General features: G+C 49.4%; 3 protein-coding genes across 24 annotated transcripts; 1 reads left to right on the top strand and 2 right to left on the bottom strand.

Moving 5' to 3' along the window:
- Positions 1-39392: 39392 nt before the first annotated feature.
- Positions 39393-51068, bottom strand: LOC117883577. Its single transcript, XM_034782987.1, has 2 exons — positions 50943-51068; positions 39393-40853 (listed from the first exon to the last, which is right to left on the bottom strand). Exons 1-2 carry the CDS (start codon positions 50975-50977, stop codon positions 39476-39478), a joined length of 1413 nt encoding a protein of 470 aa, XP_034638878.1. The 5' UTR covers positions 50978-51068; the 3' UTR covers positions 39393-39475.
- On the top strand, positions 50925-80394 carry ANTKMT (adenine nucleotide translocase lysine methyltransferase). Of its 9 annotated transcripts, none has more exons than XM_034782993.1 (6): positions 50925-51018; positions 51316-51479; positions 52787-52891; positions 54161-54301; positions 55446-55496; positions 80104-80394. In XM_034782993.1, the coding sequence occupies exons 2-6, from the start codon at positions 51318-51320 to the stop codon at positions 80167-80169; spliced, it is 525 nt and encodes a 174-aa protein (XP_034638884.1). In that variant the 5' UTR covers positions 50925-51018; positions 51316-51317; the 3' UTR covers positions 80170-80394. The 9 variants fall into 9 exon arrangements, with proteins under 9 accessions (XP_034638884.1, XP_034638879.1, XP_034638880.1 ...); XM_034782988.1 differs by lacking the exon at positions 80104-80394 and adding an exon at positions 57614-58594 and having other exon boundaries at positions 50926-51018; XM_034782989.1 differs by lacking the exon at positions 80104-80394 and adding an exon at positions 57614-58594 and having other exon boundaries at positions 50929-51004.
- On the bottom strand, positions 51856-139333 carry CCDC78 (coiled-coil domain containing 78). 14 transcript variants are annotated; one of them, XR_004647324.1, is made up of 21 exons: positions 139273-139333; positions 135974-136354; positions 105439-105582; positions 104820-104963; positions 101892-102066; positions 100237-100374; positions 99837-99968; positions 98004-98090; positions 97497-97676; positions 93909-94082; positions 93762-93812; positions 92556-92644; positions 91697-91775; positions 90676-90801; positions 89214-89425; positions 81498-81672; positions 80542-80585; positions 69903-69969; positions 61123-61223; positions 60071-60410; positions 51923-52018 (listed from the first exon to the last, which is right to left on the bottom strand). XR_004647324.1 is itself a non-coding variant. In XM_034782975.1 (20 exons), the coding sequence occupies exons 5-20, from the start codon at positions 102009-102011 to the stop codon at positions 51871-51873; spliced, it is 1923 nt and encodes a 640-aa protein (XP_034638866.1). In that variant the 5' UTR covers positions 102012-102066; positions 104820-104963; positions 105439-105582; positions 135974-136354; positions 139273-139333; the 3' UTR covers positions 51856-51870. The 14 variants fall into 14 exon arrangements, 10 of the variants coding, with proteins under 10 accessions (XP_034638866.1, XP_034638869.1, XP_034638870.1 ...); XR_004647323.1 differs by lacking the exon at positions 51923-52018 and adding an exon at positions 57144-57306; XR_004647325.1 differs by lacking the exon at positions 51923-52018 and adding an exon at positions 59287-59304.
- Between the last annotated feature and the right edge of the window lie 3170 nt (positions 139334-142503).

The raw sequence follows: 142503 nt of genomic DNA, 5'->3' as shown, positions 1-142503 counted from the left end.
CTGTGCCGCCTTGGCACAGAATGTCAACACACCTATTTAAAGAGAAAAAAAGCACATTGAAAAAATACAGGCCAGTTAATATTTCCTCAGCAGGACGAAAAACACCACTGCAAGCTCTTGGAAAGAAAAAGAAATAAGAGAAACAACAACAGAGTGGAGAACGGGCTACTTTTGTATAAACAAGATAAGAAAAGGGGGCTTTCTGAACCGGGTGACAAGCCCCGTTCAGATCAATCTACACAGGCTTGCTAGCAGTCTTCAAGTTTGGCATGGGAGAGAGGAGCAGTGTTTGAAAACCACTTTCAACTATAGCTTTGTTTCCTAGTACAGCCTATAGCTGTGGCATAGGTCTCAAAGCCAAACTCCATCAAAGTTTGGGGTTTTCTGATGGTTCTGGCCCATCGCCACTCCAGTCTCACAAGCCTGGCAGACTTTGCTATTTAAACTAAAATATCTTTCAGTAAGGACTTGTCTAGTAAGCAGGATTCTGTGCCCAAAAGCTGATGACCCTTTATAATTTCTGGGTACACTGGGCATCTTCATTCAGCCCCGGGCTCTACCACCTTGCTCTGCCAAACAGACCCTAGCCCTGGTCTAGAGTAACCACCCTCTCCTTGGGTGAGAGGAGACTTTCACCTCCAAACTCATTCAATTGCATCAAACAACTACATATAAACTTAAGGCCAACTTGGAACCTAACCAAACTTTGAAACCTAAGTAAGATAACAGCCTTCCATGCAGCCAATGGAAACGACTTTCTCTTTGCATTCACATTTGGACTAGGCAACCAGACCCTGACAAAGGAATCCATCTTCTCACATCAGGCCTCCCATTGTTCTCTTACAAGAACCAGGATTCCAGGAAGACAAGCAGCAAGGTAAACAGACACAGAATCAAATCTCATGATATATACATGCCCATGGAGGAGTCCAGGCACTAGAAGGTCACCTCCAACCTTCCCTATTTAAATACCTTTAAAACAACTGAGTCAGGATCCAGGAGGAGCCAGAATGGTTCCAAGAGAAACCAGAGTATCATGCTGAGAGGTCTCCACCTATCAGGTTCTCTGTGGGCAGCCTGAGAGTTTGTTCAAGTGTCTAGAAACTTTTAGTTCCTGATTAACTTTTCTTTCTTTTTTTAAGCACATTGGTAACCATAGCAACAATTGTTGGCAAAAGTGAAAATGCATTTCTGTCCTTTATTAGGAGCCATTCCCTTCAATTACCTCACTCTGCTCACCCATCCCTTCAGCCCAAGGAATTGAAGTCTGTCTTTTACAATAGACCCAGAATTGTGTCAGGGACCTAAAACTCAGGAGGCTCTGTATGCTCTCATACACACGGCCCCTCCGCCCACCCTGCCCAGCTGGAATTAAACCACAGCCTACTTACTGACTCTAAGGAGAGAGTGTTCCTCTAGCTGTTAGAGACTGAGACTGGAAGTCAGGAATGCTGGGTGTCATTTTCCAGCTAAACCACAGCCGATCTGCATGACTTTGGGCAAATCACAATTGTGCCTCAGTTTCCTCTCTTGTAAAATGGGGTGATATCTCCCTACCACATGAGTGGAGAGGGTGATAGTGAGATTTAGCTAATAATTATAAAATGCCTTCAAGAACATCAGATGAATGGTGTAGTGAAGTGCAAAGTATTATTGTATTTTTAAGGTGATGTGCTAACCTGCTGGATATTCCACTGGGATCTTGAGCATAGTGAAGTCTATACACCATCCCTTAGGAAGGGGAAAGCAATCAAACTACAGTGGCTTGAGCACAGTACAAATGATATAACATTACCGAGAGCCAGTCTGGTCTGGTAGCTAGGGCACTAGGCTAGAATTCAGAAGACCTGCCTTCTATTCCCAGCTCTGCTACTGGCAAGTCACTTCTCCCACTCTGGTTCCTGTCCCATCCTTTGTCTACTGAAGTTTTCTGAGGCATGGACTACCTCTCACTATGTGTATGTACAGTACAGCACTTAACACCTGATCTCAGCTGGAGCCTCTAGGTGCTAATGTAATGTAATAACATCACTCCTGCTATTACCAGCATGTCTTAGCAGAGAACAGCTTGACTGTGTCCCAGGATCTGTGGTGCAGGGGCCTGTGCTTGTGGAGCAGGAGGGTGGGAGCTCTAAAAAGATAGTTACCTTTTCCATAACTGGGGTTCTTCGAGATGTGTTGCTCATGTCCATTCCATATTAGGTGTGTCTGTTCTCCACATGCACCGGTGCTGGAAGTTTTTCCCTCAGAAGTATCTGTAGGGGACCGGCTCTGGCGCCCTCTGGAGTGGTATGGCATGCTTGGCATGGTATAAGGGGCCCTGCCGGCTCCTCCCTCCCTCAGTTCCTTTTTGCTGGAAACTCTGACAGTGGGGAAGGAGAGTGGGTTATGGAATGGACATGGGCAACACATCTCGAAGAACATCAGTTACAGAAAAGGTAACTGTCTTTTCTTCTTTGAGTGCTTGCTCATGTCCATTCCATACTAGGTGACTCCAAAGCAGTACCCCTGAAGGTGAGTAGGAGTTCATGGACATGTAAATTGCAACACAGCTCTGCCAAACCCAGCATCATCTCTGGCCTGCTGAGGGATGGTATAATGAACGGTAAACATGTGAACCGAGGACCACGTTGCAGCTCTATAGATATCCTGGATAGGGATGTGTGCCAGGAAGGCCACCGAAGATGCCTGCACTCTCGTCGAGTGGGTTCTGACAATCGACAACGGCAGAACCCCTGCCAGGTCGTAACAGGTCCTTATGCACAAGGTAATCCAATTGGAAATCCTCTGTGAGGACACCAGATGGCCCTTCATCCTATCCGCTGTAGCGATGAAGAGTTGAGTCGATTTTCAGAAAGGCTTGGTACATTCTAAGTAGAAAGCCAAGGCCCTCCAGACATCCAGGGCATGAAGACAGCTCTCCTCACTGGTCTTGTGTGGTTTGGGACAGAATGCCGGGAGGAAGATGTCCTGGTTCATATGAAAGGTGGAGACCACCTTTGGCAGGAAGGCTGGGTGGGGCTGCAACTGAACCTTATCTTTGTAAAAGACCATGTGCAGGGGTTCTGAGGTCAAAGCTTTAATTTCAGAGACGCGTCTTGCCGAATCACTGCCACCAGGAACGCGACCTTCCATGACAGGTGGGAAAGGGAGCAGGAACCCAGCGGCTCAAAGGGCAGGCTGATAAGCCTAGAGAGGACCAAGTTAAGATCCCACTGTGGGACAGGAGTCCGTTCCTGCGGGAACAGTCTCTGGAGCCCTCTCAAGAATCTGACCATCATGTCATGGGAAAATACCGTCTGTCCTTGGATCGTCAGGTGAAAAGTGGAGATGGCCGCTAGATGCACTCTAATGGAAGAGTGTGCCAGACCCTGGTTCCTGTAGTCCAGGACAGCCTGTATGGAAGAACATGAGGGAGAAATGCCATGCTCGGACGCCCAGTGGGAAAATCTCTTCCACTTGGCCGGGTAAGTCAGTCTGGTTGAGGGCTTGCCAAGAGCAAAACCAGTGGCATTTCCTGTTCTGTCTGGTAGTGAACAGGCCCACTTGGGGAGTTCCCCACCTTTGGAAGATCAGGCAGGGTACCTCTGGATGGAGCGATCACTCATGGTGAGAGAAGAAAGTAGGTGCTGAGCTGGTCTGCCAGTGTATTCCTGACACCGGGAAAGTGACAAGCTTCCAGGTTCATTTCGTGGCTGATGCAGAAGTCCCATAGACGGAGTGCCTCTTAACAGAGAGTCGACGAGTGCGCTCTCCCTTGCCTGTTGATGTAGAACAACTGTGTTGTCCATCAGGACTCGTACCACCTTGCCTGACAGGTGGGGCAGGAAGACTCCGCACGCCAGCCAGACTGTTCAGAGCTCTTTGACATTTATGTGCAACTTCGCCTCCTCCGGGGACCACATCCCCTGTGTCTGGAGGTCGCCAAGATGCGCACCCCAGCTGAGGTCCGAGGCATCCGACACCAACTCAATGGAGTAAGGGGGGTTATCGAATGGAACCCCCTCCAGGATTGTCCACCATAATAGCAAGGTAAGTGTCGCCTAGGGAATGGTAACCATCTTTTCCAGGAGCTCTCTGGACTGGGAATAGACCATTCCCAGCCATTGTTGCAAGGGTTGTATCTGGAGCTTGGCATGGCGGACCACATAAATGCATGCCGCCATGTGACCCAGGAGGCACAGACAGACCCTGGCTATAGTCAGAGGGGACTTCCGCGATGAGGTTCATTAACGTGTGGAACCTTTCCAGTGACTCGACCTGTGCCAGGGCGTTCCTGTCAAGGACCGATGAACTCTGCACCAGCACTAATGTCTACTTTTTGTCATTTACCAGTAGGCCCAGAGAGCGGCATGTGGACTGAAGCACCGTGACATCCCTTTGGACTTGAAACCTGGAGCTGCCCTTGATGAGCCAGTTGTTGAGGTATGGGTAGATCTGAATACCCCGGCGCCTGAGGTAAGTCGCTACCACTGACATGCACTTGGTAAACACTCTTGGTGGTGTTGCCAGGCCGAACGGGAGGCCTGTAAACTGGTAGTGGTGGGGCCCCACCATAAACCGGAGAAAGCGTCTGTGTCCTTGAAAGATCACTATGTGTAAGTATGCGTCCTTCAAGTTGAGGGCAGCATACCAGTCTCCCAGATCCAGGGAGGGGATAACAGAAGCCAGGGAAACCATGCAGAACTTTAGGTACTTGCTGAGGTCTCAGATGGGCCATAGACTGCCCTTGGCCTTTGGGATTAAAAAGTACCGGGAATAGAACCCCTTGTTCCTGTACTCACAAGGAACTTCTTCCACTGCACCCAGTAGTAACCCCTTTACCTCCTGCGCAAGAAGACTCTCATGAGAGGGGTCCCTAAAGAGGGACGGGGAAGGCGGGTGGGAAGGAGGGGTAGAAAGGAACTGGAGGGTATAACCCTGTTCCACTGTGCTGAGGACCCATTGGTCCAAGATTATAGCTATCCAGGCAGGGAGGAAGAGGGAAAGGTGGTTGGAGAACATAGGGAAGGATGGATCCGGGGAATAGTCTAGTAGGTCACCCTGAGGCGCACCCTCAAAACAACTGTTTGGCCCCCTGCTTATTACAGGTTGAGCCCGACTGGGAAGAGGGTGGAGGCGGGTGGCTCGGGTGGTGCTTGTAGCCCTTGGCTCATTTATAGGGCTGGTACTGCCAAGGCTGGTTCCCCTGGCCCTGCGGCTGCTGCGGTTTGAACCGCTTATGCACCAGGGCTGGGACATAGAGACCCAGGGCTTTTAGGGTGGTGTGGGAGTCCTTGAGGCCATGCAATTTGCTGTCTGTTTGCTCCGCAAATAGGGTCCAGCCATTGAAGGGCAGGTCCTGCTGCTGAGCCTCAGTGGACAACCCAGAGAGGAGCAGTCAAGAGGCTCACCGCATAGAGACAGCAGAAGCCATGGTGCAGGCAGCAGCGTCTGCAGTGTCTGATGCCGCCTGGAGGGCCACCCTGGCCACGGTCTTGCCCTCATCAAGGATTGCTCGGAACTCCTTCTTGGAAGCCTCGGGGAGCAACCCTTTGAACTTGGCCATGGCTTGCCACATATTGAAGTCATATCAGCCAAGGAGGGCTTGGTGGTTGCCACTCAGCTGAAGGCTGGAAGACGAATAAACCTTTTGTCCGAAAAAATCCAGCCTCCTCGAGTCTTTATTTTTGGGGGTGGCCCTGGATTGTCCCCGCCTCTCTTTGTGGTTAACTGCCTTGACCACAAGGGAATTGGGGGCTGGGTGGGAGTATAAGTACTCATGCCCTTTGGTTGGCACGAAATACTTGTGTTCGGCCCTTTTAGAGATGGGGCCAGGGAAGCGAGGGTCTGCCACAGGGCATTAGTGATCTTAGAAACTTCTTCATGAAGAAGTAGCGCCACCCTGGCAGGAGCAGAGGACGTCAAACAGGGAATCTGAGGGCCCTTCCAATTCCTCTGCCTGAAGCCCCAGGTTAGAAGCGACCCTCTTCAAAAGATCCTGGTGCGTCTTGGCATCATCCTGAGGAACTGGGTGAGGACAAGGACGATGCCGGTGCCGCGGGAACCTTGATGTCCATTGGTGGTCTAGCAGCTTGCTCCCTTGGGTCCTCCTGGACCTGCGGGGTCTTACCCCCCTCAAGTCTCCAGCACCGGAGGGGGATGGGATACTGAGGCTGCTGGCCTCTCTGAGGCTTCCAACACCGATCAGGCAGCCTGGGAAGGCTGGGTGAACCCACAAGGGTTCCACGGGTACCATGGCACTGGCCACTGCGATGGGGGCCATGGGACAGGTTTCGATGCTGATAATGTAGTCAGCACCATCAGTACTAGGGCTTGTCCCACAGTCAGGGAACCTCACTCTGAGATGGAGCGGTTGGTCCCAGGCGACGAGGATTGGGCTGAGTGGTGGCTCTTGTCCAACTGGTGCTGGTCGCTGTGTCCCGAAGTTGACGTGTCCGAGCAAGACTGTCTTGTTTGGGCTCCCGGGGACTGATGGCATTCAGCAGATCTGCGGCAGATACCCGGCGATCCACGTCTTATGCTACTCGACTGGTGCCAGGACGTCGACCGGGACTGGGAGCTACTACAAGCCGGTTGCTGGGAGGATCACCCTGAGTAGGGCGACCTTCCGTTTGGAGACGGGCGATGATGGCCCAGCGATCGGTGGTCTCTGGTGCCCGATCGGTCCCGGGATCAGTACTGGGCCCTTGAAGACGGTCAGGGCCGGTCACGGAGTTCCTGCCAGGTGGTGCATGCCTCAGAGGGTCTTCACCAATCTACCAGTGAGGTACACCTCAAGTCCCGCGATGGGTGCCCCCAGTGCAGGGACTGAAGAGGGCTCCACTGAGCCTGCCTCTCCTGTCCTGAGGCGTAACAGCTGCAGGCGGGTGAACGCTGGTGGGACATCCCTCTCGACGGGGAACAGTACCGCTGAGGCGGGGACACATGCATGGGTCCCAATGCGGGTTTTCCCTGAGACCGGGGTACCGCAGGAGCCAGTGAAGCTTCGGGCGTCGACGGCACTTGAAGCTGGCCGGGGCCTGCACCACTATCTGGAGTCGCAGGCAAGGCATGGGATGGGCTGCACTGCTTGACTTGAGCTGGGGCCCGACTTCCCGAGTGGGGATGTTGAGCTGCCCAACACGGGTCTTGGGTCGCCCCCTACCCTCTCCTTTCCCTTGCAGGAGGTAGGAGATCTTTCCCTCACAGTCTTTTTCAGCTTCTTGACTGGAGCCATGGAAGGAGACCGGTGCGGGCTCGTGGACGGTGCTGGGGGAGCACTGCGAACGGAGACCACAGTGATCGGTGCAGTGTCGGACCACCGCTCTGGTGCGAGTGCCAACTCCATTAGGAGCGCTTTCAAATGGATATCATGCTCCTTCTTCGTCCTAGGTTTAAAGGACTTGAAGATATGGCACTTGTCACTTATGTGCCCCTCGCCTAAGCACCTTAGGCAGCTGGTAGGAGGATCGCTGAGGGGCACAGGCCATTTGCAGCGATTGCAGGGCTTAAAGCCTGAGGACCAGGGCATGCCCCAACCCCCGGCTGGGTCCCATTTTGGGACTAACAAAGAGTTTGAGAACTACTACTAAGGGTAACTAAGAAACTACTAACTATGTATAACTATTTTACAGGATTTCAAAGTTCGCAAGAACAGAGAAGGAATCAAAGATAGCCGAAGCAGCAGACGTTCCAGCACCATCACTAGCGGCAAGAAAGAACTGAGGGTGGGGGGAGCCAGCGGCGCCCCTTATACCACGTCATGCAGGCCCCACTCCAGAGGGCGCTAGAGCCGATCCCCTACGGATACTGCTGAGGGAAAAACTTCTGACACCGGTGCATGTGGCGAGCACACACACCTAATATGGAATGGACATGAGCAAGCACTCGAAGAACTGATTGCTCCCCTGATGTGCTGTTCTGAGGAGCTGTGACAGTCCTAACAGGTCACTGAATGTGAACACAGGCTCCAAAATGGCTAAAGGGCCTCAGTGCAGCGAGGCGTGGGTGCTGAACCTACATCCCTTTCCACCCAGCACCCCAAGCACTTGTGATTGCAGTACTGGGGCCCTAAGTCATGATCTGCTCACCTGCTTAGGGCAGGGACAGGGGCGGCTCTATGTATTTTGCCGCCCAAAGCACGGCAGTCAGGCAACCTTTGGTGGCATGCCTGCGGGAGGTCCGCCGGTCCCGCGTCTTCAGCGTACCCGCCGCCAAATTGCCGCTGAAACCGCAGGACTGGCGGACCTCCCGCAGGCATGCCGCCGAAGGCAGCCTGACTGCCGCCCTCATGGCGACCGGCAGGCCGCCCCCTGTGGCTTGCAGCCCCAGGCACACGCTTGATGTGCTGGTGCCTGGAGCCGCCCCTGGGCAGGGAGCTTGAGGCCGAAACTCTGCTCCGCTAAGCACCCAATGTCCCAGAATGCCGTGTGCGCCAAGGGACTCCCTTATGCTAAATGAAAAGGGGAGCGAGCTCAATAGCCGGCAGCCTAAAGAGCTCTCAGCAGACCAGCGAAACCCTCTTGCAGTGATTTTCCCAAAGCCCTACAAAAAAAACTTCCAGTGAAGAATGTGCCGCTTGTTGGCGAATTTTCTGCCTTGGCCCCAGGGGCTGCTTCTCACACATGATTAGTGTGTTTACCCTTGTAACACGGGCAAAGCCACACAATAGGGCCTCTGAGGAGACATTTCCCGCCATTTCCCCCCCATTGTAGCCCTTTTCTTTCCTCTCCCCCCCTTTCCTTCCTTCTTCCCCTTGTCGAGGAGATAAAAGGCTGAATTTGTGAATCACTTCGGCTCCAAAGAAGAGACTCACAAAGGCTACGAGAGCTGAGCCCTTCCATGCTGCCTCTCTTCCCTGGCTGTGAAAGAAGCCGGGCCTAGCTGCTGAAGAAAAGCCTTTGGCAGAGCAGATGATTTCCTTCTGCCCTCTATTGTGGAGATACAAGGGTTGGGGGTGAGGGGAGGTGTATTGTGACACCACTGCTGGTATTCAGGCTCCTTCTGGGACTGATCATAAATAAAACAACAGCTGGGGGATTTCCTGAGGGTTGCCTCACACAGCCAGGGCACAACCAGCTCTGAGAGATGCAGTTGGCCCCGAGATCCTCTGTCTTTTAACTCAGGCTCTGGCTGTGCAGTGAGCCTGGCCTGTGCAATCACAGACAGCATGGAAGTGGCAAAAGGAAATGAGCGACTGCCAATGGGGGCAGGAGAGCAGCAGGTTGGGGTCTGTAATAGGGTGACCAGATGTCCTGATTTTATAGGGACAGTCCTGATTTTTGGGTCTTTTTCATATATAAACTCCTATTACCCCCCAACCCCGTCCTGATTTTTCACACTTGCTGTCTGGTCACCCTAGTCTGTAATGGGAGTGGGGGGTAGGATAGGGAGCGGGACAGCAGCAGGTATTGAGATCTCTAATGAGAGTGGGGGTACGATGGGGGCAGGACGGCAGCAGGTGAGTAAGGGCAGAGGAGTGGGATTGGGATCTGCATGGGGCGAGAGGGGTACAATAGGGAATGGGATAGTAGGTGTTTGTAGGGCGCAGGGGAATTTGTCCTTGTGCCTGAGACTAGAGATATAGTAGAAGCCCATAATGGAATGAGACTAACGAGGGTGGATGGGACTAGAGTCACACTACCGAACAATGGGAGGCAAGCTCTGAGGTGCTCTGGGGGCGCTCAGGAGGAGGCAAGCATTTCCCCATATACTCTTTGACAAAGATATATTCCTGTAATACAGAGCAGCTGAGTGACAGCTTGTTGAAAGGCAGCTGAGGGAGGGGGAATACAGCTACCCCAACAATACCTCTATCTGCTGACAAAGGCCTTTCTGAATAGGTCAGCATTTGTAGCTTGGCCACTCCAACTGCACCATCACGGAGGTCCTGGGGACCCCAAAGGCTGCCGTTAAAGGAGTCTGCTCCCATAGATGGAGTGGGAGTTCTAAACCCAGCTCAGGCACAGAGGGGCTGGGAGAGCTGGGAGGCACTCCACTCCTTCTGCTGTAGCCCCACACAGCGATCCAGCTATTTAGCGCCAGTTGAAGAAAGGCATGGCCAGAGTGAGGGCACTATTGGGATGGGGAGGGGGGAGAATAGCACATGTGTATGGGGGGGGGGGAGAAATAGCTGGGAAGGTATATTGTAGTGGAGTCTGGGGGGGCAGAGATTTCAAACTTTGATAGCAATCCACACCTGGACCACTGCCAGACTTGCAGAGCGGGAGCTGTGGGAGTCATTTGAGGGAAGAACATAGTGGGGCACGGCTGGGGAAGGATTTCTGGGGTTAGGGGCAGACCATGGGTAGCAGGTATAATAGGCCAGGGGAGGCTCTGCCTCCCCCGGCGCTGCCACGACCACTGGACCCCGGTTGTGGCAAAGATTTTGCTTTATTATGCCCCATGCAGGTTCCGGGGTCGCCTCCTCTTCTAACATGCTTTTCCCCTGCGTGGGTTGGGTCTGGGGAGGGGAGGCACAGTGCAGCTGCAGCTGGCCCGGGGCTCCTCTGGGTAGGTGGAGGTGGGCGGCTTGAGGCTTCAGCCAGCCCGGGGCTCCTCCGGGCAGGGTGGGGAGGCTCGGGGCTGCAGCTGGCCCGGGGCTCCTCCAGGCATGGGGGAGGAGGCTCAGTGCTTCGTCCAGCCTGCGGCGGGGGTGGGGGGCACTCCAGTCTTCTCTGGGTGGGGGTTGGGGCCTGTGGCTCCAGCTGTGGGGGGGTGAGTGGCAGGGCCGGCTTTAGGCCACTTCCACCAATTCCCCCGAATCGGGCCCCACGCCTAAGAGGGCCCCGTACCCAGTGGCAGGGCCACCCAGAGTGGGGGACAAGTGGCAGAGAATCCCTTCCTTGGCTAGAGGTGCCTTTTTAATTTTTACTCACCCGGCGGCGCTCCGGGTCTTTGGCAGCACTTTGGCGGCGGGTCTTTCAGTGCCGCCGAAGACCCGGAGCGAGTGAAGGACTCGCTGCCAAAGACTAGGAGCGCGGCCTGGTGAGTACAAGCCCCATGTGTATGTGTTGTTGTTTTTTTGTCATCCCTCCTGGGGCCCCGTCGAAACTGTTCGAATTGGGCCCCGCACTTCCTAAAGCCGGCTCTGGTGAGTGGAGGGGAAGAGGCAGAGATGGGGCTAGCCTCCCCAAATGGGGGCTCCACCCTTCGCCCCTGGGGCAGACTGTGGGGGAATTACTAAAGGGGCATGGCAGTGGGGTGGAACAGAAAGGGGACACTCAGTTGGCAAAACAAAGGTTTTCTGGTTGAGGGAGCTGCCTTCTGGGTTCCATGAGTGCCAGCACAGATGCATCAGTGCTGGCACTCAATCAGTTGAGGCTCTACTCCTCAGAGTTTTCAGGACAATCTAAACAAATTGATGTCTCCCTGGCAAGTGAGTGTAGTGCTTTTTCGTGTGGGATGCAATGTGTATTCAATTTGAGGTTGCCAACTTTCTGATTGCAGAAAACCAAGCACCCTTACCTCGCCTCCTGCCCCACCCCCACCCTTGCCCCACCCCTTCTCCAAGGCCCCGCTCACTCCATCCCCCCTCCCTCCATTACTTGCTCTCCCCCCACCCTCACTAATTTTCATCGGGCTGGGGTAGGGGGGTTAGGGCTCCGGCTAGGGATGGGGGCTCTGCAGTGGGGCCAGGGATGAGTGATTTGAGGTGTAAGAGGGGGCTCCGGATGGGGGTTGAGGTGCGGGAGGGGGTGCGGGCGACGCTAGCCTCAGGTGGCTCCCGGAAGCAGCCGGGATGTCCCTGCCACCCTCAGGCGAAGACACAGCCACATGACTCTGTGTGCTGTCCCCCAGCCGCAGGCACCACCCCCGCAGCTCCCATTGGCTGTGGTTCCTGGCCAATGGGACTGCGGAGCCAGCGCTCAGGGTGGGGGCAGCACACAAAGCATCCCTGGCCGCCCATGTGCTTAGGGGTTATGGGGACATGCTGGCTACTTCTGGGAACTGCACGGAGCCAGGGCAGACAGGGGGCCTGACTTAGCCCACCGCACTGCTGACTGGACTTTTAACGGCCCAGTCAGCAGTGCTGACTGAAGTCATCAGGGTCCCTTTTTGATCGGGCGTTCTGGTTGAAAACCGAACACCTGGCAACCCCAATTCAATCAGCTGCAGGATGTTGTAATCGAATGGGCACTCATACATATACGGCCACTTCAGTGCTACCTGCAAGGAGATGTGGCCATAGGCGGCGAGTTATGTGGGCCCGTGGTGCCTGGGCACCAGGAATATTCAAACACAAGTTTGAGGCCAGGTCTCTCCCTCGGCCCCACCTTCCACTCTGGGAGCTCCCCCCTGCAATTTAAAATGGCCTGGGGCCCCCATCCACCACTGGCAGTGCAGTGGAGCTGAGCAGCTTCCTATCTGCTCGCTCCACGTGGCTGCTGGCCCCTCCCTGCGGCCCCTGGCTGGGGTGGGTCTGTGTCTACGTGTGCTGCTCCCACCCCATGTGCCCCTGTGGCCAATAGGAAGCTACAGGGGCAGTGCCTGGGGGTAGCAGCGTGTGGAGGCCTCCCAGCCTGCCCTGCCTAGGAGCCCCAGGTAAGCGCCGCACCCTGACTCCCTTCCAGAGCATGCGCCCTCTGCCCCCTCCCTCCTGCCCCCAAACTCCCTCCCAGAGCCTGCACCCCCTCCTTCCGCACCCCTCCCATCCCCAAACTCCCTCCCAGAGCCTGCACCCCCACCCCCAGCCCAGAGCCTGCACCCAAACTCTGTCCCAAAGCCTGCATCCCTCACCCCCTCCTGCACCCCTACCCCCTGCCCCAGCCCAGAGCCTGCACCCAGCACCCAAACTCCATCCTAGAGCCTGCACCCCAGACCCTCTCCCCCACCCAAACTCCCTCCCAAAGTCTGCACCCCTCCTGCACCCCAATCCCTCGCCCCAGCCCAGGGCCTGCATCTCCTCCCCCACCCAAACTTCTCCCAGAATTTTGGTCCGGGGAGGGAAGGCACAGTGCAGCTGCAGCTGGCCCGGGGCTCCTCTGGGTAGGTGAAGGGGGGGGGGGGGGGGGTTGGGGGCTTCGGCCAGCCGGGGGCTCCCCCGGGCGGGGGGGGGAGGCTCGGGGGGGGGGGCAGAATTTGGGGAGGGGGCAGGCTCTGGGCATTCTGGGCACCACCAAAACTTCTACAAACCTGCCGCCCCTGGATGTGGCTGGTTCGGGAGCTCAACATTTGCATGGGATGAACGTTCCCCAAGTCAGTTCTTTTACTTGAGTTTAAGATGGTGCTGGCATCTGGTCTCTAATATCACTCACTCAGGTGCAAATGCTGGTGGTCCCACTGAAGTAAATGGCAAAACTCCCATTGACTTCAGTAGGAGCTGGAGCAGGCCCTGGAGCACAGGTAGCTACTGTCCAGCCTTGCTTGCTGTTTTTCACCCTGAGGGTATGTCTTCACTTGGCGGGTAGCAATCGATTTATCCGGGATCGATATATCGTGTCTCGTTAAGACGCGATATATCGATCCCCGAACGCGCTCACCATCGACTCCGGAACTCCACCAGAGCAAGCGGCGGTAGCGCAGTCGACGGGGGAACCGCAGACGTCAATCCCGCGCCGTGTGGATCCCAGGTAATTCGATCCAAGATACTTCGACTTCTGAAGTTGCGTATCTTGGATTGATCCCCCCCCAGTGTAGACCAGCCCTAAGTTTCTCTCTCTTTGCATCTGTTTGGACCCTCCCAGCTTTCCCAGCAGTAGGGCTGCTGACAGCTGGCAAAGGCACAGGTTTCTCAGTGCATAGCGACAAATTCCTTAAATTCACTGCTACTTTACAGTCTCCGAGAAAGGCGAACTGTGGGGGAGGGCTGTAGGGAGGGTGGGAGCAGCCACAATTCAAGGAGTGCAAGTTAAAGAAGTTTTTGATAGCACAGAGCTTCCTCCACTGGCCACCTAATGCTTCCAAAAACTGACTTGCCTTCTTAAAAATCCCTCACCGCATTACAGCAAAACCACTCCTCTCTCTGAGCCCATTGACATGGCAGGGCATCTTCAACTGACTCCCAAGGGAGATGGATTGGGCTCTCTATTTTCATCCTCATCTTCTCCTGTCCATTCCTCTTTCTGCATTTCAGAGGAGGTGATATTGTGTTCATGGCTCCAGCCAGCATTGGTCATTTCTCTCTCTGGCTAGCTAGAAGCCTAATCTAGCCTGAACCTGAATCAAATCCTGATTGTGGATTGCTTAACTAATTAACTAGATAACAGGCCTAACTCCTCTGACGTCAATGGAGTCACACCAAAGATGAATTTGGTCCACTGTCTGTACAGTGCTTACAAAGGGTAGAGCACTGTGAAAGTGCTAAGTGACACTCACTCCATTGGTTCATTCTCCCTTCTTCCTGTTTCTCTCCCTCTGTTCCCTTTCTGCAGCACATTTCTCTCACTCTTTTACTTGTCCTATTTTCATTCTTTCTCTCCTTCAGTTTCTTTATCTCTTTCCCTCCCCCACTTTCTCCTGCTTCTATTTCTTCTTGATTTTCTGGTTGCTATAGGCCTAGTTGGCTCCACCTCCCAGCGAGTACCATAAAATTGGAGAAGTCACCATGGCCAACTGATTTGGATTTGGCATTCTCTCAGATTGTTCAGATTAGCATCACCCCCACTTCCACTCTCAGCACAGAACCAACATGGGGCAACAGGAGCAGGGGAGAAATTCAGAGACTCACAGGTCAGGGCGACTGTACAGTACCTAGCACAGCTCCAATCAGGGCCCAGCTGTTCTTAAAATAGGTAAATTTTATTAAAACCACTTGGCCCATCCATTTTGAGCCTCCTTCCTCTTTGGTGGCCTGAGTGTTTTGGTACTACCTAAATCACTCAGCAACATTAACACCAACTATACTCTTTAGTTCTCTTTATTCACTGCTAAACATACTGGATAATAATAAATAGTCTAAATTCTGCTCTGCTATAAGGCCAGATCTTGAGTGTCCTCAGTTTCTATTGATTTTGGCTAGTTTTGCAGGGTTTGGACCCTTATGCACATGCAACTCCACTGACGCAAAACAAGTCTGAGATTCCAAGGCAACGTGATGTAGTAGATAAGGCTCTGAAGTGGGAGTCCAGAGATCTGGGCACTATTTCCAGCTCTGCATCTAGCCCACTGTGTGGCCTTGGTCAAGTAAATTCACCTGTGTTCCCTTGCACCCTTTATCTGCCTTGTCTATTTAGATTAGTCCTTCCAGCCAGGCACCATCTCTCCCTATAGCCTAGTAGTAAACTGAATTAAGCAAAAATTATATTAGCCACGCTCAAACCAATTAACAGTGTCCACACAAGAGGGTGGCACTGATTTCACTAAATCAGTTTAGAAAACGACAGTGAAATCTGTGCTATTTATGTGTGTAGACAAGCTGGAAGTGTTTATACAATGCATAGCACAACAGGCCCTGACCTTAACTGGTACTAGGTGCTACTGTCACACACATAAATAATAATAGTTGCTAGGAAATAACTGAAGGTGAGATTTGTCTCACTATGGTTAGTGTTTCTGGTACAGGGTATTTATTTTTGTGCATGTTACAGGAGTGGATTTGGTCAAACAAATGAGAGGGGAAATCCAGTTTGGGAGGGGAACATATCTGCAACTTAGGCTTTTGTTAGATTTTAAAAGAGCAATTCCAAAAATTAAGCACCCAAACTAGCTTTTTTGGGGGGTTCAGCTTAAAGGTTACAAGCAAACAAAAGCAACTGGGGTTAGCACAGAGGAGATCCACAAGCCAAAATAAAAAAATAAACCTGATTGTGTCTAACTAAACATTCCCTATCCAAATAATTTCTTCTAGGTATGGAAGATGAATTTTCATACCTGGTTCAAGCCTTATACAGCATTGCTGCTCCATCCCTGCAGCCCAGAGAACAACAGACAAAGGGAAAGTTTCTTCCCCAATTTTAAAAAAATCTACCTTCCCGTTGGCTCTTTTGGTCAGGTGCTCACTCCTTTTCTTTTACCTGTGGGCTTGTTAACCCTTTACAGGTAAACCAAGCAGAGAACAGACCAAGAGGGATTTTACAGCTAACTGTGTCCATCAAAGGGAGCTACTCCCCCCACCCCCTTCATGTATCACAGATGTCAAAAGAGAACTCACAAGATCTACCAACCCCTGCCAAGCAGGTCTAAAATTAGGAATTCAGCTACTAGAGGTGATGGGCCTGGTATAGAAACCTGGACCTCAATCCTGCCACAAGCATCACACAGCTGGACCCTGTGCCCACATGCTGCCTCAGTGACTTCATAGAATATCAGGGTTGGAAGGGACCTCAGGAGGTCATCTAGTCCAACCCCCTGCTCAAAGCAGGACTGATCCCCAGACCAATTTTTACCCCAGTTCCCTAAATGAATCCCTCAAGGATTGAGCTCACAACCCTGGGTTTAGCAGGCCAATGCTCAAACCACTGAGCTATCCCTCCTTCTGTAGTCTGTCTACCCAGAGCTCATTGTGGGATCAGCACCATGGCTAGACTAGGGGCAGAGACCATACCTTTCTATTTGTCCTAAAGAGCACCCAGCACACTGTGGGGCACTGGGAAAATAGTGAATAACAATTGTGAGTACTAAATACACTGTGTTCATAGGCAACAGACAGTGCTGTCCCGGGGCTATCACCTATTTCAAGGACCTGACAAATTAAAACCACCCAAACCTCTCTTTTATTTCTCTGACAACATTGTGCAACATGCTCAAAATCTGTTTGTGTCCCCATTTGCTGCTCATCCAGAGTAGCAGGCTATCTCCCCCAGGGAGGCAGTGTAGCAGCGTGCACTACCTTGGGACTCTGGAGGCCTGGGTTCCATTCCTGGCTAGCCTGCTGAGTGACCTTCAGCAAGTCCTTTCACTTCCCTAGCCTTTAATTATCCCTTCTATAAAATGGGGATAATGATACTGACTTTGTAAAGTGCTAGGGGATCTAAAATGATAGATTAGCATTAAGTGGTGATGTTATTACTGCTGCTAGCTAATAGGTTTAGTCCTCTAGCTTCAGGTCTGTGCTGGAGGTCCTGGATTCAAACCCTGTTAAAGGGGCATGGTGGTTGTTGTTACTTCCATCCAAGGATCTCAAAGCACTTCACAATTCCTGTAGGAGACAGAGAAATATTATTTTAGGGAAACTGAGTCACAGAGAGGTGAAATGATTTGCCCAAGGTCATGCAGTGAGTCGGTAACAGAACCAGAATCCTTGTACAACTACTAGATGCTCTGGAGCATAAGCTTTCGTGGGTGAATACTCACTTTGTCAGACACGTCTGACGAAGTGGGTATTCACCCACGAAAGCTTATGCTCCAATACGTCTGTTAGTCTATAAGGTGCCACAGGACTCTTTGTCGCTTTTTACAGATCCACACTAACACGGTCTGATACTAGACTCTCTGCTAACCCCACTCGCCATAAAACCCTTTGCAATTCTTTTTAAATCTGTGTTTAACTACAGTTGTTATCCAGTGCGCGATGAAACCAAAGGCTTAGGCTGCTATGGCTGCTCTCTGGCCATTACTACAGCAGGGATGATGACCTCTGCTTTGAATTTCCTGACATTGGTTGACTTGCTATATTACACAAGCCCCCCATGTTATTTCAGCATAGGGACTACTCCCTCCCCCATTTTAAAAGGCTTTTTCTAAGTATAGCAGCATCTGTGTTTGAGGCCAGAGCACTGTAAATCCATTTTTTTACAAGCCCATTTTGACATCGGGGCTCATGTCTGCTGAGCGCCCTCAGGTACAATTCGGACTCAGACTTTTCCCCCTGAGATTTGGATTTGGTCTTATTTTTGCTTTGACTCATATATGTGAAAGATTGTGATAGTTTGAAGTGTGTGTGTGTATGTGTGTGTGTCTGTCTGTCTTCCTCCCCACTGGATTTGAAAATCACACCACCTGTTGCGCTTGTCCATGCAGTGTTACATCCAGAACGGGGCTTAGAATTCCCTCTTAATGAAAACAGGCTTGAGAATGAGGCTAAGACTGTGGGAAAGTTCCAGCATGTGGGAAGACAGTGGGGAGCTGGGGACGGGGGTGGGAAGAGGGAGAGGGGGATGGAGTTTGTGTGTGTGGTGGGGGAGGAGAAGTGGGGGTGGAATCCAGTTTACCAGCCGCTGTTCTCTTCGTGTAGGAAGCAAATTGCCCACCCACAAAATTAAAAAAAAGATGGAACAACAATGAGTTAATTAGGGAAGCAGGAGCACAGGCGTGGTAGCTGCTCTTTGCTGACAGTTGCTGACACATCATCTCTCTATTTGATTGCTATCAGCTTCCCTCACGCCCATTGGAGTAAAACTTACTTAGCTTCCCCATAGGGTGAGCAGATGTCCCAATTTTATAGGGACAGTCCTGATTTTTTAGTCTTTTTCTTATATAGGCTCCTATTACCCCCCATCCCCTGTCCTGATTTTTCACACTTGCTGTCTGGTCACCCTACTTCCCCATGGCTCTCCTGCAGCAGTTCCTATGGTGGAGGCTGCAAGGAGCTGTGAACCCTATCCCCAAGCCAGCACACACTCTAGCTGCAGGGACAGTAGCTGTGATCGCTTACCCAGATACTGTAGTGCCTTTCACACCATTCTCTGCCGTGACTCAAGCTGGGACTAGTGGGACTAGTGAAGCTGTGAGCAATCCCCCAGCCACAGTTTTTATCCTGAACTGTACAGTGACTCCTGCTTGGCTCCCCCCACATCCAGTGTTTTTGCAGCTTTCCTTACAGTTGCTGGTTGTCTGCCTGTAACCCTTTAATTGCCCTAATTGCTTGAGTTTTTCCTCTGCTTCGGAGGGCTGCTGCCCTTGACTTTGTTCCCTCTGTCCATCCAGTCTGCCAAGCCATCAGCCAGCATTATATCTCTGGTATTCGCCTCTCTGTAGGAGTCCAACAGGGGTATAAGAAAATGCAAGGGGCCCTTTCTGTGGCCTGCAAAGGCCTTCCAGCATATGCAAGTGACTATCAAAGCCTGCTTTGGCAGTCAAGTCAGGAAGATTCTGTGGGTCAGTGGACCTGCCAGACAGCTGTTCAGGAAGTAGGAGCAATGGGATTTCCCCAGGCACTTGCAGCACTAGAAGAAACAGTCCACGATCTGAAGGGCTCCAGAAAGGGGCAGCTAAAATGGACCTCTGAGACAGCTGGTTGGGGGGTGATGGGAAATCTCTTCACTTAGGGAAAAACGTGGCAGATATTGACTCCCATATTGTGCTCTTCTTGCACATGCTGTCTAATCCCTGGCAGATCTCTGCATGCAAGTGGAGGAGAATATCCAAGTTGAACTCCATTGAGTGGCTCTCAGAGGAGAATTTGCCTGATCTCTGCATGACTGGGTACATTTTCTGAACAGCAGAGGGTTCAACCTGTGCATCTGCCATTGATATTAGTGGGAGTCATGTGGCTAAGACCCAGCCTGGTGCTTTGAAGCTGTGTGCATCTCTTCTCCCTCTTCCCAATAATTTATTTGGTTATCAAATGAATGGTGTTGCTCATCCCCAAGGTGCCAGGACTACTCGGTCTCACTTTGTGACATTGGCACCCTAATGTGCTGCATACACTAAGCAAAAAGAGCACTGCACCAGACCACTGCTTGAATGCCTGGATCTGACAGTGCCGGGTGATACCTTGTGTCTCTGTGCAACAGGTGTCCCAGGTATTTTACAAATTGTGGTTGTTTGTTGTGTTTGGGACCTTTATCTGAGCTCTGCTGAATCAGTGCAGGCTGTAGTTTTCTTCCAAGGAAACTACAAGCATTTAATTTGCACTGGCGCATCCCACAATGCAGTACCTCCTGTTTGGAAATTACCCCAAATCCTATACTCCCAACACAATGGAATAGGTGCTGCAAGAGACCCACAACACAGGGCTATAACCATACCCGTAAGATGTGAGTTGTTGCAATGCCATTTTGCTTAGTGTAAATGGGGTCCTAATGTTGTCACACCCAAAGCATCTTAGTAAGTGAACAGGCACGTAAGCGTTGCCATAGCCATATTAAAGACCTTGTATCTGACCTATCATTAGGTTTGTGTCTGCTTAGAGCCCATGACAGCCCCAAACCTGAGAGTTTGTTCTTAACCAGAGAGTGAGGAAGCTGTATTTATACCTCCTCTTGAAACAAAGACGGCAAGCAGTGCTTTGTCTCCCAAGACAGCTTCTCCCCATGAGGATCCATTTTCATGTTAGGAAACCAGGCGGGAGACAAAGAAGCTGCCAAAGCTGAGTGTATATTTCCTTTCTGATCCTTTGCTTACTCATGGGAACAAAATATTCTGATCTTTCTTGGAATGAGACACAGACCCAAAACAATCAGTAACCTAAACCTAGACAATTGCACAACTGGGTTTCAAGATACCAACCACCAAAACCCTAATTCAATCAGGGGAGACAGAAGAAAAGTAACTTTTTAACAAAGTAAATAAAGAAACATACATAACCTCTCCCTGGCTCTCTTTATGTGGCTGGGTTCTGTGTTGATTTATAAATGTTGTTGCTACTCCCAGGAAGGAAAAATATGTAGCAACTGGCTGTGTACACAGAGCAGAAAGGTGCAGCAGGCAGAGGTGATCAGGGGAGGGATAGCTCAGTGGTTTGAGCATTGGCCTGCTAAATCCAGAGTTGTGAGCTCAATCCTTGAGGGGGGCCACTTAGGGATCTGGGGCAAAATCAGTACTTGGTCCTGCTAGTGAAGGCAGGGGGCTGGACTCAATGACCTTTCAAGGTCCCTTCCAGTGCTAGGAGATGGGATATCTCCATTAACTTTTTTTTTCCTTTCTCTGTGAGTCTGCCTGAGACATTAGGAAAGAAATTGCCAGGGGTTTGTTCTTATTGGCTTCCCAGGAATGTGTGATTTATAAATTAAGGCCTATTGCAGCAAGAGAGCTATCAATGGACTGGAGGTCGGGGTGGTTAGGATTGCCGGTGTCCGGTTTTCGACGGGAAAGTCCAGTTGAAAAGGGCACATGACTGTCCAGTCAGAAATACTGACTGGACACTCAAAGTCTGGTTACTGCCTGCAGGGGTGCCAGAACAGTTGGGGCCGGGTGTGCTGGCAGGCAGGGAGGCACTGCGAGGGGATTGTGGCACAGAGCCAGCAGTGGGGGCAGCAGGCGGCCGTGCTCCCCCCTTTGCTCCCCCCTGCGCACACCCATTCCCCCCTACCACCCCGCACTGTGCACACCCATGCTGGAGTCTCCCTCACTGCCTCCTCCAGCAGCAGCAGTACTGGGGATGGGCAACAAGAGTGCGCCCAGGAGCAGCCTGGGCTCTGCAGCTCCTGCACCGCCGCCCTCTGCACCCCGAGTCAGAACCCCTGCCATGCTGCCATCAGTTCCTGTCTTGCATGGGTGAGTAGCTGGGGCAGGGTGTGCACCCCTCCCCCCCCATGCACCTGCTGTGCCCCCTGCCCAGCGCTCAGGGCAGCCTGCGGGAAATGGAGTCCCTGCTCAGCCCCAGCAGGAGGATCCCTGCTCCCCCAGGTGGAGGGTCTCCGCTGGCCCCCTGATGGGGAAAGCGGGCTGCAAGCAGCATTTCACCTCACGCTGCCAACCTCCTCCCTCCCACACACACAGCCTGGAGTCACCGTGTCCCCAGCCAGCCCCTGCAGCTGCAAAACCCCCACGGGCCCCACTCCTACCTTGACTCTGAGACTCACCCCCTCCCTTCCCAGGCGTGCACCCTCCCCACTTCCACACAGGACCTAGAGCCAGCTCCTCTCCCACTCATTCCCCAGGAGAAACATGGAGACCTCAATGCCCTTCCCTCTCTCCCGCCCCCTATCCCAACACCCTAGAATGACTATGTGCTGCTTCCTCGCCTCTGGTGTTTATTTAAAGGTCTTTAACTTTTTTAGGAACCTTGGGGGGCGGGCACTGGAGGTTTAGCTCAGTAGAGTCAGTATCTCTCCTTCTCCCCATAATCTTCCCTCTCTTTCCCTCGTCCCTCAGTGATGTGTCTTAAAGAGGGTCCTAAATATCTGCTGCCTTGTTGGGGGTTATTACAGGACTTGCCTAATTGAGCTGTGGACCTTTTCTCTGTACAGCACAGAGATCTCTATAGAGCAGAACATTTAATCTGATCTAAATGTGATTTTGGTGAAGGTGGGGGGGTGCTATCTCTTTGGCCAGAGGAGAGGGCAGGAATGAACTTTTCAGCCAAAATGAAAATGCAGCCAGCAAAAGTCCATGTTTTGCTTTCATTGTACAGAGGAGAGAGGGAGAATCATAGCAGGTTTTTGTTGCTGAAATGCATTTTCTGTGTTTGTATTTCATGATGCACAGCACCTTGTGTAGTAACTATCAGTATCCACACAGTTCTCTGCTGAAGGATTGTTGTGACAGTGGAGAGGCTGGATTTCCATTTAGGCCATATGTGAGACCAAACAAAACTGTCTATCGGGGGCCATTACAAAATCTGTTCTTATTTGACTGACCCAGAACAGGAATTGGATTTTTGGTGTCCTAACAGGTTTGTGCATGTTGTTTGATTAGCTGGTAGCCACAGCTAATGTCCTTTGTTTTCTTTCTCAGCTCTTCCCCGAAGGGGGAGGGGGGGCTTGAGGGTACCCGACAGGGAGGAATTCCCAAGTGCTCCTTCTTGGGTTCAAAGGTTTTTTTTTTTTTTGCATTTGGGTAGTGGCAGCGTTTACCAAGCCAAGGTCAGAGAAAAGCTGTAACCTTGGGAGCGTAATACAAGCCTAGAGTGACAAGTATTAATTTTTAAAATCCTTGTGGGCCCCCACTTCTGCACTCGGAGTGGCAGAGTGGGGATTCAGGCCCATCACCTCTAGTAGCTGAGCTCCTAATTTTAGACTTGCCTGGTAGTGGTTGGTAGTTCTGTGAGTTCTCTTTTGCCATCTATGCAGTATGGTCCCCTGCCAGGAAGCAGCAGCAGTTCTGCTTTAGAGTGTTGATGTTTACTAGAGGTCTAGGCCCTCATCATGTGTTCCCATCTCTTACACCAGCTGGCTGCCCAGTATGTGCAGAAGGACAAGCTGCAGCTGAGGTATTCTTTTGAGTAGGTCTTTCCTACTGCCCACATGGCCTGCGCACTTACAGGCAGCCCTGCAGCCAGACAGGGACCATAATCTGTCATCAGCAAGGTTATTTTTTAAGATTTATAAAGATTTCCAAATACACCATGGTGTTTGCTGGAGAAGCCAGGGAGACCTTGCTCACTCTAAGGGATCTGCCCCGGGGATGAGTCTTATGACCACAGATGGGTCTGATCCCAAACCCAAATATGTGAAGGGAGAGAGGGAAAGTCAGAGCACAAATAAAGATCCAGCTCTGACCTTTGAAGCTGGCCCCTAATTGTAAAATAACCCAGCCCCAAACCCATCTCTGAACCCTCCTGAGCCTTGGATACTTGGAACTCCACATCCAAATTTTGTGACCTGGACCAATCTTTCAAAATTCCATCATTCCATCAATTCCAGCTTGACTTAAGTGAGGAGCGCTGCCTGCAGCACATCTCAGACCCAAAGAGTCAACAGTACAGAGTGAAGCTACAGGGGCCTGTGTAAGATTCAACCCTAAAGGTTGATTGGGTAGGTGAATTGTAGCATCATTTTATCTAATGGTCACCCTAGCTCATCCTATCTAGGTACTGTAGGGCCACCCCCGGACAGACAGATCCCTGTGGCCTGTTGTGTAGATATTCTTATCAGTTGAGTAATTCTCTCATAGCTCAGTCACCCAAGATCTGTTTGTGACACTCTGTATTCCAAAGCAACACCCTGGCATCCCCATATTTACCATGGCGATATGATTATGAGAAGTATGTCATGTACGGTATCAATGGAAAAGTTATGATTTGTTGTATATGATTATCCTATGTGTATGCATGTATCACATTTGTATCTAAATTTATGAATAATGACTATGTGCCAGTATTTCAAATGTGTGCTCCTGGGTAACACCCACAAGGTAGTTTACAGCCAGTCTAGCCAACACATTGTGGATGAACCACTCAAGGTAATGGCCCATTAAGAAACACAAAGACGTTATAAGAAGCTTATCCCCATTCGGTGTGCCTTCCTGTGGACGCTTCAGTCAGCATATGGATAATGGCTGCTATGACTCATCGAAACATGCAAGAACATGTGACTAGATCATGTGATATTGGATTCCATCTTGTGCCTGTACTTTTCCACAAACTGTGCTGGGGACTTAAAATAGTTGGGGATTGGTCCTGCTTTGAGCAGGCGGTTGGACTAGATGACCTCCTGAGGTCCCTTCCAACCCTGAGATTCTATGATTCTATGACTTTGCTTGGAACAATGAAGTTCCCTCCATATGAAAGAAGCTATAAAAGGGGAAAGCGACATCATCACTTGGCCTCACGGCCCCCACAACTCAACACCTGGAATCACATCTGTAGGACTAAGACTTTGAATGTGGAAATGTGGGAGAGTGGGCCCAGGCAGGAAAGGAGGATTTCAATCTGTGTATGGAAGATCTGTAAACAGGTTGTACTATCGGGGGAGACATTGCTTAGTTGAATTCCTGTCTAGTTAATAGAACTCAGATTTCAATTTTGTTTTATTTCTTAGGTAATCTACTTTGAGATGTACACTTATTACTTATCACTAAAAATCTATCTTTCTGTAATTAATAAATGTTTTATATTTTAACTAAAAACAGTGGGGTTTGAGTGAAGTGCATGAAAAAAAATCTTAGCTAAGTTAACAAAAACCTGGTGCATTGTCCTCTCCATATTGAGGAAGGGGCGGATGATAACTTACGCTGGTCAGGCTTTTGACCAGGGCAGGATGGTACAGTTCTGGGGTCTTAGGCTGGGAAGCTGAGGGGAACTGGCTGGAGCCTCTCTATTGTTGGTTCATGAGTGGCTGGCAAAAGCAGCTGGGTGTGTCCCTGCCTGTGAATGTTTGTGTGAGTTCAAGACCTTGAGGGGTTTGCAGTTTGTCACATTACCACAGTGTGAGAGGGAGCCCAGTTTGGTAAGACAGAGGGTTCAGCAGTACCCCAGTTCCAGGTTACACCCCAGGAACATTCATCACATTATTCTAGTATTGGTCTCTCAGGCCCGGGCTGGTGGAAATACTGTGAGAAGACCAGACCTTGTGCCCGGTCAATTCCTCTCTGGGGCATTGGGCTGTATTTGAGTTTCTAGACACAGGCCCAACTACCCAGCACTCACTAAACTCCCATTTGACTAAATGGATTTTCTGGAGCAGCCACAGAAAAGCCTGGTCCCAAAGTCCTGTTCTGACTATTGGGCCTATAAAATGTACCCCAGTGTAGCCTCAAATGTAAGTAGTAAGGGAAAGTTCATAAGACGTTACACTAACCTACAATATTTGACAACCTGGAAATTAACCATGAAAAACAGATTGAGTTGTTTTCAATAACTGAATATTATAAACAAGTGCAAGAGAACCAGACGAAGAAACTGGATTATTGTAAACAAAAAAGGCCCTGTTGATATGATTTAGGACTGTGTTGAAATCATGCTTGGTAAAAACAGAAGATGTGGAACCAGAACTTAATGGACCAAAATTGGTGTGAGGGATATTAGGCCTAACTGATGGAGAAAATAACGAGGGGGATAAACTATGCCACCCACTTTCCCCCCTTTCAGGTTTCTTAAAAAGAGACTTTGAAAAAAAAAACTCTCCTCGCTCATCCCACTTTGCATCACAGCTTGTCTCGTCCATCTCATCTCATCTTCCCTGGCCAAGAGAGAAGGAGCAGACCAGATGGAAAGACTTTCTTCCCGAGAGGAAGACAAGCAGGCCTCTCTCTTGTTTAAGGAACTTGAGAGTCCTGAAAACCATCTTATCATCATGGCTTCCAGTCCTCAGCCCATTAGTGGGGAGACCCAATTGCCAGCATCTCAGAAGCATGTAAGCACCTGTTTTGTTCCCTCCCTTTTGTGTTGTTCCCCCTCCACCCATACCTCACTCTCTTGGCTTTTCATCAAGTCCTAAAATCAACTGCACTGCATCAGCAAGATGAGCTGCCTACAACCCTGCCCCGTCTAAGGAGAAAAGGCCCAACCAGATGATGTCCCTGACCCAGGGTCCAAGCAACAGGTGCCAGCCAAAGTATCTATATGTGATTGACCAGCTGCCCAGTGTTCCAAAGACATCACAAAAAGCTGTCTCTCTCCTGCACCTTGTCTGTCTGTTAGACACAGGAGAAGTTAATACCCTTTACACATCAGGCTTGAAAGTAAAATTAACCTTTTTCTTTTACTCAAAGAAATAAGAGATTAATATTTTTGTCTCCAAAAAGGAGTGCGACTTTAAGTTTTGATTAAGTTTGTTTTGTGTAATCACTCAGTTTCAGAATAAATGCTTTTTATTTCCTCTTCTTTCCTATGTTTTATCAATAACCTTTCAGCTTTAGAATGAGTGCTTCTGGGTGTTTGCCAAGAAATTGAGTACACCAAGGTCTCTGTAGAGGGAGGGGAAAAAACAGACCTCTTTGTATATTTGACAGTGAAGAGTTTATGACACCTTTAACACTTTTGACATTAATACACAGTCTTTGTTAAGGAATCTAGACATGACCTGCCCAGTACATTGCAAGCTGTATCTTAAAAGGCCCTCCATCCACACACATTAGTTGTGGGACTGGGACTCAAGGGGACACAAACGGCTGATTTCAGACAATACCTTGTAATTTCCCCACTGGGTTATTTACAGATCCTTTGGAAGCCTCTCCCCCAGATGTGAACAATTCACTAGAGACCAGCTTTCCCAACAGTTTGACAGAACAGTCCACATTTCCCTTTCCTGACCTTGTCCCAGCCTGGCGGGGTAAGGGATGCAGGTCAAAAAGGTGAGCAACCTCTCCACAAAGGAGATGTGCACACCTGCCTGCATTTGGCTCAGCTGCCCTAACTGGAAGGGAGGAGGTGCAATTCCTGGGCATGGTAGCCTAGTTCCCTCAGTTACAGGTGTGGCTAGATTTGCTTGAGATTTGTCCATCATATAGGGCCCAATCTTGTTTGGTGCTGAAGATCCTCTACTCCTATTGGAGTCAATGGGAGTGGAAAGTGCTCAGCACCCCCAAAAATGGAGCTTTTAAGCCTTATCTGCCAGCTGTAGTCTGTATCCAGCAATTGCTGACAACTAACAGGAGGGAGGGGGCAGTGGGCACATACAGATCGATTAGGACTTCCACCAAATTACCCTCCCCACACACTAGACAGACTCATCCTTTGGTAGCCCAGCTCCCACCTCTGTCCTTCAAGATGGATTATTCTCCTTCCCATTCCTGAGTACTTGATCTTTCTCCCACGTCAATCGGCTCAGCCCACCTCAGCAAAAAGCCAGATGGCACCAGTCAGCTGTGAACTGCACTGGCAGGCACCTGCTGCCCTGCTTCTGACTCACTGCTCCAGCTGGGTGCCCTCTGACTGCAGGGCCCAGATTCCAGAATCCTGCCTTAATCCATCCCAGCTTTGACAGCGTGCAATGGCCAGATGGCCCAGGGAGCAGAGAACACCAGGGGCATGTCATTAGAGAGGCAGCACAAGCAGCCCAGCTCTCCAAGCTAGCTGGGGTCTCTTGTGCTTTCTCTCATGGCTCTAAAATCTGGTCTAGTTTAGGGAGAGGACTAAATGAAACCATGCTGTCTGCTAACATGCTCAAGGTGGATGCACACTCCTCCAGCACACTGTCTCCTGGCTCACAGCACAGCTCCATTTCCAAGCCACTGAAACGCCACCCACACATGAGCAGTGTGACCGTCCAGAGAGCCATCTGGAACTCCAGTACTGTGAACTCTCTCAGGGCAGTAGCCTGCCACTGCTTCCCCAGAGTGGTGCCAATACACTCTCCCCCGACAAACTTCCTCAGAGCGGTGCCCTGCTTCCATCAGCTGAGGCTCCAGCAAACTATGACAAGCCTGAACACCCACCCAGCAGAAGCAGAAAGTGAAAGCTGAAGTCACCCATCACATTTCCCAATCGGTTTCTAATGAGAGAGGAAAGCTAGCCATCCAGGATAAAGCCTGCCAGAGACTTATGCGACCACAATGGGGAGGAAGTATTTAAGCCCCTTAAAGCCCAGCCACCTCCCTATGGGGTATGGTTTCCTGCAGACAGAAGGTTATTTTTTTCTTTAAAAAAAGGATGACTTTAAAATAAAAATAAGTAACTATAAAGAAGCTAAGGAATGTTAATACATGGCAGTTCTAATTTCCATAACCCCCACCATGTCCATCACACATTAGCCCAGCAGTTTTAGAGAGATTTGCCAGTAAGCTAAGAATTTCCACCAGCCCAGCAGCAGGAATTCTTAACCCTCCTCAGGGCCTAACCCTCAGCTGGTCTAAATCAGCAAAGCGCCACCAACTTCAATGGAGCAGCACTGATTTACTCCTGCTGGGGATCAGGCCCCTATTATCATCTGGGTAACAGCATCCATGAGAGCAAAGAGCTTCCAGTTGTCATGGCCTCTTCCATTCACTTAACAAATCAAAGCAGGGGAGACAGAGTAAGGCAGGTGGGATCCTGGAGTCCGTCGAGATTTAGGGGACCCAGGAGAGCAGAGGGGGCAATGGAGTTCAGACAGTTCTAGGGTCTGATTTTAAGCCTACTGGAGTCAATGGGAGTCTTTCCATTGACTCCAGTGGGCTTTGGATCAGGCCCTTAATGTCCCTGTGTGCAGCAAAGCAGCAAGCTGCTGTGGTGTTGCATCAAGAAAGATTATGCAGAGACTAGTGATGGGGAGAACCCCCAAATCTTGCGCTAACTTCCACACCATGCAGCGCTCCAAGCCTATGAAGTTGGACAGGACCTGACTCAGCATGGGGTTTTCTCCCAAGATTTAATACTTGGATTTCAGACGGTGACTCAAGTTTTGGGGGAAAGCTCAGTTTAGCTCTTATGTTATCCACACCAGCTTGCCCATTCCTATGGTGCAAAGAGGAGGAGTAGAGAGGTGGCCCCTCCTAGGGGCCATTGCCCAGCTGAACACTGCAGCCTGTTAGCCAGATTGACACTGTCAGGGGCTGGAGTAAGTAGGAAGGCAATGGAGCCCCTTCAACAGGAGCCCAGACCCCATGGTGACAAGTGTGGTATAAACAGCATGGTTCCCACATAGGAAACAAAACTCCTTTGCAATTCAAAAATAGTTCAGATGGGCCAAACCAATAAATTCATCTGGTCCTCTCCATGTTCCAGGCTTGGATTCTGATTCGGGTCCCTGGATCTGAACCTGCTTGTTCACGTGGTGCTAACATTTTGCAGGAATAGCTCACAAGATTATGGCACCAGCAAACCCACACACCCAGTCTTGCTGTGGGCCTGTGCCCTGGGAGGCCCAGCTCCCTGGACTCGACACAGCACCACTCCCCAGTGGCATGGCATCGACACTCCCTGGAAGTCCAGCCTAAGCCTAACTCAGATCTGAACACCACCTCCTTAGTTCATCTGTAATACACCAAAGCTCCCAAGCAGTGACAGTGCACAGGATAAGGCCATATATAGCATCACCCAACCCCACAAATCATGAGCTTTTAAATAATACTAGGAGTTAGCTTCTTTTTATTTGCCTTCTGATTTTTGAACCTTTTCAAACTTTTTTCCACAGCCAAGAGGGCAAGAAACTTCATTTTTTAAAAATGAAAACTGAGATTTTCACATATTCACAAGACTCCAGGAGATGTAGCTTTTGGAGAAACACATTATACCACAAGACACACAATAAAATTAACAGAGCTGACAACACTGACCACTGCATTTTCTCAGTGGCGCTCCCTGGGTCACTTCCTGCTAAAGAGTGGGGGGTGGGATGTGGGAAATGAGATTGCAAGGAAACAGCCTACATTGCCAGAGAACTCCCCTGGGAACTTCAGAGCAAGGTTACACTGTGGCTAATCTCAGCAGCTGGTTTACATCACAGAGTTGTAACAGATACTGTGGAAGAACGAGACCGCTGCAATCTGTTCCCAATTGGCCCCTTCACTATATTGATTTTCTTCCCTTTCACAGTCAGGTCCTGGCTGAGAGAGCACCTCTAGCCACCCCTAAAGCCTTGGGGCCAGCTCCCCCTTCCAATTCATTATTTTAAATAAATATTTTTAATTACAGAAGCCAGGGAAAGAAAACAAACCCATGTACTCCCATTGCATCTTTGACCGATCTCTAGTCGGCTTCACAGAGATCACTTCATAGCAGCAGCAGGACAAGTACTTGCCACTTGAGCTAATGGAGAATCACCACTCACCATGAGCAGTATGGAGGCTGTAACACAGACTTTAGTAATTCTGATTCCGTCCAGTAGAAGGCAAGGTAGTACGTCAGTAGTAGGCAGTTCCCTACAACAGTCCCCAGTAGTGTACAATTTTAGAGTTAATATTAAGGCAACTTGTGTGGACGTGACAGAACCAAGGATACAAAGCCACAAAGATTATGGACTAAAAATCACAGGCATCAACAAGAAGCAATCAATTTTCTGCAGCAATTTTTACAACCCTTAAAAAACCCACAAAAAACGGTTACCTACCTCTCGTAACTGTTGTTCTTCGAGATGTGTTGTTCACGTCCATTATACATTAGGTGTGCGCGCACCGCGTGCACGAACATCGGAAACTTTTCCCCTTAGTGGCTCCCGTCGGGTCGGCAGGGGAGCTTCCTAGAGTGGCCCCTCCATGCCGGTGCATATATACCCCTGCCGACCTGACCCCCCTTCAGTTCCTTCTTGCCAGTGACTCCGACTGGGGAAGGAGGGTGGGGAGTGTAATGGACATGAACAACACATCTCGAAGAACAACAGTTACGAGAGATAGGTAACCGTTTTTTCTTCTTTGAGTGCTTGTTCACATCCATTCCACATTAGGTGACTCATAAGCTTACTATCGGAGGAGGGTAGGAGTCATGGAACAATTGATTGGAGAACAGCCCTGCTGACTGCCACGTCATCTCTGGCCTGCTGATTGACCATGTAGGGGGCTGTGAAAGTGTGCACTGAGGACCAGGTGGCTGCTTTACAAATCTTGTGGATCGGGACCTGCGCCAGGAAAGCTGTTGAAGATGCTTGCGCCCTGGTCGAGTGTGCCGTGATCGCCGGGGCTGGAACCTTGGCGAGCTTGTAGCATGCGCGAATGCAGTCCGCAATCCATGATGATATACGCTGCGCCGAGACCGGAAGAGCTTTCATTCTGTCGGCTATGGTGACAAACAACTGTGTTGACTTGCGGAAAGGTCTGGTCTGCTCCAAATAGAACACCAGCGCCTGTCGGACATCCAGAGTGTGCAGGCTACTGTGACTCAGGTCCGTGTGTGGTTTAGGAAAGAACACTGGCAAACAAATGTCCTGGCCCATATGAAATTGCGAGACTACTTTAGGGAAGAATTTAGGGTGCGGCTTGAGCTGCACCTTGTCCTTATAAAAGACTATATAAGGCGGGGCTCCGAGGTGAGGGCCCTCAATTCAGACACCCTCCTTGCGGACGTAATGGCCACCAGGAATGCCACCTTCCAGGAGAGGTGGAGGAGAGAGCAGGAGGCGAGGTGCTCAAACGGAGGGCCTATGAGCTTGGAGAGGACCAAATTTAGGTTCCAGGGTGGGACTGGCGGGCGTGAGTAAGGGAACACCATCTCCAGTCCCTTGAGGAACTGCACTACCATGGGGTTAGAAAACACCGAACACCCAGATTCCCCCGGGTGGTACACTGAAATGGCCTCCAGATGCACCCTGATTGAGGAAGGGGCGAAACCTTGATGCTTGAGGTGTAGGAGGTATTCTAGGATGACTGGAATGGTGGCCTGGAGCGGCTGTACCTTCTTAGGCTCATACCAGCAGGAGAATCTTTTCCACTTAGCTAGGTAGGTAGCCCTAGTGGAGGGTTTCTGACTGCCAAGGAGAATTTGCCTTACCGGAAGAGAGCACCGCTCTCCATAGTGTTCAGCCACAGAGTTTCCACGCCATGAGATGCAGAGACTGTAGATCCAGGTGGAGCAGGTACCCGCAGTCCTGTGTGATGAGATCCCGGTGCAGGGGCAGGGCAATCGGGGCGGCCACTGACAGCTCTAGCAGGGTCGTAAACCAGTGTTGATGCGGATCAAAATTATCGTCGCCTTGTCCCTGCAAACTTTGAGGAGGACTCTCTGGATGAGCGGGAGTGGAGGAAAGGCATACTTCAGACTCCTGCCCCAAGGGATCGCGAACGCATCTACGACCGAGCCCAGACTGTGGTTCTGGAACGAACAAAACTGTGGACATTGGCTGTTGTCCTTGGTGGCAAAGAAGTCCATTTGAGGAAACTCCCACTTCTGGAAGACCGATTGCAAGATGTCCGACCTCATCGACCACTTGTGCATGCGGTACGACCTGCTGAGGCGGTCCGCCAGCTCGTCCCGTGCTCCCGGGAGGTATGATGCTTCAGGATGGATGGAGCGGGCTATACAGAAGTCCCACAGTAGAAGAGCCTCGCGGCAGAGGGGAGAGAAGCGGGCTCCGCCATGCTTGTTTATATAAAACATGGCAGTGGTGGTGTCTGTCAGAACTGTCACACTGTGACCTTCCAAAGTAGCATGAAAGGTTTGGCAGGCTAGACAAACCGCCCTGAGCTCCTTCACATTGATGTGGAGCAACACTTCATCCCTGGACCACAGGCCCTGTGTCCTTAAGTCCCCTAAATGAGCCCCCCAGCTGAGGTCTGACACGTCTGTCACTAGTGTCAGAGCAGGCTGCGGCGCGGCGAAGGGGATACCCTTGCATACTACCAGCCGATTCAGCCACTAGCACAGGGAGTCCAACACCTGGGCAGGAATCGTCACGACGAGGTCTAAGGGATCTCTGCTCGGGTGATACAATTGGGCGAGCCACGCTTGTAAGGTTCTCAATCTCAGACGAGCGTACTTGACCACGTAAGTGCACGCTGCCATGTGCCCTAGAAGCTGCAGATAGCATCTGACCGTAGTAGTGGGAAACCTTAGCATCGATTCTACGATGCGCTGGATGGCCAGGAATCTGGGTTCTGGGAGGCTCGCTCACACCTGCACGGAGTCCAGCACTGCCCCGATGAACTCCAGCCTTTGAGTTGGTATCAGGGAAGACTTGGGCACGTTGACGAGGAGACCCAGCCTGTGGAATGTGTTCAGGGCCACTGTCACATGGGAACGGACCTCCTCTTCGGACCGACCCGCGAGGAGCCAATTGTTGAGGTACGGTATACCCGTATTCTCCTCTTTCGCAAAAAGGCTACCACTACTGACATGCATTTCGTGAACATGTCGGGGGCTGCCACGAGGCCGAATGGGAGGACTGTAAACTGGTAATGGTGCTGGTTTATGGCAAACCGCAGGAACTGCCAGTGAGCAGGGTGAATGGCGATATGAAAGTACGCGTCTTTCATGTCGAGGGCAGCGTACCAATCCCCTGGAACCAGGGACGGGATAATAGTGCCCAGGCAGACCATACGGAAGCGGACCTTGACTAAGAATTTGTTGAGACCGCGGAGGTCTAAAATGGGCCAAAGGCCCCCTTTGCCTTGGGGATGAGAAAATAACGGGAGTAAAACCCTTTCCCCCTTAGTTCCCAAGGGACTTCCTCCACCGCACCTGCCTCGAGGAGTGACTGAACCTCCTGCATAAGGAGTTGCTCATGAGAGGGGTCCCTGAAGAGGGACGGGGAAGGGGGTGAGTAGGAGGGAAGGAGAACTGCAGTGTGTATCCCACTTGTACCATGCGTAAGACCCAATGGTCTGATGTTATACGGGACCATGCAAGGTAGAAGTGGGACAACTGGTTCAAGAAACATGGGGAAGGATCCAGGAGCTGGGTTGGTACGCTGTCCTCAAGTGCACCTTCAAAACCCCTGCTTATTGGTGGGCTGGGGCTTGCCCTGGCCCTGATTAGGTGTGTACTGCCGCTGCTGAGGTGGCTGAGGCTTGAACGGCTTCCTCTGAGTCGCCGGGGTGTGCATTCCCAACTACTTGAGGGTGGCCCGGGAGTCTTTGAGGCTGTGCAGACTGGCATCAGTCTGATCTGAAAAGAGGCCATACCCTTCGAAGGGGAGGACCTGGAGGGTATTCTGGATCTCTGATGGGAGGCCTGAAGCCTGAAGCCACGCTGAGTGCCGCATCACCACACCCGAGGCGATCGTTCTGGCTGTAGCGTCTGCCAAGTCCAAAGAGGCCTGCAAAGAGGGCTTGGCTACTGCCTTTCCCTCTTCTACGAGGGCCGTAAACTCAGGTTAAGAGCCCTGGAGTAAGCGGTCCTTAAATTTTGAAACTGCTACCCAGGAGTTAAAATTATGCCTATTCAGGATCACCTGCTGGTTTGCAAACTGTAACTGGAGGCCCCCAGAGGAGTACACCTTCCTTCCGAAGAGGTCCAACCGTTTAGCCTCCTTGGCCTTGGGGGCCGGGGCTTGCTAGCCATGATGCTCTCGTTCATTAACGGCTGAGACGACCAAAGAACAGGGAGCCGGATGACAAAATAGGAACTCTTAGCCCTTGGAAGGGGCGAAGTACTTCCTCTCTACCTTCTTGGCCGTTGGTGTGCTGGAGGCCGGGGTTTGCCAGACTGTCTTGTAGTTGGTGCCAGATCGTCTTGTAGAGCGGTGCACCGATGGGGCAGGTGCCGCATGTTGGCTCAGCTCCGGTGCCACCAAGTCTGGCTGGGTCAAGGTCATCTGGGAGTCCACGGAGACTGAGCTCGACTCGGACCGGTGCCGGGACCGGTGCCAGGGTGGTGACCTCGAGCGGCGCACCATTGCCAGTTTCCTTCTGAACGGCACCCTTGGTGATGGTACCAGAGGCTTCTCCTTGCTAGGGAGGGGGCTTGCCGCTGACAGCTCGATGAGGTCTTTTGCCGCCTCAAAAGTGTCTGGCGTGGAGGGCTGTTCTAGGATCTCCTCCAGCCCTTCATCGGCACTCAAACCACTTAGCTCAGGGCTTGAAGGGCCTTGCGGTGCCGGAGCCACCGGTGCTGGTGAATGTCCTGGGGCCGCATTGCCCCGCTGAATGCCTGGCCCCTTGGAAGCAGTGGTGTAGCCAGGTGGATGGAACAGGGGGAGCAATACAAAAAAAAAAAAAAAAAAAAAAAGGTGCCACCCACTGCGGCACTTTTACTCACACGGCAGCGCTCCGGGTCTTTGGCGGCAGGCCCTTCACTCACTCCGGGTGTCTTCAGCGGCACTGAAAGTCCCACCGCCGAAGACCCGGAGGGTCTGGGAGGCAGGAGCTGTGGGGGGCACTTTTGGGGGCCCACAAGCCCAGAGTGGCCCAGGGGATTAGCAGGAGACGGGGAGCAGACTGTTCTGCTTCCAGGGCTGGCTCCAGGCACCAGCCAAGCAAACTCGTGCTTGGGTCAGAAGATTCTAAGGGGCAGCATTCCGTCCAATCCTAGGGTGGTACGGCTGTCCTATTTTTTTTTTTTTTTTTTGCTTTGCCTCTGGGTCCAGCCGCCCTGCGCCCAGGGTTTTCGGGGGTTTTTCCCTTTGCCTCTGGGTCCAGCCACCCTGCACCCAGGGTTTTGGGGGTTTTTTTGCTTTGCCTCTGGGTCCAGCAGCCCTGCGCCCAGGGTTTTCGGGATTTTTTTGCTTTGCCTCCGGGTCCGGCTGCCCTGTGCCCTGGGTTGTTTTTTTTTTTTTTGGCTTTGCCTCCGGGTCCGGCCGCCCTGAGCCCTGTTTTTTTTGGCTTGGGGCGGCAAAAAAGTCAGCGCCAGCCCTGTCCGCTTCCCTCGCCCCAGCCCCAGCCCCAGCCCCAGCCGTGTCGCTCAGGGGAGGGGGCTTGAGGGAAGGGATCCCCCCCTTCACTCACCGGCAGCGGCAGAAGCGGAGCAGCCCGGCCCCAGCCAGCTCTACTCCGCCAGCTCCCAGCCAGGGCCGGCTTTAAGCCGATTCAGCTGATTCCCCAGAATGGGGCCCCGCGCCTAAGAGGGCCCTGCAACGTCCGGGGCTGCTGGCGGAGCGGGAAAAAAAGCCACGTCCTGCTTCTCCCCCCTCCCTCCAGGCTTGTGCAGCCATACAGCTGATCAGTGCAAGCCTGGGAGGGGGGGTGAGGAGGAGGAATGTGGCATGCTTGGGGAAAAGGCGGGGCCAGGGCGGGGATTTGGGGAGGGATCCAATGGGGGGGGGCTGAGGGGGCGGGGCCAGAGAGGGGATTTGGGGAGGGATCCAATGGGGCAGTGAGGGGGCGGGGCTGGGGCACGGGGGCGGGCGGGGCGCAAGACAATTCGCGTCCCGGCGTGGGGCCCCGCACTTGGTCCCAGCCACGGCACTCCACTTCCCGACGCCGGTGAGTGCAGGAGAGGGGGGACCTTTCCCCAGCCCTCACCCTCCAAGCAACATGGCTGGGGTAGGGGCAGGGGCAAGGGAAGCGGAACGGGCTGGGGCCACGTCGCTCCGCTTCCCGCCGCCGGTGAGTACAGGGGGGCATCCTTTCCCCAACCTCCCCACACTCACCGGCGGCGGGAAGCAGAGCGCGCGGCTGAGAGCTGGCAGAGTGGAGCGGGCTGGGGCCGGGCTGCTCCGCTTCCCGCTGCTGCTGGTGATTTTGGGGGGAGAGAAGGGACCTTTCCCCAATCCCCCCGCCCCAGCAACACGGCTGGGGCCCGGGCAAGGGAAGCGGAGCAGGCTGGGGCCGCGTTGCTCCACTTCCTGCCACCTGTGAGTGGGGGGGACACCTTTCCCTAACCTCCCTGCACACCGAACTCACTGGCGGTTGGAAGCGGAGTGCCGCGGCTGGGAGCTGGCAGAGTGGAGCGGGCTGGGACCACATTGCTCCACTTCCCGCGCTGCTGCTGGTGAGTGCCCCAGCCCAGTCCCAGCTGCCTTCCCAGGCTCCACCATGCCCGGCGACTTCACCCCCTTCCCAGCCACCGTGCTCGTGATCCTGCCCCTGCCCGCGGCTCCCGAACCCTGCCCTGCACTGACCTCGTCCCGCTCTTGCCGCAGGCCACTATGATTTAAAATCCAAGCCGCCCGCTGCTAGGCACCATGGGAACACCCCCTTTCACCCGGTTTAAAGGGACAGGCGTGCCCACTGTGAGCTGACAGCCGCGAGCAAGGAGGCGCTTCCAGAACACAAGGTCTCAGCCCGCAACATCGTCCCCACGTGAGTGTAAAAATTAAAAAGACACCACTTTGGGGGAAAAGGACAATTACCTGTTCCATAACTAGTGTTCTTCGAGATGTGTTGCTCCTGCCTATTCCACAGTAGGTGTGTGGGGGATCCGAAAACGCCACTTTCTCAGATAAGTGGGACCAGGAGCAAGTGGCCAAGGGCTCAAAGGGAGGTCCCGTGAGGCGTGACAGCACCAGGTTCAGGTCCCAAGGAGGAACCAGGGGTCTAGCATAAGGGAACGCTCTGTCCAACCCCTTTAAAAACCTGGAAGTCATGTGGTGGGAGAACACTGACTGTCCCGCCACTGGAGGGTGGAAGGCCGAAATGGCCGCCAGGTGCACCCTGATCGAGGAGGGAGTCAGGCCTTGGGTTCTAAGGGACAGGAGGTAGTCCAGGACCAGCTAGAGTGGAGCGGATCAGGGGGAGGAATCTCTCTCCCTCGCCCATGAGGAGAACCAATACCACTTAGCCAGGTAGGCCCTTTGTGTGGACGGCTTCCTGCTTTCAAGCAGGACCCGTCTAACAGCCTCGGTACACGTCCCCTCCTCCGCATCTAGCCATGGAGCAGCCATGCTGTCAGGTGGAGCGGGGCCAGGTTGGGATGGAGGAGACGACCTCTCTTCTGTGAGAGTAGGTCCGGGCGGAGCGGCAGCCTGCGAGGGGGGGCCGCCAAGAGTTGCAGTAAGGTCCCGTACCAATGTTGACGGGCCCAATCCGGGGCTATCAGGATAATTCTTGTCCCATTTGACTTCACCTTCTGTAGGACCCTGCCTATGAGGGGGAAGGGTGGGAAGGCGTACATCATGGCCCCGACCAATTGAGCAGGAACGCGTCCGTCCTGGCCCCATCGCTTTCTATCACCCTGGAGCAGAACCTGGGACACAGGCGGTTCAGGGTGGTGGCGAATAGGTCTACCTGGGGAGTACCCCACTGAAGGAAGATCCATTCTGCCACCTCCCTGTGCAGGGACCACTCGTGTTGTTGTGAGAACACCCTACTCAGGCGATCTGCGAGCGTGTTGCTCTCGCCGGGTAGGTGGAACGCTCGGAGGAGGATGTTGTGGGCTATACAGAACTCCCACAGGAGCTGGGCTTCCTGGCATAAGGCCTTGGAGTGCATGCTCCCTTGCCTGTTGATGTAATACATTGCGGTGGTATTGTCCGTGAGGACTCTGACCACTTCCCCTTGTAAGGGCTGGTGGAAAGCCACGCACGCCAGGCACACTGCCCTGAGTTCCCTGACATTTATGTGCAGGGACAGTTCCTCGGGTGACTACATACCCTGGGTCCTGAAGTCCCACACGTGGGCTCCCCACCCCAGGGCCGAGGCATCCGACACCAGATCTAGTGAGGGAGAGGGCCCTCGGAAGGGCCCACCATTGGAGGTCTGCAACCACCGTTGGCGGCACCGTGACAACCTTGTCCAGGCCGTCCCTGGCCTGGGAGTAGCGGGAGGCCAATCAGAGTTGGAGGGGCCTCATCCGGAGCCTGGCATGTCGCATCACTGAGGTGCATGCTGCCATGTGGCCGAGGATTTGAAGGCACATCCGAGCCGTGGTTACCGGGAAGGCCGTGACCGAGGTGATGAGGCCTTTGAGCGCCTCGAACCTGTCCCTTGGAAGGGAGGCTGTGGCCGCCTGGGAATCCAGCAGCGCTCCTATGAATTCTATTCGCTGGACTGGAACTAACTAACTAACTAACTAACTCTCCTCATTTACCACTAGGCCTAGATTTAAGCAGGTGCGTAGCAGGAGGGTTATTTGCTGCTGCACCTGGGACCGGGACTTGCCCTTGAGCAGCCAATCGTCCAGGTAGGGAAAGATCTGCAGCCCTCTCCTCCTGAGGTGGGCCGCTACCACCATCATATACTTCGTGAAGACCCTGGGGGCTGTCGAGAGGCCAAAGGGGAGGACCGTAAACTGGTAGTGGTCCTAGCCCACCAGAAAACGGAGGAAGCGCCTGTGACCCTTGAAAATATGGATGTGGAAGTATGCATCCTGGAGGTCCAGCGCTGCAAACCAATCCCCCGGGTCTAGGGAGGGAATAATAGAGGCTAGAGATACCATGCGGAATTTGTAACAAACCCAAACTGGTTGAGCTTCCGCAGATCGAGGATGGGCCGAAGCCCGCCCTTCGCCTTCGGGATGAGGAAATACCTGGAGTAAAACCCTTTGCCCCGGAATTCCCAAGATACCCTCTCCACGGCTCCCAGGGAGAGGAGGCGCTGTACCTCCTGATCTAGGAGGAGCGCATGTTCCAGGTCCTCTGCTGACCCCCTGGCTGGAGGGCAACTGGGAGGGGGCGAAACAAACTGCAACCTGTACCCCAGGGATATAGTATTGAGGACCCAGCGGTCCGTGGTAATACAGAACCATTGCAGACTGAAGGCAGGTAAGCGATTGGCAAACCTGAACTTTATTAACTGGGGGGGAGGGGGCGTTAACCTGGCAACAGGCCCAGTAACCCCCCGCAAGCAGTCAAAAACACTGCTTCCCTGGCCTCCTGGCCTTAGAGGGCCCCGGATGAGGGGCCGAATGGGATTGACATTGTGACCGGAGCCTCTGCTCCCGCTGCTTCTTACGCGGGGGCTCATATCTGCCCCGAGCCTGTGGAGCGGAGGTGTGAGGCCTGGGCTTGTCCTTGGCCGGCGGGACGTACAGGCCTAGCGTCTGCAGGGTGGTATGAGAGTCTTTCATCCCGTGCAGACGCGTGTCTGTTTGATCTGCAAACAGGGCCCGATCGTCGAATGGCAGGTCCTGCATGATCGACTGGGACTCAGCCGATAGTCCAGAGAGCGAAAGCCAGGATGCCCTTCTCATGGAGATCGCTGCGGCCATCGAACGAGCGGCCATGTCCGCCGCATCGGAGGCCACCTGGAGCGCTGCTTTAGTCGCCGCAGCACCTTCCTCAACTAGAGCCCGGAACTCCTTCCTAGCCTGCTCGTGAACAGAAGGCTCAAATTTGGGCAGGGGTCCCCAAAGGTTAAAGTCATATCTGCTCAAGAGTGCCTGATGGTTGGCCACTCTGAGCTGAAAGCTCGCAGACGAATAAACCTTTCTTCCAAAGGAATCCAGCCTGCAAGCGTCTTTGTCCTTGGGGGTGGGAGCGGGTTGGCGGTGTCTCTCCCGGTAGTTCACGGACTCCACCACTAGAGAGTTCGGAGTTGGGTGGGAGTAGAAGTACTCGAGCCCCTTTGTGGGCACAAAGTACTTCCGTTCGGCCTTTTTGGAGATAGGACCCAGGGATGCCGGGGTTTGCCAGAGGCCAGTAGTGATATTAGCCACCCCCTGATGGAGCAGGAAGGCCACGCGGCCCGGCCTCGAGGAGGTAAGGACATTGAACAACTTGTCCGATGGTTCCTCCATCTCCTCGGCCTGGAGCTGGAGGTTCAATGCCACCCTCCTGAGTAGCTCCTGGTGGGCCTTGAAATCCTCCTGAGAGACCGGAGGAAGTGGAGCCACGGAGTCATCCGGTGCCGAGGAGGTCAGTGCTGCGGTGTCGTCTGCACCCAGCTGTGCCGGTAGCTCGACGTCCTGACCTGGGGCCCGAGTCGGTGCTGGAGGGTCGGTGCCCACTGCCTCATCACGGTGCCAAGGCGGCGACGTCGGCTGGGCCTGGGATGCTCCCACCACGGAGCGGAGTCCCGGCGGTACCGGTGCCTGGGGCCACGGTGCCCACTGGCACCACTGTCCCTGCCAGGGAACGGCCTGGTCCTGGGACGCAAGGGGGCCTGGAAGGACCAGCTGGTCCTGCGGCACCGAGCGGCTCAATGAGGGACGGCTGCGTGCCGAGGCGGAGGTCCGGGACGAACAAACAGTGGTTGGATGGGGATAGTACTGGGGTGGAATGGGGGTTCTGGGGAAAGACTGTGTTCATGTAAATACAGTTTGCTCCTGAAGTCTCTCCCACTCCTGAACTAGCTGTCAGGGGAGAGTTCATTCAGATCCTGCTTATACAAACTATTAAAGAGTAAGATTTTTTTTTTTAATTTTTTTTTTAATTTTTTTTTTTAATTAGGCTGCATGGGGGCTGCTTATACCACATCTGCCTACTGTGGGGTTCTTCCTCATAATTTCCTGTCCTACAACCATCACCACCATCAGCAGACACCTCCTCTAGCCCTGCACGAAGTTCAGGAGCCTGTTCAAAATACTGACACTGAAGGCAGCAACTGGTTGAGAATGGAGAAATGTGCATCAACACAAACTAAAGTCGGCTGAAAGAACTCTAGGGTTTACCTCAACCAGCTAACAAATGTTAAAAGTACAACTGTGTTGTCTACTTGGGTCAGCTAACATGGGTTAAAATAGACACCTTTTTTCCTAGTAAAGATAAGGCCTGAGAAGGCTTTGCCTCATATTTAGCAAATGTGACTGAGCACACTCTCTTTATGCCCCAGGCAGGGCCTTGGCATATGGTTCACACAGTGATGCAGTTTGCCACCTGCATCACAAAGAAGGTGCTCTGAGGCCCAATTCCCGAGGTCTGTTGGGTGCCAGTCTCCAGGAATTATTTGGGCAGCACTACCCTCCATGCCTGTGACTAACTCTCCTTCCCCAAGTTCCACCTCACCCACCCTAGCCCTTCTCCCAGAGACTCCCATCCAACTCCAATACCCCCCATCATAACATTCCCCAGTGCCCCCCATCCAACCACAGTACTGCCATCATAACATTCCCCAGTACCCCCCGTACAACCCAGGTACATAAGAATGTAAGAATGGCCATACTGGGTCAGATCAAAGGTCCATCAAGCCCAGTATCCTGTCCTCTGACAGTGGCCAATGACAGGTTATCATCAAGTGATCCATGCCCTGTCACCCAATCCAGCTTCTGGCAAACAGAGGCTAGGGACACCATTCCTGCCCATCCTAGCTAATAGCCATTGATGGACCTATCTTCCATGAATCTACACCTCTACCCTGATATAACGCTGTCCTCGGGAGCCAAGAAATCTTACCACGTTATAGGTGAAACCACGTTATATCGAACTTGCTTTGATCCACCGGAGCGCTGCTTTACCACGTTATAGCCGAACTCGTGTTATATCAGGTCACGTTATATCGGGGTAGAGGTGTATCTAGCTCCCTTTTGAACCCTGTTATAGTATTGGCCTTCACAACACCCTCTGGCAAGGAGTCCAGAGGTTGTCAGTGTGTTGCGTGAAAAAATACTTTCTTGTGTTTGTTTTAAACCTGCTACCTATTAATTTCATTTGGTGGCCCCTTGTTCTTGTATTATGAGTAGGAGTAAATAACACTTCCTTATTTACTTTATCTATACCACTCATGATTTTATACACTTCTATCATATCCCCCCTTAGGCACCTCTTTTCCAAGCTGAAAAGTCCCAGTCTTATTAATCTCTCCTCATACGGAAGCCGTTCTATACCCCTAATCATTTTTGTTGCCCTTTTCTGAACCTTTTCCAATTCCAATATATCTTTTTTGAGATGGGGTGACCATATCTGCACATAGTATTCGAGGTGTGGGCGTACCATAGATTTATATAGAGACAATATGATATTTTCTGTCTTATTATCTATCCCTTTCTTGACGATTCCCAACATTCTGTTCACTTTTTTGACTGTCGCTACACATTGAGTGGATGATTTCAGAGAACTATTCACAATGACTTCAAGATCTCTTTCTTGAGTAGTAACAGCTAGTTTAGACCCCATCATTGTATATGTGTAGTTAGGATTATGTTTTCCAATGTGCATTACTTTGCATTTATCAACATTAAATTTCATCTGTCATTTTGTTGCCCAGTCACCCAGTTTTGTGAGATCCTTTTGTAGATCTTCACAGTCTGCCTGGGACTTAACTATCTTGAGTAGTTTTGTATCATCTGCAAATTTTGCCACCTCACTGTTTACCCCTTTTTCCAGATCGTTTATGAATATGTTAAATAGGACTGGGCCCAGTACAGATCCCTGGGGGACACCTCTATTTACCTCTCTCCATTCTGAAAACTGACCATTTATTTCTACCCTTTGTTTACTATCTTTTAACCAGTTACCAATCCATGAAAGAACCTTCCCTCTTATCCCATGACTGCTTATTTTGCTTAAGAGCCTTTGGTGAGGGACCTTGTCAAAGGCTTTCTGAAAATCTAAATACACTATATCTACTGGATCTCCTTTGTCCGCATGCTTGTTGACCCCCTCAAAGAATTCTAGTAGATTGGTGACGCATGATTTCCCTTTACAAAAACCATGTTTACTATTTCCCAACAAATTATGTTCATCTATGTGTCTGACAATTTTGTTCTTTACGATAGTTTCAACCGATTGCCTGGTACTGAAGTGAGGCTTACCGGCCTGTAGTTGCCAGGGTCACCTCTGGAGCCCTTTTTAAAAATTGGCATCACATTAGCTATCCTCCAGTCATTTGGTACAGAAGCTGATTTAAATGATAGGTTACAATCTACTGTTAGTAGTTCTGCAATTTCACATTTGAGTTCCTTCAGAATTCTTGGGGGAATACCATCTGGGCCTGGTGACTTATTACTGTTTAGTTTATCAATTTGTTTCAAAACCTCTTCTAATGACACCTCAATTTGGGACAGTTCCTCAGATCTGTCACCCCAAAAAAATGGCCCAGGTTTGGGAATCTCCCTCACATCCTCAACAGTGAAAACCGATGCAAAGAATTAATTTAGTTTCTCCGCAATGGCCTTATCGTCTTTGAGTGCTCCTTTAGCATCTCGATCGTCCAGTGGCCCCCACTGGTTGTTTAGCAGGCTTTCTGCTTTTGATGTATTTAAAAAAAAAATTGCTATTACTTTTGGACTCTTTGGCTAGCTGTTCTTCAAATTCTTTTTTGGTCTTTCTAATTATATTTTCACACTTCATTTGCCAGAGTTTATGCTCTTTTCTATTTTCCTCATTAGGATTTATCTTCCACTTTTTAAAGGATGCCTTTTTGCCTCTCACTGCTTCTTTTACTTTGTTGTTTAACCACGGTGGCTCTTTTTTGGTTCTCTTACTATGTTTTTTAAATTGGGGGTATACATTTAAGTTGAGTCTCTATTATGGTGTTTTTTAAAAGTTTCCACGCAGCTTGCAGGGATTTTACTTTTGGTACTGTACCTTTTAATTTCTGTTTCACTAACCTTCTCATTTTAAAGTAGTTCCCCTTTCTGAAATTAAATGCTACAGTACTGGGCTGCTGTGGGGTTTTCCCTGCCACAGGGATGTTAAATGTAATTATATTATGGTCACTATTACCAAGTGGTCCAGCTATATTCACCTCTTGGACCTGATCCTGTGCTCCACTTAGGACTAAATCAAGAATTGCCTCTCTTCTTGTGGGTTCCAGGACCAGCTGCTCCAAGAAGCAGTCATTTAAGGTGTCAAGAAACTTTATCTCAGCATCCCTTCCTGAGGTGATATGTACCCAGTCAATATGGGGATAGTTGAAATCCCCCATTATTATTATTGAGTTTTTTATTTTAATAGCCTCTCTAATCTCCCTGAGCATTTCAGATTCACTAACACCATCCTGGACAGGTGGTCTGTAATATAGCCCTACTGCTATATTCTTATTTTTCAAGCATGGAATTACTATCCATAGAGATTCTATAGTACAATTTACTTCATTTAAGATTTTTACTTCATTTGATTCTATGATTTCTTTCACATATAGCGCCACTCCCCCACCAGCACGACCTGTTCTGTCCTTCCGATATATTTTGTACCCTAGTATTACTGTGTCCCATTGATTATCCTCATTCCACCAGGTTTCTGTGATGCCTATTATATCAATATTCTCATTTAATACTAGGCACTCTAGTTCACCCATCTTATTATTTAGACTTCTAGCATTGGTATATAAGCATTTTAAAAACTTGTCATTTTTTGGCTGTCCCCTATTGCATGACATAATTGAATGGGACTTTTTTTCATTTGATTGTTTCTCATCAGATCCTCCCTGTATTTTATCATTTTCCATCCTCTCCTCCTTATTAGGACATAGGGAATCTCCATTTATAGAGCCTCTCCTAAGGAATCACATGCTCCTCCGCACCTGTCAGCTTTCCCCCAGCCCTTAGTTTAAAAAATGTTCTACGACCTTTTTAATTTTAAGCGCCAGAAATCTGGTTCCATTTTGGTTTAGGTGGAGCCCATCTTTCCTGTATAGGCTCCCCCTCTCTCAAAAGCTTCCCCAGTTCCTAATAAATCTAAACCCCTCCTCCCTACACCATCGTCTCATCCATGCATGGAGACCCTGCAGTTCTGCCTGTCTAACTGGCCCTGCGCATGGAACTGGAAGCATTTCAGAGAATGCTACCATGGAGGTCCTGGACTTAAATCTCTTACCTAGCACCCTAAATTTGGCCTCCAGGACCTCTCTCATATCCTTCTCCATGTCTTTGGTACCTACATGTACCACAAGCACCAGCTCCTCCACAGCACTACACATAAGCCTATCTAGATGTTTCAAGAGATCCGCAACCTTTGAACCAGGCAGGCAAGTCACCATGCAGTTCTCCCGATCATCGCAAACCAAACTATCTATGTTTCTAATGATCAAATCGCCCATACCTGACTAATACCTGTCTCTTCCTAATAACTGGAGTTCCCTCCCCCGGAGAAGTATCCTCAGTGCGAGAGGATATCACATCATCATCTGGGAAGAGGATCCCAACTATGGGATTGTTTCCCTCTGCTCCAGTTGGATGTTCTCCTTCCCTGAGGCTTTCATCCTCCTCAACAGCACAGATGCTGTCAGACCAGGGGTGGGACTGTTCTACCGTGTCCCAGAAAGTCTCATCTATGTACCTCTCTGTCTCCCTTAGCTCCTACAGCTCAGCCACACGGTCTCTGAGGGCCTGGAGCTACTTGCACCGAATGCATACATACACCACCAGCCCATAGGGAAGGTAATCATACAGGCTGCATTGGGTGCAATAAACTGGGTAGCTCCCACTCTGTTGCCCATCATAACCTTCCCCAGTGCCCCCCATCAAATCCCGGAACCCCCCATTTTAACCTTCCCCAGTATCCCCCATCCTAACTTAACCCAATACTCTCCCAATCCAACCCCCGTAATCACCTTTTCCAGTACCCCCCGTCACAACTTTCACCAGTTCGCCCTGTGTAAACCCGACACCCCCCCCGTCATAACTTAACCCAGTACCCGCCCCATCCAACCCCGCTACTCCCCATCATAATCATGCCCAGTACACCACATCCAACCCTGGTACTCCCATTATAACCTTCCCTGGTACCTCCCCAATCCAATCCTGGTAACCCCTGTCATAACCTTCCCCAGTACTCTCCCCATCCAACCGAGATACCCTCTATCATAACCTTCCCCAGTATACCCTGTCCTACCCTGGTAACCCCCCAACATAACCTTCCCCAGTACCCACCCCATCCAACCCCAGTACGCCCATCATAACCTTTCCCAGAACCCCCATTCCAACCCCAGTATGCTCCCCATCCAACCCCGATACCCCCAAAAACCTTCTCCAGTACCCCCTATCATAACCTTCCACAGTACACCCCCATCCTACCCCGGTACCACCCTGTCATAGCCTTCCCTAGTACCTCCCCATCCAACCCCAGTACCCCCCTTCATAAGATTCTCCAGTACCCCGCATCCAACCCGGTACCCCCAATCATAGCGATCCCCAGTACACCCCCCAATCCAACCCCGGTACCCCCCCCGTTATAACCTTCTCCAGTACCCCCTCTCCAACCTCGGTACGCCCCGTCATAACCTTCCCCAGTACTCGCCCCATCCAAACCCGGTACCCCCAGTCATAACCTTCCCCAGAACAACCCCCAAACCAACCCCGGTACTCCCCGTTATAACCTTCTCCAGTACCCCTCGTCATAACCTTCCCCATTACCCCCCTCCAACCTCAGTACATCCCGTCATAACCTTTCCAACGACCCCCATCCAATCCTGGTACTCCCTTCATAACCTTCCGCAGGACTCTCCCCATCTAACCCCAGTACCCCACTCATAACCTTCCCCAGTACTCACCCCATCCAAACCCAGTACCCCCTGTCATAACCTTCCCCAGAACACCCTCCATCCAACCCCGGTACCCCCCATCATAACCTTCTCCAGTACCCCCAGTCATAACCTTTCACAGTACACCCCGTCATATCCCTGTACCGCCCCGTCATAGCCTTCCCCAGTATCGCCCATCCAACCCCGTATCTCCCCTCATAACCTTCCCTAGTACCACCCCATTGAACCCCGGTAACCCCCGTCATAACCTTCCCCAGTACCTCCCATCCAATCCCCGTATCCCCATCATAACATTCCCCCAGTTCTCTCCCCATCCAACCCTAGTACCCCCCATCATAACCTTCCTCGGTATCCTCCCATCCAACCCGGGTACCCCATTCATAACCTCCCCAGTACTCTTCCCATCCAAACCTGGTACTCCCAGTCATAACCTTCCCCAGAATACCCCCCCCCCCGCCATCCAAGCCTGGTCCCCCTGTCATAACCTTCTCCAGAACCCCCCGTCATAACCATCCCCAGTTCCCACCCCATCCAACTCAAGTTGGCCTTCCCCAGTACCCCCCATCCAATCCCGGTTTCCATATCATAACATTCCCCAGTTCTCTCCCCATCCAACCCCAGTACCCCCCGTCATAACCATCCCCAGTTCCCATCCCATCCAACCCAAGTTGGCCTTCCCCAGTAACCCCCATTCAACCCTGGTACCCCCCATCATAACCATCCCTACTACATGCCCCAATCCAATCCCGGTACCCCCCATTATAACCTTCTCCAGTACCTCCCATCACAACCTTCCTCAGTATACCCCATCCTACCCGGTAGGTCCGCGTCATAATCTTCCCTAGTACCAGCGCTCCAACCTTGGTACGCCCCGTCATAACCTTTCCAACGACCCCCATCCAACCCTGGTACCTCCCGTTATAACCTTCCCCAGTATGCCCCCATTCAACCCTGGTACTCCCCTCATAACCTTCCCCAGGATTCTCCCCATCCAACCCCAATACCTCCCATCATAACCTTCCCCACTACCCCGAATCCAACCCCAGCACCCCCAGTAATAACCTTTCCCAGTACCCCCCCCATTCAACCCCAACACCCCATTCATAACCTTCCCCAGTACTCTCCCCATCGAACCCCGGTAACCCGCATCATAACCTTTTGGAGTACAGCCCCAATCCAACCCCGGTACCCCCCATCATAATCTTCTCCAGTACCCCCCGATTCAACCCCTGTACCCCATTCATAACCTTCCCCAGTATTCTCCCCATCAAACCCTGGTACCACGCATCATAACCTTGTGGAGAACAGCCACATCCAACCCCAGCATAGCCCATCATAACCTTCCCCAGTACCCCCCGTCCAATCCCGGTATCCCCATCATAACACTCTCCATCCAACCCTAGTACCCCCTGTCATAATATTCCTCAGTACCCCCCATTAAAAGCCAGTACCAACTGCCATAACCTTCCCCAATACCCTCCCATCCAACCCTGGTACACCCCGTCATAACCTCCCCGGGTACCCCCCATCCAAACCCAGCCCCCCCATCATAACCTTCCCCAGTACACACACCCCCATCCAACCCTGGTACCCGGCATCATAACCTTCCCCACTACCTCCCCATCCAACCCCAGTACCCCATTCATAACCTTTCCCAGTACTCACCCCCTCTAACCCTGGTACCCCCGCGAGTACCGCCACATCCAACTCCAGTACCCCCCGTCAAAACCTTCTCCAGTACCACCTGTCATAATCTTCCCCAGTATACCCCATCCTACCCCAATACCCCCACCTCATAACCTTCCCCAGTACCCACCCCATCCAAACCTGGTACGCACCATTATAACCTTATCCAGTACCCCCTATTATAACCTTCTTCAGTACACCCCATCCTACCCTGGAACGCCCCATCATAACCTTCTCCAGTACCACCTGTCATAACCTTCCCCAGTATACCCCATCCTACCCCAATACCTCCACCCCATAACCTTCCCTAGTACCCACCCTATCAAACCCAGCACCCCACATCATAACCTTCCCCAGTACCCCCACTCCAACCTTGGTACGCCCCATCATAACCTTTCCAACAACCCCCATCCAACTCCAGCACACCCCGTCATAGCCTTCCACAGTACCCTCCATGCAACCCCGGTACCCCAGTCCCCACCCCATCCTACCCCGGTACCCCCCGTCATAACCTTCTGGAGTACAGCCACATCCAACTCCAGTACACCCCATCATAAGCTTCCCCAGTTCCCACCCCATCTAACCTCGGTACCCTCCATCATAACCTTCCCCAGAAACCCCATTCCAACACCAGTACTCTCCCCATCCAAACCCGGTACCCCGCGTCATAACCTTCCGGAGTACAGCCACATCCAACCCGGGTACCCCCGCCCCTCCGTCATAAGCTTCCCCAGTACACCAACCCTCATCCAACCTGGTCCCCCTCTCATAATCTTCCCCAGTACACCCCCCAATCCAACCCCGGTACCCCTCATCATAACCTTCTCCAATACCCCCCGTCATAACCTTCCTCAGTACACCCCATCCTACCCCAGTACCCCCCGTCATAACCTCCCCAGTTCCAACCCCATCCAACCGTGGTACCCCCCATCATGGCCTTCCCCAGTACCCCCCCATCGAACCCTGGTACCCCATTCATAAGTTTCCTCAGTACTCTCCCCATCCAATCCCAGTACACCCCGTCATAATCTCCCCCAGCACCGCGCATCCAAGCCCGGGCCCTCCGTCATAACCTTCCCCAGTACACCACCCCCATCCAACCCTGATACCCCCCATCATAACCTTCCCCAGAACCCCCATTCTAACCACAGTATTCTCCCCATCCAACCCCAGTACCCCCCGTCATAACCTTCTCCAGTACCCAGCGTCATAACCTTCCCAGTGCACCGCGTCCTACCGCAGTTCACCCCGTGATATCCTTCCCCAGAACCCCCCCATTCAACCCCGGTACCAACTGTCAAAAGCTTCCCTGGTAGCCCCCCATCCAACCCCGGTACTCCCCATTATTACCTTCCCCAGTACACCCCCGAATCTATACCCAGTACCAACCCTTATAACCTTCCCCAGCACTCCCGTTCCTAACCTGGTGCCCACTGTCATAACCTTCCCCGGTACCACCCTCCAACTGCGGTACCCCCATCATAACCTTCTACAGTACCCCCATATCTAACCCCGGTACCCCCCATCAGACCTCGATAACAACCGTTATAACTTTACCCAATGACCCCCATCCAACCACGGTACCCCCCCCCCATCATAAACTTCCCCATTGTCCCTCATCCAACCCCGGTATGCACCCTCATAACCTTCTCTAGTACCCGCCATCCAATACAGTGCAACCCGTCATAACCTTCCCTAGCACCCTCCCATCCAACCCCAGTACCCCCAGTCATAACCTTCCCGAGTACACCCCCCTCACATCCAACCCTGGTAACCCCCCACCCCCGCGTCCATTGTAACGTTCCCCAGTACAGCCCCCCCATCCAACCCCGGTTCCCCTATCATAACCTTCCCCAGTACACCCCCCTCCACTGAACCCCGGTATCCCCTATCATAACTTTCTCCAGTACCGCCCCATCCAACCCTGGTACCCGCCATCATAACTTTCCCCAGTACCCCCCGTCCAACCATGGTACCCCCCCGCCGTCATGACCTTCCCCAGTACCCGCCCCATCCAACCCCAGTACCTCCCATTCAACCCCAGTACCCTCCATCATAACCTTCCCCAGTACCTCTCATTCAACCCCGGTACTGCCGAGAGTTATGTTCCGAACCTCTAAGTCTGTGGCACCTCCTTTGGTGGGTGTCGAGGTGGGGGAACTGGGTGTAGTGTTTGGGAAGAGCGGGAGGGTTAATGGCTGTCTAGGTCCCAGCAGCGGAACTAATGTTGCTAGGGACGTGTTTTCCGCACGGACCACCTTTTCAGTTACCTGTGTTCACGAGCGGAGCACCACCTCCTGTTCATCACCGGAGAGGCGTGCGTGCCAAGACAGTATGTATGTCTCGGTACGGTAATATGCGTGGTGCATTATGGGACGCATACGGGTAGTTCCTGATGAGTTTTGTGTAGGGACGCCTGATTTAAAGGGGCTGCGCCCTCGAGCCTAACCTCTCCCCTGCCCGTCAGGTGGGGGAAACGGGCCGTGGGAGGGTACATGGGGGAAGGGCGTACAAGAATACAGTGGGTTTTTTGTCGCCCTGTGTGTGCAGTGCTGTAAATACAAATACAGCATGCTGAATACGTGCCAGGTATGATTAGCTGGTTAACGAATAAATCTCCTTCCGATCCTGGTGTTTTTACAGCTATGGATCCTGATGACATAGAAGAGCTGGCAATGGAGTTTCAAGGGAAGACTATTGGTGGCTGGGGCCTCGTGCAGCTTGCAGCAGGCACAGGTTTTGCTGCCTATGTTATGTGGGCAGGAGTTCTCATGCCTGGCTTCTGCAGAGTGCCTTTAAAGTTACAGGTAGATCATTCGCCAGGGCTTTTTAATGGGGATTTGTTCTGGTTTAAGAGAAGAGGCCGCATTAAGTATATATTTGGAGGGGAATGAATATTACCAAGCTTTTTATATAACATGATTTTATTCCCCCAATGTGGTTTATAAAGGCACCCTGGAAGATGCATGAAACATTTCTTTACTATGGCGTTTCTGTTCTGTCACGTACCCACTGGTTATAGCATCAGAGGGGTAGCCGTGTTAGTCTGAATCTGTAAAAAGCAACAGAGGGTCCTGTGGCACCTTTGAAACTAACAGAAGTACTGGGAGCATAAGCTTTCGTGGGTAAGAACCTCACTTCTTCAGATGCAAGGGATGCACTGGTTATAGGTATCAGGGTAGCCGTGTTAGTCTGTATCTACAAAAACAACAAGGAGTCTGGTGGCACTTTAAAGACTAACAGATTTATTTGGGCATAAGCTTTCGTGGATAAAAACCTCACTTCTTCGGTTATAGGGTCACTTGTGAACTCTGGCCTGCTGGCACAAGGATATTTGAGGCATTTGCTATGGGAAATAAAACCACATGAGAATTATTTTGTCACATTTTTTGTTCTTAGCAACCTTGCCAATATCTCTTGTTTTAAGATGTTTAATTCCAAAGGCTCCCAAACCACTTTACAAACTCTGCACCTGAAACATAGCTGACATGATTAATATTTGTAAAACTGTTTTGTTTGCAAGTGAAAAGATCTCTATGATAGGTTTCATTTTTAGTACTCCAGCTGTGTTTTGATGAGACCTAGTTAGGATCCAACCTCCCGCTTGGGTAAGTGGGTGCAGCTTCATTTAAGTCACTTCCACCAGTTGTGGATCTGGCTCAATTTCCAGTTGTGCTTAGCATAGTGGCTGAGGCTAGCTCCTCTAGGTCTCAGTCCCGTTTGCTTTCTTCAGCTGGGAGTCTCCTGACTGTTTAGTGCTGTTTCCTCCTATTCAGATAGACCTAGTGTGTAGGTGACCAAAGTGGCTATCCTTGACTTCACTTTATGGCCCTGATCTTGCAGTCAAATCCATACAGGCAAACCCTTGTGCCCATGTGGAAATCTAGTGAAGTGAGTTGAGCTCTGGGCTATAACAAGCGTTTGGCTGTACGAATCCATTTGCAGGATTGGGCCTTGTTTGTAATGAATGTGCAGCCTGCACAAGTGTGGAACTACATGTCCCAAAACACCATGCTTTGTAGGATGCGTTACTGCATCCTGCAGTACTCTGACACAACTGGAACACCAGAAAGGTAACTTGTGTTTGACTGGGGCTTATATTTCTCTAAACTAGGTGCCATATGTACCATCAAGTGCCAAGCAAGTTGAGAATGTGATGTCGTTGCTGAAAGGACGCTCTGGGAAGATGGTGGATTTAGGGTCAGGAGATGGCAGAATTGTAAGCGAGAAAAAAGTCCTTGTGTCTGATATTCACAGCTGCTGGTTTGCATTTTGAAGAGTTAATAGTGTTAAGGGTAGATCTCCCACTCCAAGAGCATCCACATCCTGCTCCCTGTTATGTCCGTGTATAGCTAGAGCAGAGGTCGGCAACGTTTGGCACGCGGCTTGCCAGGGTAAGCACCCCGGCAGGCCGGGCCAGTTTTATTTACCTGCTGACGTGGCAGGTTCGGCCGATCGCGGCCCCCACTGGCCGCGGTTTGCCGTCCCGGGCCAATGGGGGCGGCAAGAAGCTGCGGCCAGCACATCGCTCTCCCACGCCGCTTCTCGCCTCCCCCATTGGCCCGGGACGGCGAACCGCGGCCAGTGGGGGCTGCGATCGGCCGAACCTGCCGCGTCAGCAGGTAAATAAAACTGGCCCGGCCCGCCGGGGTGCTTACCCTGGCGAGCCACGTGCCGACCCCTGAGCTAGAGAAACTTAGTTGAGGTTGTGGTGGGCTTACACCAGCGTAACTCCTTAGACTGAAAGCTCTTTCAAGGCAATTGCTCTTAGCCATTCCCTGCAAAGACTCCTGGGACTGGAGTATTTAGGCAATGCTCCTTATGGAGCAACTCACATGTCCCTTTCCTAGACTTGGACTCCTTAACGAATTTGGGATGGAGCAGTTGAGAGCCCCCACATAGCTGTTACTCCTGCACATCATCTTAGAATGACTTCTGCTGGGGAAGGAAGGGATTGGAGCAACTATAGTACTCTCACAACCAGTAGAAGGGAATCGCTTTAGCTTATCAGAAAAAAGTTCTGATAAGACTGGTACTTACAACCATTCTCAAACCCTGTCTTGTCCTTTCCTCATTGTTAGTCTGAGCTTGCAAGGTGCTAACTTCCTCTTGGGAGGTCCTGAGCATGCTGAACTGAGAGGAGTTGAAAACTCAGCCCTTCACAGAATCACACCCTCAGTTTCTCTCTGTTTCACTGCCTCCCTGATTTATCTCGAAGGACGTATCATGTTACATGTTGAGCCTTGCCAGCTACCTTCTACACTGGCATCTGGTCATTAATCATCTACTCCTTACCTTCCTACCCCTTTCCCTACAAGAGCTGCTTAGAGAATGCAGTGCAGGTAAAGAGAGTACTCTTATCCATTCCCCACAGTGATTGCTGCTGGGAATGGAGTAGCTGGAAGCTGTCTGATCTACAGCCACTGCTCCAGAGATTATTTCAGGAACAAACATGGAGGTTTATTTTGGTTTCAATTCCTCTCTCCAGGTATTAGAAGCATATAAACAAGGCTTCAGACCAGCTGTTGGCTACGAACTCAACCCCTGGCTGTTGAAACTCTCCAACTATCGCGCCTGGAGGGCTGGGTGTTACGGGAAGGTTTTCTACCAACGGCAAGATCTATGGAAGGTAACTTCTTGTGATGGAGTCAGGACTCTGGATTTCTCAGGCTGACTGACTACATTATCTCTAAGATCAAAGGACCTACCTCTGCTAAACATAGACATCGGGGCTTTAGCCACACTGGGCAAAAGGTCAGCATTCTCCTCCAAACCTACTTCTTAGAGGCACTGGGTTTTTTTCCCCTTTCCCGCACTGGAACTGTTCCTTATGGATCAGATATAATTTGATCATCCAACTCTTTGTGTGCTAGAAACTTTCCTCAGTTCCTACATCAGCAGCACTGTGGCAAAAGGGAGAAGAAAGCCACATTGGCCCTCTCTGTCCAATAATATTGAATTACTGTTAATTCACCTCTGTAGGTTCCTCAGGTGTGTTTAGCTGGGATCATCCATCTGTTTTCCTTCTCCTGGCCTTTAACACACACAGCTGAAAATGATGTTGAAAACACTGAGGTCTGGAGCCTTGGGAAGCTCTACAAGAGGGACAATGAAAGAGCCCCCTACCTTGCATAAATGTCCTTTCTCAGTGCAGCAGGAGGGCATGCTTGAAGATGTTCCTCTCATATTGCCCGTCTATACCTGGGACTCTAGACATGCATCAAGCCTCCTAAAGATCTATTAGCAAAAGCTGAACCTCTCCACACATCTAAAACTAGGCTGGAGAAAACACTGGCAGAGATGGACTAGATCAGTGATTCTCAACCCACGGGCCGCTTGCGGCCCAATCAGTAGTATATATATTGTGTGGATGCAGCTCACATAACACACGGAGAGCCACGTATGCCCCCCACAATGGTAAATAGGTTGAGACCTACTGGACTCTATGAACTAATAAGTCAGTCCCATCTCTACATTTTGGGACCCTAAGATTTTATTTAATCCGTTATCAGAGACACACCTGTATCTAGTCCAGTAACAGTGTTTTTGCAGCACCTCCTGATAACAGCACAACTCCCCCTCCCAAAAATCTCACTTGCTCAGTATTATTGACCTCTTTGGGCTTTAGAATAACTTCCTGTATGTCAACAAGTGATGTTTGACCCTTATACATAGATTTAAGAGTCCACTAAGATCCTCTTTCCCCAGCACATATTGCACTGAACCTTCAGCCTGTTATTTCTCTCTCCATGACTGACTTTATCTTCTTAAAGGTAAACCTGTCTGACTGCAACAACATCTCTATCTTCCTAGCTCCCAGTGTGGTAAGTCCAAGCACTCTCTAGAGGCTGGTACAGTTGGTTAAGGGTGAAGGGCTGGTTGCCAATTTCCTACTTTGTTGGGCAAATCAATGAGAAGGGAGGATACTCGAGTAAAGGGATCATCCTGAATGTTGGCAAAAAACCCTTAAGAAAATGGCACTAGAACTATATATGTTTCACATAACCAACGAAATCCTAGTGCATCTGCCTTAACAAGGCTGCTGTGGACACCTGCTAATGGCCCCATCAGTGGGGGTTTTCCTTGAGTGGGGATAGCCCAAATGTTGGATCTGCTGAGAAACTGCCCATGTGTGCTGGGTGTACACTCTTACTATATCCCCAGCCAGCACTGTGACTACGGAGGTAGGTGAATGCATTGAGCACTGTGTAGCTGTAGGGACGGATACAGCAGAGTTTGCATTTTGTGATTCAAAATTCCTAAACATGTTGGGGTGCTGAACACTTGCGCCTCCTGCTTGTTTCAATGGGTGTAGCAAGTGCTCAGTGCATCTGCAGATCTGGCCTCAGTTCAGAGATAAAGAGGGTTAGCATAAGCCCTTCTTATTGTGATAGACTGCCAATACTTAGAAGTCGTCCAACAGGGGGCCACTGTGTCTTGCAACAGGGGCCTACTGAACTCCATCCCAGGTAGTGCCGAGATAAGTTTCTATGAAGGTATTATTTATTGCTCTGTGGATATTAGCACCAAAGAATACAGTACAGACCCGTTTACGCGTGAATCCGGCTTAACGCATGGTAGCGCCATGCCTCCCAGTGCTACCTATTTAACATGCGAGACTTGTTAACACGCAGTACAGGATCTTGCTATGTAGCGCACAGATTTGCTCACTAACTCACTGGCATAGAAATCGACAAGAAGTGCGGAGGGGAAACGTGTTGTATGTCTTTACCGCCGACAGGGGGGAGGCAGGGAGGGGCAGCAACGTTAAAGCGCTGCCATGGTAGCGCTTTAAGGATGGTCCTTTGCTGCAGCAGTGCTTTAAGGATCCTCAAAGCACTGCCGCGGCATAGGACCATCCTTAAACGCTTTAATGTTGCTGCCCCTTCTCCCCCTCCCCCCGCCAACAGGAGAGGCAAAAAGGGCAGGGACATTAAAGTGCTGCAGTGCTTTAAGGACAGTCCTTTGCTGCAGCAGCGCTGGGCCGCCGATGAGGGTGGCTGGGCGCAGCAACGTTAAAGCGCTGCTGCAGCAAAGGACCCTGCAGCGCTTTAAGGTCCCTGCCCCTTTTGCCCCCCCTCGGCTGCTGATGGGCAGGGGGGCAAAGGGAGCAGCTGCCCTGGGGTCAGCAATTTAAAAGGGCCTGGGGCTCCGGATGCCGCCCTTTAAATCACAATGGGAACCCCGGGCAGCACGGACCAGGTGGCCTGGAAGGGCTGGCTGGGGGATGCTGACCCCTAGCCCTGCCTCTTCTGGGGGCCAGAGCCACCCCCACCGTGTACCGGTAAGTGTCCTGAGTTTCTTTCACCCCTGTTTAGTAGTAATAATATTTTTATTAGATTACACATTTGAATTTATATTCTTGCAAAGCACCGTTAACAGATAGGCCTTCGGTATTTAGGACACTGAATACGTATGTAATCCTAGATAATTATACATATGTATATATAGATATCTTAAGATATTTCTTAACCCGCGGTCCGTTAACACGCAGTTGTGACGGCTTGACTCCCCCCATCCTCACGTAAACGGATCTGTACTGTAGATCTTGCTGGCATTGGTGTCCTTGGCTTGGTTTGGGTGTTTACTTCTCATCTCCATGGAGCCAGCCCCCTTCTGGGCCATTACTGTTTACTGTTGAGATCAAATTAATTTTTGAACATAAAGCCAAGCTCCATGAATGTGTCCTGGATTGTAAGTTCTTCAGAGCAGGGGCTTCATCTATAAATGCGTTTGTACCATGCTCACCATAATGGGGTCCGGATCCTGACTGGGGCCACTGGATGCTACTTCAATATCAATATTAATAATCAAAATGACAACTCTGCTAACCAATGGCAAACCTGCAAAAAGTCTCTAGAACACAACACACACAACTTTTTCCCCTCCTTGTGATACCAGTGACTGTGAGTAACAGCTTCCCCTTCCTCCTCCCCATTAGCTACCTCTCCTAGAGACAAAGCTGCTTGCAGAACTGCCAGATGAGGCCCGGGTGGTGGCTGGACGCTTCCCCTTTCCCACCTGGATGCCAACCACCAGTGTTGGAGGGGGTATAAACAGAAGCTGGGCCTATGACATCAAGACTGTACGGCAAAAAGGGCAGAACAAACCTGAGGGATGCCTAGAATGAGTCAAGAGCTCAGCTGCAGCTGGGGTTTACAGCCTGGACAATATCGTTGGAGCCTCTGCAGATGTGTGTGCTTTTTTTAGCCCCTCAGAACTGCTCTGGAGGGCAAATGCTGCCATAGTGTGACTACTCAGCTGAATAGCCCAGCAAGCATGGGAGAGAAGGGGGTTGCGATGAGCAGGGAGGGGGTGATGATTTGTCAGACTTTACCCCACATGCTCTGGCTTCCCTAGAACCAGAATCCTGGACAGCCTTTGAACTGGGGACTTGGGCTGGAAATCCCCAAAGAACTGTCACAAGACTGAAGAGCTGAATCTTTGATTCTTGTTTAAAATAACTCATTTCCTCTTCTTAATAGATTTGCAATTCATTTTCTAACAATAAAAAGACTGCAGGACTCGGTTCATCCTTCTGGCAGGGCTGGGGTGCTGCCTGCCCCTCACCATAGACAGAGCCATTCTGGACTGTGTTCAGAATTCCCTGGGAGAAAGGCTCAGTAATGCAGCTTCTCCAGCTCTCTCTCTTTCTCCCTGATCATCAAGTCCTTGTAGGTCCTCCTCACATAGTCACCACCCAGCAGGTCCTTCTCCATGGAACAACTCACCATGAGTGCAGAGCTGTAAAGTCTCCTCAGTGCCCTGTCCATAAGAGCAGCTGAGCTCAAATCCTAACCTGAACCCTACTGTCATAACTATAAAGGGAAGGGTAACAGCTCCCCTGTGTACAGTATTATAAAATCCCTCCTGGCCAGAGACTCCAAAATCCTTTTACCTGGAAAGGGTTAAGAAGCTCAGGTAACCTGGCTGACACCTGACCCAAAGGACCAATAAGGGGACAAGATACTTTCAAATCTTGGGGAGGAGGGGGAGCGGAGGCTTTTGTTTGTGCTCTTTGTTTGGGAAGTTGTTCGCTCTTGGGACTGAGAGGGACCAGACATCAATCCAGGTTTTCCAAATCTTTCTGAACAGGTCTCTCAAGACTTCCCAGGGAAGGGAATTAGCTTTGGGAATGGTGGCAGCGGACCAGATCTAAGCTGGTAGTTAAGCTTAGAAGTTTTCATGCAGGCCCTCACATTTGTACCCTAAAGTTCAGAGTAGGGAAGCAGCCTTGACATTGTGGCAGAGCGGTGGGATCATTTTAAACCAACAGCCAGTAAAAAATTTTTTTTCTCCTTTCTAGCTGCTTGGAAAGCAGAGCTGAAGGTAGATGCATATCTTATCTCTCCTTGCCTGAAGGCAGAGGTGTTAAGTTTTTTTTAAACAAGGGTCTTTGTTAAAGAGAAGGGCTCAATCAATGAGCAAACAGCTGGTAAAAGGAATTTACAAGCTGAATTGTTTTTTTTTTTCTTTCTACTCGGGGATAGCTAGTTAGAAAGTCTCTTACCTCAGCAGCAGCCTGAGCTGAGTGCATCCCAGTTTCAGTCAACTGCAGAGGGGTGTGGCCCAGCACAAGAAAACAGGAAAATGACTACCAAAGAAGTAGCTAACAAAATAGAACTGGCCAGACTAGAAGCAGAAGAAAATGAAAAAAAAATCAGAGACTGGTTCAATTAAAAAAACTCAAGCAAGAAGTTGAAGAGAAAGCCAAAGAGGAGGCCCACAAGAGAGCTATGGAGCTGAGAGAAAAAGAGATGAAGCATGAACTGGAATTAGCACGGGCTAGGCCGGATACAACAGCCAATCCTAACAACCCCTCTCCAGGTACCACTTCCCATCCCAGAAAATTCCCCACCTACAAGGCAGGCGATGATACTGAGGCCTTCTTAGAAAATTTTGAAAGGGCCTGCCTTGGATACAGCATCACTACAGACCAGTACATGGTAGAGCTGAGGCCGCAGCTCAGTGAACCCTTAGCAGAGGTGGCGGCTGAAATGCCTAAGGAACACATGAACAGTTATGACACCTACTTCTACTCCTCTCCAGCTCAGACAGGGGCGAGGTGGTGGGAGTTAGCACCGGTGAAGCACAGCACTTTGCAGCTGTTACAATGGTAAGGGCAACTGTCTAGCAGAAGGTGAAGGGAACCTGTTAATTCAGGTGCATAGTAAGCTGAGTCCACCAGCTCTGCAGTAGACTAAGTTTGGGTGATGGTTCAACCCACTCTGGTGCTGCACCACCCTGAGGTACCAGCAGTGGTGCTCTGCGGCTACTGAGCACTTCTGCAATGAAAGGGAAATCTTTATGGCCTGCTGGAGGGAGGGAAACCTCACAAAACAAGATAAAGGGGGAACAAAGCGCTGAGTTTTGATCTGTTTTTAGTAAATTTATTTACCTCTGTAGGGTCAAATGTATACTGCTGATTTCCTTCTCAGCAAGTCCTAGTCCTTTAGTAAGAGGGCCCCAGTATGAAGAGCGCTCGCTGGAGTGAATTATCTCTTGGTGTGACAGAGCACTGAATATTACAGCCAGGCAGCCACTCAGTTTTATGTCCTTGTCTTTCCTATGATGAACTAATGACTGCTGCTTGTCAGGGCCATGGCAAAAGCTACAGTTCATGGCTGATGGTCCTTTTGGATCTCTGCATTAAGTGAGCATCAGAAGCCCCAGCACTGAATGCTCTGGGTGCCTCGCTCCCTACAAATTTCCTTAACCTCAGGATCTCCTGCTTGTACCTGAAAGAAACATAGGTTACAAAGAAAAGCAATGTCAACCTTGCATCAGCTGCGGTCATAAGAACCCTGCTGACGACTGAGATTGTAAAGCCAATGTGAGACTGAAGTCAAGTTCCCAAACACTATCCAGACAGGGGGAAAACTACAGCTAAGGGTAATGCTAGATTTGTCCCAACCTGTCATGTGAACTAATACCTAGGAACTCAGCCAAGGGATTCCATCAGCAACAAGCCTGGGAGTTACACCAGTTATGACTTTGGTCCTCTGTTTTTAAGAGCAATTGGTTGCAGTTGTACAAGCTGTGTAATAGCGCCTCCTGATGGTGGCAGCACTAGCAGCTTTTCTCCCTTGTTGTGGCTGTGATGAACCAGTGGTTGACAGCCGACATGTTAAGAGTTGCAAAATGGAAAGGCTTTGAATTCTAGACAGTCTTCCCCACTCACCCCCCTCCTTAGCCTCCTACACAGCTTTCATCATCCCCAGGGTGGGCTGCAGCCCAGAGGAAGGAAATATTATGCCTTGGAAAGGACAGATGCAAACTCCCTTGATCGTGCTGAGTTACTGAGACAGCCAGCTGCTCACAAGCTGGATTCACTTTCAAACATTAGCTGGGTTGCGCTGTGGGAAGGCAGCAGTTATCACAGTATTCACCAGCCCTGGAAGTAAGCCTTGTGCATGGAGCAAGGGACAGATGAAGGGATCCCCATCTCACCTTGCAAGATGCTTATCTACATATTCCTGCAGCTCCAGCACCTGCTCTTCTGCCACAATTGCCCGAGTGAGTAGCTGGCTTCTCTCCTTCTCCAGATCTTCCTAGGGGGCAAAAATAACAAGGAGAGAACAAGAAGTGATAAGGGAGTGCTTTGGGGGAGGCACTGGACTGGTGCTACCTCTCCCCTCTGAAGTGGTCATCAACTCAGAGGCTGCTGAATTTCTCATGCACTCTGACAGGTTTCAGAGTAGCAGACGAGTTAGTCTGTAGCTGCAAAAAGAACAGGAGTACTTGTGGCACCTTAGAGACTAACAAATTTATTTGAGCATAAGCTTTTGTGAGCTACAGTGAAGTGGGCTGTAGCCCACGAAAGCTTATGCTCAAATAAATGTGTTAGTCTCTAAGGTGCCACAAGTACTCCTGTTCTCATACACTCATCCTCCAGCCCTGAGATTTCTGGGAATTAAGCTAAATAAGATGCCTGATTAACTGAAAATCAGAACAACATTCAGACACATGAGCTTCCCAAAGAGCCAAACTACAGGTGTTCAGTGCCCTGAAAACAATGACATCCTGCCATTGCAGCCAGCTTGGAGACACTGTCAGGTGCATTGAGATGGGCTTGGAGGGGAGGTGCTGTTTAATATCAAAGCCTCTGGTTACACGACTATCAGGAAAGTGCTAAATCCAGTCCTAAGACACCCCTAGTTATCCCCAGACAACTGCCTCACAACCTACTCTCTCCACTAGGGCGGTGTGGGGATTGGTAGTGTGGCTTCCAGATGTACAGCATTGGAATGTATATGACCTCCATCCCCTTCCCTGGCAAGAGTTTTTAAAGAGATCTTCCCTTTATAATTATAATCTCCGGCTCTTATCTAGTGCTTTTCATCAGTAGATCTCAAAGTATTTTACAAAGGAGTATCATTATCCCCATTTTACAGCTGGGAAAACTGAGGCACAGAGTGGTGCTATGACTTCCCCAAGGTCACCCAGCAGGCCAGTGGCCAACCCGGCATCTCTCCTGAGGTTTTAGTCCAGTGCTCTATCTGCTAGGCTACACTGCTTCCCTCCTTTAGTCCTTGTCTAAATGAATTTAAAAAAAAAAAAAAAACAATCATGTGACCACAGTGTTATGTGATTTCTCCTAACTTGTATGGACAGAAGAAATGATAGGAAAACATGTTTTTCTTCAGTGTCTATAGCTAATCCAGGCTAGGAAATTGAAGCCCTGCTGCAAATGCTTTCAGCAGTTGTCCCCCCCTAACCCAGCACTGAAAGTGATTAAAGTGCTAGAGTACTGCAGGCAACAGTGTTTCAGAAACTGCTTGGGGTATCTACGACAGCCTTTCCTCCTGAACATTTCCCTTCTTTGTATTCGCCAGTGGTAGTAATAAAGGGAGTGCTAGTGTTTTTAACTGCCATGCCAACCAACCCTGCTCAGGGCAAATCTAGACAACATGGTGGTAAAACTGCCAGCTTGTCCACTGCCAGTGGTGTTATCTCCCAGTGGAGCTGCACTGCTGCTGGTGCACAGATAGGAAATGTTATGGAAGAGCTCCAGCAGGTAGCAGCATGTTAGATCAAGAAAAGCATCTGTCCTTGGAATGAACATGTAATGGTAATGGTGGCTGTTATAAACATACAGTTAAGGGTAGCATAAAATTCCTCCTTTACCTGTAAAGGGTTAAGAAGCTTAAATAACCTGGTTGGCACCTGATCAAAAGGACTAATGAGGGGAGAAGATACTTTTAAATTGCGGGGGAAGGTTTTTGTTTTGTGTTTCTTTGTGGTTTTTTGGGGTTAGCGAGGAATTCGGGCAGGGAAAATACATTTTTTTAAGCCATACCTGAACTAAGCATTTAAGATTACAAATTGTAAGTAATAGGAAGGAAACGCTTTAAATTATTTTTTGTTTTAGCTTGTGAATTGTTTTTATGCTAAGAGGAAGGTTTATTTTTGTTTTTTTGTAACTTTAAAGTTTTGCCTAGAGGGGATTTTTTTGTGTTTTGAATTTTATTTCCCTGTAAAATTACTTTTTATTTTGATTTTACAGAGGTGCTTTTTTAACTTTTTTTTTTTTTTAATAATAAAGTTTTGTTTTTTTAAGAATTTGATTGGTTTTTAGTGTTCTAAAAATCCAAGGGTTTGGTTTGTGCTTACCTTGTTAACCTATTTGGTTGGTATATTATTTTTAAGCCTTTCCAGGAAAAGGGATGAAGGGCTTGGGGGCGATTGGGGGAGGTCCCAGATGACTGGAGAAAAACTAATGTAGTGCCCATCTTTAAAAAAGGGAAGGAGGAGGATCTGGGGAACTACAGGCCAGTCAGCCTCACCTAAGTCCCTGGAAAAATCATGGAGCAGGTCCTCAAGGAATCAATTATGAAACACTTAGAGGAGAGGAAAGTGATCAGGAACAGTCAACATGGATTCACCAAGGGGAAGTCATGCCTGACTATCCTAATTGCCTTCTATGATGAGATAACTGGCTCTGTGGATGAGGGGAAAGCACTGGATGTGTTATTCCTTGACTTTAGCAAAGCTTTTGATACGGTCTCCCACAGTATTCTTGCCGCCAAGTTAAAGAAGTATGGGCTGGATGAATGGACTGTAAGGTGAATAGAAAGCTGGCTAGATCGTCGGGCTCAACGGGTAGTGATCAATGGCTCCATGTCTAGTTGGCAGCCGGTTTCAAGCGGAGTGCCCCAAGGGTTGGTCCTGGAGCCGGTTTTGTTTAATATCTTTATTAATGATCTGGAGGATGGTGTGGACTGCACTCTCAGCAAGTTTGCAGATGACACTAAACTAGGAGGTGTGGTAGATACACTAGAAGGTAGGGATCGGATACAGAGGGACCTAGACAAATTAGAGGATTGGGCCAAAAAAAACCTGATGAGGTTCAACAAGGACAAGTGCAGAGTTCTGCACTTAGGACGGAAGAATCCCATGCACTGCTACAGACTAGGGACCGAATGGCTAGGTAGCAGTTCTGCAAAAAAGGACCTAGGGGTCACAGTGAACAAGAAGCTGGATATGAGTCAACAGTGTGCTCTTGATGCCAAGAAGGCTAACGACATTTTGGGCTGTGTAAGTAGGGGCATTGCCAGCAGATCGAGGAACGTGATCGTTCCCCTTTATTCGACATTGGTGAGGCCTCATCTGGAATACTGTGTCCAGTTTTGGGCCCCACACTACAAGAAGGATGTGGAAAAATTGGAAAGAGTCCAGCGGAGGGCAACAAAAATGATTAGGGGTCTGGAGCACATGACTTATGAAGAGAGGCTGAGGGAACTGGGATTGTTTAGTCTCCAGAAGAGAAGAATGAGGGGGGATTTGATAGCAGCCTTCAACTACCTGAAGGGGGTTCCAAAGAGGATGGAGCTGTTATCAGTGGTGGCAGATGACAGAACAAGGAGCAATGGTCTCAAGTTGCAGTGGGGGAGGTCCAGGTTGGATATTAGGAAACACTATTTCACTAGGAGGGTGGTGAAGCACTGGAATGCGTTACCTAGGGAGGTGGTGGAGTCTCCTTCCTTGGAGGTTTTTAAGGCCCAGCTTGACAAAGCCCTGGCTGGGATGATTTAGTTGGGGATTGGTCCTGCTTTGAGCAGGGGGTTGGACTAGATGACCTCCTGAGGTCCCTTCCAACCCTGATATTCTATGATTCTATGATTTTGGGGAAATAGGAACTTCAAGTGGTTCTTTTCCTGAATTTTTGTTTAATTTACTTGGTGGTGGCAACAATACCCATTCAAGGACAAGGAAGGATTTGTGCCTTGGAAAAGTTTTTAACCTAAGCTGGTGAAATAAGCTTAGGGAGTCTTTTATGTGGGTCCCCATATTTATACCCCAGAGTTTAGAGTGGGGAGGGAGTGGGCAACCAGCGGTTGCTCTTTGCCTACAGGGCTGTATCACATCCCAGTTTAGAGTTTTCACCATTTGAACTTGTGTATGGCCACGAGGTTAAGGGGCCATTACAGTTGGTGAAGCAGCAATGGGAGGGGTTTACGCCTTCTCCAGGAACTAACATTCTGGACTTTGTAAACAACCTACAAAACACCCTCCGAACCTCTTTAGCCCTTGCTAGAGTAAACCTAAAAGATGCTCAGGAAGAGAAAAAAGCCTGGTATAATAAACATGCCAGAGAGCGTTCCTTCAAAGTAGGGGACCAGGTCATGGTCTTGAAGGCGCTCCAGGCCCATAAAATGGAAGCATCGTTGGAAGGGCCATTTACGGTCCAAGAGCGCCTGGGAGCTGTTAACTGTCTCATAGCATCCCCCACCTCAAACCTAAAGCCTAAAGTGTACCCCATTAATTCTCTAAAGCCCTTTTATTCCAGAGAATTAAAGGTTTGTCAGTTTACAGCCCAGGGAAGAGATGACGCTGAGGGCCTAAAAGTGTCTACTACGAAGGAAAAGGTGACAGTGGCGTGGAAGAGGTGAACCTCTCCATGCCCTTGGACGTATGCAGCGACAGCAGATAAAGGAGCTATGCACTAGCTTTGTGCCGATGTTCTCAGCCACTCCAGGACGGACCGAACGGGCATACCACTACATTGACACAAGTAATGCTCACCCAATTAGAGCCCAACATTACTGGGTGTTTTCTCAAGCCAAAACTGCTATAGAACGGAAGATCCAGGACATGCTACAAATGGGTGTAATCCACCCCTCTAACAGTGCACGGGCATCTCCAGTGGTTCTAGTTCCCAAATCAGATGGGGAAATACGCTTTTGCGTGGACTGCTGTAAGCTAAGTGCTGTGACTTGCCCAGACAACTATTCAATGCCATGCACAGATAAGCTATTGAAGAAACTGGAAGGTGCCCAGTTCATCTCTACCTTAGACTTAACCAAGGGGTACTGGCAAGTACCACTAGATGAATCCGCCAAGGAAAGGTCAGCCTTCATCACCCATGTAGGGCTGTATAAATTTAATGTGCTCCCTTTTGGGCTGCAAAATGCACCCGCCACCTTCCAAAAACTTGTAGATAGTCTCCTAGTGGAATTGGGAGAATCTGTAGTCGCCTACTTTGACGATGTGCCCATCTTTTCTGATTCATGGGCAGAACACCTAAAGCATCTACAAAAAGTCTTCAAGTGCTTAAGAGAGGCAGGACTAACTGTTAAGGCTAAGTGTCAAATAGGCCTAAACAAAGTAACTTACCTTGAACACCAAGTGGGCCAAGGAACTATCAACCCCTACAGGCCAAAGTTAATGCTATCCAAAAGTGGCCTGTCCCAAAGTCAAAAAAAAAACAAAACGGTCCAATCCTTCTTAGGCTTGGCCGGATATTGCAGGCGATTTGTACAGCACTACAGCCAAATCGCCGCCCCACTGACAGACCTAACCAAAAAAAAGCAGCCAAATGCAGTTCAGTGAACTAAAAAGTGTCAAAAGGCCTTTAACCAGCTTAAAGTGACACTCAGGTCTAACTCTGTGCTAAGGGCCCCAGATTAACAAACCTTTCATAGTACAGTACAGACCCGTTTACGCGCGGATGTCATGAGTCAAGCCATCACGACTGCGTGTTAATGGACCACGGGTTAAGAGGGCCATGCTGAAATATCTTAAGATATCTACACACACACACACACACACACACACACACATAATTATCTAGGATTACATACATATTCACAGCGTCCCAAATACTGCAGGCCTATCTGTTAATGGCGCTTTACAAGAATATAAATTCAAATGTGTAATCCAATAAAAACATTATTATTACTACACGGGGTGAAAGTAACTCAAGACCCTTACTGGTATGGGGCGGGGGCGGCTCTGGCCCCCGGAAGGGGCGGGGCCTCATGTGGAAGGGGAGGGGCTAGGGGTCAGCATCCCTCAGCCAGCCCTTCCAGGCTGCCTGGTCCATGCCGCCCGGGGTTCCCATGGTGATTTAAAGGGCGGCGTCCGGAGCCCCAAGCAGTTTTAAATTGCCGGCCCCAGGGCAGCTGCTCCCTTTGCCCCCCCCGCTCGTGATCGGCCAAGGGGGGGGGGGGGCAAAAGGGGAAGGTACCTTAAAGCGCTGCAGAGTCCTTTGCCACGGTAGCGCTTTAACGTTGCTGCGCCGCTTCCCCCCCCCCCCCCCCCGTTGGCGGCACAGCGCTGCCTCGGCAAAGGACCATCGCTTTAATGTCCCTGCCCTTTTTGCCTCCCCCATCGGCGGCCCTCTGGTAGGGTCCCTGCTGGCAGCAACGTTAAAGCGCTGTCACGGTGTTCGGGGAGATTTTGGCAAACAAATAAAGTGCCTAAACCACTATTGTGTATTACTAACAGTAGTCAAGTTAACAGGCCATACTGAACCATTCTTGCTTATTGCTAACAAAAATAGCGAAGTCGGCAGGTCGTAAATTGGTCATACAGCAGCCTCAGTGTAACCAGACAGGAGGGGCGGGGGTTTTGGGTGCCACAGACAGGACAGCTTGACCCCACACCCTTCCTGCTAAGAGTGTTAAAATTGCTGATGCATGTATTGTAGAAAAACAAGAAGTCTGTTTATATGTACCCCCGGGAACGTTTGTCAGGGCCCAAAGGCATGAACACTCTGGAAAAAAAAATATATATATATCTCTGGTTAATTGGCAATCATAAGGTGTCTGACCTTTTAACCCTACTTGCTTAGCAAGTTTTCTTTAAGGGATATCTCATTGTATTACTAATGTATAAATAAGGGGAAAAAGTTTGAGGTAATTGGATTTCTCAGGAGGGGCTCTTCAGGGACGCTCCCTCTGGACACATCTTCGGGTTCCCACCAGCAGACGGAAGCCTGGCCAGCTGAAGCCTGTCACAGTGCCACTCGAAAGCCACACTCAGCTTCGGTAATTATCGAGGGTTGGGGGTGTTTCACTAACCTGTTGCGGATGTGTGTAAGTGCTTGAGACTAAGTAAAGTTTAGCTTTAAGTAAAAGCACTTGTGTTGTCCTGTTTGTGCCAGCCAGCCATCAGTTGGACGGCTGTGTCTCCCTTGATTTATTTCTTAATACCACCTCGCACAGAATAAAAGTTACTGAGAGCTTTGGGTTCAAAGAACCCCGGGTAACAGCGGCAGTGCTTTAAGGGCAGTCCTTTGCCGCGGCAATGCTTTGAGGATCCTTAAAGTGCTGTCGCAGCAAAGGACCGTCCTTAAAGCGCTTCTGAGGCAATGCTTTAACATTGCTGCCCCTTCCACCCTCCCCCTGTCAGCAGTAAAGACGTACAACACGTTTCCGCTCTGCACTTCCTGTCAATTTCTATGTCAGTGAGTTAGTGAGCAAATCTGTAGCGCTACATAGCAAGTTCCTGTACCGCGTGTTAACGAGTCTCATGTGTTAAATAGATAGCACTGGGAGGCATGGTGCTACCATGCGTTAAGCGGATTCGCATGTAAACGGGTCTGTACTGTAACCACAGATGCGTCTGAGCGTGGTGTGGGAGCCGTTTTAATGAAGGAAGGACCAAATCAAAACATCCTGTCGTGTTTCTCGCAAAAAACTGTCTGAAAGGAGAAGCCACTGGTCAATCAGGAAAAAGGAATGTTACGCCATTGTGTACGCTCTGGAAAAGCTATGCCTATACATTTGGGGACGGTGTTTCCAACTGCAAACTGACCAGGCTGCGCTGAAGTGTCTTCATACCATCAAGAACAATAACAAAAGACTTCTTCGGTGAAGTTTAGCTCTCCAAGATTTTAATTTTAAAATACAACACATTTCAGGAGCTTCTAACAAAGTGGCTGATACACTCTCCCGTGAAAGTTTCCCAAAATGAACTGGTTAAAATCATCCTTAAAATGTGAAAAATGTTGTTCGTTTTTATATAATCAGTAGTATATCTAAAGATGCATGTGTCTTATTAACTCTGTTTTCTCCTAGAGCTCCAGGAAAAAAATCACAGCCAGTGTGGAGCAGGCTGTCCAGCACTGTCTATGATTTGGGGGACATGTCATAAACATACAGCTAAGGATAGCATAAAATCCCTCCTTTACCTGTAAAGGGTTAAGAAGCTCAAATAACCTGGGTTGGCACCTGACCAAAAGGACCAATATGGGGAGAAGAGACTTTCAAATCTGTGTGGGAAGGTTTTTGTTTTGTGTTCCTTTGTGTTCTCTCTGAGGAATCAGGGCAGGGAAAATACATCTCCCAAAGCCATACCTGAACTAAGCATCTAAGATTACGTTAGATTATCTTTTGGTTTAGCTTGTGAATTGTCCCTATGCTAAGAGGAAGGTTTATTCCTGTTTTTTTTTTTTTGTAACTTTAAAGTTTTGCCTAGAGGGGAATCCTCTGTGTTTTGAATCTTATTACCCTGTAAAATTACTTTCCATCCTGATTTTACAGAGATGCTTCTTTTACTTTTTTCTTTATAATAAAGTTCTGTTTTTTTAAGAATCTGATTGGTTTTTAGGGTCCTAAAAACCCAAGGGTCTGGTCTGTGCTCACCTTGTAAACCTATTCGGTTGGTATATTATTCTCAAGCCTCCCCAGGAAAAGGGGTGAAGGGGGTTGGGAGGATATTTTGCAGAAACAGGAACTCCTTTTCCTAAATCTTTGTCTAACTCACTTGGTGGTGGCAGCAGTACCCATCCAAGGACAAGGAAGGATTTGTGCCTTGGAAGGGTTTTTAACCTAAGTTGGTGGAATATAAGCGTAGGGGGTCTTTCATGTGGGTCCCCACATCTGTACCCCAGATTCAGAGTGGGGAGGGAACCCTGACAGTGGCAGTGACCATTACAATTGCAGAAGTGCTTTGGCTATGCTTAGCCCTCTTTTCAGTCTGCCTCAGAACAGAAAGCATTTTACCTGCGTGGTATGTGTGAAATCCCGGAGCTGCTTCCTGATCTCTGCCCAGCCCTCCTCATCCAGCTTACTAGAATAGAGCAGCAGATGTTAATTACAATCATATATACAAAGCCAGACCATCCCTAAACCATGGGGCTCAGCATGGCCACCAGACATGCTACTGCCTTTTCAGCACCCCAGAACACATAAATTTCAGATCATCTTCCAGAATGATTCCCTGTATGGCTGCAGAGCACATCTCTGTTCCTTCACCTACCTGGGCAATGAGAGTCACAGGTCCTACAACCTGGATCTCTGCTGGGGTGGCTGGATTTGCCCTTATTTACATCAAACAGACATGAGAAGGTGCAGAAATAATCATTAACCTGACTCAGTAGGGCTGAACTTTGTGGGGAAAGAGGTGAGAGGCACAACAAATCAATAGCGTAGCTAGTGGGGTTCAGGGGAAGCGGCCGCTTCCCCTGACCACACTCCCCAAAAGTGGCACCTGCGGAATGGGGCCATGGGCTGGCTCCCGGCACTCCGGCCGGCCGGCAGAATGGGGCCGCAGGCTGGCCTGCTGGCTCCCGCCTCCCGGCGCTCCGGCCAGCCGGCAGAACGGGGCCACGGACTCCCAGCGCTCTGGCCGGGACTCCGGCCCTGAGAGCATGGCCGGGGGTCTCGGTGCCCCGGATAGCGCTCCGGATGGGGAAGTGGGGTGGCCCTGCGCATGCGCCGCTCCGTCTTTCGGCAGCATTTCGGTGCATGCGCAGAGCCGCCAAAATGCCACCAAAGGACCGGCGCCTTTTTTCTCTGCTGCTCCTCCTCGGCTGCAACCCTGGCTACACCACTACAACAAATGCCAAACACTAGGGCACGGCTACACTCGAAACTCCAAAGCGCTTCCGCGGGAGCACTCCCCCAGCAGCGCTTTGAAGTGCGAGTGTGGTCACAGCGCCAGCGCTGGGAGAGAGTTCTCCCAGCACTGCAGGTACTCCACCTCCCCGAGGGGATTAGCTTACAGCACTGGGAGAGCAGCTCCCAGCGCTGAGGCACTGTTTACACTGGTGCTTTACAGTGCTGTAACTTGCTGCGCTCAAGGGGGTGTTTTTTTCACTGTGAAGTGCCAGTGTAGCCATAGCTCGCACTTAATTCTTTTTGTGCTTCTGCACAAATCCACTCATTCTAATGTGGAGTGTAAAAAACAGTGACAGATGAGCTAATTTTGAAGAAAGGCAGCCAAGCCATGGGAAAGTTCTTCCTATTCTGTCCTGGGCTGAATAAGCAAAATATAGGTCACATCTGATGGCCAGGGGATTTTGATTATATAGAAAGAATGGTATGAACTGAGGAATGCATTGTGTTCAAACTCTGTAGCCCATATATAAGTTAAAGACTTAATTGGGACTGAAAGAGCTCCCTCTGGTGTCTGTGTTAACTGGGAAAAATAGATGACTTTCTGGAAGAAGGGGACTGTAATTTTATATAAGTAAAATTGTTAAGAGATCAAAAATAACAGCAAAATACATATGTCTAAATAGTAATGGGAAATACAGCAATGACTCTCAGTGAAACAACTCTGTTAACTACATGCATTTGCAATGTTGTAGCTGTATTGGTCTCAGGATATGAGACACAAGGTGGGGCAGTGAGGTAACTTCTCAACAGAAGTTCATCCAATAAAAAAATATTTCCTCACCCCCTTTGTCTCTCACAATGTGCATTGTCAGGCTAGTAACAGGAGGGAGATCGTGGCAAGGATGTAAACATCAAGATACAGAAAATAAACGTCATTACAAGTGTGGATAGAACACAAGCTTCTAAAATAAACTTAACAGGAAGATTCATCACTAAGGTCCAGATTCTGCTACTTTTGTCCCTTATTCCTCAAGTAGTCCCATTGCAATGAATGGATGCACTCAAGGATTAAAGTACTGCTCAGCATGGGAAACAGTGGCAGAATCTGGCATAGAGCTCCACATGGACTCCTCCTGAGGGTCGAAATGACAGTCTGGACCTATACATAGAATGCTTCCGCCGATGTGCACAGGCAGAAATTGTGGAAAAACAACATTGCTTGCCTCATACTTAAGTCGTGCAGAACGCAATGCCATCCACAGCCTCAGAAACCACCCTGACATTATCATCAAAGAGGCTGATAAAGGAGGTGCTGTTGTCATCATGAACAGGTCTGACTACTAGAAGGAGGCTGCCAGACAACTCTCCAATACCAAATTCTACAGGCCACTTTCCTCAGATCCCACTGAGGAATACACTAAGAAACTGCACCATCTACTCAGGACACTCCATACACTAACACAGGAACAAATCAACATACCCTTAGCGCCCCGACCGGGGTTATTCTATCTACTACCCAAGATCCACAAACCTGGAAATCCTGGACGCCCCATCATCTCGAGCATTGGCACTGTCACTGAAGGACTGTCTGGATATGTGGACTCCCTACTCAGACCCTACGCCACCAGCACTCCCAGCTATCTCCATGACACCACCAATTTCCTGAGAAAACTACAATGCATTGGTGACCTCCCAGAAAACACCATCCTAGCCACCATGGATGTAAAGGCTCTCTACACAAACATCCCACACACAGATGGAATACAAGCTGTCAGGAACAGTATCCCTGATGATGACACAGCACAACTTGTTGCTGAGCTCTGTGACTCACGCACAATTATTTCAAATTTGGTGACCATATATATCTCCAGATCAGTTGCACCGCCATGGGCACCCGCATGGCCCCACAATATGCCAACATTTTTATGGCTGACCTGGAACAACGCTTCCTCAGCTCTTGTCCACTCAAGCCCCTTCTCTACCTACACTACATTAATGACATCTTCATCATCTGGACCCATGGGAAGGAGACCCTGGAAGAATTCCACCATGATTCCAACAGCTTCCACCCCACCATCAACCTCAGCCTGGACCAATCTACATGGGAGGTCCACTTCCTAGACACCACAGTACAAATAAGCGATGGCCACATTAACACCACCCTATACCAAAAACCCACCAACCGCTACGCCTACCTTCATGCCTCCAGTTTCCACCCCGGACACACCACACGATCCATCATCTACAGCCAAGCGCTGAGGTACAACCGGATCTGCTCCAACCCCTCAGACAGAGGCCAACACCTACAAGATCTTCACCAAGCATTCTCAAAACTACGATACCCACAAGGAAATAAAGAAACAAAATCAACAGAGCCAGACGTGTACCCAGAAGCCTCCTGCTACAAGACAGGCCCAAAAAAGAAACCAACAGAACTCCACTGGCCATCATCTACAGTCCTCAGCTTAAACCTCTCCAACACATCATCAGTGATCTACAACCCATTCTGGACAATGATCCCTCACTTTCACAGACCTTGGGAGGCAGGCCAGTCCTCGCCCACAGACAACCCGCCAACCTTAAGCATATTCTTACCAGCAACCACGCAGCGCACCATAACAACTCTAACTCAGGAACCAACCCATGCAACAAACCTCGATGCCAACTCTGCCCACATATCTACACCAGCAACACCATCACTGGACCTAACCAGATCAGCTACAACATCACCGGCTCATTCACCTGCACGTCCACCAATGTTATATATGCCAGCAATGCCCCTCTGCTATGTACATTGGCCAAACTGGACAGTCACTACGCAAGAGGATAAATGGACACAAGTCAGATATCAGGAATGGCAATATACAAAAACCTGTAGGAGAACACTTCAACCTCCCTGGCCACACAATAGCAGATGTAGAGGTAGCCATCTTACAGAAAAAAAACTTCAGGACCAGACTCCAAAGAGAAACTGCTGAGCTCCAGTTCATTTGCAAATTTGACACCATCAGATCAGGATTAAACAAAGACTGTGAATGGCTATCCAACTACAGAAGCAGTTTCTCCTCCCTTGGTGTTCACACCAACTGCTAGCAGAGCACCTCACCCTCCCTGATTGAACTAACCTCGTTATCTCCATACTGATTTATACCTGCCTCTGGAAATTTCCATTACTTGCATCTGATGAAGTGGGCATTCACCCACGAAAGCTTATGCTCCAATACTTCTGTTAGTCTTAAAGGTGCCACAGGACCCTCTGTTGCTTTTGGCATAGAGCTAGCGCTCATTTCTAGAGACACTTGGTAACCATGTAGCTTAGGGTCTGACTGATTCAGAAGGGTTACATATTTGGGTCTCTTTAAAACTGAATTTCTGTTTGAAATATGTCACACTAGAGACTCCATGGATAAGGCTTTAAAACAGTTTATATTATAAACTGAATTCTCTCATTCACACAACCCAATTTCCTGGGGGTGGGGGAGGTAGGGGGCCAGGAAGGGATGACTTCCACCTACCATTTCTCACGTGAAGTCATTCATAGAAAAGTGTTCAGGAAAGTGTCAGATTAATTGGACAAATATTCTGGTTGATAAAGGTTCGTATCCCACCCTCATCACCGGGGGATCTGAGCACTTTCCAGTGGCACATTAAGAAATTTTAACTAATGTTTATCACATGTCTGTTCTCTCATCCTCTTCCCAAGGAGAGAATTGGGTGTGTAGTGTAGTGTTCTGCTGTGTTAGGGTTTTTACAAGAATGAGATGTTGAAGAGGTGGGAATTTTTTCTGAAAATTATTCTCTCTTCTGTCCACTCAGAACTCCAAAGCAGCTTCATCTAAGAACTCCTAGCTTCTGTTATACTCTAATCTGCAGTGACAATAGTGCATGGGACACCTTGACCAAGCTGGAGCATAAAAGCTGTTAGTCATTAGAGACCGAGCCTGAGATACTGCCCTGCCCTGGTGCCACTATGTAGACCTGTTCAAAGGAAGTGCCAAGTGCATGTGAAATGATAACAAATCAGATGACTAGTGTTTTACGCCCACTTTGTCCTAGTGTCAATGACTGCATAAGGAATAAGGCAACAGAGAAACAGGCCCTGAATTTGTTGGTCTTATATGTAATAGCTTTAGGGAGGGATGTAGTCCAAGCTCCACTATGTGTAATCTAAGCTTTCATTGGGGAAAAAAAAAATATTTCTAGCCCTCTGTGTTGGGAAGAGAGTCCTCTATGCTTACAAGTTTATCAGGGTGACGTTACCAAAAAACAATAGGCTATTTATGGTGGAAAAATTGTAGTCCCTATAAGTTACTCTCCCTCTCCCCTCATCTGCCAATCATCAGAATTGCTACTGATTCTTCAAGTTCCGCATAGCAAGTATCTTTAAACACATACCCATATCGTGGCAGTACTGAGGACAGCGGCAATGGCAGGCCCATCTCAGCCTGTACACTTCTCTGCTCTGGATTGCAGCATCTCTTCTTAGTTCCTGAGTCACTACTACTTCCTATCACTAGAGTCCTGCAAATCTGCGGCTATCCACTTTATATCCACGGACCATGTTTGTGGATTGGATGCGGATACAAACTTTGTATACGCACAGGGCTCTACCTATCACTGCTTCCTGGAAAGATGGATCCCTTAGAGAGAAGTGGGGACAGTGTCCTCTGTAGACCCTAAGGACATGAGGCCATGTGTGTCTCCTGCAGCTAAAGTGCACCCTGCAGGAGGCATATTTCTAATCTTAACAGTTTTGTCCTAACATCTGTTTTCTTTCTGTGATCTAGGTAATTAAAGTCTCAGTAGTGAGGAAAGAAAGATAACTCAAAAACTATTTAATAAGTGACAAGAAACCAAATCTAGGAGGTACCAGATACAGTTGTGGCACACCTGCACCAGCCCCTACTCCACCCAAAACTTGCAAGCGTGTTCATGTACTGTGAGAAAGCAGAAACATGACTGCCCTGATTCTTTAAGGACACAAGTAGTCCCATTTAAATCAATGGAACTACAAGTATGATTAAAATTAGGGCCTCAATGGCTACCTCATTTCAAGACCAAGCATGCTGTACCTGACAAAAGAAGAAGTTACACACCTTGTGCAGTACCGATGGTTCTTCCAGATGTGTGTCCCTGTGGGTGCTCCACTCTAGGTGTCGGTGCGGCCCAGCGTTGGAGATTTCTCACAGCAGTACTCAGTCAGGGGAAGGGCGTGCACAGGAGTCATCTCATGCGGCCGTTGGCACCTCCTGTAGCACGTTCTCCTCTGACTGTCCCCTCTGTTCCTTCTCCACCACAGAGTTTGGCTGTGTGAACTCTGAAGTAGAGGGGAGGAGGGTGGGTAGTGGAGCACCCACAGGGACACACATCTCGAAGAACCATCGTTATTGCACAAGGTGAATAACTTCTTCGAGTGGTGTCCCTGTGAGTGCTCCACTCTAGGTGCTTGTAGAGCAGTACCCCACCATGGGTGGTAGGGGTTCAGAGTTATGTATAAGTGTGTGATGAGAGCACTGTGAGGCCAACAATAGAGTCTGAGACAAGGCCTTCGGTGATAGCGTAATGGTTTGCAAAAGTGTCCTCCGATGTCCAGATTGCAGCTGTACAAATATCTATTAAGGGGACATTGTTCAATAATGCAATTGATGTCGCTATGGCTCGCGTTGAGTGGGATCTGATGCCCACAGGGGGTTCTTAGTGATGCAGGTGGCAGCAAGTTTGAATACAGGTAGACCCCCATTTGGAGAGTCTCTGGGTCAATATTGTAGAGCCCTTGGAGTGCTGTGCTGTAGAGACGAATAGTCTTGGTGACTTGCAAAATGGTTTAGTTCTGTCCAAGTAGAAGGCTACAGCCCATCTGACATCTAGCATGTGCAACGTTGCCTCTCTAGAGTTGTTATGTGGCTTGGGATAGAAGGCAGGTAAGTATATGATTTGGTTAATATGAAAATTTGTAGCCACTTTGGTCAAGAATTTTGGGTGAGGACATAACATGATTTTGTCTTTGGTAAATACAGTGTACAGTGGTTCAGCCATCAATGCTCCTATTTTGCTGACACATCTTGCAGACGTGATTGCCACTAGGAATGTGACCTTCATTGACATATGTAGGAGTGAGCAGGTTGCTAGAAGTTCAAAGCGTGGTCTTGTGAGACATTTGAGCACAAGATTGAGATCCCATGGTGGTGCAGGTTGGCGTACTTCTGGGTACATGCTCTGTATATCTGCTAGGATATCTCTCTGGATGGAGAGTCAGGCCCTTGTTCTGGGACAGGAGGTCTGTCCAGAAAGGCAGCGGTTGTGGGGCACAGACTGCTAGACGTGAGAGGTATGGAAACCAAGTCTGTCTGGGTCATGTGGGGACAATGAGAATGATGTATGCTCTGTCGAGTCGTATCTTGCAGCTGACGTGTGGGATCAGCGGGAAGGCGTACATGAGTGACGCGTTTCACAGGATGAGGAAGGCATCCCCTAACGATCCCGGTGCCAGGCCTGCCCTGGAGCAAAATAGTGGACATTTGTCATTTGTTGCAGAGACAAAAAGGTCGATTACTGGGTGACCCCATTTTTGGAATATTGTGCCGAGAACACTGTTGTGGATTTCCCACTCGTGTTCTTGTGAGAAGTGCCTGCTGAGGTTGTCAGCTGTAGTGTTTTGGCACCCTGGTAGGTATGATGCTGTGAATGCAGAAGTTCCATAAATTCATGGCTTCTACGCATAGCGAGTGAGACCTGGCTCCTCCTTGGCGATTAATGTAAAACATGCACACCACATTGTCGGTGAGAATAGAGATTGAGGTTTCTTGTATGAGTGGGAGGAAGTGTCGGCATGCATTGTGTACTGCCTGTAGTTCCAGGAGATTGATATGTAGTCAGGTTTTCGTCGCAGACCACTTGCATTGTACATTGTGGTGACCCAAGTGGGTGCCCCAACCTATCAGGGAGGCATCTGTTGTAATAGTCACTGATGGGGGGGTCTTGTTGAAAGGGAATCCCGGAGCATACATTCCCTGGCTGTGTCCACCATTGTAGGGAGAGGATAACCCTTGGTGGTAGCGTCACATGTCTGTTAAGGAAGTGTTTGCTGGGTGCATAGCTCGTGCTCAACCAGTGCTGCAGACAGCACATGTGGAATTTGGCATACTTTACTATGAAAATCGTAGCTGCCATATGTCCCAGAATCTGAAGGCATGTCCTCACTGAAGTTTGTGGGCTGATGGTCACTGTGGAAATAAGATTGGTCAATGTAGTGAATCTGTGGTTTGGCAATATTGCCTTGGCTTGTATGGAGTCTAGGTCGGCTCCGATAAACTCCAATTGCTGGGTTGGTTCCAGGGTGGATTTCTTTTTGCTTATCTGTAGACCTAGCTGGTGAAATAGGTCTATTGTGGTCTTCAGCATGCCTGCCATTTGTCGATTGGCACCCTTGAGAAGGCAATCGTCCAAATAAGGGAAGATTATGACTTCTTTGCGTTGTAAATGTGCTGATACTACTGCGAGCATTTTTGAGAATACGTGGGGAGCAGTGGACAGTCCGAAGGGAAGGACCCTGTATTGGTAGTGGTTGGCTCCCACTGTGAACCACAGGAACTGTCTGTGGGCAGGATGTATTGTAATATGGAAGTATGCATCTTGGAGGTCGAGGGCTGCAAACCAGTCCCCCCCCGTCTAGCGCTGGGATTATTGTGGCCAGAGTGACCATTTTGAACCTGTGTTTGCATACGAACCTGTTGAGTTTTCGGCGATCTAAGATTGGTCTCCATCCCCCTCCTTTCTTCTCTGTCAGGAAATATTTGGAATAAAAACCCTTCCCTTGGTATTGATGTGGTACTGGTTCTACAGCACCCAGCAGTAGGAGGTGGTCTACTTCCTGTTGCAGAAGGTGCTCGTGAGAGGGGTCCCTGAAGAGGGATGGGGAAGGGGAGAGGGTTGGGAGGATGGCTGTGAAAGGAATGGTGTAGCCAGATTGTATGAGCTCCAAAACCCATTGATCTGTGGTTATTGCAGCCCAGGCATGGTAAAATGGGCATACGCAGTGACCAAAATTGTGGGATGGGGTATCTGTTGGCACTAGAGGCATGGGGAAGTCGTGCATAACCTTGACCAAGACTTCAAAATTGTGGCTTAGATGTAGATGGACAGACGGACGAGGCCTAGTTCTGTGGAGCTCGTTGTCTCTGAGCCCGTTGTTTGGGTCTGTTCTGAGTGAAGTATTGTGGTTGTTGACGGTTAAACAAGGTGTCTCGTGATCTCTGGTATGGTGTAAAACAAGGGCATTTGTTAGGCGGTTGGTGTATGCCTAGTGTATGCAGCATTGCTTGGGAGGCCTTCATGGTATGGAGGACGATGTCTGTTTGAGATGAGAATAGTTTATCCCTATCGAAGAGGAAGTCCTCCACTTTTAGCTGTAGTTCTTTTGGAATTCCTGAAGCCTGCAACCATGATGTTCTTCTCATAACTACAGCTGTTGTGGTTGTTCGGGCAGCTGTGTCTGCTACATCCATTGAGGCTTGCAGCGCTGTGCGGGCTATTAACTGACCCTCGTTGATGTTGAGTTGAGGATGTTTATGCTTGGGGAGGTCCTCCTCTGCACCAGGGTAGTCGGTGCCATGGAGGAGACTTGACATGTCAGCTCCGGTGCCACGTGTTGGGGCTCGGCAGGGGTCCTCTGAGGGATGGTGCCGGAGGAGCCCAGTGCCTCGTAAGTGCTCACTCTGGATGAGTGGAGCACTGAGGGTAAAGACCTCACTGGAGAAGCTCTCTTTTTCTGAGAGACCCTTGCCGGAGAGGTCGAGGCTCGCTTCCTGACAGTTTTGGAAGTCAGAGCCTTATCAGAGCTCAGAGATCTCAGTTTATGAGACGCCCCGGAGGACGTCTCTTGCGGAGGTTGGAGGGATTTCTCCAGCAGAAGCATTTTCAAGCAGAGATCCCTCTCACGTCTTGCCCTTGCTGTTAAGTTGGTGCAATGTATGCATTTCTGGGAGAGATGAGTTTCTCCCAGACAGCGAATGCAGGATATGTGGCCAGAGACCGGCATCGGTTCACAGCAGGAGTCACCCTTTTTAAATCCTGTTGAGCCCGGCATGACTGCAGTTAAACCTCTCCCCCCTCTCAAGAGATAAGAATAGGAGTTAATTGTAGTGGTAAATTGTAGAAACTGTTCCCAAACTGGGAGTTAAGCAGAGAAAGAGTCTTCTTTCGTCTCTCTTTTTTTTTTTTTTTGGTTTGTTTTTGTTTTTGAAGAAAAACCTCTAAGAGGAACTAACAAAACTATGTAGACTAAGACTAACTAAACAATGTAACTAAGTATAGACTAATAAGAAGTTCCTATTTAACTTGTAACTTTGTTTATTTTTCCCCCCAGAAAGTATCAAAGAGAGCACTGCCACGGAGTTCCGTCTGCAACCGAGGACGGTTGAGAAGGAACTGAGTGGACGGTCAAGGGAGTACGTGCTACAGGAGGTGCCAACGGCTGCATGAGAGGACTCCTGTGCATGCCCTCCCCCCCGACTGAGTACTGCTGCGAGAAATCTCTGATCTCCGGCGCAGGGACGCACCGACACCTAGAGTGGAGCACCCACAGGGACACCACTCGAAGAAGAACTGACATTTCCACTCACATACGTTTTTGTAGATATTAAATTATTTCAGTCAGCATGGCCTCTCCTGTCCCTATTTAGTACCTTATCCCCAAACAGCTGAAGCAAGTCCTGGATCCGTAGTGTAATGCAGAGGGATGAAGGAGGCAGCCACCTTTGACACGGAGATTACAATACCAATTACATAAATGGAAGCTACTTACTGGTGAAGAGATGGTCCTAGCGCAGAGCTTTCACTCAGTCTTTTCTGTAGGCAAAGGAAGAACATCATCTTTGTGACATTAACCCAATGGAATCCCTGTTTCTTTGCAGGGCCAGCATTGGACATCTCAGTATGGTAAATGGCCACCACTGACACTAATAAGGAAGTGCTCTGCAAGATGTTCTCAAGGCTTGTGGCTCTCTCTCTCTCTACTGGGAAGTAAAAGGTAGCTCATTTGAGCTAAGACCTTAGGAACATAACTGCTCTTGGGCAAAATTAAGGGGAGGAAATGGATAAAATTGGAACCTTTCCAGGTATTGTCTGCCATTCAACTCCTTGTATATTTTATTTTGCCAAGACAGTAAAGCTTCCAAGGGTAGTGAAATCTTTGCTCAGCCCTCTCTTGCCTCCCTGGCTTTTCTTCAAAAACTGAGGCTGCAACTATAGTATCCTTAAGGTAGTTATGGACTATTCACTCCTTGGCTTCCTCCATGATCCCCAGACTGAAGAACAACCTTCCCCCACAGATCTCTTTGTCATCTCTGCAACCTCTGCAGTGTGCAAACCTACACACTGCAGAGGTCCAGCAGGTGCTACTATACTAGACATGACAGCTGTTGTCAGGTGTCCCACCTCTTCACAGTTGTCACAAGGAGAGGCACAAAGGGATGGAGAGCATGGGCCATCCCTGGTGCTGCCCCCCAGAAGGGCAGCCTGGGTTACAACGAACACTAGAGCAGTGGTTCTCAACCTGTGGCCCAATCAGCACACAGCTGCAGCCCATGTAAAATCCTCAGGGTCATACATGTAGTATTGGATGTGGCCCATAATGGTAAATAGGTTGAGAACCACTGCACTAGAGGATCAAGAGGGGAAAGTGAGATCAAACTGAACCTCTCCCTCCACCTGACAAGTCCACTCCCTGCACAACAGTAATCCAGTGAAGCATGTGGTTACCGTCTCCTGCAGTTCATGCAGCTGTGTCTCTAGTTTTGCTTTGTCCTCTCGCAGCTGGTTTAGCTCCTGGGTTGTGCTTGTCAGTAGCTCAGAATCTGTGATGGTGAAATGGAACTCAGGAGGGCCTGGGTCCATCTCGCTGCTGCCCTGAGACTGGATCTGCTCACGCTGCATCCTTAAAAGAAGCCAGCAGGGTTAGTCAAACAACAAGTAATAACAATGATGGAGGCAGCATCAGCTTGGTAAATTACTGTCCACTGGTTTCTGCATATCTGATACCAATGAAAGGCCAAGCCACACACTGAGATGAATAGGACCAGCCAGAAGCATTCACACTATTCTTTGGCATGTTTCTGCTAACAGAGAGGATAAAGGAACTCAGAGTTCCACCATAGCCAGTGCACCTCAACCATTACCTACAGTCCCATCTCCTGGGAAAGACAATGGTACATGGTTGTGTTTCAGGGAAGGGCTGTATGAAATGAGGAGGACACAGCATCAAGTATGGAGCACGTGTTGCATGGAAGGATTATGTAGCATGAGTTACCCCTGGTTAAGAAGAATTAAAGTACCTGCACAGGTTGTGTCATGTTTGTCTTTCTTCCACAGGACAGAAATGACTTTGTCTGTACAAAGTGCAAGCTGGTCTCCATATTGGAAGAGAAGGTTTGAGGTCTGGAGAAACAAGTATCAACCCTGCGTTGCATAAGAGAAAATGAAGATTTCCTGGACAGACGTCAGGATATGCTTCTACAGGCACAATGTTCTGAAGAATCGGAGCAGGTTGCGCAGAGGGGACTGAGGGACGGTGAAGAAAATTGGCAGCATGTGACCTCTAGAAGAAGAAAGAGGAGCGTCCATGTACCAGCAATGGAGATACAGGTGAGCAACCGTTTTCATGTTCTCTCCACAGGTACTAATGCGGAGAGTGGACTAGATGATACATCTGAGGGAAGGGAGCAGAAGGAGACTCCACCGATTGGAAGGCATGAGATGCACTGTCCTAGGGATGGGGGTTCCACAACCACCGCTCCCAAGAGAAGCAGGAGGGTGGTGGTGGTCGGGCACTCCTTCCTCCGGGGGACTGAGTCATCTATCTGCCGCCCCGACTGAGAAAACCGAGAGGTCTGCTGCTTGCCAGGAGCTAGGATTCCCGATGTGACGGAGAGACTGCCGAGACTCATCAAGCCCTCGGATTGCTACCCCTTCCTGCTTCTCCACGTGGGCACCAATGATACTGCCAAGAATTGGCTTGAGCGAATCACTGCAGACTACGTGGCTCTGGGAAGGAGGATAAAGGTGTTTGAGGCGCAAGTGGTGTTCTCGTCCATCCTCCCTGTGCAGGGAAAAGGCCTGGGTAGAGACTGTTGAATTGTGGAAGTCAACGAATGGCTACGCAGAGAGAAGGTGTCAGAGAGAAGGCTTTGGATTCTTCGACCATGGGATGGTGTTCCAAGAAGGAGGAATGCTAGGCAGAGACGGGCTCCACCTAATGAAGAGAGGGAAGAACATCTTCGCAAGCAGGCTGGCTAACCTAGTGAGGAGGGCTTTAAACTAGGTTCACCAGGGGAAGGAGACACAAGCCCTGAGGTAAGTGGACAAATGGGATACCGGGAGGAAGCACGAGCAGGAGAGTGCAAGAGGGGAGGACTCCTGTCTCAGACTGAGAAAGCGGGACAATCAGTGAGTTATCTAAAGTGCCTATACACAAATGCAAGAAGCCTGGGAAACAAGCAGGGAGAACTGGAAGTCCTGGCACAGTCAAGGAACTATGATGTCATTGGAATAACAGAGACTTGGTGGGATAACTCACATGATTGGAGTACTGTCATGGATGGATATAAACTGTTCAGGAAGGACAGGCAGGACAGAAAAGGTGGAGGAGTTGCATTGTATGTAAGAGAGGAGTATGACTGCTCAGAGCTCCGGTATGAAACTGCAGAAAAACCTGAGAGTCTCTGGATTAAGTTTAGAAGTGTGAGCAACAAGGGTGATGTTGTGGTGGGAGTCTGCTATAGACCACCAGACCAGGGGGATGAGGTGGACGAGGCTTTCTTCTGGAAACTAGTAGAAGTTACTAGATCGCTGGCCCTGGTTCTCATGGGAGACTTTAGTCACCCTGATATCTGCTGGAAGAGCAATACAGCGGTGTACAGACAATCCAGGAAGTTTTTGGAAAGTATAGGGGACAATTTCCTGGTGCAAGTGCTGGAGGAACCAACTAGGGGCAGAGCTTTTCTTGACCTGCTGCTCACAAACCGGGAAGAATTAGTAGGGGAAGCAAAAGTGGGTGGGAACCTGGGAGGCAGTGACCATGAGATGGTAGAGTTCAGGATCCTGACACAAGGAAGAAAGGAGAGCAGCAGAATACAGACCCTGGACTTCAGAAAAGCAGACTTTGACTCCCTCAGGGAACTGATGGGCAGGATCCCCTGGGAGAATAACATGAAGGGGAAAGGAGTCCAGGAGAGCTGGCTGTATTTTAAAGAATCCTTATTGAGGTTGCAGGAAAAAACCATCCCAATGTGTAGAAAGAACAGTAAATATGGCAGGCGACCAGCTTGGCTTAACAGTGAAATCCTTGCTGATCTTAAACGCAAAAAAGAAGCTACAAGAAGTGGAAGATTGGACAACTGACCAGGGAGGAGTATAAAAATATTGCTCAGACATGCAGGAGTGAAATCAGGAAGGCCAAATCACTCTTGGAGTTGCAGCTAGCAAGAGATGTTAAGAGTAACAAGAAGGGTTTCTTCAGGTATGTTAGCTACAAGAAGAAAGTCAAGGAAGGTGTGGTCCCCTTACTGAATGAGGGACGCAACCTAGTAACAGAGGATGTGGAAAAAGCTAATGTACTCAATGATTTTTTTTGTCTCTGTCTTCACGAACAAGGTCAGCTCCCAGACTGCTACACTTGACAGCACAGTATGGGGAGAAGGTGACCAGCCCTCTGTGGAGAAAGAAGCGGTTCGGGACTATTTAGAAAAACTGGACGAGCACAAGTCCATGGGGCCGGATGCGCTGCATCCGAGGGTGCTAAAGGAGTTGGCAGATGTGATTGCAGAGCCATGGGCCATTATCTTTGAAAACTCACGGCGATCAAGGGAGGTCCCGGATGACTGGAAAAAGGCTAATGTAGTGCCCATCTTTAAAAAAGGGAAGAAGGAGGATCCAGGGAACTACAGGCCAGTCAGCCTCACCTCTGTCCCTGGAAAAATCATGGAGCAGGTCCTCAAGGAATCAATTCTGAAGCACTTAGAGGAGAGGAAAGTGATCAGGAACAGTCAGCATGGATTCACCAAGGGCAAATCATGCCTGACTAACCTAATTGCCTTCTGTGAGGAGATAACTGGGTCTGTGGATGAGGGGAAAGCAGTGGATGTGTTATTCCTTGACTTTAACAAAGCTTTTGATACAGTCTCCCACAGTATTCTTGCCAGCAAGTTAAAATAGTATGGGCTGAATGAATGGACTAGAAGGTGGATAGAAAGCTGGCTAGTTCGTTGGGCTCAACGGGTAGTGATCAATGGCTCCATGTCTAGTTGTCAGCCGGTTTCAAGTGGAGTGCCCCAGAGGTCGGTCCTGGGGCCGGTTTTGTTTAATATCTTTATTAATGATCTGGAGGATGGTGTGGACTGCACTCTCAGCAAGTTTGCAGATGACACTAAACTAGGAGGCGTGGTAGATACACTAGAGGGTAGGGATCGGATACAGAGGGACGTACACAAATTAGAGGATTGGTCCAAAAGAAACCTGATGAGGTTCAACAAGGACAAGTGCAGAGTCCTGTACTTAGGACGGAAGAATCCCATTCACTGTTACAGACTAGGGACAGAATGGCTAGGAAGCAGTTCTTCAGAAAAGGACCTAGGGGATACAGTGGACGAGAAGCTGGATATGAGTCAACAGTGTGCCCTTGTTGCCAAGAAGGCTAACGGCATTTTGGGCTGTATAAGTAGGGGCATTGCCAGCAGATGGAGGGACGTGATCATTCCCCTCTATTCAGCATTGGTGAGGCCTGATCTGGAGTACTGTGTCCAGTTTTGGGCCCCACACTACAAGAAGGGTGTGGAAAAATTGGAAAGAGTCCAGCGGAGGGCAACAAAAATGATTAGGGGACTGGAGCACATGACTTATGAGGAGAGGCTGAGGGAACTGGGATTGATTAGTCTGCAGAAGAGAAGAATGAGGGGAGATTTGATAGCTGCTTTCAATTACCTGAAAGAGGGTTCCAAAGCGGATGGATCTAGACTGTTCTCAGTGGTACCTGATGACAGAACAAGGAGTAATGGTCTCAAGTTGCAGTTGGGGAGGTTTAGGTTGGATATTAGGAAAAACTTTTTCACTAGGAGGGTGGTGAAGCACTGGAATGGGTTACCTAGGGAGGTGGTGGAATCTCCTTCCTTAGAGGTTTTTAAGGTCGTGAGGTTTTTACCCACGAAAGGTTATGCCCAAATAAATCTGTTAGTCTTTAAGGTGCCACCAGACTCCTTGTTGTTTTTGTAGATACAGACTAACACGGCTACCCCCTGATACTTTAAGGTCAGGCTTGACAAACCCCTGGCTGAGATGATTTAGTTGGGAATTGGTCCTGCTTTGAGCAGGGGGTTGGACTAGATGACCTCCTGAGGTCCCTTCCAACCCTGATATTCTATGATTCTACCATATATACTCGTTCATTAGCCCATTTGTTTATAAGCCAACCCCCCAAGATGGTTAGGTAAAAATAGCAAAAACTGCATGACCCTTTCATAATCCGACCCTATATTTCAGGGGTTGTCAAACTTTTGCTCCTGGCCCATCAGGGTAAGCCGCTGGCAGGTCGGGACATTTTGTTTACTTGGAGCGTCTGCAGGCACGGAGCCCCTCAGCTCCCAGTGTCCGTAGTTTGCCGTTCCCAGCCAATGGGAGCTGTGGGACTTTGCCAACCCCTGCTATATTTTAAAAACTGGCATCACAAGAAACACTCAAAAGTTTTGCTAGAATTATTTTAATGTACTCTAACGAAAAAACTGTTGTTGTTCTAATAACTGAACAAATATGTATTCACCTTCAAAATTACAGTCACTATTTAAAATCAGTAAATGGATATTTAAAACAAAACAATATGAGACTTTAAAAAGTCTTAAAATTCTTCAAAGTCTGAATCAGTCTCTGATTCACCAAACAGTTCATTAAATTTGGCTTCAGTCACAGCTGCACCTGTATTGTCATCGTAATCTCGGCAGTGTTGTCTTCAGACTCAGATTCCTTCTCATCATCAGCCTCTGTTGTGTCATCATCAAATATGGCATCATCTTCTGACCCGTCGAGTGCATTGCTAATACAGCATTTCCTAAATGATTTTTCTACCATTTCCGAGGGAATGGACACCCATGCGTCCTTGGATCCACTGGGCGATCAGATGGATTTCGGGCTTCATAAGATTCCCGCCTTTTGTCAACTTCGCCATGCCTGAGCACATCCATTCAGAGTTTCAGACCACATTTTGCGTAGCCTGTCTTTAAAGGGTTTGTTCAGGCAGACATCAAGCGGTTGTAGAACTGAAGTTAAGCCTTCAGGTATTACAACCAAAGTAGTTTTCATATTTTTGGCCACATTTTTCACCTCATCCATCTTGTGTGCCCTGAACATGTTCCAAGTGAGCATAGCAGGTTTCTTGAAAAGTGCTCCTGGTCTCTTATTCCACACTTTTTCCAGCCATTCAATAGTCCCACTTTCATCCATCCATCCCTTTTCGTGTGCACGTACGATGACACCATCAGGAAATTTTATGTTTTTAGGCAAGGTTTTTCTTTTAAAAATAACAGGAGGGAGCTTTGATCCATTTGCCAAACATGATAAAACCACCGTAAAATGGATTTTTTTCATGGCCAGTTAATTAAAACTGTATTTTCACCAACACCGGTTATTGTTCTGTTGCACAGGAGATCAAATGTCATTGGTGTTTCATTCATATTTCCTATTTGTGACAGTTCAAATGCATATTCCTTTTGATATTTTATAATAAACCTTTGGAAAGATTCAATGTTTTCTTCCAGATCTCTAGGCAGCTTTTGCGCTATCATTGTTCGCTGACGAAGACAGAGACCATGACAGTTCATGAAGCGAGTACACCAATCCGCTGATGCAACAAACATTGATGACTTTACTGACTTGTATTTGTCGTCTTTCGACATTTGCAGAGCACGCAAACGAATTCCAGTTCTAGTGACAATGTACCCATTTTGTCGACATTCAAGAACCCAATTATTGAGATCTTTCTCTAGCTCAGGAAATGAAGCACACTCATTGGTCATTTTTTCTTGCTTCTTGGAATGTCTTTTAGTGTTTTATTTTTTTGCCATTCTCTTACTTGCTTCTCATTGATACAGAATTCACGAGCAGTGGCACAATTCTTGTTTGTGTCTGCATATTCAACAACTTTAAGTTTGAGCGCTGCATGATAAGACCTTTTTCTTTTGATTTCACCATTGTTCATTTTAAATACTAGTATGAAAATAGATTATTATTATTATAGTAGTTATAGATTTTGTAGGACTTTATATAGGAATGTCACTTGCTTTATCATTGTCAAATTATTATTGTTCTTTGTTTATTTCAAAGCAGCCCTGTAGATGGGCATGTAGGGAGGGGTAGCTCAGTGGTTTGAGCATTGGCCTGCTAAACCCAAGGTTGTGAGTTCAATCCTTGAGGGGACCATTTAGGGATCTGGGGCAAAAATCTGTCTGGGGATTGGTCCTGCTTTGAGCAGGGGGTTGGACTAGATGACCTCCTGAAGTCCCTTCCAACCATGAGATTCTATGATAACAGGCTGTTTCAATTTTATTAGAGATTTCATCAATTCTGCACATTATATTTTCATATTGGCTCGAGACTTATGAGGTCCATTTCAAGCCAATCTAGTCCACTAAACAAAGCCTTTGCAACTTTAAAAGGGTGCAGTGTTGACATCAATAAATGGGTCGGCAAACTTTGGCTCCCAACCTGTCAGAGTAGGCCGCTGACGGGATGTTTTATTTACTTGGAGCGTCTACAGGCATGGAGCCCCATAGCTCTCTGTGGCCGCAGTTCGCCATTCCCAGCCAATGGGAGATTCGGGAACTTCCGGTTTGCCGTTCCCAGCCACAGGGAGCTGAGGGGCTCCATGCCTGCAGACGCTCCAGGTAAACAAAATGACAATGTATTAGATATTCAATTCAATGATTCCATAGAGTTTAAAACCATCACATTTTGGTGTAGACCCATTTATAAGCCAACCCCCGCTCTTTGATGCACCACATTTTTACCAAAAATATTCGGCTTATGAACGAGTATATATGGTAAGTGCTGTGCATTTGTACTGCACCTCTTGTCTATAGAGCTTTACAAAGTTTAGCCAGTGTCTTAATTCACATTTTACATAGTAGGAAACTAAGGCACAAAGAATGCCTGAATTTTGAAAAGAGTCCCAATTTTGGGTGCATAAGTTGAGACACTTTGCTTCTGATTTTCAAGAGTGTTTAGCGAGTCAAAAACAGAACCCAAGTCTCCAGACCACAAATTCTCCGTTCCAATCACTAGCCTCTGGTTGCCTCTCCACCATTAATAGAGGATGGTGTGGTGTTGCTCTGAAGGACTATAGAGCCCAAATTGTTCTAAGCAGTCCTTACCTGGGTGCTTTAGAGGGATGATGATCTTTCATGGCTACAGAAAAGACTCAAAAGCCCCCTGACCTACCTATAAGCAATCAGCAGGTTTTCATGCCTCTTGACAAGGTTCTGCATGCGCTTCTTGTAACTACGCACAGCTCCAGCCAGCTGCTCCTCCCGAGATTTATGGGCAGCCCGAATGTCCTTCACCATGCCATCCACAAAGCGCTTCATGTAAGCATGGTCAGCTGGTACTTTGTTAGGCACCTTAGAAGCATTTGATTTACTGTCCATATATTCCTTTAAACACAGAGAAGGAAATCAGCTCAAGCAGACTGCTGGACAAGGAATGGCTGTTTCCTAAGACACTCGACCAATGTATTAGGATGGCTACTCCCTGTCCTGCATGGCGGTACACAGGAGAACTCCTCCTCATCAGAATGCTTAAAATTTACAGCACTTTCCAATTAGTAAGTGCAGTACAAACTAACTAGCCTCCAACAAGTGGGGAAAATGAGGCACAGAGACGTTAATGCCTTGGACACACAGTCAGTGGCAGAGGTGGGAGTGCTGGCTTCTATTCCTCTGCTCACTCTATTAGGCCACACTATCTCTGACTCCTTGTTTGTTCAGAAGCTCTATTAGAAACTGAACTGTTCTTAGCAAAGGTTCCCTTCAATTGTTCTCTTGATCCATCACCACACTGCGATCTCTTGGAGCTGTTGGCAAAGACTCTGTACTGCTACCTTGGGTGGAGAGACTAGCAGATTTCTTCCAAGATATGGCCAATTTTTCTCAATGAACTGTCCTGCAGAATGTACTCAGGGATCAGTGTAGGTCCTATGCCATGAAGTCTGACACTTCTGCAATGCTCTGAGTCCTCAGTGATCCTCTGCAAGACTGGTTGCATGCCAGAGAAATGTATTCCCATAATAACCTTAGGCCACTCATGTTACAAGATTCTGTGATACAGCAGGAAAGGTGAAGGGGCCATGGATCATGTTTCCTCCCGGAGGAAAAAAGGGAGGATTCTTTTACCACAAACCATGGACTCAGCACACTGTGAAGCTAAAAGTGGCACAGTCTGGCCTGCTGAGAGAGACTTCCAGGGAACTGGGTTTAGAAGCCAATTGAAAAGTAGCCATAATAAATAAAATGAAAGTGCAATTAAAATAACTTGACCGAGAGAGAGACATGGCAGAGACTCAGTGATTGTTCTGGGCTGTCACATGGGAAATCTGGTGCAAGGAATGATTTGGGTACTCCTGCCCCCAGACTCATTGGCTGCAATCAGAGCACATGCAGTGTACAGTTAGACTTTCATAAAGAGGGAGAAAAGATCCCATTCTTCAACTCTCCCTACAGCCATCAGACAGAGTGGTATTACTGCACTGCATGTTCCACTAGCCTGCAGCTCGAAGAGGGAAACAGCGGTGGTTTGAGAGCAGTGGGCAGTACCCAAACTCAAATGTCTGCCCTGTAAAACCAGAAGGAATAACTAAACCCAAAGAAAGGAAATGCAGATGCCCATACGTGGCAGGGATCCTCACCGCCAGGTCCTTGATGTACTGAGTAAGACGACAGCGATATTCCTCATTCAGTTCCTTCAGCTGAAGTTGCAGTTGGGAATTCTCAACCTCCACCTCTTTGAGCTGGCTCTGAGAGGTGAGCAGCACCTACAGCACAGGAAGCATACAGTCACCCCCAGGGAATCAGGCTCTTCCCTGAGCCTCCTATTGGCCAGAAGAGCTTTAATCACTAGTATTCAATAGGAAAAGGAAGGTTAACTTAGAAACTTTACTTTCAAACAGTCCACTTTCCCAGGAAAGGGGCACTATTTAAAAGCAGGCCATAAGGGACCACAAGAGACAGTTCATAAGGGGCAGAGAGGGAGGGAAGATTCTGCTGTCATCCAAGAACAACTCAGGAAATGTTTACTGCACATATTTCTATGCTGCCCCCATCCCCCAGAGAATCTGGGCACCAACTGAGCACTTCATTGGCACCTTCCCTCTGGGGATCTCAAAACACTTTACAAGCATTATGGAATGAAGCCTCAGAACCTTGTGAGGGAGGAAATTCTTATTGCCTCTATTTTATAGATAGGGAATCTGAGGCACAGAGCTGTTCAATAACTAAGAATTGGACTAAGACTCAGCAACTCATTTACATAGCCCCTTAGTATTGAAGAACTGAATCTTCCAGGTACTAAGGGGGTTCATTTATCCAGAGGAAATGACAGTTTCTGGCTTCTTAGAGACAGAAGCACAAAACTTGACACATCCATGGAGGATGAGCTGGCCCTGCTCCATAGTGCTGCACAAATGTGCTGTATACAGGCGTTTTTCCTGGATATCGTCTGACCCTGCTATCAGAAACAGTTGAGATTGATCAAGCCCTCCTGCAGAATGAGATGCTGACAAGACTTCATGGAGGGGAGACTTCCAGATCAGAGCCTCACCCATCTTGCTATTGGCTCCAAGTTACTAGTGTATGGTGCTGTATAACCAAAGGAGAAGCTGACAATCTAGGTGAGTCACAGTGTCAGAGGATGGGTCCTAGGGATCTTACCACTGACTGCTCCACCAGTTTGTGCTGAGTATTGCGAATCACTCTCTTGGACTGCTGCAGCTCCTTCCCCATTGCCACCCTGCATACACAGAATGGGGAACATGTTCACTTTAATCACTGAGGTGCTCTTCCATCAATGGCTGCTCCATTGGCCCAGAATACTGTCCTGGCCATTTGGCATACTGTAATACTTAAGGCAAGGAACCGATAGTATTGATTAGAGCCATAAAAAGCATAGGCAGGAGCTATACACCTGTCCTACCCCACAGCTCCATGCAACATTGCCAATTTATGTCCTCAAGGCTGAGCAGCCCAAACAAGCCTGATATCCAGGTACAGGTATCTCCTAAGCAGATACTACCAACTGTGGACCACTGTATGCTAGGCTGAGACCATCAAACTCAGTTCACTTGAAACCAAAGGCAAATTTCATCCCAAGCCTGCTAATGTGAAAGGGAGAGCAACCCCCCCCCCCCCAGTACCAGCCTTTCCCCTAGCATGAACTGAGCTCCTCAGTCTCTGCCTATTGATGGAAGGAAGAATGATCATATGCTCAAGACACAGGGACTCGGGAGTCCTGGGCTCAGTTCATGCTCTGTCACAGACTCTGTGTGATCCAGGGCATGTCAGTTAGGTTCCAATTTTCAAAGGGGCATCAGGGATTTAGGGACCCAAATCCCACTTCAATAGGGGACAGGCACCTAAAAGCCACAGGGCCCCTTGAGACTCCTAGCCTTTATCTCTAGCTGTAAAATGGGGATGCTATTCAATTTGTTCATGTTGGTGAGGCTGAGATATTCCAGTGCGAGGGGCCAGGCAGACAACTGTACTAGGGGGTGGGATGGCCTCAAACACTCACACTCTCTGTTCCAGCTTCTGTTGCTGAGAATCATACGTTTGCTTCATCTTTTCAATCTCAGCTTTTATGTGATCCTGGTTTCCAAGCATCTAAAGGACAAGAATGAATGGGAAGATGAAAGGCATCCTGCAAAAGAGAATGACTGAACTGCAGAGAAAGCTCACTGAGAATGAGAAAAAATTACCAGTTACCTAACGGATTGCCACTTGCTGGGAAGATGTGTGCTAACGGGGGCCAAGTGAAATGCAGGGGAAAGGGCAGACTGAATAGGGAGCAGCTAATACACTACAATACAGCTAATACAATAGGAAGGTTGTGTTAAATCTATCCTGGCTGCATAGGTATCATCATACTAAGAGTGGACTCAGATGAGATGTGGATAGGAGGGTCAGTTTACCATGAGAAACTGTATGGCAGGTACTGAAGCACTAGTCAATATCACACAAATGATGATGCAACTAAGGCAAGAGGCTACTCCAGCCCATCATTCTGGGTTTGCTTTATCACCACCACCTCCAGGAGGTCATCTGTGTCCCTAGCAGAGCTCTCAAGATCCCTCATTTTCACACCATCCATTCAGCCAAGGAATGAAGGCTAATACTCCCTTAACTAGTCAAAGATTCACTGTTGAGCAATTTGAAACATCAGCAGAATACATTGCTGGCGTAAGCAGGCACAGCTCGCTTGATTTCAGTGATTTCTGTGCTCTTTTCCCCTCAGTGGGATACTATGTGGATTGATTGTGCAGCTCTCCCAGCTCTGGGGGCAAGAGAATGGGATGGAGTCTCCTGCACACAGCAGTGCAGAGGTGCTACCACTGAGCCAACCCTTCTGTGAGATTATGGTGAACATGCACTTAGCAGGTAACACAGACCCACTTCCTTTAAAACTCTTGTCTATATCTGCCCAATGAAAATGGCTGGGGGAAGCTCCCAGCTCCTCCAGTTGCAGCCTCTCCTTGCAGAAGTCACTGTATAAAACACTGTATAAAACAATGCAGATCCAGTTTTCTAACAAACAACCTGAAGAGAGAGTACATGCTATTTGGTAACTACACAGCTCTCAAGAAACTAGGTGTAGGCAATTCTCCAAATTCAGTCTGACAGATGTTTTGCATGGGGGAAGGGTGGGCAGGGAGGATGAACCCCACACAATAAATAATCACAAGTACACAGCTCAGATACACATGCAGTGTTCCACACTCACATGTCTCTCCAGTTTTCGACGTTCGTGTTCAGAGGCAACTATATCTTCTGGCTGATTTCAAAAAACAGAACAGGGCAGTGGTCAGATTCTGGTCTCTTGGCGGAAGCAAGGAGATCAGACTATCTAGGAGGCCAGACAAGTCCATACCTTCACTTTCCGGGCAGAGAGGCGGTGGACCACAGCCCGCACCCTTTCCAGCTCAGCTGAGGTTTCATTGGCCAGCGCTTGGGACGGGGAGTTGTTGCTCCATGACTGAGGAAGGGAGCTCCTGGGGTTGACCAGGTTTAGCAGCTCTATGCTCAGCTCTTCATTCTTAGCAACCTGCAAAGTAAAACAAGAAGGGAACTGTTTCATTTCTTAATCTTTCCCCTCTCCAGCTCTCAGTGTGTATTATTCATCATGCACATGCAGTTCTTTGTATACACAAAGCATTCACTCTTATCCCTCTGGATAGCAGATTTTTTCTCTCACCTGTCTGAATATGGTGGTGAACTATTTAATTCTCATGAAAAGGCAGGACTGGTACCATTAACTAGAACCAGCTAGAGAGAGCAGAGGTGTTGCTGTGTGATTTTTTTCCTTACACAGCTTTCCAATGTCCCTCAATTCTCCCCTGCAGCATCCATGCTATTCCAGTTCTGGAGCCCTCACACAGCTCTGCCATTCAGGACTTGCAGGTCCTCCTGCTAATCCTCTTCCCCACCCTCTCAGCTCTGCCAATGCCTCTCACTCCTGACCTGCAGTGCCCCTTACTATTCTAGTCCTGGACCTTTCGTGACCAAATTGAATGGTGTTACAAAAAATGGACAGATATCCTCTAGGAACTAGGCTGATGCCACCCAAGTCATTTCATTTTTGATCTTTATTATAGCTGAACGCAGACCTCCAGAAGTAGATTAACCCACAGCACCACCTAGCCATTCAGATTCAATGCAGTGCCAGTAGGAAGTTGACACATTTTGGAAGGATAAACAGCATCTCAACTAGAAAGGCTCAGTTACAGGGGATCTGGAGTGAATAGTGAGGGAATTCATATCTCAAGGGAGGATTAAATAACAAAATTCTGATGGGGTTTTTGACTGAGGACAAGTTTGAGTAATTGTTACCAATTCGCTGAATCCTGGAGGATGTGATGCTTTGGTAACCTTAGTCATCCATTTCAATAATGGGTGATCAAAAGATAACATAGGGTGGGCTGAGGCAGTGACGGGAGGAGAAAAGAGAGACTGACAAACAGATGAGAGATACAGCTGTAAAAGCTGACAGGAGCTCCCAAGGAAAAGAAAGGCTGCATGAGATTTTGCTTTATGTGGATAGCTACAGGGAGACAGGACCAAGATTTGCAAAGGGCTATTTTAAGGAAGTTGCACAACCTCCCAATGTCCCTGAAGAACCCCACAGCACCCTCCGGTAAATCAGAAGAAGTATTGTATTGATTTAGATGGAATATATGGGCCAAAGGTGTTAATACAGTCACTGTCCAACATTAAACGGTGTTAAACAAGATCTGGGTTTGGTATTCAGAGACCTCAGCTTGCTTGGTACTATGGCAAACACACCATTAAAAATCCTTTTAACCTTTTGTTAAAGACAAAGAAAAGAAGGGAAAAAAGAGGTAAAGGGTTTGAAATGTAAAGTATGAAATAAGACGTTCATCGTAACAACATCCCCATTCCCTTTTCCATTGGAGAGAGCTTTCAAAAGAAATACCCACCCCCTTGGTCGGACATTCTCTTAGATGGTATCTGAAATGGAAATAACTGCAACCTTGGGGCCAAAGAGAAGAAGTTAGTTTAGATGGGCTTGAGCTGTCATTGTTGCTGTTGTTGTTATAATCCAATCCTGTTTCATCCCAGGCAGTGTTTGGGATTCAGCTGGAACTGGAAGAGATGGCGATGTTATCAGGGTCCCTCTCTCTGGCCAGTCTGGATATCTCTGAGGATTAGAACGAAGGAGGTCTGGAATCCCAGGAGACAGTGAAGATGGCAGCTATTATGGTGAAGCTCACTCCAGTAGCCTCTGTCTGTTCTTCTGTATTTTCCTCCCAAAGCCTCTTTCTTCAAGGACCCACAAGGGGTGTGATGGCTGGAATAGCCCATCTCCCCATTATTTTGTCCACCTATTAGGCCTAATATCGGACACATCGATGTTAGTTAATTGATTTCTGGATCCACATTTTCTTGTTTACCAGGCATGATCTTAACACAGTCCTTGAGCTATATCAGGAGGCCTTTTGGTTCAGACTAATTCAGTCTTTTTATCTCCCTTTTGCACCTTTCCCCATCATCATTTGTTATTATTGCATATTGGGACATCTTATGAATTTTCTTTTCTTTCTTTCTTTTCCTTCAACAGTTGAGCTCACAAGGTAAATTTGTAGGCCCAGTTAGCACAATTGAAGCTTCTCCTTATCTCCCTTACACAGCAATCCTGATCCTTTCAGGGTGGATGGCCCAGTATGGAGGCAGTTTACATGGCCATTTGGGGGCCTTGCAATGGCTGATCTGCACACCGCCAACATCAAAATCCACACACACACACACATACACACCCCTGCAAAGAAGGGTAGGGCTGAGTGTAGACCACAGATTAACTGACTTGAAAGAGGATTTACAATAAATTTGCTAACAGCCTCAAAATGACTGACTGACATCTTAGAGGACGGACTTCTCCAAAAGGGCCGTATGGCTAAAAAGGCCAATCCAGCCAATCTCATTTGTCTTGGACAGACACAGAGCAATTTTTGAATAGAAACACAGAATTGTTTTCATAATGCTTTGGAGACTCTCCCTGTTATTTACAAGAGCTCACAAATGAGTTCACAGAGATGCTTTTGGGCCAAGCAGCCATGACAACACACTGGCAAGTTCACAGACAGCTCATAATTAGAAGAGTGTCAGAGGCTCATTGTGTCCTGAGGAGACCACTGCGGGTTTTGAACCTGAGGCTCCTTTTGAAAAATCTGTACTGAAAAAATAATGAGCAAAAGCCACACATTGTGACTAGTCCCAGCTAGCTAATTGAAAATCACTCAATTCCAGCAGTGAGTCCAGTGGTTAAGGCAGGGGACAGGAAGTCAAGAGACTACTGATGAAATCTTGGCCCCATTGACTTCAATGAAACCAGGATTTCACCCTAGATTTCTAATCCTGACTCTGCCACTGACTTGCTGTGAGACTTTGGGCAAATCACTTAATCTCTGTGCTTCTATTTCCATACCTGTAAAATGGGTCTATTGACACTTACCTACCTTTGTAAAGTGCTCTTAGATCATTGGCTGAATATACTAGATGTTATTACTATACCATTAAAACTATAATTTAAATTTTAAAGGGACATGTCAACTTGAAAATCACATTTCCACCTGAAAATTGCATACCTCCCATGGGTAAAAAGAAACTAAGATTACTAAAAGAAAGTACCCCAAAAAATCCTTCTCCATTTGTTCAGTATGTTTATTCTGACAATATTTTATGTGTAGTTTCACTGCAGTTTCACTGTTTTGTTTACGGTCCATTACACATCCTGGTTCATGCACTAACAAATAAGGCTGCTCTGTGAGGAGCTCACATTCATGCTCTTTCCCAGGCCCTACAGGAAGATGTTCTCCAGCAACAGCAAAGTAGAAATTGAAGAGGCAGCAGGCAGGCATGTGCACAGAGGAGGAGGGCAGCATCAGTGAGAGCAAAGCCTGCATTGTGAGGAAAACTCAGCAGGTTAGCAGGTCTCACTCACCTCCTGTTCATGTTCTTTGCCCAGGGCCATATAATTGCTTTTCAGAATGATGTACTCATCAGCCAGCTCCTTGCGATTGGTCTCTACAGTGTGCAGGCGTTCCTGTAGGGCATCATGCTCCCCAGTGACCTTCTCATCATGGAGCTCCAACTCCAGAATATGGTTCTCCAGGGTCAGGATCTACAGTGTGCAGGAGGCACAATTAGACTCTACAACAGGAACTGAGTGGGGCAGTGTAACATTCCGAGGTTTTCACTTGGACAAACAGGTTCTCATCGGGCTTAGCGCACAACTGACAAGTTTGGGAGTGCATTTCAATGCTCATGCAAGTGAAGGGAGAATGACAGCTCTAGCAAGAGTCAGGGACAAACTGTGGGTATTAGGTGCACACCAAAGATTCTAGATTCTAGCCCTAGAGTCAGTGTATCTGACAGAGGATGATTTAGAAGAGCAGCAGAGATGGGCTAATGCATACAGAATGTAATGCAGTATTATAGTGCCACGTACCATATTTTTCAGTTCAAAGTTCTCTGCCTCATACTGCTCTCTCATTTTGTTTGTCTCGATCTGGAGATCAATGAGGTCCTTAGAAATCTACGAGAGACACAAATGAGACTGGACTGTAATCTTAGGTACAGAAATCCGCAACAGGAAATTCCAGTTTCCTGAAATGAGGGCTTACAGGACATAAGTGGGGTTTCAAGGACAATGAGAGGTAAGATTTCTTCAAAAAATTACTTTTGAAATCAGAGATATTTTACCCTGTAGAATCCGTTCAAGAGACTCTGTGACTCCCCCTTTATGCGAAGGTGGTATATGCCTGTTCCAGTTTGCCGGGTGTGACAGACCCAGACCAGTGGGGTACAGGAGTCTGGTAGAGGGCAAATATACTGATCACTGGATGAGTAGTTTTCTGTTCCCTGAGTGACCAGAGCAGGGGCTGCACTAGAGTAATCAGGAACCTGCTAGAACCAATTAAGACAGGCAGGATAATTAAGACACCTGGAGCCAATTAAGAAACTGCTAGACTCAATTAGGACAGGCTAGCTAATCAGGGCACATGAGTTTAAAAAGGACCTCACTGCAGTTTGTGGTATGCATGTGAGGAGCTGGGAGCAAGAGGAGCTGACAGTGAGAAGACATATTGCTGGAAGACTGAGGAGTATAAGCATTATCAAACACCAGGAGAAAGGTCCTGTGGTGAGGATAAAGAAGGTGTTGGGAGGAGGCTATGGGGAAGTAGCCCAGAGAGTTGTAGCTGTTGTGCAGCTGTATCAGGAGGCACTCTAGACAGCTGCAGTCCACAGGGTCCTGGGCTGGAACCCGGAATAAAGGATGGGCCCTGGTTCCTCCCAAACCTTCCAACTCCTGAGCAGACACAGGAGGAGTTGACCTGGACTGTGGCCCCTACCAGAGGGGAAGGTATCTGGGCTATTTTCCGACCCACATGGTGAATCTGTGAGGCGAGAAAATCCGCCAATAAGCGCAGGACCCACCAAGGTAGAGGAAGAACTTTGTCACACAGGGTAATGCCAGACTAGCCAGCCTGACAAGGTTTATGAAAAAGAGAAGCCCTTGTATTTATGTTTCCAATCTGTGGGCCAAATCCTACGGTCTTCATTCAGTCTTCACTCAGATAAATGTCCCACTGAAGATAATGGGAGTTCTGCCTGAGCAGCGACTGAATCGGGACTAAGGATTTGGCCAAGAGAAAGCAGGCTAGCCTCCAGGAATGCTTGTGAGCCTCAGTTAAAGTTCAGGGACTGCCATTGAGGCCAACACTTCAGTGTTACCGATTATGCCAACAGGTCTAGACCAAAAATATAAGCACAAAAGAGATCTGCAAGCAGACATGCCTCTTGTGATCTGAGCACCAGCTTATTATGGAGGCACTGACCATGGCTCCATAGGTAAAGCTGAGAAGAGTTTTGCACCTTAATATTAAAATATAGTGATGCTGAGACACATCAGCTGAGAACTGTGGAGACACCCAAGACTGGATTCCCTTATAACCCCAAAGAGGAAGAGTATAAAGAGCAAGTAAAAACTATGAAATTAAGTGATCACGTTCTGAGACATCTCAGCCTTTTCCAGAAGGAAGTGATGTGGAATAGAGGCTATCTGGAAGTTGACATAGTGCACCAGTCCTAGCCTTCCCCAGCAGAAGTAACTAGAAGGAATAAGTAGAGTAGCCCTGGCAGTTGGGGAGTGCACATGTTTTTATAGACCTTCAGGGAGAATATCTTTACATTTCCCAAGAATTCTACATACCCATATATTTCTGGGCTCAGTGGGGTTCAACAGCTCAAGTACCTCCAGCTCCCAAGGTGCATGCATTACCTTAAGTTTCTCCTCCTCACTGAAGACCAGTCTGGATGACAAGTCTGTTTTGGAACCAGCCAGCTTCCCCATCTTCTCCTGCAGTTCTTCAAGCTTTGTGTACAGTCTTTCATTCCTATCCTGCAGCTGCACCTGGGTACACAAAACAACTCCAGTGACTCCCTATGCTGAGCAGAGACAAGATCTTCTCCCCCATGCACAGCACTGCACAGATAGCCAGGTTGTGGGAAGGGAAGCTTACATGATGAGAAAACACAGCTTTCTGCATACAGTGGCTTTAACAGATTGGAAAGGGGGTTGTCAGTTGCCATTTTCATCCTGCGATTAGGATCAAGTTTTCAAAATACCTGACTCAGTATGCAGGAAAGGTACTGAAGACAAATTTGCATTTCACACTTACATTTTCATTGGTGAGGCACTGGACCTGTTCTCGGAGGGTGCTTATGCTCTCACTCTCCATGGCACTCCTAAGATCCATGTGTTCATATAGTCGGTGCTGAAGGGCCAGGATCCTTGCCCAGTACTGAGTAAGCAATGACTAAGGATCAAAGAAAGAACCGGAGATGGGATTTTGGTGACAAAAATCTTTATCTGCCAATAGTTCTTTCCTCTATGGATAGCATACACAGGGTTGCTATCAACTCAGGTTGCTAGAGGGTGTGGTTTTCATTTTGTTTGAGGTGGAGCAAATGACTACACCTGCTCCTAGGAACTGCCAAAGAGGAAGCGACTAATGACACATCCAGTCTGGTATCCTGATTGCTCCCATGGCATATACTAGAGGTTTCAAAGGAAAGCTCAGCAGATCCCCTTCTTTGTTGTATAAGGGTCTCAGTAAACATCTCACTTGTATCTTTATTGTATTTTTCCCATATTCTTCCTATCTGATCATATTCTTTTAAATAACTAAATGTTCTTTGTCAGATCATTGTAACCCTTCTATTCTGGGCAGGATACTGCAATAAGACAGCAATCTATACATGCAACAGAGACATGGGTTGGTCTGCTTCAGTCTCAGGAAGTGGTTTCACTCACAGACATATCCTAGAAGAATGACATTCCTGAAATGTAGAACCTGGGATGAATTCAGTGTAAAGAGGAACTCTGCCTGTACCTTTCCAGAACCAGTGGAACACAAAGAAGTTATTCTGTACTGAGATGTCTCTGATCTGGAGAAATGAGGCTAAACTGAAACACACAAAACTGGGACTGCCGTCTTCTGATGTGCCACTTGCTGATTGCCAGGCATATGCCAAGTGGACTCTCATTACACTGAAGGGGGGAGTCAAAATATTTATTCTGAGGTTTTCACCCATCCCCTAATCCTTGGTTTATAAAGCACCCTCTCCCTATAGATGAAGTATACGTACCCTGTGTCTGGAACGGGAAAAAATCTTTGAAGGAGGTTGAAATGCTATTCTATAACTAGCCGCTGGGGGTGGAAAAGAGCTTTGCCTCTACGCTCAGGACAGAGCATCATCTCCAATGTTTCCAGCCCATGATGGTCTGAGAACACTAATGCTGGGCAATATCAAAAGATGTTGGGTTCAGGTTTGAGTTTACCTGCTAAATTCAGAAAATTCAAAATATCCATAATCACATGCCACCAAGCAGGACTGAGGTTTTTGGGATGGGGCAGAAGTGGCAGGAGAGAAAGCACAGCAGGGGGAAAGTAGCCAACCTTCTCATCTTTTCTGTGCTCTGGTCTCCCACAGTGCAAAATTTCCTAGGGCATCATCACAAAATGAGGATGCAAGCACCACATCACCAAACTCAAACATCCACTGGTTGAATTTAGTCTGGCTGGTTGAATTTAGATATGAATCATGCACTTGAACATACGTTTGTATCTTTTGGTGACCTATTAAGCCAGCCCTGTTTTTAACCCAACGAACAATGCACTATGAACCCAACCATCATATTGACATAGATGTTGCAGTTTAAGCAGCCATTAATATTCAGTGTTCAGCAACCCAGCCCTATTAAATGTCTAGATTCTTCCCAGAAAAGATTGAGCTGAGGCCAGAATCTAGGGATTTGGGATCTATACTGTACCTCTACAAAGTATTCATTTAAAACAGGGAAGTTCTTAACTTGTGAGAGAGCTATACAGGTCTTCAGCACAGCCGCTAGGTGCCAAGAATCCAAGGTTGGAGACAGGCAGAAAATAACCATGGTCTTGCTGTTCCCGGCCAGGGCTTCTTCCAGCAACTGGGTCAACTTGGAATCACTGTGGGGAAAGTAAAATAAAACTGACATTGGAATCTATTCCCTGCCATTTCTGAAATTAACTGTAAAGTCTCATCTAGTGCCAACTAAGGGCAGTCAGATGGCAATATCCAAGCTCACCTCTGGAGCTGAGATCATCAACACTCATTCCACTTGTGAAAACTTAAATTATTTTGTTCCTTTGTCTCTTTCTAGTAGCGTATATCACCAGGCATCAGAGCATAGGGAATCCTTCACTTTGCTACTCTCAGCATGGGGGTATGTCAGGCAGGACCTCAGACACCAGGGCTAGTGATAAAGGTTAGGATTTTCAAAGGAACCTCAGGGAATTAGATATCTGAATCTCAAATCCTACTGAACTTTAATGGGAATTGAGTGCCTAACAGCTGGTTGGGAATGTTTTGACTCAGCATATTTTTGTCAAAAAATACCAATTTGTCAAAATTGAAACCATTTATGGGAAGTGTCCATTTCAACAAAATTTCCTATTTGGGAAAAAATTGGAAAAATTTCCAAACTGTCAAAACGTCCTGTTTTGACATATTCAAAATGAAAAATTCAGGTTTCTTGGTTTGAAATAGATTTGTGTTTTGAAATTAATTCTAGTAAAAAAAATTTAAATGTCAAAAGGTCAAAATTGAATGGAAACATTTTGACAGACCCGAACCAAAACACTTTTTGGATTTTCAGTTTGCAAAAATGTTTGAGATTAAGTTTTCACCCCGATTTGAGATGAGAAAGTTTTTCCAAATCTCAAAAATTTTCCTGAGATGGGAAAACCATTTTCCACCTTGCTCTAGTGCTTAACTCCCTGGGGTTACTTTGAGAACCCCAGTCTATGGAAACAGCCAGTTTGGCTGAATGGGACACCAGTCTTACGCTTTGGACTATTTAATCTCTCTTACCCCATTTCAATCAGATGCTTCCTGCATGTGTTGTCCCAAGTCTTCCTGGCTATGTTCCAGCAGCATACGTCTGAGCTGGCCTGAGTGAGGTTGCCCATCTCACCTACGCCCTCTCTTAAGCGTTATTTTCACAACACCCCTAGTTTCAGCCTGCTCAAGGAACAGACAATATATTGCTCCCCAATTCAGGCCTTTTACAAGACAGTACAACATTTTACTCACTAGACCATCAGGCAGTCCAGAATTTTTACTTAAACTGCTTGTATGCCATCTCTCATCCTGCTTGTGCAGCCCTTTAATGAATACAGGGCATTCCATCAATGCAGACCATATAATAGGAAAGGCCTGCACAGTGCAGCTTATACACTGTGAGCCAGATTCTGAGCTCAGTCACAACAGTGTAAATCCATTGACTAGGATGGAGTTACTTAGGGTTTACACAAGTGTGACAGAGATCACACACTGGCCCTGAATGCAGAAAAATGGCCACTAAGACAACATTCACTGTAGTTGATCATTCAATTTGGATATGGGTAGAATCATAGAATATCAGTGTTGGAAGGGACCTCATCATCTAGTCCAACCCCATGCTCAAAGCAGGACCAATTCCCAACTAAATCATCCCAGCCAGGGCTTTGTCAAGCCTGACCATAAAAACCTCTAAGGAAGGAGGTTCCACCACCTCCCTAGATAACCCATTCCAGTGCTTCACCACCGTCCTAGTGAAAAAGTTTTTCCTAATATCCAACCTAAACTTCCCCCACTGCAACTTGAGACCATTACTCCTTGTTCTGTCATCTGCTACCACTGAGAACAATCTAGATCCATCCTCTTTGGAACCCCCTTTCAGGTAGTTGAAAGCAGCTATCAAATCCCCCCTCATTCTTCTCTTCTGCAGACTAATCAATCCCAGTTCCCTCAGCCTCTCCTCATAAGTCGTGCTCCAGCCCCCTAATCATTTTTGTTTCCCTCCGCTGGACTCTTTCCAATTTTTCCACATTCTTCTTGTAGTGTGGGGCCCAAAACTGGACACAGTACTCCAGATCAGGCCTCACCAATGTTGAATAGAAGGGAACGATCACGTCCCTCGATCTGCTGGTAATGCCCCTACTTATACAGCCCAAAATGCCGTTAGCCTTCTTGGCAACAAGGGTACACTGTTGACTCATATCCAGTTTCTCGTCCACTGTAACCTCTATGTCCTTTTCTGCAGAACTGCTTCCTAGCCATTTGGTCCCTAGTCTGTAACAGTGAATGGGATTCTTCCGTCCTAAGTGCAGGACTCTGCACTTGTCCTTGTTGAACCTCATCAGGTTTCTTTTGGACCAGTCCTCTAATTTGTCTACGTCCCTCTGTATGTCCCTACCCTCCAGCGTATCTACCACTCCTCCCAGTTTAGTGTCATCTGCAAACTTGCTGAGGGTGCAATCCACGCCATCCTCCAGATCATTAATGAAGATATTGAACAAAACCGGCCCCAGGACCGACCCTTGGGGCACTCCGCTTGAAACCGGCTGCCAACTAGACATAGAGCCATTGATCACTACCCGTTGAGCCTGACAATCTAGCCAGCTTTCTATCCACCTTCTAGTCCATTCATCCAGCCCATACTTCTTTAACTTGCTGGCAAGAATACTGTGGGAGACCGTATCAAAAGCTTTGCTAAAGTCAAGGAATAACACATCCACTGCTTTCCCCTCATCCACAGACCCAGTTATCTCCTCATAGAAGGCAATTAGGTTAGTCAGGCATGACTTGCCCTTGGTGAATCCATGCTGACTGTTCCTGATCACTTTCCTCTAAGTGCTTCAGAATTGAGTCCTTGAGGACCTGCCAGCTGATTGACTACCTGGTAGCAAGCCACCAAGGACTTCTTCAGCAGAAGCGTCTCTCTTAAACTCCCACCCCACAGGTTCTCAGTGAGGTTCTCTGCTCCAGGAAGATCCGCAATTTTCAGCCAGCACCTGACTGGACTAGGCTATTTATGGAGATGCTGCGAGAGAGACAGGGAAAAAAAAATCAGTCAGAACTCAAAGAACTGAGGCAGTTAGTTAGAGGAACCAGGATCTGAGAGTCTCCAGAGTCATGCAGAGCAGGATCCTTGTCTGACTCTGCAGACTCTGCTACCAGAAGCTAGGTAGACAAAGGATTGGCTTACAATCTAAACGGAGGCTTAAGAGTCAGAAAGAATGGAAAAGAGCAAAGCTTTCAAATGTGTTTCTTGCACCTTCTTCTGAAGCATCTGGTACTGGCCATTGTCAGGCACAGGATACTGGATTAGATGAACCATTGGTCTGATCCAGTACAATTCCTAGGTCAAGTCCTAGCACTTCCTTAGTTAACACTTAGCAATGGTAAGTTGGCTACATTTGAACATAATTTATAAGGGACAAAGAAATAAACATGAGAAAATGCATTAAGACACAGATGTGAAAACCCAAACTCTGAAACCCTAGGTCCACACTCACCATCTGCAGGTTAAAGTGAGTGATGATGCTGGAATGGTTCGAAGTCAGCCTATAGTTGCTCACAACCCCAGTTCTGCATGCCCAGCCCTGGCAGAATACTGTGGTGGCTTCTGCTGCTGAGGACACCATCATATGGGACAGCCCCTGACAACCAAGAGAGCATGACTGGCTGACACAGCTAGTATTTGAGTGCTGATAACTACATGGGCTAGAATCATGGCCCCCATGTCCTCTGATCCACATCTGACCCAAATTATGTGGCAGGAATCCCAGAATCATATGGTTCTAATACCACAAGGCATCCCCCATGACTGTCCTCACTCCAGGACAGGCCGATATGACTGGAACAGTATCCCTTGCTTTCTGGGATATTAAATTTCTCTCCCACTATTGGGCAGGGAGGGAAGTGATTTTACATTTAGGAGAGGAAGTTGAATTCTTCATTTCCCATCCCAGCAAGCCTTGAGTCTATTGAGTCATAGGTTCCAAGGCCAGAAGGGACTACTGTGATCATCTACGCTGATCTCCTGTATAACACAAGCCATAGAACTTCCCCAAAATAACTCCTAAAGCAGATCTTTTAGAAAAACCTCCAATCTTGATTTAAAAATTATCAGTGATAGAGAATCCATGACTGTTGGTAAATTGTTTCAATGGTTAATTACCCTCACTGCTAAAAATGTATACTTTATTTCCTGTTTGAATTTGTCTAGCTTCACCTTCCAGTCATTGGATCATGTTATACTTTTTTGTCTGCTAGATTAAAGAACCCATTATCAAAATATTTGTTCCTTATGTAGGTATTTACAGAGTGTGATCAAGTCACCCCTTAACCTTTGTTGGCTGCCCCACTGCATCCTTACCACAGTGATGGAGAAGTACATTAGGATATGTTTCCAGTAAAACAATATAATACTTTAAGCCTCTGAAGTATCATTAGATTTAGAGATGGGCCTAAACCAAAACCCATATACAAACACCCCCATGCTCTTATTTAATCAAGCCCCATGCTCCAGGATAGGTAATAGTTACTGTTGGACAATCTACTTTCTTGCATTTCTTTCTTGAGCTCTACAATATTCACAACCTCTGTCCCATCCTCTTATCAACAGGATGTCATAGAATCATAGAAGATTAGGGTTGGAAGAGACCTCAGGAGGTCATCTAGTCCAGCCCCCTGCTCAAAGCAGGACCAACTCCAACTAAATCATCCCAGCCAGGGCTTTGTCAAACCGGGCCTTAAAAACCTTGGTCCTTGAACCTTATTCAAGCTGCAGCTGTTGTCCCACAAACTTATACAGGATCGTTTTAGGGGTCAAGGCAAAGATGCCACATTTATTAATCTGTAACTATTAACAAATACCTCAAGGCTTATACACATACAGTCACACACACACACACACACACCAAAATGTTCTGCAGCTGCTGGATAGTTACCAGTCCTGAGTGTAGTTTGAGTTCGCAGCTTGGGATCGTAGCTCGTGACAGCTAACTGGCCAGGAAAGCTGAGCACGAGGGGGAGCCGGGTCTCTGTCGGGCGCGCACCGATGCTCCTTGATGTTGATAGCAGAACGTTACCCAAAGTCTCTCATCTCACCCTTCCTTTTTTATAGGAGTTTTTGGATTCAAAGTCTCTAGGTCTCGCTGTGTCACGCCGCCTCTGGGTTTGACTTGATCACCCGTCAATTGCAGGCGTGACTGTCAGCCTGGGACCTGGCTTTGATCTTCCTTCTGTTGTTTCTTTTTAAGGTGGATGCTTCTTGCTTGAGTTAGGGCTGTTGTCTAGTTCTTCAGCCGTTGGTATTTGAACTTTATCTCATCAGGACGGGCTGGTGCTGGAGGTTGATTCTATCACCCATACATCCCTCATTCACACATCTTAACTAGACTAATAAAGTTACAGCAGGGTTTGCAAAAATGAAGGTTGCAGCAAGCCCTTACAAAATGGAGTAAGTATTTTAAAATGGGGTTTGAATTACAATATGGCACAGAAGTTACAATGTAGGCAAAATGGCAAGTGTAATGAAAGTTACAATGTAGCAAAATGGCAAGTGTAATGAAAGTTACAATGTAGTAACAGAAGTTACAATGGTACAGTGGATAACTTAAAAACAATTTCATTCACATTGGTTCTACACAGCTGATAGCTAGGAGGGACCCTCCCAAACCAATCTTCGTCCAGCTGAGCCAAGGAGTGGAAAGATGGCCAAATTCTGAAGCAAGACACATTTTGAAGTTAGCTCTTCCAAAAGCCTTTTGCTTGCCCAAATTAAATGATGTCCCGGGAGACGTGAAGGCCCTCCACTGCCCAACACCCATTTGACTGGTGGTGATCTTCAAAGGGAGTCCTGCCCAGTCCTTCTCAGCCCTCATTCACACTCAGAAATGGCCCCAGCTCAGCCATCAATGACGATGCACCAGTGCTGCCTCCTAAATGTAGACCAAGACATAAAGGAGTTTCCAGCAACTGAACTAGTCAATGTGTACCCCTGGATATAAGTGAGATAAATCCTAATTAGTTCAATCAGTGCCAACTCTGGTTTGCTCTTGTCTACATGGTACAGCCACACGATTACTGGCCAGTGGCTGAGTTGGAATTATTCCCAAGCATAGATAATACTTTAGTCAAAATGGTAGTTGAGGTGTGAGACCATAACAGTGGTGTGCAGGCCATGAGGGTTAAAGCTGGGAGAACTTGATGAGTGATTGTCAAGACTTAAAGAAATGCAAGTTCTTAATCCCCATGTTTTGTTATCCTTTTCATCATCTCTATTATTCCTATTGGTCACATGAGTTTAGATAAGAACCTGTCTCTTATGTGTGGATAAAATGCAATGCTCTGAGAGAACCACAAGTCTGAGTAACTTCTCAGTGTCTGTCCAAACCTAGACTCAAAAAGACAGGGAGTGAAGAAAAGAGGGGGATGGGGAGGGTGTAGGCTCCATCTTGAGCAGAGTATACCAGCTCTACATTAGTGGCATCTGGTCCAGGTTGCTACATGAACATAGAAAGGGACCAAGAGGCAGAGCCATTCTGGGGCTTATGGGAAGGAGAACCTAATGAAATATGCAATTATGGCTTATTCTTCTGCAAAAGCAACCGACACCACTGAAGTGATTTCATAAGAGGATTAAAACAGTGACAAGAATTCTCAGTCTCTTCACACCTACAGCCACATCCACATACCAGTGCTGGGATATACAGAAGCTGATAGTGGGTGTTTCAGCGAACTAATAATGAGACCCACACCCCCATCTGCCAAGCACAGTTGGGCCTGTAGTATAGACATGGCATTAGAATCCAAGGCTAGTTCTCTGATTCCAGAATATAGCCTCTGAGCATAATCAGAGGCCTGGTCTACACTAGAAAATTAAGTTGGCATAATTACTGTGTTCAGGGGTGTGAAAAATCCACCGCCCAGAACAATGTAATTAAGCCAACCTAAGTCCCTGTGTGACCAGCACTACACTGATGGAAGCATCTTCCATCGATCTAGTTATTGCCTCTTGGGGAGGTGGACTACCTACTATGCTGATGGGAGAATCCCTCCTGTTGGCACATAGGTAGTGTCTACACTGACGTGCTATAGAGACAGCTGCAACAGCACAGCTGTGCCACTGTAGCACTTTAAGTGTGGACAAGTCCACAGTCACTTACTCAGATACCAGTTCTGGGATGCATATGAAGCCTTAAAAAACAGGAGTACTTGTGGCACCTTAGAAACTAACAAATTTATTTGAGCATAAGCTTTCGTGGGCTACAAGTGGGATGTAGCCCAAGAAAACTTATGCTCAAATAAATTTGTTAGTCTCTAAGGTGCCACAAGTACTCCTGTTCTTTTTGCAGATACAGACTAACACGGCTGCTACTCTGAAACATATGAAGCCTTGATTCATACATCAAGTGATTAACACTCCGCTTCCATCCTACAATCGCTGCACAATCCATATAAAAACACTAGCACCCTTGGCCTCTGACAGTACATCTACACTGCAAAAAAAAAAAACACCATGGCAGCAAGTCTCAGAGCCTGTGTGGACTGGTTTGGACTCATGCTAACAGGGTTAAAAATTGCAGTTTGAGCTTGAGTGGGAGCCTGAGCTCTGAAACATGGTGAGAAGGGTGTGTCTCAGAGCTCAGACTCCAGACCGATTGGGAATGCCTACAGTGATGTTTTTAGCCCCTAGCGCAAGCCTTGCAAACACAAATCAGTTGGCCTAGGCTCTCAGACTTGCTGCAGTGGTTTTTTGATTGTTGTTTTTTTGCACTGTACACATACTCTGAGAAACAAGATTCTCAAGCCTATACAGTATAGCCACCAGTTCAGACAATTTCACTAAACTACTTCATAAATGCTTTAACACTTGTGCTGAGTTGGATGCTTCTGGTTCAACTAGATCTCTGTTTTGCTTTATGTTTCTGACACTTCAAAATGGCATAACACTGAAAACACAGACATTATGTATTATGAGGTTTAATAATTATAGGTGTTTTAAAACCTTTTAACTGAGCATCCAGGGACCCTACAAATGGTTCTCTGTCAGCTGTGCTCAGTAATTTCTCCTTCTTAGGTTCGTGAACTGGTGTATTGTGATAGTTAGATAACACGTGAAAAGATTATTTTTATCAGGGTGGACTTTTTTATTTAAATTGGATTTTTTTGATAAAATGCTTTTTGAGGAAAAAAAAAACCCTATCTAAAGATAGTTTTAATTAAGATAGCTCAAAATATCTCATCATGAAATAGGGATTATAAATTCTAATTCTATAGTATTAGACAATATATTCATGTAATGTTTAAGAAAAGTTTTGTAAATGAGTTCCAATAGTTCATGGATTAGGGACCCTTATGGGGTTCCAGGGGCTTCTGTATAGATTATTTAGGTTAATCTTTCTATCTACCCAATGGGATTCAGTGTTCAGTCTAGAAGATACCATCAGAGATGCTTAGTTTTGCAGTTCTCAAACTGTGGATTTGTGTCTCCAGAAATAACATGCTTGTTAACAGCAAATAAATAAATAAATATATAGAGGTGAGAAATAACAGGCCTCAACCCTATTGTCCCTCTGCAAATTTGTGTACACAGAGTCAATCCCTTACCCCTCTCTAAAAGTGCAAAGTTTCAAAAAGTTCAATAAATAGAAGATTGTTGGGGGCAGAATAGATCTGGACAAGAAGTCTGGAGATAAATGTGAGAAGGGAGGGAGAGGCAGTAGAAACAAAAGTGAAACTGAGCAGCATATTCCAGAACGCTTGAGGTCTGAGTGTAGCCTTCATTGATTTGAGATCTATCATACCCAGCAGGCCATAAAAGAGACCCAGTTTGGGAATATTTTAATGAAGTTCCTCTACCTGTGGGTAAGACATGCATGCGTGCAAAATACAAACAGTGCAACAAAGAAATGCAAGGCCTGGTTTCCGGAATGACATAATCATGAGAAGTATTTCTTCCGAGGAGGAAGCTGCATTGAAGATGATGAAAGGAACATGTCTGAACATGCAGGATCTTCAGGTTGGTAAACTTTTTTATTTCATATTTCTTTAAGGACTGCCTGTCTTCCTTCTAGACTATTCTTGAATTCTCATGTTTGAGCAAAAAAAATATAGTTGTTACTCTATGGTACTATCATTTTAGATGCAGTTGTGATAAAAAAAAAATAAATAGCTGAAATTGGCAGATCTTCCTTTTACAATTTCATCTTTAAAGTAGTACTGAGTGTCAGTGAATGCAATGAGTAATATTAAATGAGCAGTATGGGAATAATAATTAAATAACTACACTGACTTATTTTGTTTAGAAGAATCCATCCTCAACATACAGGATTCTGAAGACTATTTAGCTTCAAGATCATCATTTTCTATATCATTGGCAGAGAACTCTGAAACTGGTGTTTCAGTCACATCATGTATATCACATAGCCACAGTATATCACCTGTGGCAAACAAACAAAATCTCCAAAATCCAGAAACAACCATAGATAAGTTTGTGATAAGAACCAGCAGATTACAAAAAGAGGTAATTGATGAAAAAATTGCCTAGTTTGTTTATGCAACAAGCTCTCCTTTCTGTATGATTGAGAACCCACACTTCATTAACATGGTTCAGTCATTAAGACCAGGATACAGTCCACCCAACAGAGCAGATGTCACAGGCAAATTGCTGGATAAAGTGTATGAAAGAGAAATTGAGCAGTGTGCAAAAGGTCTAGAGGGTAAAATTGTTAATCTGAGTCTTGATGGATGGAGCAATGTCCACAATGATCCTGTTGTATGTGCTTGTGTGACAACAGAAATAAATAGAGATATCCCATCTCCTAGAACTGGAAGGGACCCTGAGAGGTCATCAAGTCCAGCCCCCTGCCTTCACTAGCAGGACCAAATACTGATTTTGCCCTAGATCCCTAAGTGGCCCCCTCAAGGATTGAACTCACAACCCTAGGTTTAGCAGGCCAATGCTCAAACCACCAAGCTATCCCTCCCTTCCTTACAGAAACAACTGATACAAGAAGTAGCAGTAAAAGCTATAACAAACTGAAATTTTTTTTTCAAATGTCTAGTACGCAGCTTGGTCACAGACAATGCTGCAAATGTATCCAAGATGAGAAGAAATTATTTAGAAGCGAGGGCCAAGCTAATAACATACGGTTGCAGTGGTTATTTGATGCACCTCCTAGCCAAAGACTTCAGTGTTCCAGAAATAAAGGCTAATGTTGTTGAAATTGCAAAATACTTCTGTAACAACCACTTTGCAGCAGCTGCTCTGAAAAAAGTGGGAGGAACCAAGCTAACTCTGTCACAAGACGTGCTATGGAACTCAGTAGTGGACTGTTTTGAGCACTATATCAAGAACTGGCCTAATCTGATGACAGTTTGTGAACAAAATTGTGAAAAAGAAAATAGATGGCACTGTCACAGCCAAAGTTCTCAACATTTGGCTTAAGAGAAATGTTGAACACATGCCGAGTACCCCAAAGCCTATTTCTGTAGCCTTGAACAAAATGCACGGAAATAGCTGTTTTATTGCTGACGCTGTTGAAATTTGGAAGGAACTGAGTGAGATCTTAACAAGAGAAATATGCAATGACAGTTAAATTACAAGCATTAAAAAAAAAAAAAGGGACAAGCACAATCTCCAGCTCATTTTCTTGCAAATAGTCTCAATACTCAATACCAGGGTCAAACCTTAACTGTTGAAGAGGAGTAGGCTATGACATGGACATCCAGCAATCATCTCTCCATAATGCCAACTATAATAAACTTCAGAGCTAAGGGTGAACCATTCAAGAAATATATGTTTGCTGATGATGTTTTAAAGAAAGTCACATCAGTGAACTGGTGGAAGTCACTTAAGCACTTGGATTCAGAGACTGTTGAAGTGATAATCTCACTTTTAACAGCAGTAGCTTCTTCTGCCGGTGTAGAAGGAATATTTTTTTCCTTTGGACTAATTCATTCTAAATTGAGAAATCGTTTAGGACCTGAAAAAGCAGGAAAGCTTGTTTTTCTTTTCCAGATTATGAACAAACAGGAAAATGAAGGTGAAGATGACTGAGTTAGCTGCAGAAGCCAATATTAAGTTTCTCATGTTGACCTGACTGATATAGTCGATGTAAATTTTTTAAATTTAATTTAACTATTTTAGTTAAAAACTATTTTAACAAAAACAAACCTGATTTTAAAAAACTTGAATGTTTAAATTCAAAAATTCATATGCTTATTTTGCTAAAATATTATGTTTGCTGTTGAAGAAAAAATCCAGATACATAATGTTGTTGTTTTAGTTAAACAATTTAAATGTCTGTCTGGTGATGTTCTCCTCCTAGTACAGCATTGCAAGAAAATCCTCCAAATATTAATGATTAACCTGTTGAATTGAAAATAGTTCACCTCCCAATGACTTCATAAATATCTGCTTCAATTACCTTTAGTAAATGAAATAACCAAACAATCATTCATTTTCTGATATAGCTGTAAAACTAATCTGAAAAGTTTTCAAAATAAATCACTTTAAAAATGTACAGTGTGTACCTTCTAAAAATGAAACCTACATCTATCTCTGAGTTGTGAAGAATATGTATTAAGGTTATAACCACCAACAAGAATGCACTTTTATGTAGAAATCCATGATTAAATCGAGTCTTCCTACCTAGCGATTTAAATCAAATCCACCCTGATTTTTATTATTACTATTATTTATTATTTGTATTACCACAGTGCCCAGGAATTCCATGCATGGACCAGGACCCCATTGTGCTAGGTGCTATACAAACAGATTAAAAAGATATTTTTACCTAATATTTTCTTCTGATTTAGAAATGAGGCCAATCCTAATTTACTCCTTAGGAAGTAAATCAGGGCAGAATTTGTCCTTTTGTAGTCATAGCATTTTAATATTTACTTGTTAGTGACATCTCCATCCACTCTCAAGTGCAAAATATTATATATGGCTAATTAATGTGTTTTCTTCCTATCAAGAGCTAAAAACTACATTTTCCTGCTGGGCTTTCCCTCCTGCACTGTGGTTTTAATTCTTCTTCTTCGGCTGTCCCTCAGTGCGAGGATGTAGTCTGCCAAGAGGGTTCATTGGTGGGTTTTAGGTGGCTGAAGAGCCCAATTCATGCCCTGCAGATTTTCCCACAGATGTGATGGGTGTAATGTTGGAAGAGACAGTTGTTGGCTAGAGTGTTGCACCCTTTCTTTCCTCCTTTGTCGCTTCCATCTCATGAGCACGTCTGTTCTCCTCAAAGTGGGCTGTGGCTCGGTGTATGGTGTGGCACCAGTATGTTCTGTTCTGCGCCAAGTCTTCCTGGTTTGTTGGATTGATGCCTCCATTTTTGGCATCAAGATATGTCTTTGAAGGGCTTCTTCTGTCCTCTGTGAGCCCTTCTTCCCTGACTTAACTGAGAGAAGAGTACTTGCTGTGGGAGGCGAGTGTCAGGCATACATAGACAGTGGCCAGCCCAGCGCAGTTGGTGTTTCATGACCTGCACTTCTACACTGCTGATGTTAGCTGCAGAGAGAACGCTGATGTTAGCGCATCGGTCTTATCAGCTGATCCTGAGAATCCTCTTGAGGCAGCGCTGCTGGAACCACTCCAGCCACTTGAGATATGGTCTGTAGGTTACCCAGGTCTTACACACACAGAAAAGGGTGGAAATGGCAGCTGCCTTGTAAACCAAGATCTTGGTACCAGTTTGCAGATCCCTATCATTGAAGACTCATTTGAGTAGTCTTCCAAAGGATGTGCTGGCACAGCATATCCTGTATTCAATTTCTTTGTCAATGCTGGCTTTTTGGGAGAGGTGGCTGCCAAGGTATGGAATATGGTGCACACTTTCCAGGGATTCTCTGCTGATGGTGATTTGTGGAGTATGATGAGTAGTTTTTGCAGGTAAGGGCTGGTACCTTGGTTTTCCTGATGTTGAGAGAGAGACCCAGGCTGTGATAGGCATCTGCAAAAAGATTTAGGGTGCTTTGCAGGTCGGCCTCTGTGTGAGAGAGGATGACACAGTCATCTGCATACTGAAGGTCAGTGATGCAAATTCTCATGATCTTAGATTTTGTTTGGAGACGTTGAATATTGAGGAATTGGCCATCCATAAAATACTCAATCACGATTCCATCAGGAAGGTGGTCATGGATGAGAATCAGGATCACGGCAAGGTAAATAGAGAAGAGTGTTGGAGCAATGACACAGGTCTGCTTGACACCCGTGCGAATGATGAATGGTTCAGTCTCTGAGCCACTGCACAGAATGGTGGCAGTCATCCCACCATAGAGTAGTCTGATGATGGAAATGAATTTCTGTGGACAGCCAAACCTATACAGCACCTTCCATGGGGCATCACGATTGCTAGAGTCAAAGGCCTTGGTTAGGTCAATGAATGCCATGAACAGTTCCTGGTGTTGCTCTCTGCACTTCTCCTGAATCTTTCGTGCCACAAAAATCATGTCGGTTGTGCATCAAGATGGCCTGAAGCCACACTGTGATTCGGGAAGAAGTTCCTCAGCAAGGGGGAGGAGGCGGTTTTGTAGGATCCGGGCAAGGATCTTCCCTGCAATGGAGAGGAGGGCAATACCTCTGTAGTGCCCGCACAAAGATTTGTCCCTTTTCTGGACTATTGAAACAATGTTGGTGTTCTTAAAAAGTCAGGTGGAATTTCTTTGCAGGTCCAGATTTTAGCGAGTAGTTGGCAAAGTTTGTGCTGGAGTTTTGTTCCACCAGCTTTAAAAACCTCAGCTGGGATGCCATCTAGGCCTGGTGTCTTGTAATTTTTTGTTTGGGTGATGGCACGCTGGCCTTCTGCAAAAGATGGAGGATCAGCAAGGTGTTCCTGTAACGATGCGGCCTCTGGCGGGACACAACTGAGAGTATCAATTCAGGACAAATTGCTTAGAGCCAGGCAGTTACAGCTCAAAGCTGGAGTTCCTTTTCTATTAAGGCATGCCACACCAGCCAAACAGAGAGGACTTTGGTTTTAGCCCACTGACTAACCAGAAGTCATACAAGCAATTCCCTCAGATACTCCAGTTCCCTTGTATCACCACCAGCACCACTCCTTATGGTGACGAATGGTTATAAAAACCAATATCCCAGTAAAAGAAAAGAGGTTCTCCCGATCCCAAAGGGCCAAGCCCCAGACCCAGGTCAATATACAAGTCAGATATTACCCACAAATTACGCTGTTGCCAGTCCTTTAGAATCTAAAATCTAAAGGTTTATTCATAAAAAGAAATATAGATGAGAGCTAAAATTGGTTTCACCACCCTCTTGCAACCTCCTCCTAGCCATGGCTAAAGTGGCCATCTATAACACCAGGGAGTGGAGATTGGCTGGGGGGGAGGGGCTACGACTGTGGGGCCTGTTTTCGTTCTTTCATCTGTTCACGCATCCGGGCAGAGTTCCTCTGGCTTCTTTGACACCTTCAAGGAGCAGTGGGCACTGTCTGGGGTTCTCTGCTCGGTGTTCCCTTCAGGTTCCGTACTTTTGACCCTTTGACCTTCACACCTGTCCTTGTTTTTTCTTCTGTTGTCCAACATTGAGTCCCAGGCTCAGTGGGTCCTCCTGTTAGGCTGGGGGAGGGACCTTTAGCCTTGGGCAGGCTGGCACCTACCCACTTCTCAGAACCCAACAGGACCACCCTCTTGCAGCCATTCGGCCTGACTTTGTCGCACAAGTCAGAAATCATCAGTGTGTTTGATGACCCTCAGTCTGCACCCAAGACAGCCGTGTAATATATGTATTAGTTATTGTGGCTATGTCACCACTGCAAAAAATGGATGTGTTTTTAAATCAAGAAATCTAACTCAAAGATAGCTCCTCAGTGTAAAATCCTTGTGAAGATAAGGCACAGGTAGTTGTTACCTCAATGCCCTATATCTGGGGTTGACCTTGACTAGCTACATCAAGGTAAAAACTACAGTACCTTGTCTCTACTAGACTTTTACATCAATATCACTAACTTGAGTTAGTTATTTCAATGTATAAACACACCAATTTTTTCCAGTGAAGACAAAGATAATCTGTAATTTTTTTAAAATACTGGTGTTCACCTACTAGAGATATTAGAATCAGTTTCCAGCTAAGAAATTCTTTACAACAGCATATCCTAAATACTTTGTTTGCTTAATTTCTTTACCATATCTTCTGCATTCTTGAAGGTTGATTTCAAGAAACTGCCTTGCTTGATCTAGCATCTCCCTGTTCTACAATCCAGACCATTACTTTATGGGTCAGGCTCTGTATCTGGAGATTGAATGTCTGTTTCGTATAAGTGGTGTGACAAAGTTCCTCCTCTATCTTGGTGCGTCCTGTGCTTATTGGCAGGTTTGTTTGCTTCGGAGATTCACCATGTGGGTCAGGGAACAGCCCAGAGAATTTCCCCTCGGGTAGAACCCACAGTCCAGGTCAATTCCTCCTGTGTCTGCTCAGGAGTTGGGAGGTTTGGGGGGAACCCGGGCCCACCCTCTACTCTGGGTTCCAGCCCAGGGCTCTGTGGACTGCAGCTGCCTAGGGTGCCTCCTGGAACAGCTGTGTGACAGCTACAACTCCCTGGGCTACTTCCTCATGGCCTTCTCCCAACACCTTCTTTATCCTTACCACAGGACCTTTCTCTTGGTGTCTGATGATGCTTGCGCTCTTCAATCCTCCAGAAATACATCTTCCCGCTCTCAGCTCCTAGTGGGCCCATAAAAGCGGCCGCCCAGCCAGGCAGCGGCACAGCTGCGAGCAGCGGCACAGAGGCAGCAAACAGGGGAGTTTGAGAGGGAGTTTGCAGGGGGAGGCAGGAGGGTGGGGCGTGGTGTGTGCTCTGTTTCCCCAGGTGCTGTGGGCAGAGACCGCAGCAGCCATGAGCCAAGCAGCAGCAGCAGACAGAATGCAGATGGCTGCATGTGGAAGCTGTGGTATGTATATAGTCCTAGCAGGAGACCTGGAACAAAGGTATGTGTGTATGAAGTGTCGCCTTATAGCGTTACTGGAGGAAAAGGTTAAGGGGCTGGAGATGCAGGTAGAGACCCTGGTGGAGTTTAGGCGGGGGTTGGAGCAGCTGATGGAGGATAGGCAAGGCGGGGCTGAAGGGGAAGGCTCTAGGGTGCAGAAGGAGGCAGTAGTAGATGACAGCGAGAGGGGAATGGAAGGGGGAGATCAAGGGAAGTGGAAGCATGTGACTGCGAGAAGCAGGCCAAAGAAAAGGAGGGCCAGTGAGGGGGGAATAGAACTCAGGAATAGGTTTGAGTGTTTGGATAACGAGGTAGGGGGGCAGCAGGTGGTGACTGAAGCTGGGAGGGTGAGGAAGAAGAGAAGAGCAGCTAGTCCGAGAGAGAGGGGGGAGGAGTTGATGGAGACAGCACCAATTATGGGCCACCAGAGGATAGAGGAAGGAATAAGGGGGAGCATAAGAGAAGATAGGAGCAGACACAGGTCAGGACTAGAGGGATCGGAGACTAGATTACTAGATCGCACTGTTGCCAGGCGACGGCAGGTGTATGTAATTGGAGACTCTTTACTGAGGAGATTGGACAGGCCTGTGACCAGGGCGGACCCGGAGAACAGAAGGGTGTGCTGTCTACCGGGCGCAAAGATACGTGATGTGGACCTGCGGTTGAAAAGGATCCTAAAAGGAGCAGGTAAGAACCCCTTGATAATCCTTCATGTAGGAACGAATGACACGGCTAGGTTCTCGTTAGAGAGAATCAAGGGAGATTATGCCAGGCTGGGGAAGACTCTCAAGGAGATAGAGGCTCAGGTTATCTTTAGTGGGATTCTGCCTGTTCCGAGGGAAGGGCAGCAAAGGGCTGATAGGATTGTGAGGATAAATAGTTGGCTAAGGGAGTGGTGCTATAAGGAGGGCTTTGGAATGTATGGCCACTGGGAGGCTTTCAGGGACAGGCACCTGTTCTCGCGGGATGGGCTTCACCTGAGTAGGGAAGGAAATAGACTTCTGGGAGGGAGGCTGGCTCATCTTATCAAAAGAGCTTTAAACTAGGAAGTTTGGGGAGATGGTTGGGAGATGCACAGTTAATCTCCATGCCAGTTTCCAGTATTGAAAAGCTGAGTGTAATAAGAGGAGACATAGCCGGGGAGATGAGATTGGACATAGGAAGGACAGGCGGGACGGACACAAAGAGGCCCGCAACATACAGTGCTACTAATGGGAGACAGATTAAACAACATACATTAGGGTGTTTGTACACCAAAGCGAGAAGCCTAGGTAATAAAATGGAGGAATTGGAGGTCTTGGTCCAAGAATTGAAACTGGACATCATAGGAATAACTGAAACGTGGTGGAATGGCAGTCACGACTGGAACGCAGGTATGGAGGGGTATGCGCTGTTTAGGAAAGACCGGGATAAAGGTAAAGGTGGGGGGGTGGCATTGTATGTTAATAGTGAATTAAGCTGTAAAGAAATAATAGTGGATGGAATTGATAACACGGAGTCCGTCTGGGCGATACTCAAGCTGGGTAAAAGGACTACTAGAGCCTCTCCGGGGATAGTGCTTGGGGTGTGCTATAGACCGCCGGGATCGACCCAGGATATGGATAAGGAACTATTTAATGTGTTAAGGGAGGTAAATACTAATAGAAACTGTGTAATTATGGGGGACTTTAACTTCCCGGATATAGATTGGGGAACAAACGCTAGTAGCAATAATAGGGCTCAGATGTTCCTAGATGTGCTTGCTGATCAATTCCTTTATCAAGTGGTAGCTGAGCCGACGAGGGGGAGGCCATTTTAGATTTGATTCTGGTAAGTAGTGAGGACCTTGTTGAGGAAGTGGTAGTGGGGGACAACTTGGGCTCCAGTGATCATGAGCTAATTCGGTTTAAACTAAATGGAAGGACTACCAGAATTAAGTCAAAGACTAGGGTTTATAATTTTAAAAAGGCCAATTTTAACAAATTAAGGGGACTGGTAAGGGAAGTGGATTGGGCAAACGTATTAAGGGATCTAAAGGCAGAAGAAGCCTGGGATTACTTTAAGTTAAAGATGCATGAGCTGTCGGAGGCCTGTATCCCCAAAAAGGGAAAAAGACTACTAAGCAAGAGATTTAGACCAAGCTGGATGAGCGACCGACTCAAAGGGGCGATTAGGAAAAAACAGAAAGCGTACAAAGAGTGGAAGAGGGGAGGGATCAGTAAGGAAACTTACCTTAGTGAAGTCAGAGAATGTAGAGATAGAGTGAGAAAGGCCAAAGGCCGGGAAGAGTTGGACTTAGCGAGGGGAATTAAAAGTAATAGTAAGAAGTTTTACAGCCATATAAATAGGAAGAAAGCAAAGAAAGAAGAAGTGGGACCGCTGAAGACTATAGCCGGAGAGGAGATTAAAGATAATCTAGGCATGGCGCAATATCTCAATGAATATTTTGCATCGGTGTTTAATGAGGCCAATGAAGGTATTAGGGATACTAGCACCGTTACAGAGGGGCATACAGGATGTGGGGGATTACCGCATCTGAGGTAGAAACAAAACTAGTACGCCTTAATGGGACTAAGTCGGGTGGACCGGACGATCTTCATCCGAGAATATTAAAGGAATTGGCGCGGGAAATAGCAGGCCCATTAGCGACTATATTTAATGAATCTGTAAACTCGGGGGTGGTCCCGTTAGACTGGAGAATAGCCAATGTGGTTCCTATTTTCAAGAAAGGGAAAAAAAGTGACCCGGGTAACTATAGGCCTGTTAGTTTAACATCAGTAGTGTGCAAGGTGCTGGAGAAGATTCTGAAAGAGAAACTAGTTGAGGACCTTGAGATTAATGGCAAATGCGATAAATTACAGCATGGTTTTACGAAGGGCAGATCGTGCCAAACGAATCTGATCTCCTTCTTTGAGAAAGTAACTGACTTATTAGATAAAGGAAATGCGGTGGACCTAATATACCTGGATTTCAGTAAAGCGTTTGATACAGTACCCCATGAGGAATTATTGGTTAAAATGAAAAACATGGGGATCGATATAAAAATCCAGAGGTGGATAAGGAATTGGTTAATGGGGAGAATGCAGCGGGTCGTATTAAAGGGTGAATTGTCGGGTTGGAGGGAGGTTACTAGTGGAGTGCCTCAAGGTTCGGTTTTGGGACCCATTTTATTTAATCTATTTATAACTGACCTCGGGACCGATTGCAAGAGTGGGCTGATAAAGTTTGCGGATGATACGAAGGTGGGAGGAGTTGCAAACTCGGAGGAGGATAGGGATATTCTGCAGGGAGACTTGAATGAGCTTGTGAATTGGAGTGTCAGAAATAGGATGAAATTTAATAGTGAAAAGTGTAAGGTGATGCACTTGGGGATGACTAATAAAAATTTTAGTTACAAGATGGGGACGCATTGGTTAGAAGTAACGGAAGAGGAGAAGGACCTAGGGGTCCTTGTGGACCGCAGGATGACTATGAGTCGACAATGTGACGTGGTGGTGAAAAAAGCCAATGCGGTCTTGGGATGTATTAGGCGAGGTATATCTAGTAGGGATAGGGAGGTCCTGCTTCCGTTGTATAAGGCGCTGGTGAGACCTCATTTGGAGTACTGTGTGCAGTTCTGGTCTCCAATGTTTAAAAAAGATGAACTCAAACTGGAACGGGTACAGAGAAGGGCGACTAAGATGATCAGAGGAATGGAAAACCTGTCGTATGAAAAGAGATTAGAGGAGCTTGGGTTGTTTAGTCTGACAAAGCGAAGGCTGAGGGGGGATATGATTGCTATCTTCAAATATATCAGAGGGGTTAATACAAGGGAGGGAGAAGAATTATTCCAGCTTAGTACTAATGTGGACACGAGAACAAATGGATACAAACTGGCCGGGGGGAAGTTCAGGCTTGAAATTAGACGAAGGTTTCTGACCGTCAGAGGGGTGAAATATTGGAACGGCCTTCCGAGGGAAACGGTGGGGGCGACGGACCTGTCTGGTTTTAAGATTAAGTTGGATAAGTTTATGGAGGGAATGGTTTAATGGTAAAACATAGTAGCCGAGGAAAACCAAGCAATGGTACATGAATAGCATAATGGCCAACAAGGGTCAGGCTAGAGACTCTTGCCTATATGCTCGGGGTATTACTGATCGCCATATTTGGGGTCGGGAAGGAATTTTCCTCCAGGGTAGATTGGCTGAGCCTCTGGAGGTTTTTCGCCTTCCTCCGCAGCATGGGGCAGGGATCACTAGCAGGAGGGTCTCAGCCGATTGAAGTCACTAAAACACAGGATTGGGGACTTCAACGGCAGAGTCCAGGGAAGGGTCTTGCGGCCTGCAGCATGCAGGGGGTCAGACCAGATGATCATAATGGTCCCTTCTGACCTTAAAGTCTATGAGTCTATGAGTCTAGTGCCTCTTTCTCCTAGCTCCTCACATGCATGCTACAAACTGAAGTGAGGTCCTTTTTAAACTCAGGTGCCCTGATTAGCCAGCCTGTCCTAATTGATTCTAGCAGTTTCTTCTTAATTGGCTCCAGGTGTCCTAATTAGCCTGCCTGTCTTAATTGGTTCCAGCAAGTTCCTGCTTGTTCTGGAACTGCCCCTGTTACCTTACCTAGGGAAAAGAGACCTGCTTAATCTGGGACTCTCCCTTTAATCACTCTCCTGTAGCCCTCTGGCCTGGAGAGAGATAGGTAGGGAGCTGCTCCTCCTGCTACTAGGCCCTGGGCTCTCCCTACAACTGCTGCTGCTGCTCCAGCTACTCCCCTGGCTAGGCCAGACCCCCCCCCCCTTTTCCGTTACCTGCTTGCTGGCTGGCTATCTGCTAGACCCCCCCCCCAACCCTTGGTTGCTCCGGCTACAGCCCCTTGAGGGGAGGGGAGGGAGGGACCCCATCCATTGCTCCTGCTGCTGTGGACACCACCACCACCACCACCTGAGAAGGGTCTTTCCTGCTGGCCACCAGACTGCCACCTAAAGCTGCTGTGTTTGCTGCTGGGGAGCAGCTGGAGCCCCGAGGAGGAGGAGAAGAAGAGGACCATCTGCCAGTGGGGGAGCGCATAGGAATTCTACAGACCACCATGGAGAGGATTCTCATGGACTGAGTAACTTTTGAAAACCACGCCAAGTACACGCCCATGCTCACAGCTCCGCGAAGGAGCCGCCAACTGATGTCCCCAGTGGGCTTCGGGATCAGAGCAGAATAAAGGCTGGCCCACCGGGGCTCCTCACCCTCCAGAGGTGGCAGAAGGTCCCGCCACTTTGTATTGGGGCAGGACGCGAGGGTGAGGACATGAAGAACATGGAGCACGAGTGTGTATAGATGTTTCCTTGGCGCAGTCTGGAACAGAACCGGCTGCAGATCGTGCAGCCGACTCATGGCGAATGGACGGGGAAGGGGCTGGTTGGGTCCATGGGGTAGGGGCCCGATGAAAAAGTCTGGAGGGCTCGGAGTGGAGGATGGGCGGGGCATGCCATCTCGCAGGACCCGATCAAGATAGTCCCGAGCAGCGGGCGGCAAAGCGGCCCTCACCTCCTGAAGTAGGCACCGGGGAGTACGAGGTCTGGAGAGCCCCATGCGCTGAGCAAGCGTCAGGAGATCCAGCCAATCTCCCCGGTCATAGTCCAGGAGGTCTCCAACTTTGGTGACTTCTGCCAACCTCTGGCGCACCATGGGGGACTCCGCCACCTGCACACGGAGCTGGGGGTTGTGTAGCAGGGGCTCCACGAGGAGATCTGCCCCCATGGTGGCTGCCATGGACCTGGTCACTGAGAACAGTTTCCAGGTCCAGAGGAGGTCCTGGTAGAAGACCGGCAGCCCGGAGAGGTCTCGCGGAAGACCTCTCGGATGGAAACAAAGGAGCTGCCGGTCATATCGGAGCCCTCGGAAGTGGCGCAGGAAGGCGTGCGCCAATACGCTCCATGCCGGACTACCTGCACCATAAAGGAGCCTCTGCAGGGCCTGGAGGTGGAAGACATGGACCTGAGCCTGCAGACACTTCAGGCCCTGCCCTCCTTCCTCCAGGGGTAGATGGAGAACCCCTGCAGAGACCCAGTGCAGTTCTGACCAAAAGAACTCCAGAATCGACGTCCGGAGGTTGGCCAGGATGTTGAGCCGGTACCAGAGCATGGACAGGACTAGTTGATTGAGCACCAGTGCTCTCCCTCGAAGGGAGCCACTGGAGCAGTCCTGTCCATTTCCAGAGCCGCTCCGACACCCTGGCCGAGGACGTCCCAAAACATGCGGTAGAACTCCACGGTCAGCCCGTCCATGTCCGGAGATTTATTGGTGGGCATGCGGCGGAGGGCTTCCGAGAACTTGGCCAGAGTGAGAGGCAGCTCCAGCCGGTCTCGGTCGCCCGCACTGACCATCGGGAGTTCATCCCAGAGCATTCTGCAAGCGTTAGGATCGGTCGGATCTGGGGAGAAAAGGCTTGCATAGAAGGCCCTGGCCCTCCTGCACATCTCCGCCGGATCCGTGAGGGGGGTGCCGTCCTCTGCTAGAAGGCAGGTGACGTGCTTCTTGGCCCCCGTCTTTTTCTCCAGGGCGTAGAAGAAGTGGGAGCCGCGATCCATCTCCCGAAGGAGGTGGATGCGGGATCGAACAAAGGCACCTCGGGCCCAATGGTCCTCAAGGGTCCGGAGCTCCTCCCGCTTCTCCCGGCACGGCACGCTTCGCAGAGGGATGGATCACTGGGGCTGGCGGCCAGACACCTCTCCAGTTCTAAGACCTCCCGTTCCAACGGCCCTATCGCTGCATCCCTCTGTCGGCTGGCGCCCTGGGGTGTAGTCACGGCAGAAGAGCCGGGCGCGCACCTTCCCCAGGTCCCACCACGGCGGCGCCGAGGGAAAGGCACACCGCTGCCCTCGCCAGGCCAGCCAGAACTCCCGGAAGGACGCCACGAAGCCCACATCCTCCAACAAGCTATTATTAAAGTGCCAATAGGCTGGCCCCAGCCTCTCCGCGCAGAGAGAGGCTGTCATGGTGGCCAGATGGTGATCTGAAAAAGAGGCCGGCCAGACGCTGGAGGAGTGGGCCCGGGAAAGATGGAAGCGTGACATATAGATGTGGTCCAATCGGGAGTGGCACGACCGATGGACCTCCACCCGGACAAAAGTGAACCTCGAAACGTCATCCGGGTGGTGGTCGCGCCAGATGTCCACCAGGGAGTGATGTTCAATGATCTCCCGGAGGACGTACGTGGCGCCCGGGTGCTGCTTGGTCCCCGAGCGGTCCAGTTCCTCAAGGGTGGCGTTAAAGTCCCCACCCAGGACCAGGCACTTATGAGGATCCAAGGTGCCGAGGAAGGCGGACGCCTGCTGATTAAAAGGCAACCTCTCCGGGCCCGATGTCAGGGCGTAAACGTTGACGAGATTGACCACAAGTCCCTCCATTCGGACCCGGAGGTGCAGCAGGCGGCCTGGCACAGCCTCAGCGACCCCCAGCACCTCGGGCCGTAGGTCGTGGGAGAACAGGGTCGCCACTCCAGCCGTACAAACTGTGAGGTGGCTAAAGTAGACCCTGTCTCCCCACTCCAGCCGCCAGCTAGCTTCAGCAGCCGGATCCTTATGGGTCTCCTGCAGGAAAATCACAGAGTAGCCCCCCTCTTGAAGGAAGGAGAGTACCTGGCTCCTGCGGAGACCCATCCTACAGCCCTGGGTGTTTAATGTTGCAAAGATGATCGGTGCCATAAGGAGGGCTGGGGGAGATCCTTGCTGGCAGAGACGCTCACGGCCTCCGTCGGGCCGCGCAACAATCCGTGACCAACCCCATGGGCGATTAAGGAGTCACGGAAGAGGCGGACCCGTTGGTAGGCTGCGGCGGCCTGCCTCCCAGTCCTCTTACCCTCCCCCAGTAGGGTCCTCGCGGCCCAGAGGATCTGATGAAAATCCCCCCATCGCTGGAGTGCAAGCTGTACCTTGTTGCGGGAGCCACGGACATCCTCAAGGAACTCCCGTAGCTCCTCTCTCAGCGTATGGGGGGGAGTGGGGTTACTGATCTATGGCTTTCCCCCAGTGGAGCCCCTGTCACAGCCCCGTGGCCCACCAAGATGGGCAAGCAGGGGGCAGATACTCGACGTGGTGTCTGATGGGCTGGCACCACGTGGCCTGCCTCAGACCCTGACTCAATGGGGGGCGGCGGAGGGAAGATAGCAGCCCCTGGTGGGTCGGGACAGGGAAAAACAAAGGCCGCTCCTTGGGGGTCATCCTCTGGGATATGGAAGGAGACAGCCCCAGGGGCGGCAAAAGCATCACAGGAAGTGGAGGGGACAGAGACGGGGTCGGTGTCAGGGGCAGGGCCGGAATCAGGGACAGGGGAAGGGGCGATAGTGGGATCGGGGGTCCCAGCAGCCAGGCCACTGGGTGTGGGGGGGTAACAGCCTGCAAATGGACTCAGGGATTTGCGGGGAGGGAGGGGGGCCCTCGGCGATGCCGGGCTCATGCTCCAAGGCAGATGGTAAGGCCACAGCATCCGTAGGTGGAGAATCAACGATGTGGCCCCCACCTGGAAAGGAGGTCGGCTGCCCCTCAGCCATGAGGGAGTCCCCTGGTGACTCGGGTCCCGGCTGCGTGGCACTGGCCATCGCCTCAAGAGGCTCGGCGGCCGCTAGCGGGGTGCCATCTGCGGCCTGGTTGGTGGAAGAGTCCAGGGGCTCCTCGGAGGCAGGAGCGGAGGCAGTGGATAAGGGGACAGAACACGGGGAAAGGGGGCCGAGGTGAGGTCGCTCAAATCGAGGCCCGCTGGCAGAGGGTCGTCCTCCCCCTGGTCAGACCCAGGGCCTCGATCTCCTCATAAATGGAGGGGAGATCACCTTCCCCCACCCCAGGGCTCTCCTCGCCAGCACCCGAAGTTACACTCGCCTTGGTGCTCGCAGGGGCTTCAGATTGTAAGGGGGCGAGAGGGGCCCCAGCAGGGGCTTCCATATGAAGGGACTCCGGAGGAGGGGCGATATTACCTTCCGGTACTGCCACGGCATCCCCAGCCGGCACCATTGAATTGGAATCGGCAGGGGGCAAAGCGGAAGGCTCGGCATCGGTGCCCCCCTTCCTGGTCTTTCAGGGGGCTACCGCATCAGATGGGAAGAGCGGAGCTCGAGCCTTCCCTTTGCCCCGCTTCCCCTGTACTAAGGACCAGCCCTCCATGGCATCATCCGGGGGCTGGCTAACAGGGGTCGGGTCAGGGAGCAAGGGCGAAGGCTCAGGGACTCGGGGAGGAAATGATGGGGCAGCATGTAGGAGGGAGGAGTCTCCCTGGGACATGCCCTTTTCTATGCCCGGCGGTACCCCTACCTCACCCTCCTCCATAGGCCCACCAGATCGCAGGCGGCAGAGGCGGGGCCCTCCCGCTTGTCTGGGCGCACTTGGGGAGATACCCCTTAGGCCCGAGCGGGAGCGTTGTAGGGCCAGAAAGGAGGAGGGGCGGCTTCAGGCGCCGGGCAGCTAGGGGCGCCGGCGACGACGGGGCCGGCGCCCTGCCGGGGCTCGGGGGTCCCGGATGTCCCTCCATGCCGGGCCAAGGGGCAGTCCCTCCGGACATGCCCCATCACCTGGCAGAGGTAGCACTGGGCCTCCCCCATTGAATAATACACCCGGTAGCGGGCCCCCTGGTAGGGGACCAAGAAGGACCCCTCGAGCGCCTCACCGTCCTGTGCCACCGGTGGCAGTTGTAACTGTACCTGCCGGCGGAACAAGAGGACATGATGGAGGGCGGGATCTTTGCAGCCCAATGGGAGAGGGCTGACCACGGAGATCGGCCTCCTCAGGGTAAAGAGGATGGGTAACAGGGCAGCATTAGGAAGGAAGGGAGGGACAGAGGTCAGGACCAGTCAGGCGCCCAGGTCTTGTAGCGGCTCCAGGGGGATGAACACTCCCCCCACCGCCAGGCCCTTCTCCACTGCCTCCTGGGCGGCGGCCTTCGATGCTAGGAAGAAGACGACCTTTCCGTACATCTTGGAGGCCGCCACAATGGCTGTGGGCCCCACCACCCTCGCCAACGCCTGCACGTAGGTCTCCACGTGGGGCGAGGCGGGCACGAGGAGGCGTGGTAGTCCGGCATGGAGCGTATTGGCGCACGCCTTCCTGCGCTGCTTCCGAGGGCTCCGATATGACCGGCAGCTCCTTTGTCTCCATTCGAGGGGTCTTCCATGAGACCTCTCCGGGCTGCCGGTCTTCTACCAGGACCTCCTCCGGACCTAGAAACTGTTCTCAGTGACCAGGTCCATAGCAGCCGCTGTGGGGGCAGATCTCCTCGTGGAGCCCCTGCTACACAACCCCCAGCTCCGTGTGCAGGTGGCGGAGTCCCCCATGGTGCGCCAGAGGTTGGCAGAAGTCACCAAAGTTGGAGACCTCCTGGACTATGACCGGGGAGATTGGCTGGATCTCCTGACGCTTGCTCAGCGCATGGGGCTCTCCAGACCTCGTACTCCCCGGCGCCTACTTCAGGAGGTGAGGGCCGCTTTGCCGCCCGCTGCTTGGGACTATCTCAACCGGGTCCTGCGAGAGGGCACGCCCCGCCCATCCTCCACTCTGAGCCCTCTAGACTTTTTCATCGGGCCCCTGCCCCGTGGACCCAACCGGTCCCCTTCCCGTCCCTTCGCCATGAGCTGGGCTGAACGATCTGCAGCTGGTTCTGTTCCAGACCGCGCCAAGGAAACATCTATACATGCTCATGCTCCATGTTCTTCATGTCCTCACCCTCGCGTCCTGCCCCAATACGAAGTGGTGGGACCTTCTGCCACCTCTGGAGGGTGAGGAGCCCCGGTGGGCCAGCCTTTATTCTGCTCTGATCCCAAAGCCCACCGGGGACATCAGTTGGCGGCTCCTTCACGGAGCCGTGAGCACGGGCGTGTAGTTGGCGCGGTTTACCCCATCCCAGACACCTGCCCCTTTTGCGGCATGAGGCGCATGTTACCTGGAGTGCGCCAGGCTGCAGCCCCTATTCCGGCTCCTCACGGATATTTTGTTAAGATTTTGGTTGCACTTTTCTCCTCACCTTTCTATTTATGCACTCCCTATCCGTCGCCCCACAAAGTCACGGGACCTCCTAGTCAACCTCCTCCTGGCCCTAGCGAAACTGGCCATCTATAAAACCAGAGTGAGGAGGTTGGCCGATGGAGTCTCCTGTGACTGTGGGGCCTATTTCAGGTCCTCCGTTCATTCACGTATCTGGGCAGAGTTCCTCTGGCCGGCGTCTACTGGCTCCCTTGACGCCTTGGAGGAGCAGTGGGCGGTGTCCGAGGTTCTCTGCTCGGTGTCCCCATCTGGTTTGCTTCGTTTGATCCTTTGACCTCACTCCTGTCCCTGTTCTTTTATTAGTTGTCCCCCGTCATTTTTTGGTCTTCAGGTCCTGTGGACCCCCCCATTAGGCTGCAGGGGGGGATCCTTTAGCTTTGCCCGCCCACTTCCTGGATCCCAGTAGGATCATTCTCCTGCTGCCTTCTGGCCTGGAGGGTGAAGGAAGGCAGGGGGCTGCTGCTGTTGCTGCTGTTCCTGCTGCTGAGCACTGGCCTTCACTGCTGCTATTGCTGCTCCAGCTGCTTCCTTGGCTGGGACAGACACCACCACCACCTGCCCCCTTCTCTGCTACCCAGTTGCTGGCTGGCTGCTGAATACTTCCCCCTCAGTTGCTGCTGCTGTTGCTCCAGCTACAGCTCCGGGGGGGCTGCTGGCCTGCTCCCCAGAGGAAGAGGAGAGTGAAGGACCCCAGCTCCAGCCCTTGTTGCTGAGGACACCACCACAATCACCATCTGAGCGAGGTCCCTCCTGCCTGGACACCAGACCACCACCACCTGGAGCTGCTGAGAAAGCTGTTAGAGTCCCAAGGAGGAGGAGGAGGAATAGAAGAGGACCACCCGGTGCTGGGGGAACACATGAAGGCTTCGAAGACCACTGTGGAGGGGGCATTTTTGGACTGAGTATTTTTTGAACTGTGCTCTTGTGGTGGGGGTCTAGACTGTGTTTGTGGGGACACACGGGGTGTGGTGTGAAGCCTGCCCCCTGGTCCATCTGTGTGTCCCCCCCGACCCCCCTCCACCACCACCATCATCGTTGCCCCCTCCCCCGCTACTCACCATCTGCCTCGAGCTCCTGCCTCTGGGACTCAGCTGCTCACCTAGGCTTGCCATGCCCTGTTGCCACCATTGGGCCTGATGCAGCAGCCAGCCTAAACTGACTTTCTTTTGTTGTTGCAAGCGCATGTGGATGCACGTGCCCCCCACTTTGGACTGACCCCTCCTCCCCCCTGCAGCAAGCCCGCAGCTTTGCCCCTGCTGCCTACCAATTTGCCCCTTGCAGCCTTTTGCCCCTCTCCCTTGCCCCAGCCCCTTGCTAGCTCCAGTTTGTTTGTTTGCCCCGCCCTTTCCCTCTGCAGCCTTTGTCTGTTTGACCCGCCCCAGCCTCTGAAGCTAGCCCCATGGTTCCTCTGCCCCACTTCCAAGCCTGGTTGTTCGCCTTCCCCTGTGGTCCCCTTGCCCTGATTCGCCCCTCCCCTCGTGCGCCCATGTCCCCTCCTATGCGCTTGTGCCCCTCCCCATTTTTAGTTTGAACCTGTCTCACTGCACCCTCCAATGCTGTTATATCTCCCCTCCCTTAGTGCAGCTAGAGGAGCCAGAAACCCTCCCCGAGTCGGTGACTGACCCCTAGCCCTTGATAGTCCCCGCATCCAGCCCACCCCCTTTTTTGGCACTCTCCTCCCCTGCCTGCAGCCTAGTGGGGAGGAGTGGGCAACCTGTTTCCCCTTTCCCTGCCCCCCCGTCTGGTGTTTGTCCACCCCCCCCGTCCTCATTTATGGCAGGGGACGAGGCGAGTGGCATCCCTTGGGCTAACCCTGCTGCCCCTCCTCCACCCGCCCCACCATCGTCCCCCCTAGCCTCTACCTCAACCGCCACTGCTGAGCCACCTGCTACTGCCCCTGCTGGAGCGCCGGCAGCGGCGGGTAACGAGGTGACCTCCGCTGCTGCCTCGCCCCTTCCAACTCTGGGGGAGCCCCCCTAGCCAGCAGGAAGGGCCAGGACACAAAGAAAGGTAAAGGCCCCGCCAAAAAGACCAGGCCCTCCATGGCAGGGGCTGCCCCCACTACCACGGCCCTGCCACCGGCCGTGGTGTCCCTCCCCGCTGTTCCCTGCACCAGCTCTGTGGGTGTCCCCCCCGCCTGCCGCTGCATCATCATCTCAACCGACCACCACCTCTGCTATCATCTATAGCAGCTGGGGCCCCTTCCCCACCTTGACCAGGAAGCACGGCATCCGTTGCCTCCTGGTACCCGCCTCGCCTCACATGGAGACGTACGTGCAGGCGTTGGCGAGGGTGGTGGGGCCCACGGCCATTGTGGCGGCCTCCCAGATGTACGGAAAGCTCGTCTTCTTCCTAGCATTGGAGGCCGCCGCCCAGGAGGCGGTGGAGAAGGGCCTGGTGGTGGGGGGCGTGTTCGTCCCCCTGGAGCTGCTAGAAGACCTGGGTGCCCGACTGGTCCTGACCTCTGTCCCTCTCTTCCTTCCTAATGTCACCGTTACCCGCCCTGTTACCCGCCCTCTCTACCCTGGGGAGGCCGATCTCTGTGGTCAGCCCTCTCCCATTGGGCTGCAAGGACCCCGCCCTCCATCATGTCCTCTTGTTCCGTCCGCAGGTATAGTTACAACTGCTGCCGGCGGCACGTGACTGTGAGGCGCTCGAGGGGTCCTTCTTGGTCCCCTGCCAAGGGGCCTGCTACCGGCTGCGTTATTCGACAGGGGAGGCCTGGTGCTACCTCTGCTGGGCAATAGGGCACGTCCGGAGGGACTGCCCCTTGTCTCGGCACGGAGGGGCAACTGTGACCCCCGAGCCCTGTGACGTCATCACCGGCGCCTCTGGCTGCTCAGTGCCCGAAGCCGCCCCTCCTCCTTTCTGGCCCACCAACGCTCCCGCTCAGGCCCAAGGGGTATCTCCCCCAGTGCGCCCAGATAAACGGGAGAGCCCCGCCTCTGCAGCCTGCAATCTGGTGAGACCTCTCCGGGCTGCGGGGGCTGGTCAACCTCCTCCGGGCCCTAGTGAAACTGGCCATCTATAAAACCAGAGTGAGGAGGTTGGCAGATGGAGTCTCCTGTGACTGTGGGGCCTATTTCAGGTCCTCTGTTCATTCACGTATCTGGGCAGAGTTCCTCTGGCCGGTGTCCGCTGGTTCCCTTGACGCCTTCGAGGAGCAGTGGGCGCTGTCCGAGGTTCTCTGCTCAGTGTCCCCGTCTGATTCGCTTCGTTTGACCCTTTGACCTCACTCCTGTCCCTGTTCTTTTATTAGTTGTCCCCCGTCATTTTTTGGTCTTCAGGTCCTGTGGACTCCCCCTTAGGCTGGGGGGGATCCTTTAGCAGTGGGGGATCCTTTAGCCACTTCCTGGATCCCAGTAGGATCATTCTCCTGCTGCCCTCTGGCCTGGAGGGTGAAGGAAGGCAGGGGGCTGCTGCTGCTGTTCCTGCTGCTGAGCACTGGCCTTCACTGCTGCTATTGCTGCTCCAGCTGCTCCCTTGGCTGGGACAGACACCACCACCACCTGCCCCCTTCTCTGCTACCCAGTTGCTGGCTGGCTGCTGAATACTCCCCCCTCAGTTGCTGCTGCTGTTGCTCCAGCTACAGCCCCGGGGAGGCAGCTGGCCTGCTCCCCAGAGGAAGAAGGGAGTGAAGGACCCCAGCTCCAGCCCTTGTTGCTGAGGACACCACCACAATCACCATCTGAGCGAGGTCCCTCCTGCCTGGACACCAGACCACCACCACCTGGAGCTGCTGAGGTTGCTGCTAGGAAGCTGTTAGAGCCCCAAGGAGGAGGAGGAGGAATAGAAGAGGACCACCCGGTGCTGGGGGAACGCATGAAGGCTTTGAAGACCACTGTGGAGGGGGCATTTCTGGACTGAGTATTTTTCGAACTGTGCTCTTGTGGTGGGGGTCTAGACTGTGTTTGTGGAGACACCAGGGGTGTGGCGTGGAGCCTGCCCCCGGTCTATCCGTGTTCCCCTTCGCCCCCACCACCATTGTTGCCCCCCCAACAACCTCCACTGGCTGTTTTCCATCTGCCTCGACTTCCTGCCTCTGGGACTGAGCTACTCACCTGGCTTGCCACGCTCACTTCCATTGTTTGGGCCTGCAGCAGCAGCCAGCCAAACATTGACTTTCCGTACAAGTGCTCGTGGGCACACATCCCCCAACCTTGGACTGACCCCCTCTCCTTTGCAACCTTTGTCTGCCCTGCCCGTTTCCCTCTGCAGCCCTGATTGTCCTGCCCCAGCCCTGAAGCTAGCCCCTTGGTCCCTCCGCCCCATTCCCAGCTCAATTCTTTTCCCCCCTACCCTGTGGTCCCCCCAGCCCTGATTAGCCCCTCCCCTCATGCACCCATGCCCCCTCCCATGCGCTTGTGCCTGTCCCGTTTGAGTTTACCCTTGTTCACTGCACTCCCTTATGCTGTTATCACCCCCAATCCCCTAGTACAGCTAGAGGAGCCGGAATTCCACTCTGAGTCGGTGACTGACACCCTCCCCTCCCTAAGTCCTTGATAGCTCCCCACACCCATTTAGCCCTCCCCTTCTAGCACCCTGCAGCCTAGCGGGGAGGAGTGGTTGCCTTCTCTCTCTCCCCGCCCCTCGCTATTTGTCCTCCTCCACACTCTCATTATGGCGGGGGACACGGCGGGAGAGATCCCTCACGATGATCCTACTGCCCCTCCTCCACCTGCCCCCGTGTCCATTCCCCAAATTTCTACCTCAACCGCTGCTGCCGACCCACCTGCTACTGTCACCCCCCGCTGGGGCTCCAGCAGCGGTGAGTACCTGGAAGACCTCTGCTGCTGCCAAGTCCTTCGCCCCTTCCTATTCAGGGGGAGCCCCCGCAGCCGGCGGGAAAAGTCAGGGAAGAAAGAAGAGTAAGGGCTCCCCTAAAAAAACCGGGCCCTCCATGGCAGGGGCTTCCCCCAATGCCGCAGCCCTGCTACGGGCCATGGCATCCCTCCCCGCTGCTCCCTCCAGCAGCTCTGCGGGTGCCCCTCCCTCAGCCCCCAGGGCATATGCCCAGGTGGCGGCAGCCCCCCCCACCTGCCACTGCTCCTCTGACCACCGCATCCACTACCATCTATAGCGGCCAGGGCCCCTTCCCCACCTTGACCAGGAAACACGGTGTCCGTTGCCTCCTGATGCCCACGTCGCCTCACGTGGAGACCTACGTGCGGGCGCTGGCAAGGGTGGTGGGACCCACGGCCATCGTGGCAGCCTCCAAAATGTACAGAAAGGTCGTCTTCTTCCTAGCATCGGAGGCTGCCGCCCAGGAGGCCATAGAGACGGGCCTGGCGGTGGGGGGTGTTTTCATCCCCCTGGAGCCGTTGGAAGACCTGGGGGTCCAGTTAATCCTGACATCAGTCCCTCCCTTCCTGCCCAATGCCGCCCTGCTGCCTGCCCTTTCTACCCTAGGGTGACCTAGCTTTGTCATCAGCCATCTTCCATTGGGCTGCAAAGACCCCGCCCTCCGTCACGTCCTCTCGTTCCACCGGCAAGTGCAGCTTTACTGCTGCCGGCGGCACGTGACGGAGAGGCGCTCGAGGGGTCCTTCCTCGTCCCCTACCAGGAAGCCCACTACCGGGTGCATTACTCCGGATCTGGAAGCTGCTTTCAATGACCAGGTCCGTGGTGGCCACCGTGGGGACTGATCTCCTCACGGAGCCCCTGCTACACAACCCCCAGCTTCGTGAGCAGGTGGCGGAGTCCCTCATGGTGTGCCAGAGGCTGGTCTTGGCAGAAGTCACCAGGGTCGGAGACCGCCTGGACTACGACCGGGGAGACTGGCTAGATCCCCTGACGCTCGCTCAGCGCATGGGGCTCTCCAGACCTCACACTCCCCAGCGTGTACTCCAGGAGGTGAAGGCTGCTTTACTGCCCGCTGCTCAGGCCTACCTCGACCGGGTCCTGCGAGAGGGCATGCCCTGCCCACCCTCCACCCCAGGCCCTGTGGACCTTTTCATCGGGCCCTGCCCCATGGACCCAACCAGCCCCCCCACCCTTTCACTGTGAGCCAACTGCACAATCTGCAGCCGGTTCTGTTCCAGACCGTGCCAAAGAAACATCTGTACATGCTCGTGCTCCACACCCTTCACTTCCTCGCCGTCGTGTCCCACCCCGACACAAAATGGTGGGACCTCCTGCCACCTCTCGAGGGTGCCAGCCTACACTCCACCCTGGTTCCAAGTCCCGCTGGGGATATTAGTTGGTGGCTCCTTCACGGAGACATGAGAACGGGCGTGTACTTGGCGCGGTTTACCCCTATCCCAAACACCTGCCCCTTTTGTGGCATGAAGGAAACCCTGGTGCACATTTCTCTAGAGTGCGCCAGGTTGCAGCCCTATTCCGGCTCCTCTTAGATATATTATTATGGTTTTGGTTGCACTTTTCCCCTCACCTGTTCATCTATGCACTCCCCATCCTTGGCCCCACAAAGTCGCGGGATCTCCTTATCAACCTCCTCTTAGCCCTGGCCAAACTAGCCATCTACAAAACCAGGGAGAGGAGGTTGGCCAACGGGATTTCCTGCAACTGTGGGACCTATTTCCACTCCTCCGTACACTCACGCATCTGGGCAGAGTTCCTCTGGGCAGCGTCCGCACAGGTAACCCAGGAAAAAAGGTGCAAAATGATTGTCTGTCGTTGCTTTCACGGAGGGAGGGAGAGAGAGGGGGGCCTGATGACATGTACCCAGAACCACCCGCAACAATGCTTTTGCCCCATCAGGCATTGGGATCTCAACCCAGAATTCCAATGGGCGGGGGAGACTGCGGGAACTATGGGATAGCTACCCACAGTGCAATGCTCTGGAAGTTGACCCTAACCTCGGTACTATGGATGCACACCGCTGAATTAATGTGCTTAGTGTGGATGCATGCACTCGACTTTATACAATCTGTTGCCAAAAATCGAATTCTGTAAAATCGGAGTAATTTTGTAGTGTAGACAGACCCTTAGAAAAGCAGCGTCTACACTACAGCTATAGCACTGTAGTTGAGCTGCTGTAGTGTAGACATAGTGAATCAGGTGGTGAGGCCTCACTGCATGCTGAAAGCAGTAGAGCCAATCGGGGAGGGCACCACGGCTGCAGATGTGGCACAAATACTGATAATTATCGTTACCTGTGATTCTGCCTCTCTGAAGATGCCCTCTTCATGTCTGTAAAGAACACGGTTATTTGCTTACATTTTCAAAAATTACTTGCTGTCCAATATTCTGTGCCTCTCGAGGTGAGCCAAGTCTGGGCGCTTCTGTCGTGCCCAGAGCCCCAGTCACAGAGTGATCATCAGATGTCTCATTCCCACAACTGTTCAGTTCCAGATTTCTCAAGTCAGTAGTAAGACGCTTCCCCAGGCTGGAAACAATGCTCAGGCTGAGCACCACTGGTTTCTGAGGAGGCCCAATATGCCCTTTCATAGTGGAGCATCACACGTGGGGACCACAGGGCACTCTCCATTTGGCAGTCATTTCCCAGCAGTTCCCTTCCATTTCTTTACCTGCATCTGTAATGAGTCCCAACAAAACAACATAGATAGAACTGCTGCTTCCCCTATCCCCTATTAAATGCTGTAACATAAATGCATTGCAAACATGACTTTCTTCCAGGGCAAATAAGAGTCTGAGACAAGCAGGTCCATTTTCACTTTACCATTAGTTCCAGGGCTACAGGAACATGACATTAGCAACAAGGTACTAGAAGAATCTGTGGCCAAATTCAGCTCTGGGGTAAACATGAGCCTCTCCATTGATGTCAGAGGAGTTGCATCTTTCAATAATACATTTGGCTACTGGATCTTGCTTCAGGCAAAAATAATCCCTGATTAGTTCAATTGGTGCAAACCCTACCTTGCCCTTGTCTACTCTAAAGCTTTGTCTACATTAGTACTTTTGTCGGTCAGGGGTGTGAAAAAACACACCCCACCAACAAAAGCACCAGTATGGACAGTGCTATGTCGGTGGGAGACGCTTTCCTGCCGACATAGCTACCGCCACTCATTGCGGGTACTTTAATTATGCTGGCAGGAGAACTCTCTCCTATTGGCATACAGTGGCTACATGGGACACCTTACAGCAATGCAGCTGCAGCGGTACAGCTGTGCTGCTGTAAGGTCTGTAGTGTAGACATCACCTTAGGAATCAGTACTGGAGCAGCTACACTGCTTGCTGGCCACCGGTTGCTTAATCATTGCTATTCCCAAGTGTAGATAATACCTTAAAAGACAGCAGCATTACAGCCTTCCCTGTTGCTACTATCCATGGAAGCTTAAGGGTCCCAGTTTTTTCCAATATAGACATAGTCCTGGATTCTGTTTGTGTGTTTGCTACTAATTCATTGCATCACTTTGGTAAAGTCAGTTAGGTCTTATCCAACTCCACTGGAGATAGCAACAGTTGTATTACTAGTGTAACAAGATGCTGAAGGCCACGGGTAGGGTGACCAGATGTCCCGATTTTATAGGGACAGTCCTGATTTTGGGGTCTTTTTCTTATATAGACTCCTATTAACCCCCACCCCTGTCCCGATTTTTCACACTTGATGTCTGGTCACTCTAGCCCCACCCCCCAGCCTGGAGCCCCTCCTGCACCCCAAACCCCTCATCCCCAGCCCCACCCCAGAGCCTGCCCCCCCCCAGTCGGAGCCCTCACCCCCTCCCGCACCTCAACTCCCTGCCCCAGCCTGGAGCCCCCTCCCGCACCCTGAACCCCTCATTTCTGGTCCCACCCCAGAGCCCGCACTCCCTGTTAGAGCCCTCCCTTGCTCCTGCATCCCAAGCCCCTGCCCCAGCCCAGTAAAAATGAGTGAGGGTGGGATAGAGTGAGACACCGAGGTAGGTGGAATGTAGTGAGCGGGGGCGGGGCCTTGGGGAAGGGGCGGGGCTTGGCTCGGGTGTTCGATTTTCTACCATTAGAAAGTATCAGGGGGTATAGAATCATAGAATCATAGAATATCAGAGTTGGAAGGGACCCCTCAAGAGGTCATCTAGTCCAACCCCCTGCTCAAAGCAGGACCAATTCCCAGCTAAATCATCCCAGCCAGGGCTTTGTCAAGCCGGGCCTTAAAAACCTCCAAGGAAGGAGACTCCACCACCTCCCTAGGTAACGCATTCCAGTGCTTCACCACCCACCTAGTGAAATAGTGTTTCCTAATATCCAACCTGGACCTCCCCCACTGCAACTTGAGACCATTGCTCCTTGTTCTGTCATCTGCCACCACTGAGAACAGCCGAGCTCCATCCTCTTTGGAACCCCCCTTCAGGTAGTTGAAGGCTGCTATCAAACCCCCCTCATTCTTCTCTTCTGGAGACTAAACAATCCCAGTTCCCTCAGCCTCTCCTCATAAGTCATGTGCTCCAGACCCCTAATCATTTTTGTTGCCCTCCGCTGGACTCTTTCCAATTTTTCCACATCCTTCTTGTAGTGTGGGGCCCAAAACTGGACACAGTATTCCAGATGAGGCCTCACCAATGTCGAATAAAGGGGAACGATCACGTTCCTCGATCTGCTGGCAATGCCCCTACTTATACAGCCCAAAATGCCGTTAACCTTCTTGGCAACAAAAGCACACTGTTGACTCATATCCAGCTTCTCGTCCACTGTGAACCCTAGGTCCTTTTCTGCAGAACTGCTACCTAGCAATTCGGTCCCTAGTCTGTAGCAGTGCATGGGATTCTTCCGTCCTAAGTGCAGGACTCTGCACTTGTCCTTGTTGAACCTCATCAGGTTTTTTTCGGCCCAATCCTCTAATTTGTCTAGGTCCCTCTGTATCCGATCCCTACCCTCTAGTGTATCTACCACGCCTCCTAGTTTAGTGTCATCTGCAAACTTGCTGAGAGTGCAGTCCACACCATCCTCCAGATCATTAATAAAGATATTAAACAAAACCGGCCCCAGGACCGACCCTTGGGGCACTCCGCTTGAAACCGGCTGCCAACTAGACATGAGCCATTGATCACTACCCGTTGAGCCCGACGATCTAGCCAGCTTTCTATCCACCTTACAGTCCATTCATCCAGCCCATACGTCTTTAACTTGGCGGCAAGAATACTGTGGGAGACCGTATCAAAAGCTTTGCTAAAGTCAAGGAATAACACATCCACTGCTTTCCCCTCATCCACAGAGCCAGTTATCTCATCATAGAAGGCAATTAGGTTAGTCAGGCACGACTTCCCCTTCGTGAATCCATGCTGACTGTTCCTGATCACTTTCCTCTCCTCTAAATGTTTCATAATTGATTCCTTGAGGACCTGCTCCATGATTTTTCCAGGGACTGAGGTGAGGCTGACTGGCCTGTAGTTCCCCGGATCCTCCTCCTTCCCTTTTTTAAAGATGGGCACTACATTAGCCTTTTTCCAGTCATCTGGGACCTCCCCCGATCGCCATGAGTTTTCAAAAATAATGGCTAATGGCTCTGCAATCTCACCCGCCAACTCCTTTAGCACGCTCGGATGCAGCGCATCCGGCCCCATGGACTTGTGCACGTCCAATTTTTCGAAATAGTCCCGAACCACTTCTTTCTCCACAGAGGGTTGGTCACCTTCTCCCCATGCTGTACTGCCCAGTGCAGCAATCTGGGAGCTGACCTTGTGCGTGAAGACAGAGGGAAAAAAATCATTGAGTACATTAGCTTTTTCCACATCCTCGGTCGCTAGGTTGCCTCCCTCATTCAGTAAGGGGCCCACACTTTCCTTGATTTTCTTCTTGTTGCTAACATACCTGAAGAAACCCTTCTTGTTACTCTTAACATCTCTTGCTAACTGCAACTCCAAGTGTGATTTGGCCTTCCTGATTTCACTCCTGCACGCCTCAGCAATATTTTTATACTCCTCCCTGGTCATTTGTCCAATCTTCCACTTCTTGTAAGCTTCTTTTTTGCGTTTAAGATCAGCAAGGATTTCACTGTTTAGCCAAGCTGGTCGCCTGCCATATTTACTATTCTTTCTACACATCGGGATGGTTTGTTCCTGCAACCTCAATAAGGATTCTTTAAAATACAGCCAGCTCTCCTGGACCCCTTTGCCCTTCATGTTATTCTCCCAGGGGATCCTGCCCATCTGTTCCCTGAGGGAGTCAAAGTCTGTTTTTCTGAAGTCCAGGGTCCGTATTCTGCTGCTCTCCTTTCTTCCTTGTGTCAGGATCCTGAACTCGACCATCTCATGGTCACTGCCTCCCAGGTTCCCATCCACTTTTGCTTCCCCTACTAGTTCTTCCCTGTTTGTGAGTAGCAGGTCAAGAAAAGCTTTGCCCCTAGTTGGTTCCTCCAGCACTTGCACCAGGAAATTGTCCCCTACACTATCCAAAAATTTCCTGGATTGCCTGTGCACCGCTGTATTGCTCTCCCAGCAGATATCAGGGTGATTAAAGTCTCCCATGAGAACCAGGGCCTGCGATCTAGCAACTTCTGCTAGTTGCCAGAAGAAAGCCTCGTCCACCTCATCCCCCTGGTCTGGTGGTCTATAGCAGACTCCAACCACGACACCACCCTTGTTGCTCACACTTCTCAACTTTATCCAGAGACTCTCAGGTTTTTCTGCAGTTTCATACCGGAGCTCTGAGCAGTCATACTCCTCTCTTACATACAACGCAACTCCCCCACCTTTTCTGTCCTGCCTGTCCTTCCTGAACAGTTTATATCCATCCATGACAGTACTCCAGTCATGTGAGTTATCCCACCAAGTCTCTGTTATTCCAATCACATCATAGTTCCCTGACTGTGCCAGGACTTCCAGTTCTCCCTGCTTGTTTCCCAGGCTTCTTGCATTTGTGTATAGGCACTTAAGATGCACTGTAATGGAAATCTCCAGAGCCAGGTATAAATCAGTATGGAGATAACGAGGTTAGTTCAATCAGGGAGGGTGAGGTGCTCTGCTAGCAGTTGAGGTGTGAAGAAGGGAGGAGAAACTGCTTCTGTAGTTGGATAGCCATTCACAGTCTTTGTTTAATCCTGATCTGATGGTGTCAAATTTGCAAATGAACTGGAGCTCAGCAGTTTCTCTTTGGATTCTGGTCCTGAAGTTTTTTTGCTGTAAGATGGCTACCTTTACATCTGCTACTGTGTGGCCAGGGAGGTTGAAGTGTTCTCCTACAGGTTTTTGTATAAATGGAGGATAAATGGACACAAGTCAGATATCAGGAATGGCAATATACAAAAACCTGTAGGAGAACACTTCAACCTCCCTGGCCACACAGTAGCAGATGTAAAGGTAGCCATCTTACAGCAAAAAAACTTCAGGACCAGAATCCAAAGAGAAACTGCTGAGCTCCAGTTCATTTGCAAATTTGACACCATCAGATCAGGATTAAACAAAGACTGTGAATGGCTATCCAACTACAGAAGCAGTTTCTCCTCCCTTCTTCACACCTCAACTGCTAGCAGAGCACCTCACCCTCCCTGATTGAACTAACCTCGTTATCTCCATACTGATTTATACCTGGCTCTGGAGATTTCCATTACTTGCATCTGAAGAAGTGAGGTTCTTACCCACGAAAGCTTATGCTCCCAATACTTCTGTTAGTCTTAAAGGTGCCACAGGACTCTGTTGCTTTTTACAGATTCAGACTAACACGGCTACCCCTCTGATAGTAACCATAGTGACTCTATGCTGACATAACTTGAGTTAACACACACTTAAAGTGTAGATATGGCCTTAGATATATGAAATGTTTGGGAGAGGTAACAGGAACAGTATGAGGGTAGACTAAGATTCATTCAGGTGTTTAGGCTCAAGGCATTGGAACTGGCCTTACTGCACCCTACAGGCTCAGGAACAAAGAGGCACATAAAAAAAAAGATATCATTTATTTATTAAAATTTCTTGACTCGAGGGTGTGTAACTCATGGTTTTAGAATTCTTGTGGTTGTAAAGGTATCTTGGGGTTGTAGCTGTGTGTTCATGATATTTTGAAAGGCAAAACTATGAATATGTTGAACAAAGAATTAGATCAGTCCTCAGATAAGTACATTGGCGATTAGCCAAGATAATCAGGGCTGCAGGTCCATGCTCTGCATGTCCCTAAACCATCCTTTGACTGCCAGATGCTGGGAGTGGACAATGGGATGGTTCACTGAGTCATTGCCTGGTCTGATAATTTCCTTAGAAGCCCCTGGCATTGGCCATTGTCACAAGACAGAATACTAGATTAGGCGGACTATTGGTCTGACCTATGATGGCAGTTCTAATTTTCTGCAAAAATTACAATAGATTTTTTTCCAGGGAGAAAGACGTTATAGGAGATAGTATACTGCCTTTATTGAATACACCTCCACCCTGATATAACGTGGTCCTCGGGAGACAAAAAATCTCACCGTGTTATAGGTGAGACCGCGTTATATCGAACTTGTTCCTTGTTCCCCGACCGCCCCCTACAGAGACTCCCGTCCCTAATCACCCCCAGGACCCCACCTCCTACCTAGCCCCCCTGTCTACACCTCCACCTCCTGACAGGCACTCACCGGCAGCAGCGGGAAGCAGAGCAGCCCGGCCCCAGCCCACTCCACTCTGCCACCTCCCAGCCGCGGCGCACCGCTTCCCGCCGTCTGTGAGTGTGGGGAGGTTGGGGAAAGGACACCCCCCGCACTCACCAGCAGCAGGAAGCGGAGCGACGCGGCCCCAGCCTGCTCCACTTTCCTTGCCCTGGCCCCAGCTGGGGGGAG

Source organism: Trachemys scripta, chromosome 10, assembly GCF_013100865.1.
Source record: "Trachemys scripta elegans isolate TJP31775 chromosome 10, CAS_Tse_1.0, whole genome shotgun sequence".
Classification (NCBI taxonomy): domain Eukaryota; kingdom Metazoa; phylum Chordata; order Testudines; family Emydidae; genus Trachemys; species Trachemys scripta.
Note: the sequence above shows the minus strand (reverse complement) of the source record. Positions and strands in the feature narration are given on the sequence as shown.

What these genes read in the sequence shown, in the direction of transcription:
- LOC117883577 (XM_034782987.1), bottom strand. Translation starts at nt 50,977, where the DNA reads ATGAACAGGAGGTGGTGCTCCGCTCGTGAACACAG. An exon ending in TGCTCCGCTCGTGAACACAG is followed by an intron (nt 40,854 to 50,942) that starts GTAACTGAAAAG and finishes GTCTTTCCCCAG; the next exon opens with AACCCCCATTCCACCCCAGT.
- ANTKMT (XM_034782988.1), top strand. Translation starts at nt 51,318, where the DNA reads ATGGATCCTGATGACATAGAAGAGCTGGCAATGGAGTTTCAAGGGAAG. An exon ending in GGTCAGGAGATGGCAGAATT is followed by an intron (nt 52,892 to 54,160) that starts GTAAGCGAGAAA and finishes TCCTCTCTCCAG; the next exon opens with GTATTAGAAGCATATAAACA. An exon ending in AACGGCAAGATCTATGGAAG is followed by an intron (nt 54,302 to 55,445) that starts GTAACTTCTTGT and finishes ATCTTCTTAAAG; the next exon opens with GTAAACCTGTCTGACTGCAA.
- CCDC78 (XM_034782975.1), bottom strand. Translation starts at nt 102,011, where the DNA reads ATGGTTATTTTCTGCCTGTCTCCAACCTTGGATTCTTGGCACCTAGCG. An exon ending in CAGAAGCTGGAACAGAGAGT is followed by an intron (nt 91,776 to 92,555) that starts GTGAGTGTTTGA and finishes CTGTGTATGCAG; the next exon opens with GGTGGCAATGGGGAAGGAGC. An exon ending in CTAGGACCATCTCTTCACCA is followed by an intron (nt 69,970 to 80,541) that starts GTAAGTAGCTTC and finishes GCTCTATTCTAG; the next exon opens with TAAGCTGGATGAGGAGGGCT.